The sequence below is a fragment of the Stegostoma tigrinum genome, chromosome 41 (assembly GCF_030684315.1).
Source record: "Stegostoma tigrinum isolate sSteTig4 chromosome 41, sSteTig4.hap1, whole genome shotgun sequence".
Lineage (NCBI taxonomy): Eukaryota > Metazoa > Chordata > Chondrichthyes > Orectolobiformes > Stegostomatidae > Stegostoma > Stegostoma tigrinum.
Window position 1 is genome coordinate 3,366,771 of NC_081394.1, and position 121,865 is coordinate 3,488,635.

At 48.5% G+C, this 121,865-nt stretch overlaps 3 protein-coding genes across 3 annotated transcripts; all 3 read right to left on the minus strand.

The window, feature by feature from the left end:
* Positions 1–18,738: 18,738 nt before the first annotated feature.
* Positions 18,739–51,474, minus strand: LOC125448506 (nectin-1-like). Its single transcript, XM_048523844.2, has 6 exons — positions 50,975–51,474; positions 32,956–33,306; positions 31,209–31,499; positions 30,027–30,144; positions 28,635–28,783; positions 18,739–19,687 (listed from the first exon to the last, which is right to left on the minus strand). The coding sequence occupies exons 1-6, from the start codon at positions 51,024–51,026 to the stop codon at positions 19,218–19,220; spliced, it is 1,431 nt and encodes a 476-aa protein (XP_048379801.1). The 5' UTR covers positions 51,027–51,474; the 3' UTR covers positions 18,739–19,217.
* Positions 51,475–76,458: 24,984 nt separating this feature from the next.
* LOC132206665 (dehydrogenase/reductase SDR family member 4-like) lies at positions 76,459–79,134 on the minus strand. Its single transcript, XM_059641236.1, has one exon. It carries the CDS (start codon positions 78,634–78,636, stop codon positions 77,884–77,886), a length of 753 nt encoding a protein of 250 aa, XP_059497219.1. The 5' UTR covers positions 78,637–79,134; the 3' UTR covers positions 76,459–77,883.
* A 3,839-nt stretch (positions 79,135–82,973) lies between these two features.
* Positions 82,974–95,447, minus strand: LOC125448452 (dehydrogenase/reductase SDR family member 4). The gene is given in 6 exon segments (XM_059641280.1): positions 82,974–83,311; positions 83,314–83,375; positions 83,377–83,489; positions 86,893–86,900; positions 94,859–94,989; positions 95,407–95,447. Coding segments are annotated over 6 exon segments (693 nt in total).
* Between the last annotated feature and the right edge of the window lie 26,418 nt (positions 95,448–121,865).

Here is a 121,865-nt window from a genome sequence, read left to right on the forward strand (position 1 = left end):
GGGCAGGTTAGGGAGGCAGGGATGAGCTGGGCTGATTTTGGGATGCAGTGGGGGAAGGGGAGATTTTGAAGCTTGTGAAGTCCACATTGATACCATTGGGCTGCAGGGTTCCCAAGCCAAATATGAGTTGCTGTTCCTGCAACCTTCAGGTGGCATCATCGTGGCACTGCAGGAGGCCCATGATGGACATGTCGTCTCAGGAATGGGAGGGGGAGTTAAAATGGTTCGCGACTGGGAGGTGCAGTTGTTTATTGTGAACCAAGCAGAGGTGTTCTGCAAAGCGGTCCCCAAGCCTGCGCTTGGTTTCTCCAGTGTAGAGGAAGCCACAACGGGTACAGTGGATACAGTATACCACATTGGCAGATGTGCAGGTGATCATCTGCTTAATATGGAAAGTCTTCTTTTGGCCTGGGATGGGGCCATCTACAATCCGACCCCACCACCCAAGCTATTTTTTCCATCCCCACCCTTGTCTGCTTTCCGGAGAGACCACTCTCTCCGTGACTCCCTTGTCAGCTCCACACTGCCCTCCAACCCCACCACACCCGGCACCTTCCCCTGCAACCGCAGGAAGTGCTACACTTGCCCCCACACCTTCTCCCTCACCCCCATCCCAGGCCCCAAGATGACCTTCCACATCAAGCAGATGTTCACCTGCACATCTGCCAATGTGGTATACTGTATCCACTGTACCCGGTGTGGCTTTCTCTACATTGGGGAAACCAAGTGGAGTCTTGGGGACCGCTTTGCAGAACACCTCCGCTCGGTTCACAATAAGCAACTGCACCTCCCAGTCGCAAACCATTTTAACTCCCCCTCCCATTCCTCAGACGACATGTCCATCCTGGGCCTCCTGCAGTGCCACGATGATGCCACCCGAAGGTTGCAGGAACAGCAACTAATATTCCGCTTGGGAACCCTGCAGCCCAATGGTATCAATGTGGACTTCACAAGCTTCAAAATCTCCCCCTCCCCCACCGCATCCCAAAACCAGCTCAGCTTGTCCCTGCCTCCCTAACCTGTTCTTCCTCTCACCCATCTCTTCCTCCCACCTATCCCCTCCTCCTGCCATAAGCCCCTCCCCATCTCCTACCTACTAACCTCATCCCGCCCCCTTGACCTGTCCGTCTTCCCTGGACTGACCTATCCCCTCCCTACCTCCCCACCTACACCCACCTTTCCTGGCTCCATCCCCGCCTCTTTAACCTGTCTGTCTCCTCTCCACCTCTCTTCTCCTCTATCCATCTTCTATCCACCTCCCCCTCTCTCTATTTATTTCAGAACCCCCTTCACCTCCCCCATTTCTGATGAAGGGTCTTGGCCTGACACGTCAGCTTTCCTGCTCCACTGATGCTGCTTGGTCTGAGCGAAAGGGTTTCCGATTCCCCGTAACGTACGGACATACAACAGACATGAAAAGGGCAGGTGTGGAAACAGCAGTGAATCATCCTGAGGCAGGGCACTGCTCAACATTGATGGAGCTGTCTCACACAACTGGCTACGTGGGTTCCATGCTACCTGTGCTCATCCAGCTCTACACCTTGTTGTCTCTCGGCAGAAAGAATTTCCCTGGACTAACCGGTTTAGTTCGTTTTCGATTCTGTGACATAGAGCAAGTCAACATGAAAACAAAGATCATTGTAACCATCCCCAAGCATCAACTGTGGCTTTCTCACTGACTTCAGGAAGTCTTAAAACTTTACTGCACTACTGCATGCAAATGTTCCTGTGGCTGAGGGGGTGACCTTATCGAGGTCTATAAAATCATGAGCGGCATCGATAAGGTAGATAGCAGTCAGCTTTTCCCCATGATAGGGAAGTCTAGAACTAGAGGGCATATATTTAAGGTGAGAGGGGAACGATTAGTGGGAATATTTTTCAGAGAGTGGCGATTGTCTAGAATGGGCTGCCAGAGGTGGTGGTGGCAGCGAATACAATTGTCATTTAAGAAATAGATAGGTACGTGGCACGGTGGCTCAGTGGTTAGCACTGCAGCCTCACAGTGCCAGGGACCTGGGTTCGATCCCAGCCTCGGGTAACAATCTGTGTGGAGTTTGCATGTTCTCCCCGTGTCTGCATGGGTTTCCTCTGGGTGCTCCGGTTTCCTCCCACAGTCCAAAAATGTGCGGGCTAGGTGGACCGGCCGTGCTGAATTGTCGGTAGTGTTCAGGGGTGTGTGGGTTATAGGGGAATGGGCTGGGTGGGATGCTCCAAGAGGCGAGGTGGACTTGTTGGGCCAAAGGGCCTGTTTCCACACTGTAGGGAATCTAATCAAAACAAAAAAAATCTCTCTGGAGCCACAGATGGGCCCCACAGCGGCTAAAGCAAGGCAGGGTTAGGGTGGGGTGGGGGACCTGCCTGGGTTTTAACCCTCGCCCAGGCTCACCGAGAGGGGCAGGAGGAATGGATCATCCACTCCCGGCTGCAGCTGGGATCCTTCTGTGCGCCAACCAGCCGCCACATTTCCGACACTACAGCAAAAAAAATGCAGTCCCAGGTGAGTATTTGATTGGCTGTGAAGGGGCACTGGGAGACGACATTTTGAGGAGTCCTTTCACCACATCAGAGCCCTCCCCTTGGATGCTTCCTGGGAATGGGAGCGGGGAACTCCACTCACCGGTCAATCAGGAGCAAGTAGGAGGGGAGTCTCCAACTTTGCCTGGAAAAAAAACCCAAGAGGTCACAAAAGGTGTGACTAAGCAGTTGGACTAATAAACGATTACAGGAAGTCGACTCAAATCTTGGTGGCTTGCCAAGACCCAACAAGTACAAGCAGGATGAACGTTGTACCAAATCACATGGGGCACCATAATTTTCCAGAGTTAAAATATTCCCCAAGTGCTTTCCAGAAATGACCATCAGACACACTATTTGACATCATACCACAGTAGGGCTGGCCACAGAAGCTCTGTGACAGACAGGCAGACAGATTCAGACACGGATGGGAGAGGGTTTTTGGGAGGGAATTCCAGAGCTCAGGGCCCCAGGCAACTGGAGCCACGCAACCGCACCCCCACCCACCCACACGACATCTGTGGTGGAATGATGGGTAGCAGGGGATAGTCGAGAGACCAGGATTGGTGAATGTTACAGAGGTAGGGAGGGGGTGTGCGGGGGCCGGAGAAGGTTACAGAGATGGGGAGGGGGTGTGCGGGGGCCGGAGAAGGTTACAGAGATAAGGAGGGGGGGTGCGGGGGCCGGAGAAGGTTACAGAGATAGGGAGGGGGGGTGCGGGGGCCGGAGAAGGTTACAGAGATGGCAGGGTGTAGGGGGTTACAGAGACATCGAGGGGGTGTAGGGGCTGGAGGGGGTTATGGACAAAGTGAAGGAAGGCTGAAGTGTGACACAAGAAGGCTTTTGTAAGGGGAACATCACCAGAAACCAACAGACAAATTGGAGCAGGAGGACGGTGATGGGTGAAAGGGATTTGGCATATCTGAAAAATCAATTTTTGGGAATGTTGGCCTGAAAGCAGGAGAAGGACATATCTTTGTGTGCAGGATTTTTAAAAACAAAACACACTGCCCACTCACACTGGACAGAGTGAACCATACCTATGTAGGACCCCGATCAAACACCTTCATTAGCATAAACACCATCCAGATACACAGGCCATGAGGTATCACCCCAAAATCCCTTTCCATCCCTCCCCAGCGAATAAACTCAAACACACGAAGTGGAGCAGGACAGGGCAGCAACGTCATTCCAACTGCATCAAATACTCCAGCACATTTCAAACGTCTCAGACTCCAAAACGGTCACATACCAAACCCTTGGCAGATTTCTCCAAACGTAATTGCAGAAAGTCTGTTACCAAGCTTTGTATCAGCTCATTCTCAAGATGTGGGATCATAGAATCGTACTCTGATCTCTAGGTGTCGTCATAAAACAACAGAGATTTGTTTACTATATTTGAGTTGTTTAGACACGGAAAGTACCCCAGTGTTACACAGGGACAGACACGTCCCCACCGGTATTGTACCCCAGTGCTATACAGGGACAGACCCATCCCCACCGGTACTGTACCCCAGTGTTACAGTGACAGACCCGTCCCCACCGGTACTGTACCCCAGTGTTATACAGTGACAGACCCGTCCCCACCGGTACTGTACCCCAGTGTTATAGGGACAGACCCGTCCCCACCGGTACTGTACCCCAGTGTCATACAGCAACAGACCTGTCCCCACCGGTACTGTACCCCAGTGTTATACAGCGACAGACCCATCCCCACCGGTACTGCACCCCAGTGTTATAGTGACAGACCCGTCCCCCACCGGTACTGTACCCCAGTGTTACAGTGACAGACCCGTCCCCACCGGTACTGTACCCCAGTGTTATAGTGACAGACCTGTCCCCCACCGGTACTGTACCCCAGTGTTACACAGTGACAGACCCATCCCCACCGGTACTGTACCCCAGTGTCATACAGGGACAGACCCATCCCCACCGGTACTGTACCCAGGAGTTATATAGTGACAGACCTGTCCCCACCGGTACTGTACCCCAGTGTTATAGTGACAGACCCGTCCCCACCGGTACTGCACCCCAGTGTTACACAGTGACAGACCTGTCCCCCACCGGTACTGTACCCCAGTGTTACACAGCGACAGACCCTGTCCCCCACCGGTACTGTACCCCAGTATTATAAAGTGACAGACCCGTCCCCATCAGTACCGTGCCTTAGTGTTGTATAAACTAAGTGTCTTTAAGCCTGTGCTTACAGTCTGTATCATGAGTGTATAATTACATTGAGAGATAATTACATATTACCAAAATATTGCCCTGGGAATTTGGAATGAAGCCACGGGTGGAACCTGGAAGTGTAAACTGGGGATTCAGTTGTGTGGTATTTTCTGCCATAGTTCGTTTCAGGCCTATTCAACAGAACCCCGCACTCAGCAATCACGGAAGAAAACTGTACAAATATTTTATAATTAACTCAGTCATAATTAGTGCTCCCCAGTTTAGCATCTGCTGTTCACGACCAACTGTCAATGCAAGGGAGGGAGCAAGAGGAAAATTTCCTAGGCCTCAGGAAGTAGATTAGTCAGGTCCCCGGTCACAACTTCAGATCGGGGCTTAGGAGTGGAATTTAGCCTGGGGACTGAAGGGAGGCCTTGTCCCTTTGGAACAATTTAATTTGTTTTTAAAAAGTAGTTGATAGGGTGGACGTCTTCGGAGCTCAGGTTTAAACTAAGCTCTAAAACGATGGCTTAATTCACAAGAACTCCCTGGGCCTTTCCCTCGGCCTGGGGAGGTTTATGTCTGAAATACTTGGAAACACAAAGTCCAGTAATAAAAGAAGATGCAATAACTTCACATGATGAACTTTGTTGGCCAGAAATTCAAACATAAACCCACACCACCTCCCCCCAGCGCCTCCCATTAAAGATAAAAATGCATTAGTTTGGACCCTTTGTCATCATTCAGCTGTTAATTACTACTGGAAGGTATTTAAGGAGCAATAAATCACCCAACGAACGCAAACAGTAATAACTCATTAGTGACATTGCTGAGGCAGTTAGTACTTTAACAGAGATCTTGGGCAATGGGTGGAATGGAAGGGCTTGCCGCTGTTGGTCAGTCTTTGGAAATTTGGCAAAGGGAATGTTTGTGCCACGTACGACCCCCTGGAGTGTGTTCAGAAACAGGAAGGGTTTCCAGAAACCACCCAGGACCAGAGAATGAAGACCGCTCCTCCTCGTGCCCTGCTGGCATCGACCAGTCCATCAACAACCCATCACCAGGATGGGGTGGCACAGGCCAACACGAAACATACCACGGAATGAGGCCATTCGCCCCATCGCAGCTTTGCCAGCTCTTTCAGAGCCCCACTCTTTTTCCCACCTCATCCCAGCCCATACAGAGCTTGAATTTCCTCCTTCGGAAGCATTTATCTCCATTCCCCCGAGAGATAAAGATGATATCTGAATCGGCTTTCACTGTCTGTAGACCGTTCCAGTTTATGCTCGGCCCATCAAAGCTAAAATAGTAAATCTCCTCCTCTCCACACCCTGCTCCTCCAATTCTTTTCCTGACTCTCTTAAATCCACGTTTGACCCTCCAGACCCATGGGACATCAACTCGTTCAAAACCCCCTTGCAGACTTTGAACGCTCCAATTTCCTTCTTCCCCCTTTGAACATCGCTATACCAGAGATCCCTCAACATATTGTTCAGGTGCAGCTCATTTGTACCCTCCTGGTATGCTTACGTGGAGCAGAGTGTTTGATGATTAGTAACAAGAAAATATGTGCATTTACATAGCGCCTTTCACTGCTGGTCAACGTCTGGACTTACTTTATACAATGCAGGTATTAAAATCAGTTGTATTCACCATTAGCAGGTCAAAAACACACCAGGAAACGGCTTGCTCCCGCAAACTGTGGCTGGATAATGATCAGGTCAATGGTTGTAGCAAAATTGATCAAGAGATAAATAATCGAAGAGGAAACCAGCTCTTTGTCAAAATTGCACGACGGGTCCCTCTCCACAGAAGAATCTCAGTCACCTTTTAAGAAAAAGATCACAAAGACTTTGCTCACAGCGCAGTGACCCCTTGGCGCTAACCCTCCCACGGTACAGCAGTCCCTCAGTTCTTGACCACCTTGGAGTGGCCTGTGACCCAAGAGCCTCACGATTTAGAGACAGAACTACTAACCCAACCACAGCTGATGGCAGCCAGAACGAATCCACATCAATCACTCAAAGCTTTACACACGGAAGAGATTATCGCATTATGATTAGGGTGTGGGAAAACAGTTCAGTTAGTTTATATTTTTCACATCCAAGTGATTAGTTCAGAGTCTGGAGGACTCAACATATAAACAAGTGACGTTCCAAAAATGAGGACACAAAAGGAATCTCGTGAAAAGGGGGGTGTCCCCAGTACAGGAAGGACAAAAGGGCCCCCGTGCACACGACCCTAATCCCATCCCACCTGATCATGGCTCCCCACTCTCTAGGTAAAGAGATTTCTCCTCATCTCAGTCCTACACTGAATCCTTACAGTGACCCCCCCCCCCCACCTCCCCGGTTCTGGACTCACCCCATACGGAGCTTTCTTCCAGCATATACCCTGTTTAGTCCAGTAAGAATCTTATAGGTTTTTGTGAGATCGCTCCCCTTGCTGTAATCTCCGGTGGCCACAATCCTAATCGATCCAGCCTCTCCTCGTGCATCAGTCCTGCCCTCCCAGGAATCAACTAATAAAAAACCGAGCAGCTATGCGCATTGCAATGAAATGAAAAGGTGTGTGTGTGGGTGTCTCCTCTCTGGGAAAATAGGAACCAGTTTCTCAGAGAACCAGGCACTATAATAATGCAGAATGACCTTTCAAGCTGACAGCAAATCCCTTCATGGGTATAAAAATAAAGGGCAGGTCTGAAGGGTCATTAAAGCATGTCCTGCAGTTCCCAGGGGAAGGAGGGTCAGGGATTGAAGAAGAGAGAAATCAAAAAAACAAAACAAAAAAGGAAGGAAGAGAGGGAGAGAAATTGTTTTTCTTTTTGACCCAGTGCTTGAAAGTGAGCAGATTCACCAGGAACTGCAAGAAAACATAAATTTTTTAAAAATTGGGGAAATATTGGCAAGATTGTCAGGGGATTAAAAACAGTGTTTAAGAAAAGAAGTACGGGATTAATCGGAGAACTCTTGAAAGAACTGGGCGCAAAATGGTTCTCTCCGAGCTGCCAGAAGCCTGTGATTCAATCAACAACAGATAAATATTTAATTCAGCATTTAACCCTTGCCCAAGAGGAAATGAAGTAACGTGTTCACGTCAAATCATTTTGCACAGTTCATTGATTTGAAACGAGCAGCAAGTCTATTTTGACCAATGTAGCTGGTGTTGGATTGGATTACATAACCCTGTTCCAAACATGGGCTGCTGTTTCCAAGGAGACCGAATGGTGTGAGGAACTATCCAGCTGACAGAAAGAAAAGCTGAAGAAAACTAGCTTCTCTCCCACTTCACAGCGGCCAATGTGGAGTGCGGTAACATGATGTCAAAGAGGCATTGACCAATATGCGTGCACAGCAAGAGCCCACCAACAGCAGCCAAAGACGGACAAGATCAGGTCAACAGGAGCTTGAGAGATGGGCCTAGGCCCGAAACGTCAGCTTTCCTGCTCCTCCGATGCTGCTGGGCCTGCCGTGTTCATCCAGCTCTGCACCTTGTTATCTCCCATTCTAACTCCCCACCTACATTCACCTCTCCTGGCTCCATCCCTGCCTCTTTGACCTGTCTGTCTCCTCTCCATCTTCTATCCGCCTCCCACCTCTCTCCCTATTTATTTCAGATCCCCCTTCCCCTCCCCCACTTCTGAAGAAGGGTCTAGGCCCGAAACATCAGCCTTCCTGTTCCTCTGATGCTGCTGGGCCTGCTGTGTTCACCCAGCTCTGCACTTTGTTATCTCAGATTCTCCAGCATCTGCAGTTCCGGCTATCTTTGAGAGATCATTACCAGCCCAAAAAACATTTCCCAGTGCCCATCACACTTCTTTCTAGTGGGGGAAATGGGAATTTTCTTTTAAAATATCAGACACAGCAGAGCTTCAGTTTAAACAGGTTACCGATAAAGGTTGCTGGCCTGGGTCCATTAGCACAGATCCCAGCACAGCAACCCTCACGGAGAAGAATGGCCTTTCAACTGGCATCTCATGGGACTAACCTACACTTGACCACACTACCCATCACCGCTTAGGACAGTCCCAACTAAAATCGACAAACACTTTTCAGCTTTACTGCTGGTGGGATCATGCTGTGCATGGGTCGACTCTCCATTTCCTGTACTGTAGTTTCGTAGTGTCTCGGTTGTTTTCCCTGGAGCGGACAGGGATCTGACTGAGGTCTGGAAAAATCACGAGGGCCAGATGCAGGGTCGATAAGAGTTACTTTTCCCTTACCACAGGGTGTCAGCTTTTTTTTTCAAAACTGGCTCATGGGATGTTATCGGACCCAATATTTATTGCCCCCGTCCCTAGTTGTCCCCTTTCAGAAGGTGGGGGTGAGCTGCCTTCTTGAACCGCTGCAGTTCCCATGTGCTATAGGTAGACTCACAATGCCACTTAGGGAAGCAATTCCAGGATTTTGGCCCAGTGACAATGAAGAAAAAGTAATCTACTTCCAAGTCCTGATGGGGAGCAACTTAGAACGAAACTTGTAGGGGGATTGCGTTCCCATTAGATGGAAGTGGGTCGTGGGTTTGGAAGGTGCTGCCTGAGAATCTTCGGGGAATTTCTGCAGCGCATCTTGTAGATGGTACAATAGACAATAGGGCTGAATGGCCTACTCCAGCACCTTCAAGCCAGCACCACCATTCATTATGATCATGGCTGATCATCCACAATCATTATCCTGTTCCTGCCTTATCCCCATAACCCTTGATTCCACTATCTTTAAGAGCTCTATCTCTTTCTTGAAAATATCCAGAGAGTTGGCCTCCACTGCCTTCTGGGGCAGAGCATTCCATACATCCACCACTCTCTGGGTGAAGAAGTTTTTCCTCAACTCTGTTCTAAATGGCCTACCCCTTATTTTTAAACTGTGCTCTCTGGTTCTGGACTCCCCCATCAGCGGAAACATGATTACTGCCTCCAGAGTGTCCAATCCCTTAATAATCTTATACGTCTCAATGAGATCCCCTCTCATCCTTCTGAACCCAAGAGTATACAAGCCCAGTCGCTCCAATCTTTCAACATATGATAATCCCGCCATTCCGGGAATTGATCTTGTGAACCTACGCTGCACTCCCTCAATAGCAAGAATGTCCTTCCTCAAATTTGGAGACCAAAACTGCACACAATACTCCAGGTGCGGTCTCACCAGGGCCCTGTGCAGCTGCAGAAGGACCTCTTTGCTCCTAAACTCAATTCCTCTTGTTATGAAGGCCAGCATGCCATTAGCTTTCTTCACTGTACCTGCATGCTTGCTTTCAGTGATTGATGTACAAGAACACCTAGATCTCATTGTGCCTCCCCTTTACCTAACTCTACTCCGTTTAGATAGTGATCTGCCTTCCTGTTCTTGCCACCAAAGTGTATAACCGCACATTTATCTACATTAAACTGCATCTGCCATGCATCCATCCACTCACCTAGTCTGTCCAAGTCACTCTGTATTCTAATAACATCCACCTCACATTTAACACTGCCACCCAGCTTTGTGTCATCAGCAAATTTGCTAATATTAGTTTTAATGCGTTCGTCTACATCATTAATATATATCATAAATAGCTGCAGTCCCAGCACCGAACCTTGTGGTACCCGACTGGTCACCGCCTGCCATTCCGAAACGGACCCGTTTATCACTACTCTTTGCTTCCTGTCGGCCAGCCAATTTTCAATCCAACTCAGTATTTTGCCCTCAATATCATGCGCCCTAATTTTGCTCACCAATCTCCTATGCGGGACTTTATCAAAGGCTTTCTTAAAGTCCAGGTACACTACATCCACTGACTCTCCCTTGTCCACTGCTGCGAATGAGCGCCGGTGGGTGGAGGGAGTGGAATGTTTGTTAATGTGGTGCCAATCAAGCCAGGATAACAAGGTGTAGAGCTGGATGAACACAGCAGGCCAAGCAGCAGAGGAGCAGGAAAGCTAACGTTTCAAGCCTAGACCCTTCTTTAGAAATGGGGGAGGGGGAAGGGTTTTCTGAAATAAATAGGGAGGCGGGGGGGGGGGGCAGGTGGATAGAAGATGGATAGAGAAGATAGGTGGAGAGGAGACAGACAGGTCAAAGACGCAGGGATGGAGCCAGTTAAAGGTAAATGAGGGTGGGGAGGTAGGGTGGGGATAGGTCAGTCCAGGGAGGACGGACAGGTCAACAGGGAGGGATGAGGTTAGTTTGTAGGAAATGGGAGTGTGGCTTGAGGTGGGAAGAAGGACAGGTTAGGGAGGCGTGGACGAGCTGGGCTGGATTTGGGGCGGGGGGGGGGGTTGCAGGGGAGGGAGATTTTGAAGCTTGTGAAATCCACATTGCAGCCCAATGGGCTGCAGGGTTCCCAAGCGGAATATGAGTTGCTGTTCCTGCAACCTTCGGGTGGCACTGCAGGAGGCCCAGGATGGACATGTCGTCTGAGGAATGGGAGGAGGAGTTGAAGTGGTTCGCGACTGGGAGGTGCAGTTGTTTATTGCGAACCGAGCGGAGGTGTTCTGCAAAGCAGCCCCCAAGCCTCCGTTTGGTTTCCTGAATGTAGAGGGAGCCACAACGGGAGCAGCGGATGCAGTATACATTATTGGCAGATGTGCAGGTGAATATCTGCTTGATGTGGAAAATCATCTTGGGGCCTGGGGTGGGGGTGACGGGGGAGGTGGGAGGTACAGCACTTCCTGCAGGGGAAAGTGCTGGGTGTGGGGGGGGGGGGGGGGGGGGTTGGTGTGCAGTGGACAAAGCAGAGTGGTCCCTCCGAAGAGGCAGATAAGGGTGGGGAAGGAAAAATGTCTGGTGGTGGGGTTGGATTGCAGGTGGCAGAAGTGTCGGAGCATGATGCGTTGTATCCGGAGGTTGGTGGGGTGGTATGTGAGGATGAGGGGGATTCTCTTTTGGTGGTTATTGTGGGTGGGGGGGGGGGGGGGGGGGTGGGGGGTGAGGGTTGAGTTGCGGGAGACACGATTGAGAGCATTCTGGATCACTGGTGGGGGCGTGTTGCGTTCCTTGAAAAACGAGGACATCTAAGATGGACGGGAGTAGAATGCCTCATCATGGGAGCAGATGCGGCGGAGGTGAAGGAATTGGGATTAGGGGATGGAATTTTTGCAGGAAGGTGGGTGGGAGGAGGTGTATTCTAGGGAGTTGGTGGGTTTGAAATGGTTATCAGTTTCTAGGTGGTTGCTGGAGATGGAGACAGAGAGGTCCAGGAAGGTGAGGGATGTGTTGGAGATGGGCCAGGTGATCGTGAGGTTGGGGTGGAAGGTGTTGGCGAAGTGGATGAACTGTTCGAGCTCCTCTTGGGAGCACGAGGCGGCGTCGATGAATTCATCAATGTAACAGAGGACGAGGTGGGGTTTGGGGCCTGTGTAGGTGCGGAAGAGGGACTGTTCCACGTAACCTACAAAGAGGCAGGCATAGCTGGGGCCCATGCGGGTGCCCATGGCCACCCCCTTTGTCTGTAGGAAGTGGGAGGAATCAAAAGAGAAGTTGTTGAGGGTGAGGACGAGTTCGGCTAGGCGGATGAGGGTGTCGGTGGAGGGGGACTGGTCGGGCCTGCGGGACAGGAAGAAGCGGAGGGCCTTGAGGCCATCTGCATGGGGAATGCAGGTGTACGGGGAATGGACGTCCATGGTGAAAATGGGGTGTTGGGGACCGGGGAATTGGAAGTTCTGGAGGAGGCGGAGGGCGTGGGTAGTGAATTCCTGGACCAAGTGGGAGAAAATGAAGTCCTGATCGGGGGGGGGATGAGTTCGGTGGGGCAGGACCAGGTGGAGACAATGGGTCGACCAGGGCTGTCCGATTTGGGGATTTTGGGAAGGAGATAGAAGCAGGCAGTGCGGGGTTTGGGAACAATGAAGTTGGAGACTGCAGGTGGGAGGTCACCTGAAGTGATCAGGTTGTGGATGGTTTGGGAGATGATGGTTTGGTGCTCGGGGTTGGGGTCATGATCAAGGGGGCAGTAGCAGGAGGTGTCAGAGAGTTGGCGTCTGGCCTCGGAGATGTAGAGCTCAGTGCGCCATTTTCTGAAGGGTCTAGGCCTGAAACATCAACTCTCCTGCTCCTATGCTGCTGCTTGGCCTGCTCTGTCCTGGATGGTGTCCAGCTTCTTGAGTGTTGTTGGAGCTGCCCCCATCCAGGGGCAAGTGGGGAGTATTCCATCCCACTCCTGACTTGTACCTTGTCGATGGTGGATCAGGTTTTGGGGGGAGCGGGGGGGCGTCAGGAGGGGAGTTACTCACTGCAGGATTCCCAACCTCTGACCTGCTGTGTTTATGTGGCAAGCCCAGTGGTGATTAAGTGGAACTCGTTTGCCCAAAAAGGTGCTAGGGACAGAAATTCACAAGATATTCAGGAAATAGATGGATGGACACTTGAATCACCAGGACATACAAAAGGTTAGTTGGGCTAAGTGCTGAGAAATGGGATTAGAATGACTAGAGGCATGCTGATAGGCATCCAGCCGTTGGGCTGAAGGGCCTCATTCTGTATTGTAACACTATGACTCCATTAGAATTGCCCAGACATCAGAACCGTATTATCACCTCGAGAAATTTTTGAGCCATTCTCAGACTGTCAAAACATTTGACCAAAACATAGGCAAAATTTTCTGACTGTTACAAAAGCTTTTAGCGAGCGCAGGGTGAGAGAGAGCAGGGGGAAGAGCGGGAGGGGCAGCGAGAAAGACAGGCAGGTGCAGAGCACAGTCAGAGCTATAAAAGAGATTCTAAATTAATCCAGTCCCATTTCCCAGCATTTGGCCCATATCCCTCTAAACCCTTCCTATTTATGTCCCCATGCAGATCCCGTTCAAATGCTGTAACTGTACCAGCCCCCACCACTTCCTCTGGCAGCTCGTTCCATACACGCACCACCCTCTGTGTGAAAAAGTTCCCCCTCAGGTCCCTTTTAAATCTTTCCCCTCTCACCTTAAACCTATGCCCCTCTAGTTTTGGACTCCACTACCCTGGTAATAAAGACCTTGTCTATTCACCCTGTCCATGCCCCTCATGGTTTTGTAAACCTCTATAAGGTCACCCCTCAGCCCCCGACGCTCCAGGGAAAATAGCCCCAGCCTATCCAGCCCCTCCCTGTAGCTCAAACCCTCCGACCCTGGCAACATCCCTGTAAATCTTTTCTGAGCCCTTTCAAGTCTCACACCATCCTTCCTGTAGCAGGGAGCCCGGGATTGAATACAGTATTCCAAAAGTGGCCCTAACCAATGTCCCGTACAGTCACAAAAGGCAGAGAGACATATGGTGTTCAACACAAATCCATTTTCGGTAAATGAAGAAGCCCAGTCTGTAATATTTGACAATTTTGCAAGAAGAGAGCATCTCCTCCCATCAAAAAGCAGCTTGGTGACCCTGGTTATATATTAATGATTCTCCTGCAGTCCCGAGCCAGACCCATGAACGGGAAAATGAAAGACTAGCCAGTCTCAGAAAAGTGCAATATCAGGCAACACCTTTTGAAGGTTCACGAGGTCAACAGTTAAACCCATTCGCTCGAGAGCCAGGTTTTTCCACAGAGGGCTGTACCATTGCAGTCTCAGAATCATTTACCCAGTGGTTTGTGCTTCAGGATTCAATGGAGTAATTCAGAAACAAAAACACGATAAATTATTATTTTCAAATCGACCTCTGACCCTGCCCATTCGAACTTGGGAATGTGGAGTCTCGTTCCATCAGAAATGTGAAACGTTAAGTATTTCTTCTGCTCATCCTTGGGCTCTCTCAATCCTCTCTGCTTTTATGTGATCTTAATTGTGCTGTTCTGCTACACTGATGCACTTTTTAATGGCATTATCTGCCTGTAGAACACACAAAACTTTTCACTCTATCTCTGTACACGTGACATCAATAAAATCAGTCAACATCAGGCTTGGATCATCAGGCACTGAGCAACCCTTTGTCCTCTGCAATGCCCCCAGCCCCTTCTCCGTACCAGGGGTCCCTGAGCTGTGGTACACCCACGGTCCTCTGTATCTCTTCACCCAGCTTGATGAACAGCGAACATTTGTTCAAATCCCATTACTCAGCAGACACATCACAGCCAAGATACACACGCTCCCACGAAATCTAAGGCTCCGCTGGAGTACATCTGCTCTACTGGAAATGGGGAGCAGGCTCAAGAGGGCTGAATGGCCTTCGCAAGGTTCCAGATTGTACATGTCGACGCATTCCTAGATGCGAGGGGTAACCCAATTCTGATTGCCAGTCTTAGTTCGAGTCCCCTGATGAAGGGAGTTACGTTTATGGTGATGGTTAACTCTTTCAGGTCCTTTACAGCGTTATACGACACTCATTCCCCAAGCCCCTCGTTCCCTCCATCCATCAGTCTGGCTAACTTTCTACACAGAAACATTGGCCCTGCAGCGCACCTCCCCACTGACCTGTGCTTCCATCCAACCCTGCTCAATTTGCCAAAAGATACCGATTCATTAAAAAAAATCACAAAAGAAAACAGAAACAGCTGACAACATGGTCACTCTCAAAAAAAAACGGAAGTCAAATGACACTCGGCCATTAAAAAAGGGAAAGAGGTCGGTTTGCAAACACCAGATGTAAGCCAGTCTTTAAAAGAAAAACTTATCAGGGCTACAAGCACCATTTTAAACTGCTCGGCCAGAGGTTGAATCAGTTACTGGAAACAGCAGCAAGGTAAATACTGATAAACAAACAGACAGCAAAGAATGGGGGGAAAAAAGAGAGATAAAAATTGTATGGGGCACACAGCAGGTAAGATAACACTGAGCATGGTCCCAGAGAGGGGCTTAGACTGCTCTCTGATTAGACAGAGAGAGAGAAATGACGGTTCGTGAGGATTTTTAACACGAGGGTCAACACGGCCCAGGCGAAGGGAGAGTTCGAGAGAGTGTGATTTTTTGATAACTTCAAGGCCTGGCAGCTCAGTGGTTAGGGCTGCTGCCTCACAAGGTCAGGGACCTGGGTTCGATCCCACCCTCGGGCGACTGTCTGCATGGAATTTGCACGTTCTCCCCCTGTCTGCGTTGGTGTCCTCTGGGAGCTCAGTCCAAAGATGTTCAGGTTCGGGTGGATTGGCCTTGCTAAGTTGCCCGTAGCGTTCAGGTTAGGTGGGCGAGTCACCAGAAATTCAGGGATAGGGCAGGATCCCCTTCAGAGGGTCGGTGCAGACTCGATAGGCCAAATGGTCTCTTCCCATAGTGTAGGGATTCTAACTGAACCCGGGTTGTTGCCGGGGGTGGGGTCACTCTGCATCCCCCACGCCTGCCCAAAGAGTCTTCAGGATTCCCCGTGACTCAAATCGAAGGGATGAGTCAGGGGGATCTCACCGTGCACCCAGCGGCTGCTGGCTCATTTGGTTTTTGTTCGACTGTTAACAAAAAAAAACAGCAGGCTTGCAAAATTTCTTTCTGACACATCGCTTGAAATAGAATCCCCAAGAGTCAGAAAATTAGTCATCAGACTCTGCAACTTGCAGTTAACGATGCTCTGAACGGTGACAGCATGTGAGAGCGAGAGAGAAGCACACAGAGACACAGATACAAACGAGACTCATCTGCCCATCTAGACCAGAAAGGGCCCCACAGAGACAGAAGTCCCAGACTGAGTGCAGAGGATGTTACAGTTAGAGAGTTCTAGTTCTAGTTTGTAACTAGAGTTGAAAGCAGCTCAAAGAAAGAGTCGCTGGACCCGAAATGTTAACTCTTGATTTTTCTCTTCACAGATGCTGCCAGACCCGCTGAGCTCTTCCAGCAACCTTTTTCTTTTTGTTCAAGAGTTAACACATCAGCCTGTTGCTGTTCACAATAAACATCCACTGGTAATCCAGGAAATTAAACCTGACTCGATCAGGATCGCACCAGCACAAATTTTGCACCCAAAGCACCTGGACATTAGAGGTGTGGGGCTACAGACAGGAGTCTCTCACACATTGATGAGCAAACACAGACTCTCAGCTCACGCTCCCCCAGGGCTAGGTTTGGAGCTCGCTGTCCATAGTGAGCTGGGCATTTACCGGTCTCTGGTGAGGGGCATGGTCAAGGATATACATGTCACTGGAGGCAACTGCACTCTGACCGCAATCTCACACTCACTAAGAAGTCAAACGCCCACCCCCCAAGCTTTTCCACTTCCTCTGAGGGCAGAGACTGTTGCAGAGGGGCAGCCCCTACACCCCCTCCCAATCTCGCTAACACCCTCCAGCCCCCTGACCCGCCTCCCTATCTCTGTAACTCCCTCTGACCCCCTATCTCTGTAATCCCCTCCACACCCTCCCTATCTCGCTAACCTCCTCTGGTCCCCCTGCCCCACCTCCCTATCTCTGTAACCTCCTCCAGCCCCTACACCCTACCAAGATCTCCCACCCCTCCAGAGTCACAACACACTACCATCTGCAGCCATGCCTTCAGCTACCGCGAATTTACCAGCCTTTAAGTATTCCTTCAAACCTCTCCTTCTCTGACCAAACATTCTGGTCACCAGTCACCTCAACAGGCTCAGGATCAGATGAGTGCCTGACATGCGGTTCTGCGGGCAGTTTTCCTCCGTTAAAGACAAAATAAAAAAAGGATATTATACCAAACGCTAGCGGATGCATTAGACAGGAACGGAATCTAAAAAGGCAAAACATAGCCACACAATAGAAAGCACTTCTTTTCTGAAATACAAAAATGGAAGCAAAGCAAAATCGGAATTTTTTTTATATACATATATATTCACAAAAAAAATATACACATGCACAAAGGCAAAATCTAAAAACAGTTTGGGTCTGGAATCAGAAGTTTCTCAAATCAAGCAAGCTCATTTAGATCTGACAATCCCCCGAAGTCGTCCATACCACAAAATGAAACACACAGTGCTTTCAGAGATCCTTCTGAACAAAGTGGTCTGATATTCCTCCTGGCCTGATCATATTGCCCAAGCTTTGCTCACACTCAGTGCAACACGGAGCGCGCGCGCGCGCGCGCGCACACACACACACAAACGCCACATCAGAGACCAAAAGAAAACAGACTGTGTGCCTCCGACATTCAAGTGGAAAGTGTGGCCCTCACATTTGTGTTTTTCAAAAGAAAATGAATTGAACCAATGAAAAGGAGCTACCCAAAATAAAATCTCTGCTACAAGACTGGTCTTACACCTAACCAAGGTCGCACTAGGCTTGGACCTTAGGCTGCATGGGGTGGTCGCACTAAAAGGTTTGGGAGGAAGGAGGAGGGGGTGTTAAAAAAAAATGCAGGATCTTTTTAAAAAAAAAAAGACATAAAATCAGGAACCAGTTTCACAGAAAAGGACAACTGCTGGCTTCAGGTGGCTGGGAATGGCACGGAATTGGTGACCACCTTCTGGATTCCTCTGGAATTTCCACTTGGGGCTCAACCCTTAAAAGGAAGGCTCATGAAAACAGTGCAGGGTTTTCCGACCCCCTCTTGCCCCAACAAACAAAACAAAATTCCTCTGAATGCCAATTTTAAACAGGGCTGGAGGAGGGAGAGGGACTCTCTCTCACACACTCACACAGAGCGCCTTCAGGGTAGTTCATACCCACCAGAGCCTGAATGATTAGCACGCAATAGTGTGTGTGTGTGTGTGTGTGTGTGTGTGTGTGTGTGTGTGTGTGTGTGTGTGTGTGTGTGTGTGTGTGTGTGTGTGTGTGTGTGTGTGTGTGTGTGTGTGTGTGAGAGAGAGAGAGATAGAGAGATAGAGAGAGAGAGATAGAGAGAGAGATAGAGAGAGAGATAGAGAGAGAGATAGAGAGAGAGATAGAGAGAGAGATAGAGAGAGAGATAGAGAGAGAGATAGAGAGAGAGAGAGAGAGAGAGAGAGAGAGATAGAGAGAGAGATAGAGAGAGAGAGAGAGAGAGAGAGAGAGAGAGATAGAGAGAGAGATAGAGAGAGAGATAGAGAGAGAGATAGAGAGAGAGATAGAGAGAGAGAGAGAGAGACACGCAGACACAATGTTCAATCAGTAGAGGAAAAAAAAGCAGGTTTGTTAGACTCTAACTACGCCCTCGCCCCCGCCCTAAGCAGGGTTGGTCAAGTCAACAGCATAGATGCTAAATGATCGCTTTCCCCCCCGCGCCCCCCCCCCCCACCCCAACCCCAGCTTCAGCCCAATCCTCCCCTCAATTCCGCTGCCCTTTTCCTTAAAAAAAATAAGCCGAGCTGATCTCGGTCCTGATATCAGCCCTTGCTTGTCATTCATTCATTCATTCTCCTCTCTCCCCCCCCACCCCCACCCCCGATTCAGATACAGGTCCCTTTGCCTGAACCCCCATCCACCCAACTCCCCAAATCCTTCTGCCGTTTTTGTCAGGCAGTCAGTCCAGGCCCCTTTGATCATGATGCTTTTCTCAGTTCCGTCGCTATCTTCTGAACAAGATGCACGTACACACACACTTGCAGTTCATTGTGTCACTGCTCATACACCCTACCCCAAGTTAAGGACACACAAGGTGAGGGGGGGTGGGGAGGGGCTGGGTGGTGATGAAATGGCGGTGTCCAATTCACATGTGGTGGGGGGCGGGGGGCGCAGAAGGAGCAGAAAAAGGGTGGGGGTACAAAAGCACAGGCTTCCGAACCCTCAAACATAGACTGCTCTCTTGGAGATGATGGAGCCATCTCGCTGAGATTCCATATCATCCTCCATTTGCATCTCGTCCCGACGGTGGTCTGGGAGGGTCAGAGCGGGGCCCTTGGAGCTGCCAAGGTCCTCATCGTAGTCCTCCCCCTTCCCGTTCTCGTAATCCTGCGCTTCGCTCGTCAGCAGCTTCTCTCCCTCGGCGGTGTGCTGGCCCACGATCGTGGAGCCGGTCGTCACGGTGGCACTGGGCCCTTTCTCGGAGTCCGAGTCCGGCCGATAGGTGTAGTCGGGCTGGGGGGCGCCGTTGCGAGCGCCGAAGACCCGCGTCTTGGTCTCGTAGGAGCCGGCCTCCCCGCTCTGGCGCTTGCGCAGGAAGAAGACAACCAGGCCGATGATGGCCAAGAGGGCCAAGATCCCAATCACGCTGCCCACGATCGCTCCCACGTTGCTCGGCTGTGGCAACTGTTTGTCTGGGGTGAGATAAAAACACATCGGGGAGGTTCCCGGTCATCCAGCGTCTCCTTAGCAACAAGCCCACAAACATTTTCCACTCTACACAACAACAACAGGAATCCTGGCTGGACAACCAATCACTGCCTTATCCCAATGTCTGTGACCTCCGTTTGGGTAGAGAAGTGGGTTGGATGCATAAAAAAGGGGGCCAGGAAGGGCTTCCTCACAGTAAAAAGGGAAACTGAAATCTGTAACATTCATTCTCCACCTCCCGAACACCACTATCCTCCATTTCCGGGGAATGGCGGGGGGGGGGTGGGGGGGACAAAAGAGAACGAAAGCTGGGAGCCATCAATTCAACTAAAAAACTCAAAAAAAAATTCAAAGAATGAAAAGATTGAGGCTTGTGGATAAGGGAGTTACAAGACTTTCCCCCGGCCCTGGGTGGGGGCAGGGAGACGAGTGTTACGGTAGGACTAGCTCAATGGGTCGATTGGCCTCCCGATGTTCCCGCTGCCGTTCTGATAAAGTACCAAAGACACAATGCAACGGGATTAAAAATAATTGTGGTTCTGTCATTTGACACCAGACTATATTTGGACAAAAAAAAATTCAGAGAACATCTCATCCCAAGTTCCTCTAAATAGTTTTGGGGGGAGGGAGGTGGCTTTTTTTTTAAGCTGCCCGCAGGAGGTGGCCGAGTGTCCTACTGCGTGAGGGGTATGCACAAGTCAACAAAAGATTGGAAATGTGAGGACTGGAGTCACGAGAGAGTTGGTCTCCTTCCTTCCAGATAGATAGTAAAGCCCAGCTTCGATACCACTTTACCAGCAATTTTGCTCATCCCAGTGGTCTTCAATATTTTGGAATTACAGCCAATACCAAAAACGCGCAGTAAAACACAGGAAAGGAAGAAAAGAACGTTGCACAAGCACAAATAATGGAAAGATCCACCGGCCACTGCCAAAAAAAATCTCTCTGCCTGACACCAAAGTCTGAGAAATTCCAAGACGACAAAAGATCACACCTAGAACCAAGGCCCGAAACGTCAGCTTTCGTGCTCCTCAGATGCTGCTGGGCCTGCTGTGTTCATCCAGCTCCACACTTTGTTACCTCGGATTCTCCAGCATCTGCAGTTCCCATTATCTCTCTCCACTACACCATATGGTTGGGGGCAAAGGCTCAGGTCACGATAAGCCAAAAGAAAAACATGACAGCTCCAGTCATAACCCAGCTACCAAAAAACATCTGCTTTCACCATTTACCAGGCAGAGGGTCACTGCTGGTGATCTCACCAGTTGGCTTTTCACTGCCTTGCAGAGCTGACTGCCTTTCACACTTGCTAGGCCCAGCTGCCCAATAATTCGGGGCGGAGGGGGCAATGGGTGGGGTGCAGAGATGGTCAACGCAACTGCACACTCATCAGTACATAACTGGGAACAAGACCAGTTCGTCCAACTGGAATAGAGTTTTAACCAAGGACACAGCCTCCCTGGTCACCGGACACTTACAATGACGCTTTGTTAGAACAGATACAAAACAGAAATATACGCAAAATGAAAGAAAGAGATAGGGCGAGACACAATAGGACACAAGTGAAATTCCAGAACATGTGACTCTCCCAGAAAGATGAGATCGAGAACTAAGCCAAGGTTCAAACAGCAGTTAAAATGCTCGTCTTATTTAAAGCTCCCTGTGTCTCTCCGGCTACTGACCACCTTGTCACATGCTGCTCCCACTCAGGTTGCCAGCCGAGACTGGCTGTATCCCAGAGAAGCCTTCATCGCCAGCCCGCAATTGGCTGGCTGGTGCGACCCTTCCCACCCTCCTTGTGAAAACCGGAGTGCCAGCAACCTGCTCCACCCCTTTCAGCCAATCAGGTGACTTCCGCACTGCCACCCAAAAAAAACAGAGCAAGATGGCATTTGGTGTCGTCCTGCCCCCTTGTAACAGAAGTGGTGCAGCACAGACCGAGACCATTCAGCCCCTTGAGACTGTGCCTGGTTCTCCAAAAAGGATCAATTCGCCTTGTTCCAGCTCCCCCACCTCGTGTAACGTTCCTCCCTTTCGCGTAGCAATCCGATTTCCTCCTGAATGTGTCAATTCCACCTGCCTTCACCTTGCTCTCCACAAGACTGTATTCCGGACCCAAAATCTCACCCAGTTTCCAGTCATGTTCACGTCTGACCATTGCAGTTCAGCGTCCTATATTTCTCAACGTTTCCCCCAGAAGTTGCTCCGCATCTAATTCACTCCAGATTTAAAATGACTTCTGTCAAACCAGATAGGGCAACCCAACCTCTTCAATTCTTCTGCATCACTCCTCAGCCCTAGAGCCAGTTTTGAGAAGCTCTCTTGGAGGCTTTCACATTCTTTCTAAAATGAAAGAAGGGTGCGGTGCCCAGAACTGGGGGAGCCAGGGCAAATTTGTTGGGGCTGGTTATCTACTCTGTCAGACCCACTCTCACATGTGAACGATAGAACGTTTATACAGGAAATATTAACATCAAGACTTGGCTGGTCATGTTGGTATCTCACTTCAAAAAAAAAACGCACTTCATGCTTTACTGCTCTTAGTCAAAATGTCCAGGTCATACGCGAAGCAGACTTGTGGGGAGGGTGGAGTTGAATAAGTCAAACACATCCTCTCAGTCCCCACACAATGAGCGGTTCTCAGGCCCGAAACGTCAGCTTTTGTGCTCCTAAAATGCTGCTTGGCCTGCTGTGTTCATCCAGCCCCACACTGTTATCTCGGATTCTCCTGCATCTGCAGTTCCCATTACCTCAGGCAGTTTCTGTTGCTCAGTGAGGCTGCCCCAACCTCGAGAATGACTTCCTTTGAAAAGCGTGCCCTGTTTGGGCAAAGTAAGATCCCACAGCCACTGGTTCTTCTACCAACACGACAGGAAATCTGATTATCGGGCTCAGTGACAACCCGGGAGGTGGGGTGGGGCTGGATCTCTAGAACTGTCTGTCACATACCTTGCCTCACATCATCACCATGTCCTGGTACAATCCAGTTTCTGCTCTCGTCCTCGGCTGGCCTGCCAAATCCAGGAGCACGAGTAGGCCCTTCACCCTTCGAGCCTGCTCCACCAGTCAACAGGCTGGTCCGCAATGCCGCGGTTTTAACACACCCATTCAACTTGCCCCGCACACACGCCCGACCATGGCCTCTTCCCACTAAACCCCACCTCCCGCAGCAATCCCTGCAGCATTCTTCATTTCAGGCATGCGCTGTGAGGCCCATGTATCCATCCTAATTCAGCCTCATGTCCCCCTCCCCCAAATTTCCCACGAGTCCACCATTGACATCCATACATTCAGGTCCCTGAAAACCCCCTTCTGAACCTCTATACCCTCCTCTCTCCCTTTCTTAAGATACTCATGAAGAACCTACCTCTGACTAATTTACCCTTCAATCTACATCATTAAAAACAGGTCAAGTCTCCGATCAGCACGATCATGCACACATTAGTGACTACATTCCCCACCTCATAACACATGTGGTTGGAAAGGAGATAACAAGCTGTAGAGCTGGATGAACACAGCAGGCCAAGCAGCATCGGAGGAGCAGGAAGGCTGAAGTTTCAGGCCTAGACCCCTCTTCAGAAAAGGGTATGGTTTGGTTAACTGTGTGAAACCTACACCAGTCTGATACCTCAATCCTTCCCAGTGGTGGGAACATCTACAAAGAGCAGGTCCACAAAACTGTTCCAAGAAAAGCTTCAATTTCAAAAAGTATTATAGAGCTAAGACCCAGGCATCACCTTGCCCAGAGACCCTACCTAGCATCTCTGAACTGGTTGATTTCAAAATATCTGCGAACAAACACAGGAGAATGGGCTCAGAGAACTGAGCAAGTTACGAGGCTAGCAGTACCACACTTGTATTTCAGCGCAACTCCTCAAAACAGAATGCTCAAGGCGAAAAGTGAGTTTAATGCCATTACTCTCATCCCATTTCAATCATAGAGACACAAGGCATAGAAACAGGCCCTTCGGTCCATGCCAACCAGATATCCTAAATTAATCTAGTCCCTTGTGCCACCATTTGGCCCATATCTCTCTAAACCCTTCTTATCCATATACCCATCCAGAGGCCTCTTAAAATGTTGCAACTGTACCAGCCTCTACCACCCACTGAATTTGCCCCTCAGGCTCCTTTTAAATCTCTCCCCTCTCACCTTAAACCTATGCCCCTCTAGTTTTGGACTCCCCCTGCCCTGGGGGAAAGACCTTGTCTATTCACCCTATCCATGCCCCTCCTGATTTTATAAACCTCTATAAAAGGTCACCCCTCAGCCCCCGTCACTCCAGGGAAAATAGCCCCACCCTATTCAGCCTCTCCCTGTAGCTCACAACCTCCAGCCCTGGCAACATCCCTGTAAATCTTTTCCTGAACCATTTCAAGTTTCACAACATCTTTCCAGTGAAGAAAGGAGCCACAAACAATGACTGTTCCAACACGAGTCAATTGTATTACTCGGAAATGATTTGCTTTTTCTTTCTCTCTTTGAAGTCCGTTACAATTGGAGGGCAACAGCAGAAGATAAAAGGCACTCTTTGTCCAAAAGTGGATCTTCTGACAAAGAGAGCCATATAAAGTTCGGGCTCACGGTCAGAATTAACTCTTATCGCAGCGAAGTTCCTTCAGCTGAAGAACACGCACAAAAAAAAGTGACAGCAGTGGGGATTTGCTGTCGATGAAGATTATTCTTCGAGCAGACTCTAAACACTGTGGAACATCGCCAGCGCTGGCGTACACAAAGCAGGGAGAATGGGCCAACACACATGGCTTTACTGGTGAGTCAGCAAGTTCAAATCCCACTCCAGGACTAGTCTAGAACACAAAAAAAAAGAGCCCCGCACCCCACCTCCCCACCCACAAGCAGGGCAGTATTGGGGAGGGGGGGGGGGGGGGGGGTTGCTGCACTGGCTTTCAGAGACGCACACCAGAGCTCTCAGTGGGAGCAGGGTGGAAATGGAAAGGGGCTTTGGCTTGTTGGAAACACAACCACAGGGTGCCCGACACCACCGCACCCCCCCTCCCCAATCAGGAAACCCCAACATCAAACAGAGACATTGTCAGACTGTGAATCGGCTGAATACACCCTGATGCCATCGCTTTATCCCCTACAAAATCAGCATCCACCTGGATCACCATTGCATTGTGGGAGCTTGCTGTGCACCAAAAGGGCTGCTACATTTCCTGCAAACAAACACTCCATTGGCTGCAAAAGGAGTGGACATACTAGGCTCCACACAAATGCAAGGATTTCTTGGCCCACAAGCACTGACGGTACAGTTGACGAGTTTCTCATTTAAGCTCCCCCCCGCCCACCATCCAACCAATCCCCAAAGTCCCAAACTTGGCCAATCATCACAGACAGATGACACACATACTCTCACAGAAGCCACCAAAAAGCAAACTAATTGGAGGTCAAAACATACAGGTCACCAGCTCACTCACTCTCTGGTTCCTTGAAAGAGCACAGAATCAATCAACTATTGCTTCCCTCGGCCCACCCCACCCCAAAAAGAGAGGTGTTCATTAATTCCATCGCTCCTTCGGGAGACCGCTACGTGCAAATGGCTGCTGGGCTGCTGGGCTGCAAGATTTGGACAAGTTTAAAAATCAGCCGTTGTAGTGTAGAGACCATTAAAACACAGCGTCCAGCTACACAGTTCGGCCAACTTTGGTCTCAAGTGGCTGGATGGACTGAGCGAACCACTCTACTTCCTGCTGAGTTGAACCGAGGCCTGCTTTGGTCTCACTTCATGCAGGAAGAGTCCCCAAGGGGACAGCAGTGTCTCAGGGGCGGCTGCCCAGAATGGCCTCCGCTTCTTGACAGCCCAGCTCGAAACAGAAGACAAATTACAACCGAACCCTTCAAACACTGGGATTAGACAATGGTGGGAATAGAAGTGAGTTAGGTGAACTTGAATGACTCGTAACAATTGGTAACGTTCAACATTTTGTCAGCCTTCCTTGCAAAAGAGGAATATGATCAGGGAGGTCAACTGAATGAAGACAAAAACAGTTATACAATACATTTCGACAACAGCAAAGTCTGCTGTGGAAATCGGTATCAAAAGCAACAAAATTTTTCTGCTCGGTTCAGTTTATTTACAGATGATATTCGTATTGAGAACCTGCCAAGGAAAAATACAGATGGCCTCCACGTAACAGTGCGAGGGAGCCTGGGAGTTCAGAATTCTCAGCCAAAACGTTTGCGCAGAAAACAGCTGCCCCCCACCCACCCCCACCCCTCCCCCTGTGGCGTCTGACCCCATTTAGATTCAAAACTGTCACACACATCGCAAATGCTGTTCTTTCAAACTCGGGATACTGAGAAAGCAAACACCAGTAAGAGATCAGCGGCCCCCAGGGCTGTTTGTGGGATCCTGCTGTGCACAATTTGACAGTTGCGTTTCATCCCCATCACAGCAGTGTCCATAATTCAGCAACAAAACGGGCCTACGAGGCCGAGAAGAAAGACGTTACCTAAAACACGTGCCTCTTTTTCCTTTAGAGAAACCGGTGGCTCGTAGACATTCGGGATGCTTGCCGCGACCACCAAGACAGACTGACCAATAGCAGGGCAGAGATGACAGGCAAATTGGGGGTGGGGGGTGGGGAGGGTGGGGAAGAAGGGGTAGTGAAGGTTGATGCAGGAGGTAGGAGCAAGCTATCCCTCTGGGATCGATTTTCTCTCGCGCGCACAGGCACAGCAAAATCTACATTATTCGACCGCACTCCTCCACCTGCTGTACGCACTCTTTAGGGTGTGAAAAATAAGCCCACTACTGCCAAGAAATGTTGCATTCACAAGGCTAGTTCACCCCAGGCTCTCAAAAAGGAGACTGTTTGCTGAAGGGGACCCAGCCTTGCTCACTGTTGGTTGAAACGTCCCCTCAAATATAGATTCAGATGAAGGCAGCATTTTGGCTCGTTGTCTCAACCTCCTGCCCCGCCATCCAGGAGATAGAGGGACAACGGCACTATGTCATCCCCATCCAATAAGAAGGACTTATTGACTTCAGTCCGCAGCCTGCTCCTCTCTCCCCAGGTCTGAGCTCACCATGAATCAAAGCAAACAGGGCACCAGCTGGGGCCCTGCCAGAGGACCAGGTCCAAACGTGGAAACTACGCACTTAAAACAAAATGCCAAGCGTTTGGAAGCGGGTCAGAATAGATGGTACTTGGATGAGGGAGTTCAATACACAAGGATTGCTCTCCCTAGAACAGCAAGGAAACAAGACACTTCAGTCCAGCTCATCCAAGCCAACAATGTTCCCAAGCCAAAACTAGTCCCACCTGTCTAGGATTGGGCCACATCCCTCCAAACCATTCCAATTCACATACTCACCCAACCGTCTTTCAAACATCATAGCTGTACCTGTATCCACCACTTTCTCTGGCAGTTCATTCCACCCGCCAAACATGGTGTGGGTGAAAATGTTGCCCCTCAGCTCCCTTTTAAATCTTTATGCTCTCAGCTTTGGAACTCCCCAACCCGAGGAAAAAGGCCCATGTCATTCACCTTACCTACGTCGCTCATGATTTTATAAACCTCTAAGGTCACCCCTCAACTTTGGACGCTCCAGGGAGAAAAGTCCCAACCTGTCCAAACTATTTTTAATATCTCAAACCCCTGCAATTTAAGCAACATCCCGATTCAGAAAAGATTACCATTTCCAGCCTAATAGTATCCTCCCTATGACTGGGTGACCAGAACTGCACACAGTGCTCCAGAAGAGGCCTCAGCAACATCCTGTACGACTTCAATATAATGCGCCCTCTCCTGAGCTAAAAAGGTCAGAGGAATGAAGGCAAATGCCTTCTTAACCACCCTGTCCACATGAGGCAGGAATCTCGAAGAATTACATCCTTGGTCCCTTAGGTCAGGGTTATAGATGAGATTTAACACAGGCTATCAACATCTCCAGGGGGTTTTGACAGGTTAAAAACATGAAGGAAAAAGAACTATTAGGTAACAGGGTGATGCAGATTTAAAAGATAAAATTGGCAAAACCAGAGAAGGGAAGCAAGCAGAGTGAACGACATTGTGATATGGAACAGGATCATTAGTAAGATAATAATAAAAAAATACAAGAGGCCGAGTTGTCAGAGGTAATCAGGACAGACACACAATTACCAGAATTTCACAGGGAATAATTTAAACCACACAAGATGAAAATCACACCTAGGTTAGAAGTGTAACTTAGTGCTATTGTTCAGTACATGCCAACTTGGGCTATCAGCTGATGGAAGTAGTTTGACTATTTTGTCTCACCCTGTACAGCTACATCTAATCTCCCCTTTGTGCCAACAACCTCCACTTCTCCAACCCATCTTATTTTATAAATTAAAAATCGGCCATTCCTGTATATCACACTTGCGCCTTCGTAACATTCTTAAAACTGGACGCGGTACTCTAGCTGTGGCCTAACCAGAGTTTTTGTAGCACAACATTTATAAATCAATGCCTTGAATACTGTTCGTCTTTCCAACCACTTCCTTAAACATATCCTGTCATCTTCGATAATCTTAGAGTCCAAAATGCCTCTCCATCCTTGGGACAGTGCCATATACACAGTCAAATATTTAACACTCAAAGCAACAAAACAAACAGTCAAATGGAAGTGGATTATAACTACATCAATGTTCTCATTCAAGCTTTGCTCAGGGTTAATGCTAAACAAAGTTAGGTCTTTCCATTATTTGCAAAAATTATACAGCCTACAAATAAACAGGGTTTAGAAAAAGAAGCATTTTTGGTATCGCAATTCCTATTCAGGAACAATGGGGAGCTTGCCTCGGACCAAATTCCTTAGAAACGAGGTCAACTAGGTTCAGGAAAACTGACCAGGGCTCCCCTGCCCCCTCTCTCTTCCCAAATAACCTCGGATGAGCGCGCAATCTCGGGATCAGATCTCCGACTGGAAGAACAGGACTCACCACGGACTACAATGTCCAACTTCGCACGACCAGTGCCCATGTTGTTGGTAGCCTGGCAGGTAAAAGTGCCATTGACGGAGTAATCCACGCCCTTGACAGTCAGCTGGTGCCCATCCACCTGGACATTGGAAGGAAGGGGTTCCCCGTTCCTATGGAGAGAGGGAGGCGGCACTGTCAGAAAGAGATGGGGCAAGGTAGCAAGCAGAATGTCATTTTGCGCAGGACTCTCACCGGGGCTGGAGCCACAGAATCGGATTAATCCAAAGCCACAAGGAGACGGCATGACTTGGCCAGCAAATCCAGTCAAGGGTTAGTTTTAAAACAGAAGGAAAAACAAGGGAAAAAAAACCAAACAGGGTGTGCAAACACGATTAAGGAGGACATTTCGGGCCTAGACCCTTCATCAGCTCCAATTATCTATGATTGACGACGGCACTGGAGCTGCTGGTTGAACACTCAGTCACATATTGGAAGGTCCAGAAAAGGGCCTGCAAGGCATCAGTTCTGCATTAATCCCATTTATCAGCACTTGACCCATAGCCTTGAATGGTATGACATTCCAAGTGCACATCCAAGTACTTTTTACAAGATGTGAGGTTTCCTCCCTCAACTACCCTCCCAGGCAGTGCATTTCAGCCATCACCCCACCAGCCTCTGGGTAAAAACCTTCCTTGCCTCAAATCCCCTCTAAACCTCCTGCTCTTCACCTTAAATGAGGTCTCCTCAAGATAGGCTGCTGTTCACCCTTCACTGAAGGATCGCTCGGTCCGTGACCCTCAGTCAGGTCATGGTTAGTTTAGACCAGGGCTGCGAACAGTGAGCGGCATCAGGGGAAAAATGTGCAAAGGGGCAAAACTGCTGGAATCAGGGGCTCAACGTGAGGAAGGGACAGGTCATCTAGACTGGACCCACTGCAGAGTAAAAGGTAAAGCGAGGGAACCGCAGAAGCCAAACTAAAAAGAAAAGAGACGAGAGTTATCTGCGCGCAGAAAAATCAATAAAGGCAAACGGATATTGGACCCACTCTGGAGAAATTTGGGAAACGATACCCATTAGACACAGGCAACAAACGTGCTGCGTTTCAGGGACGGGGAGAGGAGTGTTTGCAAGAGAAAGCCAGAAAGCTAAGTTAGACTTTCTGTTGGGCTAAGGGGACCCCTCGATTTAACTCATTACGCTCCATACTTCAGATGAGCCACCCTCAGAGCACAGCCAGCAACAGGACTGGAGGGCCGAGTGGCCTCATTAACCAGCTGTGCTGGACCATTTACCAAAAATACCAGTGACACTCTGTTGGATCCCGCATTCTGGATGTTCACACATTTTCCTCTCAACACATCTTCGACAAGATCAAAATAAAAAGTTAACTTGCTTCAGGAATTTAACACTCACATGAGCCATTTGTAATTTGAAGCCTGAGGGTTGGCTTTGGCACTACAAGTCAATGAAGCATGCTCCCGGCCCCGATACCAGTTTTCGTCATATCCCTCAATGATCACGATAGGCAGATCTAGAAATTCAGAGATACACAGACACAGATTTACAGAAAAGTTCTGCACCATGCCCCAAACAGATCCAGGAGCAAAAATACTCATTCCTGCTTTGGGATCCTCACACCGACATCCAAAACCATCCCTCCCCCTCTCAGTCACTGCCTCCAGCTACCCCACTCCCAACACCACCCCTCTCAGTCACCACTTCCGGCATCCTACAGCATCACCCTCCCTCTCTCTGTCACCGCCTCCAGCACCCCCTCGTCTGGCCCCCTACAACATCGCCCTCCCCCTCTCTGTCACCGCCTCCACAGCCCTCCCCTCCCTATCCCTATCACCACTTCCAGCCCCCTCCCTATCTCTGTCACCACCTCCAGCCCCATACTGTGATTCCTATCATTCCTTCATCGGGGGCCATGCCTTCAGCTGCCAGGCCCTGAGCTCTGGAATCCCCTTCCTCACAAGGCTGTTGAAAGCTCTGTGTGTGACCAAGCTTTGGGTCACCTCCCCTGATCTCCAAGTCTCGGTAACATTGATACATTCATGTGGGGAAGAAAAAAAATCATAGAACTCCAATCATGCAGAAAGGGGGCCACTTGGCCCATCTAGACACCACCCTCCCCAAGGATCAAGGATCCCACCACAATCCTGCCTTGCCAGTGGCCAATCCACCGAACCTACACATCTTTGGACTGTGGGAGGAACCCAGACACGAGGGGAGAACGTGCAAACATCACACAGACAGTTGGCGGAGGGTGGAACAGAGACCAGATCCCTGGTGCTGAGACGGGAAAGAGGCGCGGCGGGGGAAAGAGAGGCGGGCTTGCACACACATTAGTAATTAACACTGACAGAGACACAGAGACAGAATTGCAAGCGCATCAATAGCCTTATTCACCAAGAAAACCTGAGAACAACAGGTTTGGGCACAGGGGGCCTGGATGCACAATAAACCTCTTGGAATTGTATGACTCTCGAGGGCACAACGTCTAAAGAGTGATACATTGAAATGGTTAGAGAAAGTTCGATTTCGGCAGTGATGGGATGGGGCAGTTAGCTGCGCCCACCCATGAGCACTTACACTGCACAGAGAGTGTGATGGGAATGGTCTGAGGCCGTTCTAGTGCCTTCTGATTTATGACACAGGTCAGCCGCTCCCCGTTGTTCTCGCCGCTGGGAATCAGCATGTAGTCGCTCTTCACAGTGAAGGTGCCGTTGTTGTGTTTGATGGTGGTTTCGGAGACGTTGCCGGAGCCCTCGGACCAGGTAATGGAGGCTGGCGGTTTTCCAGCCACTGAGGCACACATGGCCACAGGGACCTCAGTGTGTCCAGCTTTGACTGGGATCGCTTTACCAATGTTCACAGGTTTGGCTGCGTGGTGAGGGGAGAAATAAACAATGAGCAAAAGATACTGGGGGGGGGGGTTCAAGACACCAAGGCCCACCCCGTGAACCCACCGCGAGGATCGAGTGGACCTCTCCAGGAGGGTCAAACCCCACCCCTCCCAGAACTTCACTTGCTCTCCAGAACATGAGGTTATCATTGGTTAGAGCGACTCAGGCCTGGGATCAACAATCAGGCATTTACTCAAATTCAAAATCGCCCTCCCCCACCCCACCCTTTTGAAGAAAGCGACTCTGCATTTTTCTCGTAACACTCCCCTCCACCCCCACCTCAAAACAAGACGACAAAGCTAGCCTGGAAAAAAGGTGATGGCAAGGATTTAGGATCGCGGTTGGAAGCCTCGCTTGTGTCCCACTTAGAAGAGAAGGTGATCTGCCCTCCCTCCGGCCTCTGTAGGTGACTCCTGTCCCCCCAGCCCCACACACCAACAGGGCTGACTGGCAGAGCACCCCATTCAGAGTCACAATGCTTTGAGAGGCAACTTTCCCTGGGAACTAGGAGGTTCAGCACTTCACAAATCCTTGGCCTCCACCACAAAATGGGGGGGAAATAAAATGGCGAGGGCCGAACAGAATGGATAGGGTTCTTGCAAAAGAGAGCCAGTACGAGCCCAGACAGCCGAATGGCCTCTTATAGTTGTTTCACAGGATGTGAGGATCGCTGACAGAGCCTACGTTGACTGCCCATCCTCGAGAGGGTGGGGGTGAGCTGCCCTCTTGAACCGCAGCAGTCAGTGTGCTGTGGGTTGGCCCACAATGCCCCTTAGGGAGGGAATTCCAGGATTCTGACCCAGCGACACTGAAGGAACGGCGATATATTCCCAAGTCAGGATGGGGAGGGAGGGGAACTTGCAGGAGGTGGTGTTCCCATGTACCTGCTGCCCCTTGTCCTTCTGGATGGCAAAATGTGGCAAGTTTGGAAGGTGCTGTTTAATCTTTGGTGAATCTCGGCAGCGCATCTTGTAGATGGTACACACTGCTGAGGCTAAGTGTCGTGCAGGGGGGGGGGGGATGGGATGTTTGTGGATGTGGGGCCGATCGAGCGGGGGCTGCTCTGTCCTGGATGGTGTGGAGCTTTTTGAGTGTTGTTGGGGCTGCCCCCATCCAGGGGCAAGTGGGGGGATATTCCATCGCACTCCCGACTTGTGTCTTGTCGATGGTGTGGTGGGGGGGGGCGCGCGCGAGTCAGGAGGGGAGTTACTCGCTGTAGGATTCCTAGGCTCTGACCAGGTTTTGTAGTCACTATGTTTGTGTGTTAAGGCCAGTTCAATGGTGATCCCCAGGCTGTTGGCATTGGGGGATCCAGTGATGTGGAGAGAGGCAGGCAAGGTGGAGACAGAGCTCAGCTCCAGCTCAAAGCCACCGTATGTGTATGTGGTGGAAAAACTGGAGGGTCGAAGGAAGGCTTTGGCATTTTCCCCTACCTAGAACGGTCAGGTTGGTGGTAGCATCTTGGTTACCATCAGGGTAGGTGGCAAACTCGCAGCTGTAAATCCCATCATCCGCCATCTCCAGGCGATCGATGATCAGCGTGGCGTCTCCGTCGGTGACGTGGCGGAAGTGAATCCGGCCACCGGTATCGGTGGGGTAGTTGGTGCCATAGTCGGGGTTGTACACAGCCAGGTTGATCTTACTGGTGGTGGGGTCCTTCATCCAAGTAACCTGCGTGATCTGAAGCGTTCTGTCGGGGTCGACGATCTGGCACCGTAGGGTCGCCGGTTGCCCCACAAACCCACTAACGAAGGGTTCCACTTTCACATTCTGAGCATCGCAAACTGTCGGGTGGAATGGGGCAGAGGGGAAAGAGAGAGAAAAAAAAAACACAAGCAGAGTAAAGCAGCGAGAACCCAAGGCATCATTATCCACAACTGGGGAAATTGGAGGTGATCCTCCCCTTTAACCCTTGGGCCTGTTCCACCACTGTCCAAAACCACCCCGCCCTCCACTTCGTCAGCACCAACCCCTCCCATCGGGTTTCCCAATCAATCAATCTGTTGCATCCCCCCCCCCACCCCCCGCAACCAATAAAGACTGGGTTTCGTATTTCCCTGACCCAAAGTGGGTGATGAAGTGTTGAAAAGTATTACCCCTTGGCTCAGGTCTCAGACCTTTACTTACATCCCCCACACCCCCAACCTCCTAAACCAAGCAACACACCTCCCACTATGGGCCAAATGAGACTAGCTTGAATTCTGAACGTCTGCTCAGCACGGACAGGTCGGGCCGAAGGGTCTGTTCCCGTGCTGCACACCTCTCACCACACGCTGGAGAGTGAACAGCGTCAGAATTAGAAGGTATGGACTAGAAGTATTTGAGGGAGGTCAAAACCTTGCCTCAGAGCACAGTTAGCTAGCTCAGGGAAGTTGCTGGGGCGGGGGGAGCACAGTCGGTCAACACCACAAAATCCAGTTCGCCTACAAGGGTCGGCATTGGGCAGGTTAAGATTTTTGCAAGCATTATGTTTTAGCAAAAAAAAAATTGGTTATATCACACCAGAACTGCTCTTGGTCACTAATAACCGGAGCAAACCTGACCAAGCCAGGGAAAGTGGAAATTAAAGCCAGTGAGACAACCTTTGAATATTTTATATCAGACGGAGTAAAAGAACTTCAAAATCAGAAGACCGGGCACTGGCTCTACATGGGAAATCAGAGAGAGAATCCCTACCGGTCAAAGAGTCCATTCGGCCCATCATGTCCTCACCCCATACCTCATCCCTGTAATTCCACATTTCCCCTGGGCTAATCCACCCTCGTCAGGGCTATTTGTGAATGAACAGGGTGCCACGGCTATGATTTGTGGAAGGCCAAGGGAGGTGTGGCTGGAGGAGCTCCTTTGATTATATTTAAACTCTCTTGTCCTATTGGAAAGTTTTCTCAATCTTGCATATAGTTTGTTAGTGTAGCACCAGGATGACCAGTTCAGTGAATAATCGAGTTGTTATGTTCCCTGGAGCGTCAGAGGCTGAGGGGCGACCTTATAGAGAAGTTAATAGAGTCATAAACAGCATGGATACAGTGAATAGTTTAACGTTTTATCCCCAGGATAGTTGAGTCCAAAACTAGAGGGCAGTGGTTTAAGATGAGACAGGAAAGATTCAGAAAGGACCTAAGGGGCAAAGAGTAGTGTGTGTATGGAACAAGCTGCCAGAGGAAGAGGAGTCATCTGGTATAATTACAACATTTAAAAGGCATCTGGAAGGGCACATGAACATGAAGGGTGTAAGAGGGATGTGTGCCAAACGCTGGCAAACGGGCCTGGATTAATTCAGGATAACTGGTCCACATGGACAAGTTGGACCAAAGGATCTGTTCCTTGCTCTACATCTCCGATGATCCAACCAGCGCACTGACACTACAGGCAATTTATCACGGCCAATCCATCCAAACCTGCACACCTTTGGACTATGGGAGGAAACCGGAGCAAACATGCAGAGACACGGGGACAATAAAATCCAGACAGTCGCCAGATTCGAACCCGGGTCCCTGGCGCTGTGAGGCAATGGTTGCTAACCACTGAGCCACCAGGCTGCACAGCAGAATCCCACAAACAGGGAGGTGGCTGTAACCTGTTTTGGTGAGGACTTCACTTAACTACGTTGGTTACGGGACACCAGGGAAATGGCACTAATGTTGATTTCTCAAAACAAAAGAGATAGCCACAGGGATAGTTTTCACTGGGGGCTTTAATCTCAGGTCCCATCTGAAAGATGGCTGCTCCCTCAGTAGGGACCCTCCAATACTGTGGCTGGGGGGTGATGAGAGAATGGAGCTCAGCCAGGCAACGGGAGGGAATGTGAAGGAGACAGACTACGGCAAAAGTTGACAGGTTGTCACTCTCTCTCTCAAGTGTTCCTGCGAATCGTCTCAGAACAACAAGTTGTTTGGAGCACAGCCATGAAAACTTCATCTCAAAAAACTTAGTAGTTAGCCGCCTGGATCCCACGGCAACAGGAGATGCCGCACACAGAAAAAACTAAAGACTCCCAGTTCGCTCAGAAACCGAGTAACATGGTTAGCCTTCACCATCAAGTTCTCAAAATTGGTCAGGGCTGGGCAGGGGAGAAAATAAATAAAAGAGAGGAAGAAGGAGGAGCAGGGGAAAGACCAGAAGGTGGAGGGGAGGGGAAGAGAAAAAGAGAGAGAAAGAGAGAGGAAAAAAGAGATAAAACATGGCAGATTGGTGAAAGAATAAGCAGGAACATAGAACAAGTACCAGCTGTGAAGGGGAAGCAATACTGAACCAGTTGAAGGAGGTAAAACTCAGGAGGGAGCACTTCTGTGGCTCCCAGGGTTTTTAAATTCGCAAATGTGTTTCCGAGTCAAGTACACCTTCACGTGGGTGAGTTCGAAGCTGAGTTTCTCCCACCCCGGGGAGGTCTGGCGCTGATCCTGTCGGGTTGTAAGCACTTCAACTGCCCTAGCCCAAAATAACAGGGATTTACAAACAGGCGCAGGAGGAGAGCGGGGAGAGTCTGGCCCAGCACCTCCAATAGGCCTCACTCAGCAAGTTACCCTTTCAGTCTAACTACACAGCAACTGGTGGGATTTCAATCCAATTAAATATAACAATGAATTGCTGCGAGACCCCTTTAAAAAAAAGAGAGGGGGCGGGTGGAATCTGCCATCCTCGCTCGGGCTAGCCTACAGGAGACTATTCCTGCAGAGGTGTGCTTCACTCTCAACTGCCCTTTGAATGATAACGAACCAATAAATAAACAAACAAACACACTGGGGGTGGAGGGAGGAGAAACTGATGAAATTCGGCATTCGCAGGCCAATCGAACTGGATGCGACTGTCATTGATCTGGCGAGGAGCTTCAGGCTGGCTGCTATTTCCACTGCAGGGTCGGTCAGGATCAGGGCGCTGGCCCACACTCTCACAGGATCAGAGCTGGTAAAGCGATAGGGGTCGCAGCTACTGACCTCCGACCCACTCGTGTCAGTCATCAGTTAAAAGTTGTCCAAAATAAAAATAAAAGCCCTTTATACCATGGAACGTGTTGGTGATAGGAGGCAGACACACACACACACACACACACACACACACACACACAGAGGGATTAAAAAAAAAGGAAAATAAAAGAGGGAGCACACAATCTGTGAACTTAGCAATGTCTTTCCGAGTTATGGAATGGAGAAAGCACAAAAGTGTGATCAGGTCATCTGGTTTTGTACCAGTGGAACATTCAATTCTCAAATATGTTTGCTTTTTATCAGATGGGGCGGCACGGTGGCTCAGTGGTTAGCACTGCAGCCTCACAGTGCCAGGGACCCGGGTTCAGTTCCAGCCTCAGGCGACTGTCTGTGTGGAGTTTGCACATTCTCCCCGTGTCTGCATGGGTTTGCTCCAGTTTCCTCCCACTGTCCAAAGAAGTGCAGGTTAGGGTGGATTGGCCGTGCTAAATTACCCATAGTGCCCAGGGATGCACAGGTTAGGTGGGTTAGACATGAGAAATTGGAGGAATGGGTGGGACCTGATGACCTGTTTCCACACTGGAGGGATTCTATGAAGATAAAGTCAAACAGAGGGGTAGAGAAAGAAGAGGATCACCGACGTCAGTGTTTCTCATTGAGAACCCAGTGCTTGGCCCTTGTAGCCTGATAACTTGACCAGCAGTAGAGCTGCTTTAACTGCTATCACCGGTACTCAGGAGAACCAGAGAGACGGGAAGTTCATGACAAGACACTAGCCCATGATCAGAGACAGCTGCCCCACACTCCATTCTCTTCCACTTACAACAAAGGCCAAGAATTCAAAACACTCAAACATTCCTAAACAGCCCTAAAAAAAGTCTCAAAACTACTGAAGAACTCTGTATTCACAGCCCCCGAACTCTACAACAGCTCACAACCCTCCAAGTGACAAAAGAATTCCACCTCATCTGTGAGGAATGACAGACCTCTTACCCAGGAGACTCCGAACCTGAGCCCTGCCCCTCGCTTTGAGCCTGCGGCGCTGATAAACCCTCAACGTTTAAAACAAGATCGTATTTCCCCGAAACTACTGCGTCCGAGCCCTCCCTACTCAAACTCTCAGAACAATGCAAATAATGAAACGAACCACATTACTTAAATAGGTTTCAAAATAAAGTAATTTCAAGCAGTATAACGGGAGGTCCAAAATGGCATCTGACAGAGTGGCAACTCTTTCACGAGCAGCTTATGAAACAATACTTTTCACTATTTCAATATGTGGTAGTAGATCGAATATAACTGCACCACTTCACTCCCTACCCCCATACTACCCTCTGATCTTTTCAAAGCACACTGCGGGGCAGGTGGGGGGGGTGTGTTTGGCGAGACCCAAGACTGCTCACTAGAATCCCAGAGGCAGGATGAACCAAGATTGAAGATTTTTCAGGAAAGCAGAACAAAACAGATTTATTCAACTCCCCACTCTGATATTCAGAAAAAAAAGGGTGGCATCCTGGCTTTCTCAAACTGCCTTTCCACACAGTGTTCCAAGTACAAAGAAAAGACTTTCGTTCTAAAAACTTTGAACTGGATGGTGTCAAGTTTCTTGAGTGTTGTTAAAGCTGCCCCCATCCAGGGGCAAGTGGGGGGTATTCCATCCCACTCCTGACTTGTGCCTTGTCGATGGTGGGACAGGCTTTTGGTGGGGGGGGAGGTGGGAAAGAGAGAGTCAGGAGGGGAGTTACTCGCTGCAGGATTCCCAGCCTCTGAACTGCTCTTGTCGCCGCTGTGTTTACACCACAGGTCAAGTAGCTGGAGGACATTACTGAAGTAGGGACGGGATGGAAGCAACCAGGTGAGAACTTTGAAAGTGGGTGGTGTGGGGTGGGAATGGGAAATGGTGAGGGGTTAGCGGAATTTCAAATTTCATACAGAACGTCAGGAGGAGACCGTGAGGACAGAGCCCTGGATATGAAATAGGTGTCCGGTAAATTCATCCGATGATCCTCACAGAACATAACAGCGCAGCACAGGCCCTTCGGCCCTCGATATTGCACCGACCTGTGAAACCAATCTGCAGCCCATCTAACCTACACTATGCCATTGGTTAGTTAGTGATAATGGAAATCATATGCCCAACTTAACCAACATCTGGCTGTCTCATGAGGAGAGATTAGTGAATACAAGCCCAGTTGAACCGGACTTCAGAAGAATGGGCCGGGAGGTGGGGGCGGTGTTGGAATCTGATTGAAATGTATAAAATTCTACACAGGGCTGGACAGACTAGAGCCAGGAGACAGACACAGTCTCACACAAGGCAGACCATTTAGGACAGAGATGAGGAAATATTTCTTCAATGAGAAGATGGTGAATCTGTGGATTCTCGATCACAGAAGGCTGTCACTGAATAAAATTAAATAAGAAATAGATGCAGCTTTAGGTTTAAAAAGGCATCAGAGAAGAAAGCAGGAATATGAATCAAATATAGAATCATAGAATTCCTACAATGCGGAAGCAGGCCATTCAGCCCATTGAGTTTTCACCAACCCTCTGAACAGCATCCCACCATACCCAATCTACTACCCTGCATTTCCTGTGGCTCATCCACTTCACATTCAGGAACGGACACTTTGGCATGGCCAACCCACCCTACCCTGCACACCTTTGTGAGACTGTGGGAGGAAACCAGAGCACCCGGAGGAAACCCACGCAGACACGGGGAGAATGTACAAACTCCGCACAGACATTCACCCAAGGGAGGGATCGAACCCGGGTCCCTGGCGCTGAGAGGCAGCAGCATGAACCACTGAGCCACTGGTCCACCAGACGACCTGCAATGATCCTACACTGAATGGTGGAGCAGGCTCGGATGATCAATTGTCTGATTACAGGTATCACCCCATCCAAAGCAAAAAGACATTTTTTTTTGAAAACAAAAATAATTAAACATTGTTATCCCAGCGTAACCCAACCGATTCTCAGCCAACTTAATGGATACAGAGATAGTAGGAACTGCGGATGCTGGAGAATCTGAGATCACAAGGTGTAGAGCTGGATGAACACAGCAGGCCAAGCAGCATCAGAGGAGCAGGAAGGCTGCCGTTTTGGGCCGAGGCCCTTCTTCAGAAATGGGGGAGGGGAAGGGGCTTCTGAAATAAATAGGGAGAGAGGGGGAGGGTGATAGAAGAAGGATAGAGGAGAAGATAGCTGGAGAGGAGACAGGCAGGTCAAAGAGGCGGGGATGGAGCCAGTGAAGGTAAGTGTAGGTGGGGAGTTGGAGGGGGGTAGGTCAGCGGGGGGGGGGGGGGGGGGGGGGGAGAGAGAATGGACAGGTCGGGGGACAGGACGAGACTAGCGGGATAGGGGTGGGAGGAATGGTTAGGGAGGTGGGGACTAGCTGGGCTGGTTTTGGCATGTGGCCAGGAGGAGGGGAGGTTTCGAAGCTTGTTTCATTTCACAAAAATAAACTCCTGATTCGTTCAGTGGGTTCAATAACACTGCCACATGTGGAGAGAGAGCGCGAACCATACAGAAAGGGACAGCATGGGTGAGGGTGCACAAGCGAGAGAGAGTTCAAGAACATGGTCTTGCCCACCGCACTCCCATTTACTACTTCACAGGTACGCTCGCTCAAAATTCACGGACAACTGCAGAGTGACTCCAGCAGAACCCACACAATGCAACACGCAGAGGAATCCAACACAACCCTGTTGGCTCGGGTATGTCCACACCACACAAAATCCCAAAGGTAACTGTCAACAGTGCACAAGAACTGTAGACAGCCCTGAGGAAAAAAAAGGTGGTTTGGCACATAGAACATAGAACAGTACAGCACAGAACAGGCCCTTAGCCCACAATGTTGTGCTGACCATTGATCCTCATGTATGCACCCTCAAATTTCTGTGACCATATGCATGTCCAGCAGTCTCTTAAATGTCCCCAATGACCTTGCTTTCACAACTGCTGCTGGCAACGCATTCCATGCTCTCACAACTCTCTGTGTAAAGAACCCGCCTCTGACATCCCCTCTATACTTTCCTCCAACCAGCTTAAAACTATGACCCCTTGTGTTAGCCTTTTCTGCCCTGGGAAATAGTCTCTGGCTATCAACTCTACCTATGCCTCTCATTATCTTGTATACCTCAATTAGGTCCCCTCTCCTCCTCCTTTTCTCCAATGAAAAGAGACCGAGCTCAGTCAACCTCTCTTCATAAGATAAGCCCTCCAGTCCAGGCAACATCCTGGTAAACCTCCTCTGAACCCTCTCCAAAGCATCCACATCTTTCTTATAATACGGCGACCAGAACTGGACGCAGTATTCCAAGTGTGGTCTAACCAAAGTTTTATAGAGCTGCAACAAGATCTCACGACTCAAACTCAATCCCCTGTTATCTTCACGACAAACCCATCTTGGGGATACACAATCACACACAATACTGATCGGGATGGCATTCCAGACAGTTAACATGATCCGGGAGAGAGGCACATTGTGGCACAGACGTAAATTTAACCCTAACCCTTCTCTAGCTCTCACGCCCTTTCTCCCTAATTGCTCCAGTGACGCACTGCCTCCCCATTTGAGCAGATACAGTTTGGTTCTGGATGAAGACCCTCTTTCACCAGAGGGTTTATCGTGTTTGAGGAACTATTTAAAACACAAATGTTGATGCAGAAGTAGTAATAAAAGTCCGAGACCAGGCCTGAAACTATTTTAGCCAAAAAACAATCCAATCCCATCACACGGAGAATATCCGCACATCTACCTTCTCAGTTTTAAACCTGGAGTTCAGTATCCGATTGTTATAGCAACACTATTGGCTTGAACAGCCTGTTTCTGTGCTGAAAACGCTAAGGCGATATTACGCTTGCTCTTCCCGAATTTCCAAGGCCGCTTCTATCTGCATTCAAGTGGTAAATACACACCTCTGTCGTATCAAACAGGATACAGCGAGTCTGATAGGATTGCACTGCAATCCAAGATGACGACCAACATGCTTATTACAAGAAACCACAACACCCACTTGCATTTCCGTGGTTAGTGATCATTTAGTTTGATTCTGTGAACGGGGGCTGAAAAAGGTGGCTCCCTCAAACAGACACCTGTCCAATGCAGCAGCATTAACAGAAACCATCAGGTCAACCACAGGTCAGTCACAGCGTCACCAAAAGCAAGCAACCTGGAGTTACAAGGAACAGCAAGATCCCAAAAATCCAGCTCATGGGGAAATTTTGGGCATAGAGGCATGCACGACTCATGAGGAAAGAGGGACGGAGGAGGCGGAGGAAGAAAAGGAAAGAAAGAAAGGGGAGGTGAGGCAGATATTTGTTGGAATTCTGAAAATGACTGCACCCTTCTTGTGGACATGAAGCAAACCTGTTCGACAGGCAAGTGTTAGTCTGGGTGTGTCTGCGTGGGGTAGGAAATGCAACATTACCTCATGAGTATACAGAAGATAACATATCCATTTCCAACCCTCAATAGGCAGCAAAGTGGGGCACGAGAATGTCGACAGCAAGTAACACACTGGACCAAAGGTCACAACAATTAGAAATGCAATGATCTAAAAAGGAGAGGTCGTGAGCTGCACTGTTAGGCATAGCTCAGTGCACACTCCAGTGACTTGAGTGTACATTACAGCCCTGGACCACGCTCCCAGCTGGTACAGTTGGTTCAGCTTTAATGCGCGTTTCTTCAACGAAAATTGGATTGAATGTGATTAAAGATTGTAGACCACTATTTGTGCAAACACAAACTTTGTTATTGGCTGTAACACAGTTCTGACCCCATTTAGTTTAAACGGTGTGGCTATTGCACACTTTTCTTACAACACTACAGCATGCAAGAACGGAACTATGACGTTATGGGGTGTCACGGCGGCTCAGTGGTTAGCACTGCTGCCTCACAGTGCCAGGGACCCGGGTTCGATTCCACTCTCGGGTAACTGTCTGTGCGGAGTTTCCACATTCTCCCAGTGTCTGCATGGGTTTCCTCCGGTGCGCTCCGGTTTCCTCCCACAGTCCAAAGATGTGCAGGTTAGGGTGGATTGGCCGTGCTAACTTGCCCATAGTGTCCAGGCATGTGCAGATGAGGTGGGTTTAGAGAGGAATGGGTCTGAGTGGGATGCTCTGTGGGTCAGTGTGGAGTTGTTGGGCCGAAGGGCCTGTTTCCACACTGTACGAACAGCAGCACTCGGGTGGTACAGTACAATCATTTAGATTAAACGTTAAAATAGAGCCCATGCTTTGGTTCTCACAGAAAACAGCAGCACGGGTGATGAGCTGACCGTAGTCAACAGTTTAACCTTTATCCAACGATCTGATCTCTCAACTCATTTCGTTCTGTTGCTGTCCGTAAATTGGTTTCCATTTTTCCCCATATGAACCAGTCCTGTCTCTGGGGAAACCCATTAGAATCTCCCGGGGTGGCAACACAGCACTACATAAACGCAGGCTTGACCTTTCCTTCAGACAAGTGAATGATGGAGCCCACTTCTGTCAATTGCTTTCAAAAGCTCTCGGCCACATTGCTCTCTAAAGTGTCCAGAAACTGGGGTCAACCAAGGGATGTGGGCTGATGGGTCTAAAGCCTAAAACCTTAGCAACCATCTGTATCAAACCACCCAGCGCGGTTTCTTGCACACCTCCCTCCAGTTTCCATCATTCCCACCTCTCGTCCTCAGGGCCCCGATGCCTAAGCTTGGCTATTCCCTTCGCAAACTCCTCTCGATATCCTCTCTTAAAAATAGATTGCTCAGAATTGACTGGCCTTTTTGCTAATATTAGCCCGTGCTGACATCGCACAAGGCGCAGAGTTGGAGCGCTGGCTAGGATGCACTGCGCAAACACCAGCTAAAATGCTCCACCGCAATCTGCAATTACATTCAGAGAGCATCAGAAACCACACCAGTGAAGTCTCAATTTTAAAAAAAAAATGAAAGTCTGACGTTTAAAAAAAGCATCATGTGTTAAACCATTCCACGTGGGACAATAGGTCAAATTCACAAAAGGGAAACTGTGGTTTATTCAAAAGTTCCTCTAGTCTTTAGCAGTGGAGAAGTTCCGCTCGATTGATCACATGACCCCCCCACTTCCACTTGCCTGCTTTTACCTTTCATTCCCCTTACTGATTAAAAATCTCTCTCTGCCTCAAAATATACTCAATAACCCAGCCTCAAAAGTAATAAAAAAATGCCTTACATTCACTCAAATCAAGTTGCCATATAGTCTTACCAGGCCGTAGGGTTGCTCTCTAACGAGAGACAGAAAGATGGCTGGTGGTGGTTTAACCCGAGGGCCACCATGCCTCAGGTGAGGGGAGAGGGAGAGGAGGAGGATCCTTCGTGGCAACTTCAGTCGGCGTGGGGCATGAACCCATAACATTGGCATCACACTGCTTCACACACCGGTCATCTGGCCAACTGAGCTAAACCGACCCTCACCCGTTCATTACCCTCAAAACAAATTCCTCACCGTCTCTGTGGAGCCCCTTAGCTGGATATGTGGCACTGTTCCTACAGTCTCCCACGAGGGGGGACAACCTCTCCACATCTACCCTATCACAAGAATCTTGTGTTTCAACAGCATTGCCTCTCATTATTCTAAACTCCAATGAGTGACAGGCCTGATCTACTCCACCTCTCCTCCATAAGAGGGTCTCTCCATACCCAAGATCACCCAAATGAATCTTCTCTGCCTCCAATGCCAACCTATCTTTCCTTCAATAAGGAGAACAGAACTGCTCAGTTTCCTAGCTTGGGGTCTGGCTAGTGCTTTGTATAGTTTTCCTCACAATAGACCGCATTCCCCTTTAAATAAATGCGGCCAACACTTTAGTTGCCTTCCCGATCACCCCCTGAACTTGGATGCTAGCTTTCCTCGCAATTCGCGCACAATGGTTCCCAATCCCTCTCTTTCTTCATTTAAATAGTTTTTAGCTCCTCTATTCTTCCTGCCAAAAGAAGTATGCAACTCCACATTTTCATCCATTTCCCAAGCATTCGCCACCCACCCCGCCACCCCCGACCCACTGTACCTGCCTTTCTCCTACCTGTAAAACTGAAAGAACTGCGGATGCTGTAATCAGATATAAAAATAGAAACTTTTGGAAAAGGTCAGCCGGTCTGGTAACGCCGGAGAGAAATCAGAGTTAACATTTCAAGCCGAGTAACCCTTCCTCAGAAACTTCAGTTGCAGAAATTTCTATATGTGCCTCTTACCTGCTTGTGTGGCCCTCATTACCTGCCCTCCCACCTTAATGTCATCCACAAACTTGATGATACTTGTTCACTCCATCACCCAAGCAAACACTATACAATAAACAACCCAGCACTCATCATACACTACCAATCTAAAAACATCTTCCTTAGCCAATCCTCTATCCTTGTTAATATACCAAACCCATGGTCTCATACTATCATAGAATCCCTACAGTGTGGGGACAGGCCCTTCAGCCCGACAAGTCCATACCAACCCTCAGAGCAACCCACCCAGACCCAGACCCATCCCCATCCCCTATAACCCACCCCCATCCCCTATAACCCACCTAATTTACACACCCCTGAACACTGTGGGCAATTTAGCCTGGTCAACCCACCCTAGGCTGCACATCTTTGGACTGTGGGAGAAAACCGCAGGGGAGGAATTGAACCCGGTTCCCAGGCGAGCGCTAACCACTGAGCCACTGTGCCACCCTGGTCTGCTGTCTATTAAGTAGGCTTATGCCTGGTAATTTATTTAACACATTTGTAGGAATCCAAATATTACATTTGCCAGTTTTGCTTCCCCTTTCTAGATTATTACCACTAAAAAAAAGCCCGTGAATTTGTCAGGTAAGATTTTCCCTTCATGAAGTCATACTGACTATTTAATTTTATTTTGTACTTCTAACAGGTCTGCTCTGACTTCCTTTATATCATCCACTTACACCCACCCAAGCTAACTGACCATCCAGGGTGGACACACAAACGTTGGCACTTTATTCATTCATCTCAAAACATGGCTAAAGTTATCCTTTACTGTTCCATTTCCCTTTCGAAACAGAACAGGACTACACTCAAAAAAGAAATGCATTTTTAAGAGTGCCCTATGTGACCTTGGGACATTCCAAGGGATTTTCTTTCCATAAAAAGTCAAGTATCCGAGGTGTCATCACTGTTGCTACGTAGGAAATGCCAGGACACTGTGCACACACTAGGTCTAGCAGGCTGTGACTGGGCCATCAGTTTTAGCATTGCTGGTTGAGAGGGTGATATAGACACTGGGGGACCACGGCACCCATGTGGTGTGTGCCTGTGTGTCTCTCTCAATGTAACATCTCATTTGGAAAGACAATTTCAGTTCTACAGTGCTTTTCCCAACATACATTGTAGGTACTTCGGCCTATTTGCACTGCTTACAGCTGTAACATGAACAAGGACCCACACCCCAATCTGTCTATAGATGACAAGGTGTGGAGCTGGAGGAACGCAGCAGGCCAAGCAGCATCAGGGGAGCAGGAAAGCTGCCGTTTCGGGCCTAGAGCCTCCTCAGAAGTGGGGGAGGAAAGGGGGTTCTGAAATAAATAGGGAGAGAGGGGGAGGTGTCAGTGAAGGATATTTATCTCTCTCATCCACAATTCAACAACAAAGATGGCTACAGTCTGATAAAACAAAGCTGCAACAAAAATAGCCGCAGTTTAAAGAAATAAAGCAACTTTGAAAGTGTGATGGTGCTACATGCAGTACAAGGCTACAGGGAGAAAAAGCAATGATGATCGAAATGGGGCTAAATTACCTCCTCCTGTCCCATAACACTCTGTAACAGTAAATAAACAGGTGAAATCTCTCTCCTCACAACAGAAACAGAAAGCTGTTCAAATGTTTTGTACGTTCACTGGATCTGAGGGAGGGGGGATTCCCTCTGACGATAAAACAAACATTCCCCGAAGACACAAGCATCTGATCAGCAGCAGATTCATTCAGATTGTCATAGGCTGTTCAAAGAGTTGCAGCCTTGGGCAAACACTGCAAGGGAGTTTCATGCAAAAGATCTTTCATTTCTGTAGCACCTTTCAGTTTTAGGCATTGTGGTGAGTGTCTGGAACAGGCTGCCAGAGTTAATGGTGCATGTGAGTACAATTTGGTCATCTGGAAATATTTGGACAGGATAGGTGTGGGGAGGTATGAACCCAACGCAGGCAAATGGCACTAGATTACTGGTGAAAACTGGGCAGTATGGACAAGTCGGGCTGAAGGGTCTGTTTCCACGCTGTAAATCTCTACGACTACATGATAGCAACCAGGCACTCAGTATCGCGTGATGATGAAGGTTCATGGTGTCAGAGGGAATCTCAAAACCCCTCTGTTCTTAAAGAAACATAGAAGATCCGCAAGGGACCTGTCATATTGGGTATTGAACAGACATGCCCTTGTGTATAATTACAAGTTAAAAGGACCCCCCCCACCCCCTTTAAAGGCAGCAGGATGACAAATATACTGTTCACTCTGCAAGGATCATTAGTCTGTAAAATCCTATTCCCTAAAAACAGGAGAGTGGGAGGCGAAAACAAACCATTTCACAGAATCCTTACAGTGTGGAAATAGGCCATTCAGCCCAACGAGTCCACACCAACCCTCATGGCGTGGACAGCAATTTAAGGAACGAATGATGTTTTACTCTTTCCTGTCCATATTCTTCTAATAGCAGCTGTTGCATATTTTACACTCACCTGAGAACACAGAATCACCCAATCCCCACAGTGTTGAAGCAGGCCATTCAGCCTAGTGGGTCCATACCAACCCTCCACAGAGTATCTGCACCCTGTAACCTGCATTTCCCATTGCTAACCCAACTATTCTGCACATCCCCGGAAACTGTGGGCAATTTAGCACGGTCAATCCACCCTAACTTGCGCATGCGGGAGCACCAGGAGGAAACACACGCAGACACAGGGAAATCGTGCAAACTCCACACAGACAGTCACCCGAGATAGGAATCAAACCAGGGTCCCTGACACCATGAAGCAGCAGTGTTAACCACTCAGCCTTAAGGCAGCAGCTCAGTGGAAATGTAGTGAATATGAATTTTATATTCGCATTCTTGATCAATGGAGCAAAGCCAATATTCGAAACATCTTAGAAAAGCAGCCTTTTTGAAGAAAAAAAGGGCTCCCAAATGCTCCAGTCCCCCACACCACACCCCTCCACTTCACTGGCTTGCAGGAAGATGAAAGGGTGTCTCTTAAACGCATGCCAGGCAGAATTCCTACACAGCACAAGAATGCTGTTATCTTTGGTCAAGTAACTCTCTCTCTTTCTCTCTCCCTGCACAGTAAATATAATCAGATTGTTTCCGGGAGAGGAAAGTGGTTTCTGGGAGGGGAGCGTGGTTTCTGGGAGGGAGGAAGGAAGAAGTAAATGGGATTGAATGATGTTTCCAAAGCGAAACACATTCTTGGGTTCAGCCAATGAGCCATGTCTGAGGTGACGTAGAGAGTCTACAAAAAGATTTAAAAGGAACTTTGGGCCCATGACCTCAAAAGTGTAGGAGGAGCTTTCCATGCCCTGTGTTCATGAGTCTACTATAGATTAATGGATAATGAGCAATGAAAGAGAGATTAAGGGCAATAACTCCATTGCATCCAAAAGTCCAAAGATGGATTGGGCATGAGAAATTACCCGAGGGAAACAGGGATGGGCAGGCCAGATGGGTTAGCCATTGGAACAGCACGGTTATAGAGATAAGGGATAGGGTGAGATGTTCTTCAGAGAGACAGTGTGGATTCAATGGGCTGAACGATTACAACTAGATTGTGAAACCAAGTCAGTCAATCGCCAGCCCCAAGCTGAGCTCATAGAACTGAACTAAATTTTTTTGCCCCTCCCCCTCTTACCATTCTCTACTGAAACGCCTCTCCCCCTTAAAAAGGCCATAAACGCCCAATGTCAAACCTAGCAATCATTCCGAACTATCGACCCACTTCTTTCAGTGTCCATGTACAGGAACACAAGGGATAGAGGCATGCGTAGGCCATTTGGCCCCTTAATCCCCAACTACCATTTGACGAGATCATATTGATCCAACTGTGACCTTAATTCCACTTACTTTCTGCCCTCAACTGTCAATTTTTAAGAAACAAAACCCTCCTAACTCGCATAATCAATGGCCCAGCCTTTGCTGCTAGCTGGGGAAGAGAATTCCAAACTTGAATGATCTTTAAAAGAAACTCTTTCTCATCTCCATCTTGATTATGGCTGGGGGGCTACTCACTTCTGAACCATGGTCCCTCATTGTAGACTGCCCCACAATTGCGGTGGGGGGGGGGGGGGCAGAAAATGCCACATCATCCCAATTACAGCCCCATCAATCCTCCAGGATTTTATATTTCAACAAGACCACCTCTCTTTCTTCTAAAATTTAAAAATCTGTACAGGCCCCAGCTGCAGCAGTTCAAGAAGGCAGCTCACCACTACCTTCGCGACAATAGGACAATAGTTGCTGGGACCAGCCAGAAATGCTCACGTCCCATAAGTGAGTAAAAACAAACCATTCGACCCATTTCACATAAACTAAGACCTGCATCAAACTGTTTGCAATCCCACTGCACACTTTCTTCAGTAAAGAGATGAAAACTGTACACAGTATTCCTGTTACAATTTCACCAAAACTCCATTGCAATTATTTAATCTCAACCTGGGGGGTTGGTGGGAAGAGGCATGATCACATTGTCACTGGACTAGAAATTCAGAACCCCAGGTTAATTGTTCCTGGGAGCTGGTTCAAATCCCAGAGAGTGGGTGGCTAATTCTAAATCCAATTTATAAACCTAGAATAAAATGGCAGTCTATTGAGTAGCAAAGTGTGCTGAACATCATTTTTTAAAAATAAAACCACCTGGGCCCTTTAGGGAAGGAAACTGCCATCCTTACCTGGTCTGGCCTACATGTGACTCCAGACCCACAGCAATGTGTTCTGTCTTAAATGCCCTCTGGGCAATAAATGCTAGCTTCAGTAATGTCCACATCCTGTGATTGAATATAAATAAAGCAACAATCTGACTGAATATAGAGATAACAGAGTGTGGAGCTGAATGAACACAGCAGGCCAAGCAGCATCTTAGGAGCGAATATAATGCCTTTAGCTTGGCTTGGGGTCTGACAAGTACACTAGCCATTTGACACAGAGCCCAAGATGTTAACGCTGGGTCAAAAAGGATGGTTTAAAACATATCTTAATGGGGGGGGGGGGGGGGGGGGGAGAGAGAGAGGTGATTTAGAGAGGCATGTACGAACACAGAACCAGACACAGCTAAAGATGTGCTTTCCAATGCTGAGCAGATGCAGAAGCAGAGGTGGTTTCTGGACCTGGAGGAGGTTACAAAAACAGGGAGGGGCCAGGCAAAGAAAGCATTTAAAAACAAAAATGGAGAACTTTTAAAAATAAGTGAAGAGCTAATATAGGCCAGCTAACACAGGCGGGTACAGCGACATGGGCAGCAGGACAGGAAAATGGGCAGTCTCAAACCTCAGAGAGCATGGGGCAAGACAAGATGGCAGCAGAATGGGGGGGGAGAAGAACTGGGTGTGTGTGTGTCTATTTGATAATAATGGCTCTACCACTGTTACTCACCAATCACCTATGAACAGCTCTACCCAGACCACATCAGAGCCCGGTTCCTTAGCACTGCTCACTAAAACCGGTTCTAACGCAGTCAGAACTCTAGACTGCTCACAACCACATACCCCACCAAACTAAATCCTACAATTCTCTCCTGTCCACTCTCTCAAAAACTGAAAATATTCCAAACATGACCAGCCACTTCAAACGGCTGCGTGTTAAAACAATTATTTTTACGACAAATAAAGCACTTAGAAAAGAGAACTCCCTTGTATGGTCTTGCCTTCAGAGATAGCGTAAATGAAGGCCGACTCACTGTCCTATCGAGGAGGGTCTAAACGAACGATAAAGTGCATTTTGGAAATCAGATATTCTCAGACAAAGGCTAAAGCATTCTCACAACGTCCAGAAAAATACCTTTGTTTCTGGAAGGTTGAGACACAAAAGAGAACACGCCTAATTCGTTTAAAAAAAAACTATTTCTCTCCTGTTTTGAAATGGTGAGGGGTGGAGTTGGATTTCTCAAATCGCTGCAGTTGGTGTGCGTGTGCATGTGTTGTAGGGGGAAGGAGCCTGGGTTCTGCCCTCGGGGTAATTTGAGCTCACCCGTTCGCTGTAACTTTACACCAAAAGAAAAGAAAACAGCTCCACTTCATCAGTGATCAGAGGGTACAGGGAATTGTATTGCAACTGTATTGAGACGAGAGAAAGACAGAAAGCTAAATTCAAACTAAATTCCCTCTTTCCCAATTCTAAATCATTCACGACCAAGAATATACAAGAAATACACACACACCTCCCAACTGTATCAAGCCACACCTAAATAATAGCGATCCTAAATGTGGGCCATTTTATTTTTTTGGCGAGGAAAGCAAGCGCTACTTTTCAAAGGAAGCCAAACTTGAATTTGCTACAGATACTGTTAAAGTCTTACCAGTCCAGGTCTGAAGGAGGAAGGCGAGGGGAATCAGATACAACATAGCCATAGCCGAATGAAACGTGCAAGCCGGTAGATTTCACTCGATAATGGAGCGCAGATTCCCACTGGAACCCAATCAGTCCCACAGAGGATCTTGTTATTGGTCTGTCCCTGTCTCCTGTGGATCTCTCTCTGCCGCAGCTCTCCAACAACGTCGCCTGTTCTGTTTTCTCTCTCTCTCGACTGGCTACACCCTCGATACTTCCCGATGTGAAAAAAAACCTCGGCTTCCTAGTATCGATTGAAAGGCTCCGCCTCTTTAAGGCCTGGTTTTCTCTCTCTGACTCTCAGACACGGTTTTTTATTCCTCTTCCACCCCCTCAGAAAGAGAAAGTACGTCCGACCGAACGAAGGGAGGTGTTTACTGCGTTACAAAGCGAAAGGGGAGGCAGGTTATTGGGGGAGGGGGTGGTGGATGGATGGATGACCCATATTCACTATTCAAACCTGTTTCCTCTAGAAGGGCTGTGTTTCTGGTTAAAGGGGCTGGTCTGGTTCAGGGCAATCTGTGTACACTGTGTGGTCAGGAGTCACTGCACGGGGGGAGTGCCACACTGTCGGAGGGTCGTGCTGAGGGAGTGGGCACTGTCGGAGGGTCAGTGCTGAGGGAGTGGGCACTGTCGGACGATCAGTGCTGAGGGAGCACCGCACTGTCAGAGGGTCAGTGCTGAGGGAGTGGGCACTGTCAGAGGGTCAGTGCTGAGGGAGTGGGCACTGTCGGAGGGTCAGTGCTGAGGGAGTGGGCACTGTCAGACGGTCAGTGCTGAGGGAGCGCCGCACTGTCGGAGGGTCAGTGCTGAGGGAGTGGGCACTGTCGGAGGGTCAGTGCTGCGGGAGTGGGCACTGTCGAAGGGTCAGTGCTGAGGGAGTGGGCACTGTCGAAGGGTCAGCGCTGAGGGAGCGGGCACTGTCGGAGGGTCAGCGCTGAGGGAGCGGTCACTGTCGGAGAGTCAGCGCTGAGGGAGTGCCGCACTGTGGAGGGTCAGCGCTGAGGGAGTGCCGCACTGTCGGAGGGTCAGCGCTGAGGGAGAGCCGCACTGTCAGAGGGTCAGTGCCAAGGGAGCGCTGCACTATTGGAGAGTCAGTGCTGAGGGAGTGCCGCACTGTCGGAGGGTCAGTGCTGAGGGAGCACTGTCCTGTCACTGGCACCATCTCAGAAGTACACTGTTAAAATGAGTGTCCTACCTGTTTTATGAGGTTTAAAGTATCCTAAGGCCAGTTTTGGAATATGAAGTGGGAAATTTCTCTGAGTCGTGGAGCAAATTTTTATTCCTCAAATCAACATCACTTTAAAAAAAAATTCTAGGATCTGGTATCTTGCCTCGCAGAAATTTGTTGCTGACTTTACTACATTACCACAGAAACTACATTTTGCTCAGAAATGTCTTTGGATGTGATGAGCTTTGGGGCATCCCAAGATGTTGAAAGTGCGATAGAAATGCAGCTTAATGCACTGCTGGCACCTGCATAATTCCAGTTTCCTGGAAATTGCAAGTATTTGGCTCTACTTGATGACACTGCTGGGCGCTGTTTTATTGAGACTGGAGATGTCAGTTTGGATTTTATGTGTCGTTATGGTTACCTGGCCAATCAGTGCAATCATAGCTCCTGAGATTTCTGCACACATTTCTTGGATGACCCTGGAGTGCCAGTATAGAGGGAGTGCTGCACTGGCGCCTCTCCTTTCTTGGACATTTTGTTGAACTAGTGACATGTTGACTATCATCAGAGAGCCTCTGCGGACCGTTTCAAAGGAACACTGGGATAATGCACCCTGGCTTACTGTCCAATGTCTTATCTATGAATTTAACATTCATAGGTTAACACACGGGATCTTTCTGTCAGCGAAGTGGCCTTTCCATATTAGGGCAATGACTAATCCCTGAAACGACTACGTCATCTGTCAAATATTTTTTGGATATGCTCCAGGTTGCGAAAGGTCCTACATAAATGCACCTGCTTTTATGATTCACTTGAGGTTTCTAAACTGAAACCAAAAACTGTGGATTGGAGATTCTGAAACAGGAACAGAAATTGTTCGAGAAGGTCTAGCAGCATCTCGATGAAGAAAGTTAGCGCTTCGGGTCCAATCACTGATGAAGACTCTGCTTTCTTCCCACAGAGGCTGCCAGACCCTGCCGAGTTTCTCCTGCAATTTCTGCTGTTGCCCCGTGCTCCTTTGTTCCCTAATGGCTGAGTTTTCACAACCTTCTGAGGGAGTCAATCCCAAAGTGTAGCACCTTTCCACATGAAAAAAATTCTTCCTTCTCTTAGTCATAACTGGGCTGACTCCTCAAACCGAGACTGCGACTTTCATCCTTTCCTCCAGTTCTGAGCTCTCCAGCTGGGGGCACATAGCATCTCAGCATTGATCCTAAAAGCTCCTCAAAAAGTGGCCCCAAGCCCCTTCTACTTGTTGAACTAAATTGATCCGGGTTCAGCTGTACCTCCATTTGGAACACCTGTACTCAGTTCGTACTAAACAACTGCACCTCCCAGTCACGAACCGTTTCCATTCCCCCTCCCATTCCTTAGATGGCTCGTCCATGCAGTGCCACAGTGATGCCACCCGAAGGTTGCAGGAACAGCAACTCATATTCCGCTTGGGAACCCTGCAGCCCAATGGTATCAATGTGGACTTCACCAGCTTCAAAACCTCCCCTCCCCAAAATCATCCCTGCTTGTCCCTGCCTCCCTAACCTGTCCTTCCTCCCACTGATCCCCATCTCCCACTGACTAGCCTCACTCAGCCCCCTTGACCTATCTGTCCTCCCTGGACTGACCTATCCCCTCCCTACCTCCCCACTCACCTTTACTGGCTCCATCCCCGCCTCTTTGACCTGTCTGTCTCCTCTCCACCTGTCTTCTCCTCTATCCATCTTCCCCTATTTATTTCAGATACCCCTTCCCCTCCCCCAGGTCCAGGCCCGAACCGTCAGCTTTCCTGCTCCTCTGATGCTGCTTGGCCTGCTGTGTTCATCCAGCTCTACACCCTGCTGTAGCTGCTTGTCAATATTTTGCTTTGGTCATTCTCAGGGAGCTGTTTTGCCTGTATTAAAGGTGCTGTGTAAGTGCAGGGGTCCGAATTATTTAGTGCTGTGGGCCCCACTGTCATTGGCACTTTAAGAGGGTTTGTTGGAGGATGCTGAAAGCTGTGGTGTTTGAGCTGGACTGAGAGCATTGACTTATTTGAAGTCACTGCTTGAGTTCTGGCTGCAGTCAGGATAATCTGGGTGGAGGAGAACAGCAGTACAGTCAGCCAGCCAGGCCTAAGGGACTGGTCCAAAGGAGACCGGGCTGGGTAGACTGATAAGAGGGTTGTGATTGGGGCTGGCTTTGACAAATTTCCATAATTCCTGGCCGCACAACACTTCTTTATTGCAGGACAACTGCTGTGGTGCCTGCCCTTCTAACTGTACCAGAGATAACAAAGCGAGAGCTGGATGAACACAGCAGGCCGAGCAGCATCGTTCAGATTCTCCATCGTCTGCACTTCATACTATATCCGTCTCATTGCACCAGCTGTTTCTTTAAGCCTAGAGCTCTTTCTGTATGTTTAAGCGTCTTTTTTTTAGACTCGTGCAAGGGGTGAGGGTGGTTAGGCCAGAAACTGTGGCCCATTCTAGAGGGCAGTTAACAGTCAACCATGTGGGTCTGGAGTCACATGTCGGCCAGACCAGGTAAGATTTCTTTCCCGAAAGAGTGCATCCCTCTGCAGCCCCCGCTTCCTCCACCCATCTTTGTGTCACCTACAAATTTAGCAGCAACGCCATCGGGTCTTGCGTCCAGATTGTTAACATATGAGGCGAATAGTTGTGGTCTCAGTGCTGACCCCCTGCAGAACTCCACTAGTCACTGGCTGCCATCCTGAAAAAGACCCTTTTTCAGCACTATTCTCTGACTGCTGCCAGTCAGCCAATCCTCTATTTATTTCACTACCTTGCCCCTTGGGCTCCAATCTTATTTAGCAAGCTTCTGTGCACCACCTTGTCAAGGGCCTCCTGGAAATCCAAGTAGAATCAGTCAACCCTCTCCCCATCCCCCTTTTCTGATGAAGGGTCTAGGCCCGAAATGTCAGCTTTTGTGCTCCTCTGAGGCTGCTGGGCCTGCTGTGCCCATCCAGCTCCACACTTTGTTATCTCGGATTCTCCAGCATCTGCAGTTCCCATTATCTCAGATCAGTCCTGCCGAAGGGTTTCCTGCTCCTCAGATGCTGGACGGCCTGCTTGCTTTTCTTGCTTCACATTTATAGACTCCAAATAGACACCTCCCACTGGCTCTCCTTTCTCTTACTTATCCATTTCCCCCTCAAACAGTTCCAGCACATTTATCAGGCATAACCTGCCCTCGATGAAGCTGTGCCGTTTCAGCTCCATTTTACCATGTACTCAGCAATCTAACCCTTAATAACAGGCTCTATAAGGTCACCAATGACTGTGGTCAGGCTAACTGGCTTATTGGTTCCTCTCTTCTGCCTCTCTCCCAGGGCGATGTGCTTTTGAGACTTTATAAAGCTCTTGTGAGGCCCCCTTTAGAATAGAACATAGAACATAGAACATAGAACATTACAGCACAGTACAGGCCTTTCGGCCCTCAATGTTGTGCCGACCTGTCATACCGATTTTAAGCCCATCTAACCTATACTATTCCATGTACGTCCATATGCTTGTCCAATGACGACTTAAATGTACCTAAAGTTGGCAAATCTACTACCGTTGCAGGCAAAGCATTCCATTCCCTTACTACTCTCTGATTAAAGAAACTACCTCTGACATCTGTCCCATATCTTTCACCCCTCAATTTAAAGCTATGCCCCCTCGTGCTCGCCGTCACCATCCTAGGAAAACGGCTCTCCCTATCCACCCTATCTAACGCTCTGATTATTTTATATGTTTCAATTAAGTCACCTCTCAACCTTCTTCTCTCTAATGAAAACAGCCTCAAGTCCCTCAGCCTCTCCTTGTAAAACCTTCCCTCCATACCAGGCAACATCCTAGTAAATCTCCTCTGCACCCTTTCCAAAGCTTCCACATCCTTCTTACAATGCGGAGACCAGAACTGAACACAATATTCCAAGTGCGGCCACACCAGAGTTTTGTACAGCTTCCCCATAACCTCTTGGTTCTGGAACTCGATCCTTCTATTAATAAAAGCTAAAACACTGTATGCCTTCTTAACAGCCCTGTCAACCTACTGTGTCCAATTTTTGCCCCACACCTCAGGAAGGACATACTGGCGCTGGAGCATGTCCAGCGGAGATTGGCATGGATGATCCCTGGAATTGCAGGCCTAACATACAACGAACGGCTGAGGATCCTGTGATTGTATTCATTACAGTTTAGAAGGTTGAGGGGAGATCTAATAGAAACTTACAAGATAATGTATGGCTTAGAAGGGGTGGACGCTGGGAGGTTGTTTCCATTAGGCGGGGAGGCTAGGACCCGTGGGCACAGCCTGAGAATTAGAGGGGGTAAATTTAGAACGGAAATGAGGAGACATTTCTTCAGCCAGAGAGTGGTGGGCTTGTGGAATTCATTGCCACGGAGTGCAGTGGAGGCCGTGACGTCAAGGCAGAGATCGATAAATTCTTGATCTCGCAAGGAATTAAGGGCTACGGGGAGAGTGCAGGGAAGCAGAGTTGAAATACCCATCAGCCATGATTAAATGGCGGAGTGGACTCGATGGGCCGGACGGCCTTTCTTCCACTCCTATGTCTTATGGTCCTATGGCTGTTACGTTAGTTATTTTTCAGTCCTCCCTGATACCAGTCATTCCTGAAAGATTACCACCAATTCCTGTACAATCAACTTGGTGATCTCCTTAAGAAACCTGGTGTGTGGCCAATCCAATCAGGTTTATTTATCCACCATCAGACCTTTCAGCATTCCTGACGTCTTCTCCTCAGTGACGGTCCCTACATTCACCTCTGCCCCCTGACTCCCTTGAAGTTCTGGTATGTCTTACACCATGAAAACTTACGCAAATACCTATTCAGTTAGAGAGTCAGAGAGCTGTACAACATGGAAACAGACCCTTCGGTCTAAATCGTCCATACCAATCGCTTATTCTAAAGTAATCGAGACCCATTTGCCAGCATTTGGCCCATATTCCCTCCAAACCCTTCCTATTCATATAACCATCCAGATGCCTTTTAAATGCTGTAATTGTGCAAGCCTCCTCTGCATATCCTGGCAGCTTATTCTATAAATGTACCATCGTCTGCTTGAAAAAGTTGTCCTTATTAGGTCCCTTTTAAATTTTTTCCATTTCATCTTAAACCGTTTTGGACTTCTCTAGACTGGGGAAAAGACCTTGGCTATTCACACTGTCCATGCCCCTTCATGATTTTATAAACCTCTATAAGGTCACTCCTCAGACTCTGAAGCTCCAGGGAAAATAGCCCCAGCCTTTCAGTGTCTCCCTGTAGCTCAAACCCTCTAACCCTGATAACATCTTTTCTGAAATCTTCAAGCTTCACAATGAGCTTCCTGCGGCAGGGAGAGCAGAATTGCACACAGTATTCCAAAAGCAGCCTAACTAATGTCCTCTACAGTCACACGACCTTCCCAACTCCGATATTCAATGCACTGACCAATAAAGGCAAGTGTATCGAACACCTTCTCTACTATTCTCAGGGATAGTAGGAACTGCAGATGCTCGAGAATCTGAGATTACAAGGTGTAGAGCTGGATGAACACAGCAGGACAAGCAGCATCTTAGGGGCACAAAAGCTGACATTTCGGGCCTAGACCCTTCTTCAGAAAAGGGGGATTGGGAGAGGGTTCTGAAATAAATAGGGGGAGAGGGGGAGGCGGATAGAGAGTTGCAGTGGTAGAGAGATCCACTGAGGTTTTTCCAGAGGGAAGAGGGTAACTTCCTCAGGGAGGGCATCCTTAGAAGAGGCTTCACAGTGGGGTTAAAATTGTTTCAGAGATAGTAGGAACCGCAGATGCTGGAGAATCTGAGATAACAAGGTGTAGAGCTGGATGAACACAGCAGGCCAAGCAGCATCATACTCTCTATCCACCTCCCCGTCTCTCCCGATTTATTTCAGATACTCCTACCCGTCCCCCATTTCCGAAGAAGGGTTGAGGCCACAAATGTCAGCTTTCCTGCTCCTATGAAGCTGCTTGGCCTGCTGTGTTCATCCAGCTCCACACCTTCTCTACTATCCTCTCTACCTGCGACTCCACTTTCAAGGAACCTGTACCCCAAGGTCTCTGTTCAGCAACACTCCCCAGGACTTTAACATTAAGTGTATAAGTCCTGCCCTGATTTATCTTTCTAGAATGCAGCACATCACATTTATCTAAATTAAACTTCATCTGCCACTCCTCAGCGCATCAGAGACCTGTTGTACTCTGAGGTAACCTTCTTCGCTGCCCACTATGCCTCATCTGCAAACCTACAAATCATAACCACCTTTGTTCACACCCAAATCATTCATGTAAATGACAAAAAGCAGTGGGCCCAGCACCAATCCTTGTGACACACCACTGGTGACAGGCCCCCAGTCTGAAAAACAAACCCCCCCCTCCACGGCCAACCACTACTGTCTGTCTCCTACCTTCGAGCCAGGTCTGTATCCAAGTGGCGAGCTCTCCCTGTATTCCATGTGATCTAACCTTGCTAAGACGCTTACAGTGAGGAACTTTGTGGAACACTTCGCTGAAGACCATGTGGATCACTGCCCTCATCAATCCTCTTCATTACTTCTTCTGCCAATTATTTGTTCCATATTGTTGCTACTCCAACCTCATCTTCGAGCTGTCCAATGTCCATTTCTGCCTCTCTCTTATATGTCAAAATGCAATCTTCTTTTATACAATGAACTACCTCGCCTTTTTTATTTCACAGTTATCCTCTGCTGGTTTTAAAAGGCCCCCAAATCATCCAGGTGACCACGAATATTCACCACATTGTCTGTAACCGGTAACATGCATAGGTGGGAGTGTATGGGCTGGAGGGGGTTACAGAGATAGGGAGGGGGTGTATGGGCTGGAGGGGGTTACAGAGATAGGGAGGGGGTGTAGGGGCTGGAGGGGGTAACAGAGATAGGGAGGGGGTGTAGGGGCTGGAGGGGGTTACAGAGATAGGAAGGGGATGTAGGGGCTGGAGGGGATTACAGAGATAGGGAGGGGGTGTAGGGGCTGGAGGGGGTTACAGAGATAGGGAGGGGGTGTAGGGGCTGGAGGAGGTTACAGAGATAGGGAGGGGGTGTAGGGGCTGGAGGGGGTTACAGAGATAGGGAGGGGGTGTAGGGGCTGGAGGGGGTTACAGAGATAGGGAGCGGGTGTAGGGGCTGGAGGGGTTACAGAGATAGGGAGAGGGTGTATGGGCTGGAGGGGGTTACAGAGACAGGGAGGGGGTGTAGGGGCTGGAGCGGGTTACAGAGATAGGGAGGGGGTGTAGGGGCTGGAGGGGGTTACAGAGATAGGGAGGGGTTGTAGGGGCTGGAGGGGGTTATAGAGATAGGGAAGGGGTGTCGGGAGCTGGAGGGGGTTACAGAGATAGGGAGGGAGTGTAGGGGCTGGAGGAGGTTACAGACATAGGGAGGGGGTGAAGGGGCCGGAGGGAGTTACAGAGATAGGGAGTGGGTATAGGGGCTGGAGGAGGTTACAGAGATAGGGAGGGGGTGTAGGGGCCAGAGGGGGTTACAGAGATAGGGAGGGGGTGTAGGGGCTGGAGAGGGTTACAGACATAGGGAGGGGGTGTAGGGGCTGGAGGGGGTTACAGAAATAGGGAGGGGGTGTAGCGGCTGGAGGGGTTACAGAGATAGGGAGAGGGTGTATGGGCTGGAGGGGGTTACAGAGACAGGGAGGGGGTGTATGGGCTGGAGGGGGTTACAGGGATAGGGAGGGGGTGTAGGGGCTGGAGGAGGTTACAGGGATAGGGCGGGGGTGTAGGGGCTGGAGGAGGTTACAGAGATAGGGAGGGGGTGTAGGGGCTGCAGGGGCTTACAGAGATAGGGAGGGGTGTAGGGGCTGGAAGGGGTTACAGAGATAGGGAGGCGGTGTAGGGAGCGGGAGGGGGTTACAGGAATGGGGAGGGGGTAGGGGCTGGAGGAGGTTACAGGGATGGGGAGGTGGTAGGGACTGGAGGAGGTTACAGGGATGGGGAGGGGGTAGGGACTGGAGGAGTTTGCAGGGAAGGGGAGGGGGTAGGGACTGGAGGAGGTTACAAGGAAGGGGTGGGGATGGGGACTGGAGGAGCTTACAGGGATGGAGAGAGGGTAGGGACTGGAGGAGATTACAGGAATGGTGAGGGATGTACGGGCTGGAAGGGGTTACAGAGATAGGGAGGGGGTGTAGGGAGCTGGAGGGGGTTACAGAATAGGGAGGGGGTGTAGGGGCTGGAAGGGGTTACAGAGATAGGGAGGGGGTGTTGGGGCTGGTGGGGGTTACAGAGATAGGGAGGGGGTGTAGGGGCTGGAAGGGGTTACAGAGATCGGGAGGGGGGTAGGGCCTGCAGGAGCTTACAGATTTGAGGAGGGGGGTTCGGGCTGGAGGAGGTCACAGGGATGGAGAGGGGATAGGGACTGGAGGAGGTTACAGGGATGGGGAGGGGGTAGGGACAGGAGGGGTTTACAGATATAGGGAGGGGGTGTAGGGGCTGGAGGGGTTTACAGAGATAGGGACGGGGTGTAGGGACTGGAGGGGGTTACAGAGATAGGGAGGGGGGTAGGGCCTGCAGGAGCTTACAGATTTGAGGAGGTGGGTAGGGGCTAGAGGAGGTCACAGGGATGGGGAGGGGGGTAGGGGCTGGAGAAGGTTACAGGGATGGGGAGGGGGTAGGGAGTGGAGGAGGTTACAGGGATAGAGAGGGGGTCGGGACTGGAGGAGGTTACAGGGAAAGGGGGGGTAGGGACTGGAGGAGGTTACAGGGAAGCGGGGGGTAGGGACTGGAGGAGGTTACAGGGAAGGGAGGGGGTAGGGGCTGGAGGAGGTTACAGGGATGGGGAGGGGGTAGGGGCTGGAGGAGGTTACAGGGATGGGGAGTGGGTCGGCACTAGAGGAGGTTATAGGGATGGAGAGGGGGTCGGGACTGGAGGAGGTTACAGCGATGGGGAGGGGAGTAGGCATTGGCGGAGGTTACAGGGAAAGGGTGGGGGTAGGAATCGGGGGAGGTTACAGGGATGGGGAGTGGGTAGGGACTGGAGTAGGTTACAGGGATGTGGAGTGGGTAGGGACTGAAGGAGGTGACAGGGATGGGGAGGGTGTAGGGACTGGAGGAGGTTACAGGGATGGAGAGGGGGTAGGGATCGGAGGAGGATACAGGGGTGGGGAGGGGGTACGGACTGGAGGAGGTTACAGGGCTGGGGAGGGGGTAGGGACTGGAGGAGGTTACAGGGATCGGGAGCTGGTAGGGAGTGGAGGAGGTTACAGGGATAGGGAGGGGGTGTAGGGAGCTGGAGGAGGTTACAGGGATGGAGAGGGGGTAGGGACTGGAGGAGGTTACAGGGATGGGGAGGGGGTGTAGGGAGTTGGAGGAGGTTACAGGGATGGGGAGCGGGTAGGGAGTGGAGAAGGTTACAGGGATAGGGAGGGGGTGTAGGGAGCTGGAGGAGGTTATAGGGGTGGGGAGGGGGTAGGGATCGGAGGAGGTTACAGGGATGGGGAGGGGGTGTAGGGAGTTGGAGGAGGTTACAGGGATGGGGAGGGGGAAGGGATCGGAGGAGGTTACAGGGATGGAGAGGGGGTAGTGACTGGAGGAGGTTACAGGGATGGAGAGGGGGTAGTGACTGGAGGAGGTTACAGGGATGGGGAGCGGGTAGGGAGTGGAGGACGCTACAGGGATGGGGAGGGGGTGTAGGGAGTTGGAGGAGGTTACAGGGATGGGGAGGGGGTAGGGATCGGAGGAGGTTACAGGGATAGAGAGCGGGTAGGGACTGGAGGAGGTTACAGGGACAGAGAGGGGGTAGTGACTGGAGGAGGTTACAGGGAAGAGGAGGGGGTAGGGACTGGAGGAGGTTACTGGGAAGGGAGTTAGGGACTGGAGGAGGTTACAGGGAAGGGGAGGGGGTAGGGACTGGAGGAGGTTACAGGGAAGGGGAGGGGGTAGGGACTGGAGGAGGTTACAGGGATGCGGAGGGGGTCGGGACTGAAGGAGTTTTCTGGGATGGGGAGGGGGTCGGCGCTGGAGGAGGTTATAGGGATGGAGAGGGGGTCGGGACTGGAGGAGGTTACAGGGAGGGGACGGGGTAGGGACTGAAGGAGGTCACAGCGATGGGGAGGGGAATAGGCATTGGAGGAGGTTACAGGGAAGGGGAGGGGGGTAGCGGCTAGAAAAGGTTACAGTGATGGAGAGGGGGTAGGGACTGGAGGAGGATACAGGGGTGGGGAGGGGGTAGGGGCTGGAGGAGGTTACAGGGATGGGGAGCGGGTAGGGAGTGGAGAAGGTTACAGGGATGGGGAGCGGGTAGGGAGTGGAGAAGGTTACAGGGATAGGGAGGGGGTGTAGGGAGCTGGAGGAGGTTATAGGGATGGGGAGGGGGTAGGGATCGGAGGAGGTTACAGGGATGGAGAGGGGGTAGTGACTGGAGGAGGTTACAGGGATGGAGAGGGGGTAGTGACTGGAGGAGGTTACAGGAATGGGGAGCGGGTAGGGAGTGGAGGACGCTACAGGGATGGGGAGTGGGTGTAGGGGGCTGGAGGAGGTTACAGGGATGGGGAGGGGGTAGGGATCGGAGGAGGTTACAGGGATGGAGAGGGGGTAGGGACTGGAGAAGGTTACAGGGATGGAGAGGGGGTAGGGACTGAAGGAGGTCACAGCGATGGGGAGGGGAATAGGCATTGGAGAAGGTTACAGGGAAGGGGAGGGGGTAGCGGCTAGAAGAACTTACAGGGATGGAGAGGGGGTAGGGGCTGGAGGAGGTTCCAGGGATGGGGAGCGGGTAGGGAGTGGAGAAGGTTACAGGGATAGGGAGGGGGTGTAGGGAGCTGGAGGAGGTTATAGGGGTGGGGAGGGGGTAGGGATCGGAGGAGATTACAGGGATGGGGAGGGGGTGTAGGGAGTTGGAGGAGGTTACAGGGATGGGGAGGGGGAAGGGATCGGAGGAGGTTACAGGGATGGAGAGGGGGTAGTGACTGGAGGAGGTTACAGGGATGGAGAGGGGGTAGTGACTGGAGGAGGTTACAGGGATGGGGAGCGGGTAGGGAGTGGAGGACGCTACAGGGATGGGGAGGGGGTGTAGGGAGTTGGAGGAGGTTACAGGGATGGGGTGGGGGTAGGGATCGGAGGAGGTTACAGGGATAGAGAGCGGGTAGGGACTGGAGGAGGTTACAGGGATGGAGAGGGGGTAGTGACTGGAGGAGGTTACAGGGAAGAGGAGGGGGTAGGGACTGGAGGAGGTTACTGGGAAGGGAGTTAGGGACTGGAGGAGGTTACAGGGAAGGGGAGGGGGTAGGGACTGGAGGAGGTTACAGGGAAGGGGAGGGGGTAGGGACTGGAGGAGGTTACAGGGATGCGGAGGGGGTCGGGACTGAAGGAGTTTTCAGGGATGGGGAGGGGGTCGGCGCTGGAGGAGGTTATAGGGATGGAGAGGGGGTCGGGACTGGAGGAGGTTACAGGGAGGGGACGGGGTAGGGACTGAAGGAGGTCACAGCGATGGGGAGGGGAATAGGCATTGGAGGAGGTTACAGGGAAGGGGAGGGGGTAGCGGCTAGAAAAGGTTACAGTGATGGAGAGGGGGTAGGGACTGGAGGAGGATACAGGGGTGGGGAGGGGGTAGGGGCTGGAGGAGGTTATAGGGATGGGGAGGGGGTAGGGATCGGAGGAGGTTACAGGGATGGAGAGGGGGTAGTGACTGGAGGAGGTTACAGGGATGGAGAGGGGGTAGTGACTGGAGGAGGTTACAGGAATGGGGAGCGGGTAGGGAGTGGAGGACGCTACAGGGATGGGGAGTGGGTGTAGGGGGCTGGAGGAGGTTACAGGGATGGAGAGGGGGTAGGGACTGGAGAAGGTTACAGGGATGGAGAGGGGGTAGGGACTGAAGGAGGTCACAGCGATGGGGAGGGGAATAGGCATTGGAGAAGGTTACAGGGAAGGGGAGGGGGTAGCGGCTAGAAGAACTTACAGGGATGGAGAGGGGGTAGGGGCTGGAGGAGGTTCCAGGGATGGGGAGCGGGTAGGGAGTGGAGAAGGTTACAGGGATAGGGAGGGGGTGTAGGGAGCTGGAGGAGGTTACAGGGATGGAGAGGGGGTAGGGATCGGAGGAGGATACAGGGGTGGGGAGGGGGTAGGGACTGGAGGAGGTTACAGGGCTGGGGAGGGGGTAGGGACTGGAGGAGGTTACAGGGAAGGGGTGGGGATTTGGACTGGAGGTGGTTACAGGGATGCGGATGGGGTAGGGCCTGGAGGAGGTTACAGGGATCGGGACGGGTTAGGGACTGGAGGAGGTTACAGGGCTGGGGAGGGGTTACGGACTGGAGGAGGTTACAGGCATGGGGAGGGGGTAGGGACTCGAGGAGGTTACAGGGCTGGGGAGCGGGTAGGGACTGGAGGAGGTTACAGGGATGGGGAGCGGGTAGGGAGTGGAGGAGGTTACAGGGATAGGGCGGGTGTAGGGACTGGAGGTGGTTACAGGGAAGGGGTGGGGATTGGGACTGGAGGTGGTTACAGGGATGCGGAGGGGGTAGGGACTGGAGGAGGTTACAGGCATCGGGAGCGGGTAGGGACTGGCGGAGGTTACAGGGATGGGGACGGGTTAGGGACTGGAGGAGGTTACAGGGCTGGGGAGGGGTTAGGGACTGGAGGAGGTTACACGCATGGGGAGGGGTAGGGACTGGAGGAGGTTACAGGGATGGAGAGGGTCTCGGGACTGGAGGAGGTTACAGGGATGGGGAGGGGGTGTAGGTGCTGGAGGAGGTAACAGGGATAGGGAGGGGTGTAGGGAGCTGGAGGAGGTTTCAGGGATGGGGAGGGGGTAGGGATCGGAGGAGGTTACAGGGATGGGGAGGGTGTAGGGACTGGAGGAGGTTACAGGGAAGGGGTGGGGATAGGGACTGGAGGAGTTTACAGGGATGGAGAGGGGGTAGGGACTGGAGGAGGTTACAGGGATGGGGAGTGGGTGGGGACTGGAGGAAGTTACAGGAATGGGGAGCGGGTAGGGACTGGAGGAGTTTACAGGGATGGAGAGGGGGTAGGGACTGGAGGAGGTTACAGGGGTGGGGAGGGGGTAGGGACTGGAGGAGGTTACAGGGGTGGGGAGGGGGTAGGGACTGGAGGAGGTTACAGGGATAGGGAGCTGATGTGTGGATGGGGCTCGCTCTATCTTTGGGGCACAGCAGGAGTTGTGGAGTGGGGAGGGATATTTGGAGACTCGTGGAATCATTGAAAATGGAGGGAGCAAATTGAATGGATTCTTTCAGTTTCGTAGAACCACAGAATTAGCTCGCACTGGAGGAGGCCAGTCAGCCCATCATTCCTGCTGTGACTCATTCATCGACCTCTACCATTCGCCCCAGTCACCAAACAGCTGCCCCCCATTTTTTCCCCACAGCCCTGTAAATGCTTCCCCTTTCCCACTTCTCCATTTTTGAAAGTTTTGTGTTGAATCTGCTTCCACTGCCCTCTCGGGTCACGTGCCCCAGATCACAACATCTGGTCGGGTTGCAAAGGAACAAATTCTCCCCCTGTTTCTCCTCTGCGGTTCTTTTCATGAAACTCTCCAATCCGTGCCCCTCTGGTGACTGACCCTCCTGCCTCTCGGAAGAGTGTCTCTCCCATTGACTTGATCCAAACCCTCCCTCAGGGATTGTGAATGCCTTGTTCAATTGTGACAGAATAAAGCAGATGCAATGGATAATGAAATGTGAGGCTGGACGAACACAGCAGGCCCAGCAGCATCTCAGGAGCACAAAAGCTGACGTTTCGGGCCTAGACCCTTCATCAGATGGCCTGCTGTGTTCGTCCAGCCTCACATTTCGTTATCTTGGATTCTCCAGCATCTGCAGTTCCCATTATCACTGGAATGGATACTAGTAGTTAACTCAATTACACCCTTTTCAGTAAAATCTGCAAGCAACTAGCATTTTTTAAAGGACAAAGAACATGGTCAACCTCCCCCCCGCCCTGCTGATTATGCCCTTAAAAGGGCACTAGGCTTGGGATTCCTGAGGTGATAATGTCAGATAAGGGAAAACCACAGTCTGATAAAGGAACACTCAGTCCTAAGACGTCTTGTCTTCCTGAATGCAAATCCTTAACCAAACAGATTGGCAAACAAAAAGTCACCACAGAGCCAAGTCTCAGTAGAGTGTCACCACACCTCTAGAAAGAATGCAGGAACTTCACTGCTAACCTCAGCTGGTGTGGGAATCGAACCCATATTGTTGGAGTCAACATATTGCAATCCAGCCAGCTGAGCTCAGCCTACTGTGAATCATCCAGTCTCTTTCAGGCCTACAGTTCTTGGAACTGGAACCGGCAACCTAACCGCGCTTTAACCAATTACATCGTTAGCGGATTAGGGCCAGACAATTTAGGAGAGATGTTACAATGCCCTTCTACACACACCTTGCAAAGGTTTATTGTTGTCACGTGCACTGAAATATCATGAAAAATATTTTGCATGCTATTTGCTGTCTCCAGCACCATCTTGGATGCGTTTATAATGCACAGAATTACAGCAATAGTTTTTGGTATTTGGAACTCTCTTCCACAAATCTGGTGTTAATTTTAAATCTGAAATAGATTAAACTTCTGTTTAGCAGAGGCGTTAAGGGATGCAGGACAACGGCAGGCCCGTGGAGTTAGGCCTCAGGATCTCACTGAATAGCAGAACAGGCTCAAGGGGCTGAATGGTCTCCTCCTGTCTCACTCGAATGGCATAATAATTGCAGATAGTCTATTATTGATCGAATGGCTGTCTTCCACTTTAATGCCATTGGAAAAGGTGCAGAGGAGATTTACCAGGAAGTTGCCTGGTCTGGAGCACAGGCCCTATGAAGAAAGGCTGAGGGACTTGGGTCTGTTCTCATTGGGGAAAAGGCGGCTAAGAGGAGATTTAATAGATGATCAGAGGATTAGATAGGGTGGGCAGTGAGAGTCTTTTTCTGAGGATGATGACTTCAGCTTGTACGAGGGGGCATAGCTACAAATTGAGGGGTGATAGATTTAAGACAGATGTCAGAGGCGGGTTCTTTACTCAGAGAGTGGTATGGGCATGGAACGCCCTGCCTGCCAATGTAGTTAACTCAGCCACATTAGGGGCATTTAAACAGTCCTTAGATAGGCATAGGGATAATGGTGGGATAGTGTCGGGGGAGGGGTTTAGATTAGTTCACAGTTTGGCGCAACATTGAGGGCCGAAGGGCCTGTTCTGCACTGTATTGTTCTATGTTCTATTAGCACCAGAAAGTATTATAAAATGTCTCAACATAGCTTGAATGATTAGATTGGCCAGAGAAGAGAGGTTAATGTCAGTCACTTATATTTCAGATGACTCATTCTGAACCTGATGTGTCTCATTCTCTTGGAATAACAGCTTGTCTTTGTTGGCTCTGACATTTTCTTAAAAGTCTCCATTGTCCCATCATCTCATTAGAGAGAGAGAGACAACTGGTGATGAGTTCAATCTGTACGGTCGCTACACCTCAGAGTAAGGGGAGGGAGGTGGGGAAGGTTGAGAGGTTACGGGAACTGTTGGCATCACTCTGTCAATACCTATCAATATTAAACTCGCTATCCAACCCCAGTCTCCTTTTTATTAAAGTCTTGTGAAATATGTAAATTAATGTTTGGATACTGCGGTAGAAACAAGAGAGTTGTCATTTCAGGACATTAATCAACTTTGCAATTTTGTATTTTGTATCGTTCAACCACCAAAATTGAATGCTTTTGTTACGAAGTTGTGTATAATAGTTACAAATTGGATGTCAGGAAGCTAGAATGTGTTTGTAAAAATAAGGGAGAAAAAGTGCAGGGTCCCTTTAAGAAGTGAGGTTTTTTTTGTGTGCTGAGAGATTTTTAAAATGCCTGCCTGTGAGCAGCAGCTGGAGGTTGCCAGTCCAGAAAGTACCTGAAATTCAAACATTTACATTAGGAGGCCAACAGCATTTTTTTTTACCGAGAAAACATCCCAGATGTTCACGTTCTTCAAGGACCGCAACTTCCCCCACCACCCCCACCACCCCAGGTGGTCGAGAACGCCCTTGACCGCATCTCCTGCATTTCCCGCAACACATCCCTCACACCCCGCCCCCGCCATAACCGCCCTAAGAGGATCCCCCTCGTCCTCAATACCACCCCACCAACCTCCGGATACAACGCATCATCCTCCGAAACGTATGCCATCTACAATCCGACCCCACCACCCAAGACATTTTTCCATTCCCACCCTTGTCTGCCTTCCAGAGAGACCACTCTCTCCGTGACTCCCTTGTTTGCTCCACACTGCCCTCCAACCCCACCACACCCGGCACCTTCCCCTGCAACCGCAGGAATTGCTACACTTGCCCCCACACCTCCTCCCTCACCCCCATCCCAGGCCCCAAGATGACTTTCCATATTAAGCAGAGGTTCACCTACACATCTGCTAATGTGGTATACTGCATCCATTTTACCCGGTGTGGCTTCCTCTACATTGGGGAAACCAAGTGGAGGCTTGGGGACTGCTTTGCAGAACACCTCCGCTCGGTTCGCAATAAACAACTGCACCTCCCAGTCGCAAACCATTTTAACTCCCCCTCCCATTCCTCAGACGACATGTCCATCCTGGGCCTCCTGCAGTGCCACAATGATGCCACCCTAAGGTTGCAGGAACAGCAACTCATATTCCGCTTGGGAACCCTGCAGCCCAATGGTATCAATGTGGACTTCACAAGCTTCAAAATTTCCCCCCCCGCCACCTCATCCCAAAACCAGCCCAGCTCGTCCCCATTCCCACTGCATCCCAAAACCAACCCAGCCTGTCTCTGCCTCCCTAACCTGTTCTTCCTCTCACCCACCCCTTCCTCCCACCTCAAGCCGCACCTCCATTTCCTACCTACTAACCTCATCCCGCCCCCTTGACCTGTCCGTCCTCCCCGGACTGACCTATCCCCTCCCTACCTCCCCACCTATACTCTCCTCTCCACCTATCTTCTTTTCTCTCCATCTTTGGTCCGCCTCCCCCTCTCTCCCTATTTATTCCAGAACCTTCTCCCCATCCCCTTTTTCTGATGAAGAGTCTCGGCCCAAAATGTCAGCTTCTGTGCTCCTGAGATGCTGCTTGGCCTGCTGTGTTCATCCAGCTCCACACTTTTTTAGTCTTCAAATATAGTCAGTCAATTTAAACTGAGCCCTCCCGTACCAAAAACCTATCAAATTTAATTCTGACGGCGTTGACAACATCAAGCCGTATGTAAGAAATATCGTAATGTCATCATTGGTATTAAAAGAAGGCAACAGTAGGACAGAGACCTCAGAGCTAACTGCCATTTGCCCAAGATAACAAATCTCAGCTCTTCAGAGAGAGAGACAAATTGGCTCTCATAATCATCTGTGCATTAGTGAAGTCACCATCTATCCTAAAATGGTACCATGGCATTTCTAGCTAAAGGTCTTCACAGAAGTAATTAGAGAAAAAAGAACCCTGACAGCAGAATCAGCAGGAGAGTGGTGTTTCTGGTGTATCAGAGCGGGCAGAGTGTTCCAACAGACAGGCTCTCCGAATTTGGAGAGGTTAAGTTTTAATTTACTGAGGTCACGAGTTGCAGATTTGGATCAACACAGTAGGCCAAGCAGTGTCAGAGGAGCAGGAAAGCTGACATTCCGGGCCAAGACCCTTCATCAGAAATGGGGGAGGGGAAGGGGGTTCTGAAATAAATAGGGAGAGAGGGGGAGGCGGATAGAAGATGGATAGAGGAGAAGACAGGTGGAGAGGAGACAGACAGGTCAAAGAGGCGGGGGTGGAGCCAGTAAAGGTGAGTGTAGTTGGGGAGTTAGGGAGGGGATAGGTCAGCCCAGGGAGGATGTGTTCATCCATCTCTACACTTTGTTATCTCAGATTCTCCAGCATCTGCAGTTCCTAATGTCTCTGAAACAAGTTTTAATTTACTGTTGTCTTATTAATTAGGTTTATATAAGTGGGAGATAGTAAGAATTGCAGATGTTGGAATCACAGTGTACAGCTGGAGGAACACAGCAGGCCAAGCAATATTAGAGGAGCAGGAAAGTTGACGTTTTGGGTCAGGATTTTTGAAGAAGTGTCCCGACATGAAACATCAGCTTTCCTTCCCCTCTGATGCTGCCTGGCCCGCTGAGTTATATAAGTGGGAGTTGTGTTTATTTGAATAGCATTCCAGTAGAATTTAGGGAGTGGTTATTAGTCTGGAAGGGGAATTGTTTGCTTTGTTAGTAATTCTGTTAATTGCTTCATTGTTAAGTGAAATAAATAAATTGTTTCTTGTGATATATAAAGTGGTTCAGGTATTTTCTTTCTTTTAACAGTTTATGAGGGGAAAAGATGAGCTTCTGTGGGTATTTCAGGGATAATTATTAGAAGGGAGCCTCTACTCCCACTATAACAGACTGGGGCTTGTGTTGGGTTTAATTATCAGAGGGTTTTGGCTATTCCATTCTGTAACACTTTCTAACATTAAATTTTGGATGACTTCAAATTTAAATTGGCTTATCAACTTTTCCGTATTGACTGTTCGGTGAATCCCACTTGACAGTGTAGCATCATTTTCTGAGAAGTTCACCCAGACACTTACAATATTTGGGGAGACCACAATGATTGCACTTTAGGCTCTCAGAGAGAAGACCAAGTTCTCGGTTGGTTTCCTCTGAACCAAGTGACTACTTTGTAAACCCAAATGAGATGTAATGCAGTCGATCTCGCTCTGCCTGAGGTTATGGGGAGTTTATTGTAATACTGTTGATTCAACTGGCTCTCTCTGAAGGTGTTAGGCCAATAAAAGACACCACACATCCTCCCTGAACCTTTTCAGCTCTCAGACGAAGGCACAATCCCAGATTCTCCAATCTCTCTGCAGGATTTGCAGTCTGTCTTGTTTAATACCATCCCAAGGAATTGTCTGCACTCCTCTTTCAGAGTCTGTGCCCACAATTGGTAGACAGACCCATTTTGATAGGGTCCGGGAAGGGACAGAGCCCAGGGACTGGGGACATTGACAGAACTCAAGCTGATAATGACTGTGATTGAACCAGAGGGATCTTGATATCGGTGATATTAAACTCCAGATTTCACCTCTGCCCAACTGCGTTCTGAACGCCACAGCCAAATCTGAGCTTGCAAACCAGTGATTATACTCATTGCAAAACAGGATTATCAGAAGGCTGGGTGATGATGTGTCAAACTCAGCTCGCCGACACTATATGATTTTCCGGAATAATAATTATTGCAAAGGTTTTCTGTTTGTCTGGTAGCCAAACCGGAATTTAAAGAGAGTACAGCCTAATGCTATTCAGCCTTCAGACTTCCCAAAAATGCCTCATGTCTCAGCATGTAATCTGTTTTCAAGTTTAACTGTGATTTCAGAAGCATGACAGCCCAGCTGTATTTTTTAAAAATAAAATACCACACCATCACCCAGACAATCAGCTTTTTCACGGATTGATTGTTGTGTGTTAACTAGTGACCGCTGGGACAATGTTCCCAGCTCTTTCTCAGAACAGTGGTTTGTTGGATATTTCATATTGCCTTCAGTTTGACATCTCAGAGCAACACTAAAAGCAGACAGAACAAAGTCACCAACAGTGCCCGCTCCCTCAGCACTGACCCTCCGACAGTGCCCACTCCCTCAGCACTGACCCTCCGACAGTGCCCGCTCCCTCAGCACTGACCCTCCAACAGTGCCCACTCTGTCAGCACTGACCCTCCGACAGTGCCCGCTCCCTCAGCACTGACCCTCCGACAGTGCCCACTCCCTCAGCACTGACCCTCCGACAGTGCCCACACCCTCAGCACTGACTGTCCAACAGTGTCCACTCCCTCAGCACTGACCCTCCGACAGTGCCCACTCCCTCAGCACTGACCGTCTGACAGTGCGGTGCTCCCTCAGCACTGACCCTCTCACAGTGCCCTCTCCCTCAGCACTGACATTCGGACAGTGCCCACTCCCTCAGCACTGACCCTCCGACAGTGTGGTGCTCCCTCAGCACTGACCCTCGGACAGTGCCCACTCCCTCAGCACCGACCCTCAGACAGTGCCCACTCCCTCAGCACTGACCCTCCGACAGTGCCACCCTCAGTACTTCTGAAGTAGGGCTTCGACCCGAAACGTCAAGCTTTCCTGCTCCTCTGATGCTGCTTGGGCTGCTGAGGGGTGTGCTTATGTGGAATTCCCTGCTAAGTGCGGTGCTCCCTCAGCACTGAACCTCCGACAGTGCGGCACTCCCTCAGTATTGACCCTCCGACAGTGCAGCACTCCCTCAGCACTGACCCTCCGACAGTGCGGCACTCACTCAGCCCTGACCCTCCGACAGTGCAGCTCTCCCTCTGCACTGACCCTCAGACTGTGCGATGCTCCCTCAGCACTGACCCTCCGACACTACCCGCTATCTCAGCACTGACCCTCCGACAGTGCGGCGCTCCCTCAGCACTGACCCTCCGACAGTGCCTGTTCCCTCAGCACTAACCCTCCGACAGTGCCCACTCCCTCAGCACTGACCCTCCAACAGTGCGGCACTCCCACAGCACTGACCCTCTGACAGTGCCCGCTCCCTCAGCACTGACCCTCCACAGTGCACGCTCCCTCAGCACTGACCCCCTGACAGTGCGGCGCTCCCTCAGCCCTGACACTCTGACAGTGCCCACTCCCTCAGCACTGACCCTCCGACACTACCCACTCCCTCAGCACTGATCCTCCGACAGCGCGGCGCTCCCTCAGCACTGACCGTCCAACAGTGCACGCTCCCTCAGCACTGACCCTCCGACAGTGCCACCCTCAGTACTTCTGAAGTAGGGCTTCGACCCGAAACGTCAAGCTTTCCTGCTCCTCTGATGCTGCTTGGGCTGCTGTGTTCATCCAGCTTCACACTGTGTTATCTGTAGTATGTCAAAGTTCGCAGGTAACATTAAGATGAGTGGCAGAGCAAAGTGTGCAGAGGATACAGTGAGTGGGCAATGCTTCGGCAGATTGAGTACAATGTTGGTAAATGTTAGGTCATCCATTTTGGGAGGAATACAAGAAAATGGACTATTATTTAAATGATGAGAGATTGCAGCATGCTGCTGTGCAAAGGGATCTGGGTGTCCTTGTGCATGAATCACAAAAAGTTGGTTTGCAGGTGCAGCAGATAATTAAGAATGCAAGTGAAATATTGTCCTTCATTGCAAGAGAGATTGAGTTTAAAATCAGGGAGGTTATGGTCCAGCTGTATAGGGTACTAGTGAGGTTACTCCTGGAACACTGTGTGCAGTTTTGGTCTCCTTACTTGAAAAGAGATATATTAACACTGGAGGGGGTGCAGAGGAAGTCCACCAGGTTGATTCCAGAGTTGAGAGTGTTGGCTTATGAGGAGAGATTGATTCGACTGGGACTATACTCATTGGAATTTAGAAGGATGAGGGGTGTGCTTATGTGGAATTCCCTGCCCAGTGAAGCTGTTAAAGCTACCTCACTGAATGTTTTTTAAGGCAAAGGTAGATTTTTGAATAGGAAGGGAATTAAGGGTTATGGAGAGCAGGTGGCTAAGTGGAGCTGAATCCACAAAAAAGGCCAGCCATGATGTTATTGAATGGCAGAGCAGACTTGATGGTCTGTTCCTGCTCCTATTTCTTATGTTCTACAGATTGTAAAGCCTCGAAATGGGAAATGAGATTGGGCTTCTTCCTTGAGCTTGCATTGTAATTCATGGAAACATGACAACAGGCCCAGGACAGAAATCATGGCATGAGAACCAGGTGGTTTTATTGAAATAGCAAACAGCCGGGAGGTCAGGGTCATTCCTACAGACGGAGCAGGTGTGTTAAGCAAAAATAGTCACCCAATCTGTGTTTCGTTTTATCTCTCCAAACTTCTTTGCATATCTTTGTACGTTTGATGTTTGACTGCAATTCTTAGCAGGTAATAATAAGGATGTAATCAGAGATGCTGGAGAATCCAAGATAATAAAGTGTGAAGCTGGATGAACACAGCAGGCCAAACAGCATCTCAGGAGCACAAAAGCTGACGTTTCGGGCCTAGACCCTTCATCAGAGAGGAGGGTGATGATGAAGGGTCTAGGTCCGATACGTCAGCTTTTGTGCTCCTAAGATGCTGCTTGGCCTGATGTGTTCATCCAGCTCCAGACTTTGTTGTCAATGATAAAGATGTTGTTGATGCCCTTAATAAGGACATGAATTTCTGTCGGTGAAGAAAAATATTTTCTAACCAACTTGTTCGAAGATGTTATAACAAAAAACATCGAGAACTCTGAAACTAGACCTCCTGGTTCAGAGAGTAGGGACATTATCTCTCCGCCAAAGTGCCTCAACTAGCAAAAGAATGACTTTATGGGGAGGAAAGCAATAATTACCACAATGTAAACATGCTCAATGTTGAATGAATAAATCCATGAGCAGTGATGAGGTGAGCGGCTTGTGTGGTACAGCACTACCATCTGGTGGTGGAAAGCTTCAATTGCCCATTTGAGTGCACCTTTCACAGGAAGGCAGTAGGAGCTGCCGATGCTGGAGTCTGAGATAACAAGATGTGGAGCTGCAGGAGCACACCGGGCCAGGCAGCATCAGAGGAGCAGGAAGGCTGACGTTTCGGGTCTGGACGTCAGCTTTCCTGCTCCTCTGGTGCTGCCTGGCCTGCTGAGTTCCTCCAGCTCCACACCTTGTGAGCTGCACCCTCACATGGTGTCCCAGAGGACTTTCACAGCCAAGAGTATGTGGGGAACAGCCAGGGCACTATTGGAAGAGTCAGGACCAGAGGTAACAGAGGCAGAGGTGAGCTTAAGCAGGGGCAAATTAGAGTGATGTAACAGATTTGGGGGTTAGCTCAGACACAGTATGAATGGGGGGAAAGGAAACTGTTCTCAGGATCAGATGTAACAGGGAGGATGGATGGCTGAATCCCAAGAAAAGACATTATTGTGATCAGAGATAATGGGAACTGCAGATGTTGCAGAACCCAAGATAACAAAGTGTGGAGCTGGATGAACACAGCAGGCCAAGCTGCATCTCAGGAGCACAAAAGCTGACGTTTCGGGCCGAGACCCTTCATCAGAGAGGGGGATGGGGAGAGGGAACTGGAATAAATAGGGAGAGAGGGGGAAGCAGACCGAAGATGGATAGAGGAGAAGATAGGTGGAGAGGAGAGTAATGGGTGGGGAGGTGGGGAGGGGATAGGTCAGTCGAGGGAAGACGGACACGTCAAGGGAGTGGGATGAGGTTAGTAGGTAGGAAATGGAGGTGCGGCGTGAGGTGGGAGGAGGGGATAGGTTAGAGGAAGAACAGGTTAGGGAGGTGGGGACGAGCTGGGCTGGTTTTGGGATGCAGTGGGGGGAGGGCAGATTTGAAAGCTGGTGAAATCCACATTGATACCATTGGGCTGCAGGGTTCCCAAGCGGAATATGAGTTGCTGTTCCTGCAACCTTCGGGTGGCATCATTGTGGCACTGCAGGAGGCCCAGGATGGACATGTCATCTAAAGAATGGGAGGGGGAGTTAAAATGGTTCGCGACTGGGAGGTGCAGTTGTTTATTGCGAACTGAGCGGAGGTGTTCTGCAAAGCGGTCCCCAAGCCTCCGCTTGGTTTCCCCAATGTAGAGGAAGCCACACCGGGTACAGTGGATACAGCATACCACATTGGCAGATGTGCACGTGAACATCTGCTTGATGTGGAAGGTCATCTTGGGGCCTGGGATGGGGGTGAGGGAGGAGGTGTGGGGGCAAGTGTAGCACTTCCTGCGGTTGCAGGGTAAGGTGCCGTGTGTGGTGGGGTTGGAGGTGAGTGTGGAGCGGACAAGGGAGTCACAGAGAGAGTGGTCTCTCTGGAAGGCAGACAAGGGTGGGGATGGAAAAATGTCTTGGGTGGTGGGGTCGGATAGTAGTTGGCGGAAGTGTTGGAAGATTATGCGTTGTATCCGGAGGTTGGTGGGGTGGTATGTGAGGACAAGGGGGATTCTCTTAGGGCGGTTATTGCGGGAGCGGGGTGTGAGGGATGTATTGCTGGAAATACGGGAGACACGGTCAAGGGCATTCTGGACCACTGAGGGGGGGGATGTTGCAGTCCCTGAAGAACGCGGACATCTGGGATGTGCGGGAGTGGAATGTCTCATCCTGGGAGCAGATGCGGCGGAGGCGGAGGAATTGGGAATAGGGAATGGAGTTTTTGCAGGAAGGTGGGTGGGAGGAGGTGTGTTCTAGGTAGCTGTGGGAGTCGGTGGGCTTGAAATAGACATCAGTTTCTATTTGGAATTGTGTAGACAACACCTCCCATAAGGATGATGTAAATAAGTGAGCAGTCTACCACACTGTAAAAAATATTGAATTTAGCTGTTTATTGTTCCTTCAATTTATAACAAATTAGTTGTCTTAACATTAAAGAAAAGTGATTAATTCCTGTATCGAACATTTGATTGAACAGGGTATAAACCATGTGGCTGATGTACTTTGTACAATGCACTTGAATATGAAAATACTTTATTGGATAAAAAACTCATTCAATTCCTTCTCCAATCTCAATAAGAACCAAACCAACTGCGGATGCTGTAAATCAGGAACAAAAACAAAGTTGCTGGAAAAGCTCAGCAGGTCTGGCAGCATCTGTGAAGGAGAAAACAGAGTTAACATTTTGAAGCCCAAGGGTCACCGGACTCAAAACGTTACCTTTGGTTTCTCCTTCATGGGGCGGCACGGTGGCTCAGTGGTTAGCGCTGCTGCCTCATAGCGCCAGGGAGCCAGGTTCAGTTCCACCCTCAGGCGACTGACTAGTGTGGAGTTTGCATGTTCTCCCTGTGTTTGTGTGGGTTTCCTCCGGGTGCTCCGGTTTCCGCCCACAGTCCAAAGATGTGCAGGTTAGGGAGATTGGCCATGCTACATTGCCCATAGTGTTCGCGGTCTGTAGATTAGTGGCTTATAGGGGAATGGGTCTGGGTGGGATGCTCCAAGGGACAGTGTGGACTTGTTGGGCAGAAGGACCTATTTCCACACTGGAGGGATTCTATGATTCTCAGATGCTGCCAGACCTGCTGAGCTTTTCCAGCAACTTTGTTTTTTGATCTTTCTCTAATCTCTACTGAGTGGAAGCAATATTTTAATACATGATGGTTGAAAATCATCTGACTATGGGTGATGTTTTTGTTAGAGCTGAAAGATGCTCAGGATCTGATGGCTTGCCTCCTCAGTTTTGGAGATACACGGACTTGTTATGATTTTCCCAAATTCCCGAAACTTCAGAGAATGCCCAAGGGATCAGAGATTTGAAACAATTGATTTGTCCAGTCATTCCAGACAGCAATTAAGTGCTAACTGTAAAATTTTAAGACTGTAATCACACATCACAACAGATGATATTTATATCATCTTATATCATCAGTAAAATCTCAGGCGACATTTCACATGAGAAACTATCAGACAAAATTAATGAAGCCCCTGCTCAAGCTGATATTGAGACGCTATTCACAGCAGGTTAATTGAAGAGCAAGGGATAAGAGTTTTGCGAAGGGAATTGCAGAAATTACACAACTGAAGGCACAGCCAGTAACCAAGGAAGAAATTCAAATGCTGAGACAAGAGGAATCTGGAATCTCGGAGGATTGTAGGGATTGAAGGAAATGAGAGATGCGTGAGAGAACAGAAAATGCATTTGTATCAGTCAGTAAAAAGAGAAGCAGAAGATTATAAATATTAGAGTAGCATAAATATTCCTGGAAGGCAACTGGATTGACAGTTGAGGAAAGCATTTCCACAGCCAGAACATCAGCTCAAAGACGGCTGTGAAAGCCTCCAGCCACCACGATGGTTTCCCCTGTGATGTATGCAGCATCCTGCGAGCAAAGAAAGGAGACAGTGCCAGCACACTCATCTGGCTCACCGATCCGGCGCATGGCGATGGTTGCCTCAAGCTTCTGGCGCAAGCTGTCATCTGACCACAGTACCGAGCTGAACTGGGTCCTGATGGCACCTGGAGCCAGGCAGTTGACGCGGATGTTGGCAGGGGCCAGTTCATTGGCCAGCACCTTGGTTAGGCCCAGCAGAGCTGTCTTACTGACGCTGTAGGGCCCGATGGCAGGAAAGGGCTGGTAGCCGGCGGCGGAGCCCACCAGCACGATGGAGCCACCGCCGCGTTGCTCCATGTGCGGCACAACCAGCTTGGCCAGGAGGAAAGGTGCTTTCACATTAATCTCAAAAATTTTGTCCCAGGCCGTCTCCGAGCAGTCAAGGGTGCTCCCCGCAAAAGGGTTGACCGCGGCGTTGGACACCAGGATGTCGATGGCCCCGTGGCGCTCCAGAGTCTTGCTGACCAGTGCCTCACGGTCCTCCCTCTTGCCCACGTGGCAGACGATGCCAGAAACAGAGAGACCCTCCGCCTGCAACTGTTCCAGTGCCTTGTCAACATTTTCCTTCTTACGGCTGCTAATCATGACCTGGGCACCGTCCCGTGCCAGACGCCTGGCAATAGCGAACCCAATTCCATGGGTGGAGGCAGTGACCATAGCCACCTTGCCACTCAGCATGGTCTGGAGCAACAGGGAGGACACCAGAAAGTGCTGCTAATATCGACCAGGCAGGCAAGGTCCACAGGGAGGACACCAGAAAGTGCTGCTAATATCGACCAGGCAGGCAAGGTCTCCAGGAGGGACACCAGAAAGTGCTGCTAATATCGACCAGGCAGGCAAGGTCCACAGGGAGGACACCAGAAAGTGCTGCTAATATCGACCAGGCAGGCAAGGTCTCCAGGAGGGACACCAGAAAGTGCTGCTAATATCGACCAGGCAGGCAAGGTCCACAGGGAGGACACCAGAAAGTGCTGCTAATATCGACCAGGCAGGCAAGGTCCACAGGGAGGACACCAGAAAGTGCTGCTAATATCGACCAGGCAGGCAAGGTCTCCAGGAGGGACACCAGAAAGTGCTGCTAATATCGACCAGGCAGGCAAGGTCTCCAGGAGGGAGAGACAGGCGCAAGAGCCACACTTTCCAATCAAGCTGGTCCACCCCTGCGCTGGCCCGGAAGTGGGAACGCACGCTCGGAGGGTCACGTGACGTCCCGCCCGCTGAGGCTGGGGGCGGGGAAAAGGTCAGCCGTTCGGAGCGGCGGCGGCCGCGACGCTTCGCCTGAAGGGGGCGGGGCAACGGTCACAAGGTCGGCGTTCTGATTGGTCCAGACGCCGAGAGGGATCGGAGAGAGCGAGGGAACGCCCCTAGGCTCGAGGCGCATCGGTTTAATTAGCATAGCCGTCGTCTCATTTACATAACGTTTGCCTGATTAGCATAACGGACGCTCATTTGCATAACGGTCCTGGTGGGATTTGAGGCGGAGGCAGAGGCTGTTGGCTCTGAAGACGCTCGAAAACACTGACCGGAATTGAGAGAAAAAGCAAGAAAACCCAAACGTGTTTCTCTAGTTTTGTGCTAATATTATGGTTTTATTTTAAACTCGAACCGCGGCGACGGTGGGGGCTGTCTTCACTTCATGGCTCGGCTGCTTCGGCCGCTCGGTGAGACAAAACAATTATTAAGTGCCGTTTCTCCATTCGAAATCAGTCAAACTAAATGCGACAGGGTTGAGTGGCGCTCCAGGCGATGTGGTACATGGCGGTGGGGACCGCTTTGCAGAACACCTCCGCTCGGTTCGCAATAAACAACTGCACCTCCCAGTCGCAAACCATTTCCACTCCCCCTCCCATTCTCTTGATGACATGTCCATCATGGGCCTCCTGCAGTGCCACAATGATGCCACCCGAAGGTTGCAGGAACAGCAACTCATATTCCGCCTGGGAACCCTGCAGCCATATGGTATCAATGTGGACTTCACCAGCTTCAAAATCTCCCCTTCCCCCACTGCATCCCTAAACCAGCCCAGTTCGTCCCCTCCCCCCACTGCACCACACAACCAGCCCAGCTCTTCCCCCCCACCCACTGCATCCCAAAACCAGTCCAACCTGTCTCTGCCTCCCTAACCGGTTCTTCCTCTCACCCATCCCTTCCTCCCACCCCAAGCCGCACCCCCAGCTACCTACTAACCTCATCCCACCTCCTTGACCTGTCCGTCTTCCCTGGACTGACCTATCCCCTCCCTACCTCCCCACCTATACTCTCTCCACCTGTCTTCTTTACTCTCCATCTTCGGTCCGCCTCCCCCTCTCTCCCTATTTATTCCAGTTCCCTCCCCCCATCCCCCTCTCTGATGAAGGGTCTAGGCCCGAAACGTCAGCTTTTGTGCTCCTGAGATGCTGCTTGGCCTGCTGTGTTCATCCAGCCTCACATTTTATTATCTTGGTACATGGCGGTCACTGGTTTTTACCAAACCACAATGAGTTACCGCAGACAGAAACAGAATTTCCCGCTAAAAACGCAAGCAGCAGATCTGGCAGCAACAGTGCATTGAATGAGAAAGTTAACATTTCCACTCCAGTGACCCTTCTCCAGAACGCTCTAGAATGACTTACCATTAGTTTGGCCAGAGGTAGCAGGAACTGCAGATGTCCAGATGTCGGAGAATTTGAGATAACAAGGTGTGGGGCTGGATGAACAGGCCAAGCAGCATCAGAGGAGGCCTAGACCCTTCTTTGGAAGAAGGCCCATTTCTGAAGAAGGGTCTAGGCCCAAAACATCAGCCCTCCTGCTCCTCTGATGCTGCTTGGCCTGTTCATCCAGCTCTACACCTTGTTATCACTAGTTTGGCAATTTGCCTTTCAATGTATATGATGATCATGACATCAACTGGAATACATGGAATTGGCCTTCCTCATACAATGTCCCTGAACATCGCTGATCAATTTTTGCACAAGAGTGTCCAGTGCATGTTGGACCTATGTGTATTGTTGGTGAGAATGAGATTCTTGTGGCTTTGGAGTCGTGTAACTCACCTTTCCTCCAGGCCATTTTCACTGCGCTCTTTAATGAAGCTAGTACTTGACTCAGAACTCTCAACCATATAAAATGAATTATTTAGAGCCAAGCTTGCCCATTTTGCAGCTATAAAGGTGACATTCTTCCCTGAAGCCTTCAAGTACCCTTGAAGTACTTTACTCTGGTGTCTCTGTGTCAACATCCTTCAATTAACTTGCCATAGAAGAGCGTTTTGTGGCAAGCCCTCCTCTGGCAAAATGTCCTATCCCAATTCTTTTATTTTTTCTTTAGTAATGTGTGCATGTTTGGTAAGTCAAGGAGGGCTAGAGACTCAACTTTAGGAACTGAATATTGCCATTTGATCTGGGGTATTCTCAAAAGGCTACTCTTTTGCATGACTGCCCATCACAAACATTGGGGCAGCACGGTGACTCAGTGGTTAGCACTGCAGCTTCACGGCGCCAGGGATCCGGGTTCGATTCCAACCTCGGGCGACTGTCTGTGCAGAGTTTGCACGTTCTCCCCGTGTCTGCATGGGTTTCCTCCGGGTGCTCCAGTTTCCTCCCACAGTCCAAATTTATGTAGGTTAGGTGGATTGGCCATGCTAAATTGTCGGTAGTGTTCAGCGGTGTGTGGGTTATAGCGGAATGGGCTGGGTGGGATGTTTTAAGGGGCGGTGTGGACTTGTTGGGCCGAAGGGCCTGTTTCCACACTGTAGGGAATCTAATATAAGATCATAGGAAAGTGTCTTGTGACAGAATGATGCTGTCCCTACCTTTTGAGCCAGGAGCCAGAATGCTTCATAACATATCTGAACAGGTGATGTAAAAGTATCTACAGGAGCAGTAGAAGAGCAATCATTCTGTAGCCCTTTTACATTCCTGGAGAGGCTAATTCCTGGTTACCTTGACAGTGTTTTGCCTCTGAAGTAATGCTGGCATTAGTGCATAATTCTGACATTGATATTCAGATTATTGTGAATAACTCTGGGGAAAAAAAATCATTCTTTATCGAGCTGTGTTCATCCAGCTCCACACTTTGTTATCTCTATTCTTTATAGAGCAATCGGTTGAAGGGAGTCTAAACAATAAACTGTTTGTAGTCACTGTACTTTGTTCAATAATGCATTTAAATGTGGTAATGCTTTATTAGATAAGATTCCCCAGTCAGTGCCTTCTCCAATCTCAACTGGGTGGAAGCAAGAATTTAATACATAATAGTGGAAAACATTTATCTGAACGTGATTGATTTATTTAGAGCTGAAGATGTTCAGGCGCTGATGATTTGCATCCTAAGGTTCAATTGTATCAAATTTCCTGTCTCTTGGGGGGTATTCGAAAGTCTAGGGAATTTTGGAAAATTATAAGTGCACATATCTCACAGCTACCTCGTTTTGAACCTTAGGATGCACTAGTTATGATTTTCCAAATTCCCTATACTTTGGAATACTCCCAAGGGATTGGAAATTTGAAACAATCAATTTGTCAAACCATTTCAAAGAGCCATTAAGTGCTACTATGCTCTTAAGAATGGAATCACATATCACAACATGTATTAATCATCCTTAACATGGTAAAATCTCAGGTATCAATTCACAGGAAAAAAAAATGAATGAGCCCTGCAAGCTGCGATCAGGACAAATTGGTCGGAGGTAGGTACTGATGAGCATCTTAAAGGAGGAGCAAGAGGCAAGAGTTTTGGGAGAGAATTGTACATATTAGACCATTGGAAATACAGCCAGCAGTGAAGGTGGTGATGGAACGGCAAGCACTCAGAACAAGAAGAGTGCAGAATCTCAGAGGATTGTGGGGACAGCGGAGAGTGGAAGATTGGTATGTGTTTACAAAGAATGCATTTATATATTGTTATTTATATATCATATTTATATATAGTCAGCTATAAGACAAATAGAAGGCTATAAAAGATGAGGGAAGGTGAATATTCCTGGAAGGCAACTAGATTGAAAGTTGTGGAAAGCATTCCCCAGATCGAATGTCACCTCAAAGCCAGCAGTGCAAACCTGTGGCCAACACTATGGTCTCCACAGTGATGTATGCTGCATCCTGTGAACAGAGAAAGGAGATGGTTCCAGTGTACTCCTCTGGCTCATTGATCCAGTGCGTGGCCATTGCCCCCTCAGTCTGCTGGTACATAGTCTTGTCTGACAACATGATGGAACTGAATTGGGCGCTGATGATACCTGGGGCCCGGCAGGTGACACGGATGTTGGTAGAGGCCAGTTCATCAGTCAGTACTTTGGTTGGGCCAAGCAGAGCCTTCTTATTGATGCTGTAGGGCCTGATATCAGGGAAAGGCTGGTAGCCAACAACGGAGCTTCATCATTTTTCATGTGTGGCACAACCAGCTTGGCCAGAAGGAAAATTGTTTTCATGTTGATCTCAAATTTTGTTCCAAGCTTCCTCCAAGCAATCCAACACTGTCCTCACGATGGGGTTGACTGCAGTGTTGGACACCAGAATGTTGACAACTCCATGGTGCCTCAGCAGTCCTCTCTCCTACCCATGTGACGAAGTGCCTGAAACACAACGACCCTCAACCTATTCCAGGGCCTCAAACATATTGGTCTTCTTGTGACTGTTGATCATGGCCAGCCCGATTCCCTTTGTACAAAGAGTCACTATGGCTACTTTGTAACACCAGCTCCATCATGTGAAGCAATGTGGAGGAATATAGAAAATGCTGCAAATATTCAATAGGTCTGGTAAGATCTACGGAGGAAGGCACCTGGGGCCAGGGACGTGGCGCAGATGTTGGCAGAGGCCAGTTCATCAGCCAGTACCTTGATTAGGTCCAGCAGAGCTATGCTAAATTCAGATTTCCAATGAGATTTGTCTGGCTGTGCATTGACTAGGAATTAGCATTCTGCTCTCGAGGGGTAGGGTCACTGCACAGTCAACTGTGGCCCAGAACACTCGTGGATAACCAGATGTGGAGGGGTTACGGTCACAAGGTTGCATTTCCGTCCATTGATTGGTCCAGAAACAGAAGAAGGGGACAGCAAAAGAATGCCGAGATGAATAGGCACTCCGGGGATGAATTCTCCAGATGAACTGGCGCTCAGTAAGTGAAGTGACGTGAGGGTTGAGTTGGATCGACTCCAAGAGAGTCTGTTTGGACTTTGTGTCTGTAGTGTATGAGTAAACAAAAATACCCATGCTAATTCTGATAAAATCACAACAAATAGAATGCAACATAGGTCAGAATCTTCCAATCAAAAGGCAGTGGACCTGAAAGCAGGAAGCAAACATAATTAGGCAGAATGGTGTCAGAATAGCTACAAGTACTTTTCCTCGACCAGCACATTATACTGGCTTAAAAATAGAAGAATTTATACTGAATCGATTCATAATTACACCAGTAGCAAACAAAGGATTTGGGAGGGGGTGCTGAGTGTATAAAACGAAAACAGAAATTACTTGTGAAACTCAGCAGGCCCCGGCCTCGTAGCCTCTTTGGGGAAAAAGCAGAGTTAATGTTTTGAGTCCAGTGTCTCTTCGTCAGTACTGAATTATTGCAGAGATGCTTTTACTCAGTACACGACTTACCTTAACTCGCACATGATAAGTTATTTGTCGAATTTCTAAATTTTAAATCCTTCATGGGATGTAGGCATTATTCATTTCTTTGTCATGACACTCTGAGATAACATGCTGGAAATCAAGATGCACTACTCCCACAGTCATCACAAAAGTTAAAGTTTTATTTTAAAGAAGTACACAGATTTCCTCAATGAACTGAATTTTCAGACCCAAGTTCACAGAAGCATGAATCAGGTTTTTGTACTTAACAAACGTGATAATTAATTGAAAGTAATTAAACACTAGCTACATAGAATCCCTACAAAGCAGAAAGAGGCCATTCAGCCCATCATATACACACTGACCTTTCTGAATAGCATTCCACCCAGACCTCACCCCAACCCTCTCCTCGAAACTGTGCATTTACCATGGCTAATCCACCAAGCCTGCACATCAGTTGACAGTACGGGACAATTTACTACAGTCAATCCACCTAACCTGCACATCTTTGGTCTGTTGGGAGGAAACCAGTACGACAGATAAGCAGTTAAATAATCATTAGCATACAACGCAAGTTAGAATTCTAATTCCCTTCAATTCTCATTGGCACATAAACAGAAAAAACAAATAAATTGGTTGGGGTAAGGGGGAAGGAAAGCTGAAACAGTTCAACGGTTCCTGTTTACAGTTTGCTGCGGTAACCTTTACGATTCTCATGCTGGTCAGAACCGTGCTTTTCAGTTGTCTTTCTTTAGATGCTTCCACTGGTTTTGTTTCAAGAGACACAAGATAGTTGGTTCACTTACAAAAGGAAAGGTGAATTGGTTTTCTTCAGGTTTAAAATTGAGTTTGACTGCAGAAAACAGAGGGACTACTGATAGAAATCAAATCACTTCTATTTTTGTAACTAGTCCCACGGTCTTCAAACACGAGAACCATTTACCTGGATTGTTCGGAGACAATAGGCTTTTGTTATTGCTAGATGGTCTTGGGTCTATGGACTTAATCAACTTCTTGACTGCATCTGTACACAACCCTTCAGTACCAGTTCATCTGCAAATGTGTCAATTACTGCTTGTTCAAATACCATTTTACAAGATATTTGTCAAAATTATGAGATCAGTTGGCTTTATAAAACATGCAGCATTTAAGGCAAGATTTTAAAAAACTTCTTTTTCATTTCAGCCAATAATTTTAAAATAGCAAGAACAAAAAGAAACAGTCTTTGCATATTCTCTGTCTGTAATTGCTCTGGGATGGAGTGGTCACCTTGGCCCATTCAAAGAGCAGTTATGAGTCAACTACTGAGGACTGGGAAAAATGGGATAGGGGAGAGACCCATCAGTGGGTCACACTTGGATGGGACCTGTGGAAAGACCCATCACTGGGTCACACTGGGATGAAATGGTGGGGAAGAGACCTGCCCTGGATTACACTGGAAATAAAGGAGAGACCATCACTGGGTCACACTGGGATAGGAGCAGAGAGACAGCAAATGGGTCACAGTAGGAGTGGGAAAGGGAGTCACCACTGGATCACATCAAGAATGGAAGATAAAGCATCACTGGGCCACTCTGGGATGGTGGGGGCCACAGGATTCTGGATTGTTAGTCCTGTGAGATTCCTACAACAGAGCCTCCACTTCAACAAATAGGACAGTTTTATATCATGAGATTTGCTCATTTCAGTGCTGACCAGATGAAGAAGGATAGTTAGATGAATTCAAAACACAGAATTGTGGTAGGATTCACTTGAAGAGGTAGAATTCCCATGGATCAAAGTGGGATTTACATTGTCTTGATACGGGTATTTTTTTTTTTGAATTTGTGGATTTGCAAAGCAGCCAGTATGGAGATCCTATTAAGGCTCAGTTTCTTGTTCCAATTTCTTGTCATTACAAGGAAAATTTTGTTGGTGACTGCCTTTCTGCTGCCATTTCTGCAGTCAGGACTCAAAATTGCAAAGAGATAGACATGGCTTCCTTACCCTGTGACTCTCCATAATTTGTTTCTTTTACCAAATTTGGTCAGGGTATTCTGTGGATTAGTCCACACTCTGGGTTTTGAGACACTCTCTTGATTTCATAACAATCTATTCAAGACAAGACCGACCTTTTGAATGGCTTCAAAAATAACAACACTCAGTTTGAGATGTGTCCTGTTTACTTTTTTAAGACAATGTGGCATGTTTTTGAATCCACAGACCAAGGCAAGTGATTTTTGATGGCTCATCATTTGCAGCCTTTCATTGCCCATGTGTAAGAGTGTAGTCAATTCTAAGTGCAGTTCATGTTTTAAAAAGTTAGGACATGACATATCTTTGCTAGGCTTGATACTATTTCATATACTAAACTGAAGCACAATCCTGGGTGTCTCCTTACTCCAAACACTGAAATGAAGGAAGAACAGGTTTCAAGAGACAACACCAGAATTTTCATTGATTACAATGAAAGATCATAGACTTAGAAACACTAACTGTTTCCATCTCCATCAAATACTTATGAGCCCAGGGAGGTTTTATGGCATTTTCTGTTTTTATCTCAAGATTGTGAGGCAAAACCGTTCAGAAGATCTGGATTCCAATCAAGGTGATCTTAAATTTAACTGTCAGGGTGTGAAGGATGTCTGGTTAGGCTGCAGACATTTGGTGCAATTTAGTGCCCTACAACATTATTGCTTTCCCTTGTGGGAGGGTCTAGGACTAGAGAGCATAGTCTCAGTATAAGGGGTTTCCCATTGAAGGCAGTGAGGAAGAGCAATTTCTTCTGTCAGAGGGTAGTGAATCTCAATTTTTTTTAATGCAGAGGGTTGTCAAGGTTGGGTCGTGAAGGATGCTCAAGGCTAAGATAGAGTTTTAATCAGTAAGAGATTCAAAGATTAAGGGGAAAGGGCAGAAAAGTGGAGCAGAAGATTATCATATCAGCCATGATAGAGCAGACTCAGTTGACAGAATAGCCTAATATTTGGAGCTCATCATTCATAAGCACTAAGATTGTTTTGAAGCAAACAATTAGGAGGTGAGATGATGCATGAGAAATACAGTCTCATTTAAAACAGCCAAAATGACATCTGCTTTGAAGGTAGTTGCCTTAAACAACATTTGTTAAATAACCAGTCAAAGCCAAAAGAAATGCAAGATCACTGACAAAACAAAAAGGCAAAAATGTGAAATCATATGCAGACAGAAACTGTGCAGAACACTTCTATTAGTCTCTGAAGGAAATATGCAATTCACAGACTTTTGGAAACTCCCCTCCTTTGGAAATCAAATAACAACACTGTTTCGAGACGAGTAAAATCCTGAAGAGATGGGTAGAACATTTTAACAATGTTCTGAGTTAGTCTTCAGAAGTCAATAATAGGGTGATTATCTACATGCTTCAAATTGAAGACAACATACTATTTCCTGAAAGACTCAATAAAGCTGAAATTATGAAAACAATCATTTGCCATAAAGCTAGAAGACACCAGATTCTAATGCAGGTTTAGATGAAAAATACAAGCCAGGAAACTCAATATTCACTCATAGACTGTCTAAATACTTAGAAATTACATGGAAACGAAACCATTTCTGAGGAATTCAACAGCTGTCCACTTTTACTCAAAGGGAAGGAAAGTGTTAAAGAAGCTTCATCCTAAGCGTTGCTAAGAGTCCTGCTAAACGACTTGACACTGTATTGTGAACAGAACCTTCCACCAAGGATAATGGGAACTGCAGATGCTAGAGAAACCAAGATAGGAGTCTGTTTGGCTTCAGAAGTGGTTGTCAGCTACGTGTCATATCCAAGAAACATGTCATGAGCACAGTGCAAAATGTGCTCAGCATGTGTTGATCTGAGAAACAAACCTGTACCACAGTTAGTCATAGAGCCATAGATCTGCACAGCATGGAAACAGGCCCTTCAGCCTAACTCATCCATGCTGACCAGATATCTTAAATTATTCTAGTCCCAATTGCCAACATTCTACTAAACAAATCTTATTAATATACCCATCCAGATGCCTTTTAAATGTTGCAATTGTACCGACCTCCACCATTTCCTCTGGCAGTCCATTCTATACATGCACCCCCTCTGTTGAAAAAGTTGCCCCTCAGGTCCTTTTTAAATCTTTGCCCTCTCACCTTAAACCTATGCCCTTTAGTTTTGGAGTCTCCTACCCTGGGGAAAACACCTTGGCTGTTCACCTATCTTTGCACCCCCTCATGATTTAATAAAATTCTACAAGGTCACCCCTCAGCCTCTGATGTTCTGGGGGAAATAGCTCCAGCCTATTCAACGTCTCCCTATTGCTCAATCCCTCCAGTCCTGGCAATATCTTTGTAAATCTTTTTTGAACCCTTTCAAGTTTCACAAGATCCTTCCTTTAACAAGGAGACCGAATTGAACACAGTATTCCAGAAGTGGACTATCCAATGTCCTGCACAATTGCAACATGACCTCCCATCTCCTATACTCAATGCATTGCCCAATAAAGGCAAGCGTACCAAACACCTTCGTCACCGCCCTGTCTACCTGCTGTCAAGAAACTATGAACCTACACCCCAAGGTCTTTTTGTTCAGCAACACTTCCCAGGACTGTACCATTAAGTGTATAAGTTCTGCCCTGATTTGCTTTTCAAAAGTGCAACACCTTACATTTATTTAAATTAAATTCTAACCCCCACTGCTCAGTCCACCAGCTCATCTGATCAATGTTCCATTGTGCTCTGAGGTAACTTTCTTGGCTGTCCATCAATTTTGGTGTCATCTGCAAACTTACTAACCATACCTCCTACATTTACATCCAAATCACTTATATAAATGACAACAAGCAGTGGACCCAGCACTGATCCTTGAGGCACACCACTGGTCACAGGACTCCAGTCTGAAAAGCAATCCTTCACCACCACCACCCTCCATCTCCTACCTTCGAGCCAGTTCTGCATCCGAATAAAAACCAAAAGAACTGTGGATGCTGTAAATCAGGAGCACAAACAGAAGTTGCTGGAAAAAGCTCAGCAGATCTGGCAGCATCTGTGGGGAAAAAAGAAGTCAGAGTTAAGATTTTGGGTCCAGTGACACTTCCTCAGAACTTGACGAAGGGGTCACTGGACCCGAAATGTTAACTCCGATTTTTTTTCTTCACAGATGCTGACAGATCTGCTGAGCTTTTCCAGTGACTTCTGTATCCAAATGGCTAGTTCTCCCTGATTTCGATGTGATCCAACCTTGCTAACCAGTCTATCTTGTGGAATCTTGTTGAATGTCTTACTGAAGTCCAATAGATCATATCCACAGCTCTGCCTTCAATCACCTTTGTTACTTCAAAAATAATTCATTATTTAAAATTTTAATTTCTTCATCTACTCCCAGTCCATGAGTAAACCTTACCCAAACAGGTAAATTCTATAAAGAGATCTAGTACTTTCTTATTAACCAAGCCCTGACCTGGGTGTACATTCTTTTGCAGCTCTTTAGCTTCCACTGGGATTTCCTTTACCACTTTCATAAGCCCCACTGCCTTATCTTGTTTTACCACATCCGTTTTCCCGTGCTTTTCTTAAATCACCAACACAGTGGCTTTCTTACCTTACTACAGTGAAAATACTTCTTTCTCCTCCACAGGGATTTCCTTTTTACCCTGTGATCAACTATCTCCTGTTCCCTTATCCGCTGAGGATTTCTCTTTTCCCCAATTTCAATCCCACAGATTGAAATTGATGTCAGAAGCCAAACTTTGATTTATGATCTAATTCAAAATCAACTGCCACTTCTGTTGTTAATCTTGCAATTTTAACTCTCTGCTCTTCCATGAGTTCTCATTATTTCAGGAAGCGAATTTGTGAAAATAACCAGTCTCTTTAAGAGAGTCATATATCTGATTTATTTTCAGTGCTCTTGTCCACCTATCAATTTTACTTTGTTTGATCCTTTCAAGATCAAAGGTTTGACTAGGTTCCCCCCACCCCCACTTAGATTCCCAAAGCATTGTCTGTAGGATTTTGTTATTAGTCGATATGGACTTAAGATGACTTTTGTCTTTACTTTCTCAGACTATTCCAATAGTGTTGCAAATACTTCAGTTGTCCTTCCAGACAAAATTGGTTGGATCAACAATACCTAAATGGTCACCAGCTATTTCATTTGTTTAGCCACTTTCTCAAATGAAATGAAAAGGTTTCCATGTCCTTCTCATCAAATTTTGGTAATGCTTGGATATAGAATCCTGACAGTGTGGGAACAGGCCATTTGGCCCAAAAAGACCACACCACCCCTCTGAAGATCATCCCACCCAGACCCACTCCCCTATTCCTGCATTTCCCATGTCTAACCCACCTAATCTAAACATCCCTGGGCACTATGGGTAATTTAGCATTGTCAATCCACCTACCCTGTACATCTTTGGAGTGTGAGAGGAAACCAGAGCATCCAGAGGAAACCCACACAGACATGGGAAGAACATGTAAACTCCACACAGACAGTCACCCGAGGCTGGAATTAAACGCGGGGCCTGGTGCTGCGAGGCAGCAGTGTTGACCACTGAGCCACCAAGACGTTTTTTTAAAAATCCCCACCAGGCTTTAGTCTAGAGTGAATTTGCTCTTAACACTGTCCTCATCACTACTCCTACCTTCCACCTTTGCCTCTGCCATTTTAAGTCAAATTTCCTCTTTCATTGCCAACTTGTGAACTTCAAAACCTCTCTTCCCTCTCTCTTCTATAGGTATGTGAGGAATAAGAGGATGACTAGGGTAGGAGTAGGGCCAGTCAAAGACAGAAGTGGGAAATTGTATGTGGACCCTGTGGAGATTGGAGAGGTGCTAAATGATTATTTCTCAAATGTTTTCACTGAGTAACAGGAGAATATTGTAGAGGAGATGACTGAGTTACGGGCTACTAGAATTGAAAGGATTAAGGTTAGTAAGGAAGATGTGTTATCAATTCTAGAAGGTGTGAATTTAAATCCCCTGGGCCAGATGGGATTTCTCTGAGGATTGCCTGGGAAGCTAGGGAGGAGGTGGCAGAGCCTTTGGCCTTGATCTTTGAGTCCTTATTGTCTACAGGTTTAGTACCAGAGGACTGGAGGATTGCAAATGTTGTGCCCTCGTTCAAGAAGGGCAGTAGGGATGGTCCAGGTAATTATAGACCTGTGAGCCTTACGTCTGTTGGAGGAAAAGTTTTGGAAAGGATCATAAGAGATAGGATTTATAATCATCTAGCAAGCAACAATTTGATTGGAGATAGTCAGCATGGATTCGACAAGGGCAGGTTGTGTCTCAAAAACCTCATTGAGTTTTTTTGAGAAGGTGACCAGGCATGTAGATGAAAGTAGGGCAGTTGATGTGGTGTACATGGACTTCAGTAAAGCCTTTGATAAGTTTCCACATGGTAGACTATTGGAGAAAATATGGAGGCATGGAATTGAGGGAGATTTAGCCGTTTGGATTAGAAACTGGCTTTCTGTAAGAAGGCAACGAGTGGTGGTTGATGGAAAATATTCAGCCTGGAGTCAGGTCACTAGTGGTATGCCTCAAGGATCTGTTCTGGGACTACTGCTGTTTGTCATTTTTATAAATGACTTGGATGCAGGCATAGGTGGATGGGTTAGTAAGTTTGCAGATGACACTAAAGTCGGCGGAGTGGTGGACAGTGTGGAAAAATGTTGCAGGTTGCAGGGAGACTTGGATAAGCTGCAGAATTGGGCTGAAAGGTGGCAAATGGAGTTTAATAGGGATAAATGTGAGGTGATTCACTTTGGGAGGAATGACAGGAAGGCAGAATACCGGGTCAATGGAAAGATTCTTGGTAGTGTGGGTGTGCAGAGGGATCTTGGTGTCCATGTACATAGATCCCTGAAAGTTGCCACCCAGGTTGATAGTGCTGTTAAGAAGGCTTACGGTGTGTTAGGTTTTATTGGTAGAGGGATTGAGTTCTGGAGCTGTGATGTGATGCTGAAACTGTACAAAACGCTAGTGCGGCCTCATTTGGAATATTGCGTGCAGTTCTTGTCGTCCCATTACAGGAAGGATATGGAAGCATTGGAGAAGGTGCAGAGGAGATTTACCAGGATGTTGCCTGGTCTGGAGCGCAGGCCCTATGAAGAAAGGCTGAGGGACTTGGATCTGTTCTCATTGGAGAGAAGGAGGCTAAGGGGGGATTTAATAGAGACATACAAGATGATCAGAGGATTAGATAGGGTGGACAGTGAGAGCCTTTTTCCGAGGATGATGATGTCAGCTTGTACGAGAGGGCATAGCTACAAATTGAGGGGTGATAGATTTAAGACCGATGTCAGAGGCAGGTTCTTTACCCAGAGAGTGGTAAGGGCATGGAACGCCCTGCCTGCCAATGTAGTTAACTCAGCCACATTAGGGGCATTTAAACAGTCCCTGGATAAGCATATGGATAATGATGGGATAGTGTGGGGGATGGGCTTAGATTAGTTCACAGGTCGGCGCAACATCGAAGGCTGACGGGCCTGTTCTGTGCTGTATTATTCTATGTTTCATGTTCTTCGTTTGCTTTGATTTGTTGTAGTCACGTGTACCAAAGGACAATGAAAAAGTCTGTTTGCTAACAGTACAAGCAGATTATAGCAATCAAGGACATATTCTGCTAGGGCCTTCCTTTGGTTTTCTTTTCCCTCCTCTTTTAATTGTAATTCAAACTTAGTTACATTGAACATTACGGCACAGTACAGGCCCTTCGGCCCTCGATGTTGTGCCGACCTGTCATACCGATCTCAAGCCCATCTAACCTACACTATTCCATGTACGTCCATATGCTTGTCCAAAGACAACTTAAATGTACCTAAAGTTGGCGAATCTACTACTGTTGCAGGAAAAGCGTTCCATTCCCTGACTACTCTCTGAGTAAAGAAACTACCTCTGACATCTGTCCTATATCTTTCACTCCTCAGTTTAAAGCTATGCCCCCCTCGTGCTCACCGTCACCATCCTAGGAAAAAGGCTCTCCCTATCCACCCTATCTAACCCTCTGATTATTTTATATGTTTCAATTAAGTCACCTCTCAACCTTCTTCTCTCTAATGAAAACAGCCTCAAGTCCCTCAGCCTTTCCTCATAAGACCTTCCCTCCATACCAGGCAACATCTTAGTAAATCTCCTCTGCACCCTTTCCAAAGCTTCCACATCCTTCTTATAATGCGGTGACCAGAACTGTACACAATACTCCAAGTGTGGTCGCACCAGAGTTTTGTACAGCTTCACCATAACCTCTTGTTTCCGGAACTCGATCCCTCTATTAATAAAAACTAAAACAATGTATGCCTTCTTAACAGCCTTGTCAACCTGGGTTGCAACTCTCAAGGATCTGTGTACATGGACACCGAGATCTCTCTGCCCATTCACTGCTAAGAATCTTACCATTAGCCCAGTACTTTGCCTTCTGGTTACTCCTACCAAAGTGCATCACCTCACACTTGTCTGCATTAAACTCCATTTGCCACCTCACAGCCCAGCTCTGCAGCTTATCTATGTCTCTCTGCAACCTACAGCATCCTTCGTCACTATCCACAACTCCACCGACCTTAGTGTCATCTGCAAATTTACTAACCCATCCTTCTACGCCCTCATCCAGGTCATTTATAAAAATGACAAACAGCAGTGGACCCAACACCGACCCTTGCGGTACATCACTAGTAACTGCTCTCCAGGATGAACATTTCCCATCAACTACCACCCTCCGTCTTCTTTCAGCAAGACAATTTCCGATCCAAACTGCTATATCTCCCACAATTCCATTCTTCTGCATTTTGTACAAAAGCCTGTTAAACTGTTCCGTTTCCTTTTCATATTCAAGTTACTTCATTTGCAACTGAATTTGCACCATTTCCAATTATTCTATTGTATCCCTCGCAACTTTAAATGTAGATTAATTGCTGCAATTATCTTCTGTGTCCCAGACACAGGCAAATCCAGCCTCACCTTGTTTGTCAATTCCAAAAGTTTACCTTGCTCACTTTCTGTAAAACACCCAAAGTGACTTCTTCCACCCGCAGGAAACAATTAGTGACTGACAGACCTATTATTACAGAGATGACAAGGTGTAGAGTTGGATGCAGGTCAGGTCTTCTGAAGAAGGGTCTAGGCCTGAAACGTCAGCTTTCCTGCTCCTCTGATGCTGCTTGGCCTCCTGTGTTCATCCAGCTCTTCACCTTGTTATCTCGGATTCTCCAGCAAGTGCAGTTCCTACTATCCCTGGAACTATTATTTCACATGGCACACCCTATTTAAGCCAAGTGAATGCAGCACCTGAAAAACAAACACACCAACACTCACCTGGGGGAAACAAAACACCAATACTCACCATTCACTGCCTTTGAGTCCAACAATCTTAAACCAACCTAGTGTGAAATCGCGTTCAAAGAGCCAGATGACCAGGATCAGTGGCAAAAATAGCCTCTTTATTGCACATTCACAGTAGCACAATGTGAGGCGAATTCGAATCCCAAAATCATAGCTCAAAAGTAGCCTCCTTTAGACAGAATTTAAACATAGATTAACATTTTAACACTTGAGTGTTAAGAAGTAGCTATTGTACAAAAACTATTTGCAGTAAATCAGACATGGTTTAAACGCTTGTTAAATGTAAGCGATTCTTGCTGAGTGTTAATGGCTATTTTGCTGAGATTAGAGTGTCTGTCTGGTTTGTACTTGCATAATTCAAAACATGTTAGTCTTGTTATTTCAGGGTTAGAATTTTAAAGTTATAATGTTGGAAAAAATGTTTTTGAATAAAAGTTTGGGTCCTATCAATTTTGGTTGTCTGTGGCGTTTATTTGCTATCGCTTATTAGCTAGTTTCATGGTTGAGTCCATCTGTGGGTTCTATTTATTATCATTCAGTTTTGCGCTCACAACTATTGTAGTGGTGCTGTGAGTTTCATTCATACCCCTTTTCATTCAAGGTCACATGGTTCTGGACATAGCACATGTTAGTTTTATCAGTAGGTTAAAAGTTACTCACAATCACTGCATAACACACATTAGTTTTATTAGGAGGTAAAGGTTGCTTATATACACGTTGAATAAACACTTGGGGCAAGTACCCTGTCACATAATATACGTAGAGATAGCGTGAAATGCAGATGCTGGAGAATCTGAGGTAACAAGGTGTAGAGCTGTATGAACACAGCAGGCCAAGAAGCATCAGAGGAGCAGGAAGGCTGATTCTGAAGAAGGGTCTAGGCCTGAAACGTCAGCCTTTCTGCTCCTCTGATGCTGCTTGGCCTGTTGTGTTCATACAGCTCTAAACCTTGTTACGACATAATATACATAAGTCTGGTACTAGAAAAGTCAGCAAGGAAGTAACATTTTACTTTGAAGGAACAGGGCTAATCCAATTATAAGCTTTGAATGAAACTTGGAGCCACACTGGCTGGCGAGGGGTTTAGAGTAAGGCATTGGGGATAGCACCTATTCACAGCTAGATTTTAACATGGAATAAAACACTACTTTTGGTGTGGGACTGCAAAAAGGTTTCATCCTGTTGTATCCGTGTGGTTTTGTTAGCCATTATGCATGACTGTGCCTTTGAATGGAATGTCAGTCTTGTTAAATGGAGCTGTGTATTTAGCGCGTTATGCATGACTGCTCTTCAAGTGGAATAATGGACATGAGTTATGAAGTTAGTATTACAATCATGAGAAGTTATTAATGGACATGAATTTTGATATATCACTGGAATTAGAGATTTTGGTCCTGACAAGAGACCCCAGTTAGTAATGGACAAGACCAAACCCACTTCAAATATATGAAGGAAATAGCCTAGACCCCCAACTTTTTCTTATTTAATGGTAAGGATAAGACCTATGTCTGGGATGTAATTTAATTGGTTACACTACTGAGCTTTAAACAAAATGCATTTTATTCTTACTCTACAGTTAAAATACATACAAAAGAAGAATTAGTCAAACTGTAACTCTGTTGGAAACTTAACAGAATCCTAGATTACTTAACTACAAAATGGCTGCTTTTTCAATGTAGTAACATCCCATAAAACCATTGGCAAAGGCAAATTCAGTAAAATAGATTGTCTCACATGCAGGGTTTCTCTAGTCCAGAAGGAAAGAACATCAAGAGAAAATTCTACAGTGAGAGAACTCAACCATTTTGCTGTACAGGGGAGAGATGTATGACAATTTCAAAACGCCAATACATGAAAGCCAAACTAAAACCTTCCTTCTGTGAGAGACTGACTCCACCCATTCATGCTACTTCTATCCTTTCAACTTGAAAAAACCCAAGGCCTCACATGCTGTTTATTGGTTTGGAACAGAATGTTCTGTTCCTTTGTCTCACCCTCTCTTCAATAAAAAAAAAACAACAGGACAAAATACACTTATTAAAGCCATAATCTTGTCACATTCCCTCTGGTCTGACTCCCTGGCAAACCGAAGGCAACCTTGCACATGTGACATGTGAGTATAATGCTTACGACTGCTGAACAAACAATAATTTGAGATGAGTTGTTGAAACTCAGCACATTTGCAAATCGCAATGGAGGTATTAACTTACAAAATGCATTACTTTAGTAGTTTACAGATATACAATGCCACCTTTTTTTGAAAAAAGTCTTACTATATTCTTATTTGCTCATGGGGTCTGGTTGTCACAGACAAGGCCAGCATTTGTTCCCACACTTAACTGCTGCTCAGAAGGTATTAGTGAGCTATCTTCTTGAACCACTGCAGTCCATGCCATGCAGGTACTCATTTTTTTAAAGAAGGGAGTAATTTACAAACTGTATTTCTATCAGGGAGTAAAAGGTTTCACTGATTTACACACAGTGCCTTTGTATCATTAAAAATAGATTCAATCAAATTGAACAAAAACAGAAGTTGCTGGAAAAACTCAGCCACTCTGGCAGCATCTGTAATGGAAAAAAAGAGTTAACGTTTCAGATATGGTGATCCTTCCTCAGCATAAAATTTAACTGGTACTGGTATTGATAATTCACTTGCCATCCTAATTTTGTATGAGATCGCCATTCTTTTACTGTCCCTGAGTCAAAGCTGGACTACACTCTGGTGTGGTGTGACTTCTGCTTGGGTCAAAGTCCTCATGTTCTTTTCCTAACATATGGATCAGAAGTCGTATCACACCAGGTTATAATCCAGACAGAGATAATGGGAACTGCAGATGCTGGAGATTCCAAAAAACAATCTTCTGAAATTCATCAGTCTTTGGAATGTGGTTACATTGATATGTTATGATGTAGAGGAGCTGGTGTTGGACTGGAGTGGACAAAGCCTGAAGTCACATGACACCAGGTTACAGTTTAACGGGTTTATTTGAAACAGAGATAACAGGAAATGCAGATGCTGGAGAATCTGAGATAACAAGGTGTAGAGCTGGATGAACACAGCAGGCCAAGCAGCATCTGAGGAGCAGGAAAGCTGACGTTTCGGGTCTAGACACGTCAGCTTTCCGGTTCCTCTGATGCTGCTTGGCCTGCTGTGTTCATCCAGCTCCACACCTCGTCATCTCTTGGTCGACACAACAAGCTTTCTGAGCGCCTCACCTGACAAAGGACCAGCGCTTGGAAAGTTTGTGATTTCAAATAAACCTGTCTGGATTATAAGATAATAAAATGTGAGGCTGGATGAACACAGCAGGCCAAGCAGCATCTCAGGAGCACAAAAGCTGATATATATATATATATATATATATATATACCCCCACCCCCCCCCCCCCCCCCCACGCGGACCATGGGGAACGTGATGGCGGCCGCTTCCCCGGGGCCCACCGCCTTCACTGTGCCCCCGGGGTTCGCCGTGCCCCCCGTACCACTCGGCCCCGAGCAGCAGCAGCAGTGGGGGGCGGCTGGGCCCGGAGCCCAGGCCGAGGGCAAGCTGCCGAACCCGGGCACGTTCGAAGAATGTCACCGCAAATGTAAAGGTGAGGGGTATGGGGGGGGGGTAACTGGGGAGGGGTATGGGGGGGGGGTAACTGGGGAGGGGTATGGGGGGGGGGGTAACTGGGGAGGGGTATGGGGGGGGTAACTGGGGAGGGGTGTGGGGGGGGTAACTGGGGAGGGGTGTGGGGGGGGTAACTGGGGAGGGGTGTGGGGGGGGTAACTGGGGAGGGGTGTGGGGGGGGTAACTGGGGAGGCGTGTGGGGGGGGTAACTGGGGAGGCGTGTGGGGGGGGTAACTGGGGAGGGGTATGGGGGGGTAACTGGGGAGGGGTATGGGGGGGTAACTGGGGAGGGGTATGGGGGGGTAACTGGGGAGGGGTATGGGGGGGGTAACTGGGGAGGGGTATGGGGGGGGTAACTGGGGAGGGGTATGGGGGGGGTAACTGGGGAGGGGTATGGGGGGGGTAACAGGGGAGGGGTAACTGGGGAGGTAACAGGGGAGGGGTAACTGGGGAGGGGTATGGGGGGGTAACTGGGGAGGGGTATGGGGGGGTAACTGGGGAGGGGTATGGGGGGGTAACTGGGGAGGGGTATGGGGGGGTAACGGGAGGGGTATGGGGGGGTAACTGGGGAGGGGTAACTGGGGAGGGGTATGGGGGGGTAACTGGGGAGGGGTAACTGGGGAGGGGTATGGGGGGGTAACTGGGGAGGGGTATGGGGGGGTAACTGGGGGGGTAACTGGGGAGGGGTATGGGGGGGTAACTGGGGAGGGGTATGGGGGGTAACTGGGGAGGGGTAACTGGGGAGGGGTATGGGGGGTAACTGGGGAGGGGTATGGGGGGGGTAACTGGGGAGGGGTCTGGGGGGCTAATTGGGGAGGGGCATGGGGGGTAACTGGGGGGCTAATTGGGGAGGGGTGTGGGGGCAATTGGGGAGGGGCATACAGAGTGGGTAGCAGGGTGAGGGGCAATGGGTTAGGGAGGGGGTGATGGGGGAGTTGAGTGATGGGGAGGGGGGTAATCGGTTGGGGGGTTAATGGGGGAGTGGGGCATTGGGGTGAGAGGTGATGGCTTGGGCAGGGGCTAATGGGTTGGGGGTAAGAGGGAGTGGGGGTATGGGGTGAGAGGTGGTGGACTGGAGAAGGGTATGTAGTGGGGGTGGGGGTATTGGGGTGAGGTAATGAGTTGGGGGAATGTAAAGGGGTACAGAATGGGTAATGGAGTGAGAGGTAATGGCTTAGGGAGGGGGTGTAACAGGGGCAGGTGTTAATGGGGTGAGACGTAACAGATTGGGGGAGGTGATGGGGTGAGAGGTAATGGATGGGGGGATGTAATGGGGGAAGTTGGGTGATAGGGAGGGAGGGTAATGGGGTGAGAGGTAATGGATGGGGGGGATGTAATGGGGGAAGTTGGGTGATAGGGAGGGAGGGTAATGGGGTGAGAGGTAATGGATGGGGGGGATGTAATGGGGGAAGTTGGGTGATAGGGAGGGTAATGGGTGAAAGGTAATGGGTTAGGGAAAGGAGGTGCAGTGGGGAACAGTGGGTAATGTGAGGGGGTATGGGTTTGGGAAATGTGGGGTGTTATGGAGGTACAGAGTGTATACTGGGGTGATAGGCAATGGGTTAGGGAGAAGGGGGTAATAGTGGTGAGAGGGAGAGAGAGGTAATGGTGGTTGAGAGTGAGTTAGTGGAGGGTGATGGGTTGGGAGCTAATTGGGGAGAGATGGAGGCAATGGAAGGGGGTAATGGGCGAAGGTAAATGGTAATGGAAGAGTGGGCCAATGGGAGAGAGTTGATAATGGTTCAAGTTGGGCTGGTAATGGGAGAGAGGGGAGCTATGATGTGTGGTGGGGCACAGAGGTGAAGGGGACATTGATGTGGGGTGGGGGGGGTCATCTGCATATTGTGTAGGCTGGGTATTTGATTGGGGAGGGGGCTGCCTGAATGGGATGAAGGTTGTGGGTGGGAGCGGTGGAGTATGTAGGAGAATATGCCTGATTCTTGGGGTGTTAGATGGGTGGAGGAGTTGATGGGCCAGGTTGGGATCAGGGTTGACAGACTGGGGTGCAGGGTTGTGGGGAAGTGATTGGCAGACTGGAGTATGGGGATGGGGGGGGGGGTGGTGCACTTGGGAGGTGTGAGGGTGTGTGTAATTGATTGGGGGTTGGAAAGCAGGATCTGATTGGGTGGATGGTGACCATGTTCAGAGAATGGGGCTGTGTGAAGGCCCCTAATTGGCTGGATGTTGCATCAGGGTGCAGGTAGGCTGGAGGGTGTGTGGTGGCTGATAATGGGGGTAGGGGGTGCCATCGGTGGAGCTTGGAGGGAGTATGGTGCAACAGCAGCTGACCAACTAGGATTGGGAGCGTAGGTCTAGTCTGCTGGGGGAGGGAGTTGCTGGGAGCGGCCTGGGTGATGGCAGTGGGTGGGGGAGCAGTTGCTGACAGACATCGGGGCAGCGGTGAGATGGCTGACTCATCTGTTGTGGTGGTGGACTGCGGAGGAGCGAGGAGTCTGGCCCACCATGGAAGACACTGATGAATCAATGCTGTGGGAGAGAAGGACAGGGTCTTTACCATCTCCTGGGGCTAGAGATGGTTGGCTTACTAAAACTTCACCCCTCACGATGAAAAATTTCCAGAACAGCTTCAATGGCTTTGATTTGTCTTTGGGACGTTAGAACAATCAGCGAAAGCTTGCTAGATTCCTAAATAACAAGGTGTAGAGCTGGATGGACATAGCAGGCCCAGCAGCATCAGAGGAGCAGGAAAGCTGACGTTTCAGGCCTAGACCCTGCTTCAGAAATGGGCTGACGTTTACCCTCTGATGCTGCTTGGCCTGCTGTGTTCATCCAGCTCCACACTGCGTTGTCTCCAATTCCCCAGCATCTGCAGATCCTACTAGCTCTAGATTCTTGTTGGATTTAGTAACATGAAGCGAGGCGAAGGGAAGGCAAGCAAGTGGTTCATGGTAGAGATCTTCAGTGACCTAACAGGAGGCTGGGGAGGGCTTGATGGGCTGAATAGTTCCCTTCTATCAATTTGCCATTTGATGCGTCCTGGGTTATGTAGCGGGGAAGGGCCCCTCCCACTGTAGGCAACAGAGCACTTTCTGAGGTGAATGCACGACTGTAGCTTTAGGATTGTCAAGTGTCATGTTGATGTGGCAACATTATTTTAGAATAACACCATGTTGACTTTATTCAGTTGCACACATTGTGTGGACGGGTTTCAATGCTTTCCGCACTTGGCTGCACCGGGCCTGTAGGTTGGGCTGGTTTAGGATCTGGCTGCCCAGCGTACACTGGAGCAACGGTCAGCCCCCATTCCCGACGGTGAAATCCGCAGCAAGCAGGCCCTGGTACTGTGAGAGGGCCCACACTCCCAGTGCCGGCACTGAGGGGAGAATGACGTGTGTCGGGGACAGCTTTCATGTGAGACTCAACCTTTTACCCCAGCCCCAAGAAGGGTCTGTTGTCACTCCCCCCGCAAACATCTCGCAGTCGGTGTTTCAGGGAGGATGTTTCCCCCTGTGTCCTGGGTCCTTATCAGCATCACACCTAATTTCAGAAAGGATGGCAGGTTCACCTCCTCACTTTCATTGAATTAACTTGTGGGGTGTAAACTCAGCTGTTAAGGGTGACATTCATTCATTACCCTGCCACAAGTGCCTTGAGAGAGCAGTTCTAACATCACTGCCTTTAACAACTGAGCAGCTTGCTTGGCTTTTTCAGAGCTCAAAAAGGAATGGGTGTGGAGTTACGTGTAGACCCAGACCGGGTAAGAAGGGCAGATTCCCGTTCCTAAAGGACATCAGCAAATTGGATGGATTTTTTCTTTCCCAGCAGTTCCCCCCAATTTATTGGCCCAATTATTCCAGACTTATTTGTTGCTGTCACATGTGCCTAAATACAGTGAAAAGTTTACTGTTGCATGCAGTACAGGCAAACCATAGCAAACAAGGGCATGAGATCAGTGGGCGCCTAAAGCGAAGCGTATGAGATTATGGCTGCTTGGCAAGGACACAAGCAAGATCAACATTAGCAGAAGAAAATGAATGAATGAATGGATGTAATCTGCTCCGGCTCCTGTGCTTCAGGATCCATTAGCACCAGGTCTGTTGATTAAATTCAGTGACACAATCTCTGCGCTTCACCTCCTGCAATTTATTGGAACTTGCTGTGAGAACAGGTTTGGTGTAAGTGCGGTATTCTGAATAACGGCCTCTATGCTGTGGTTCAGTACAGTACTGGGAGAGGCAAGGCACTGCAGTCCACAAGGACCACAAAAATTCTCCCTCATTGGACAGAAATGACTAGGGATGATTTAACCTGAAAATCATCAGTCTAAGGCAAGGTGGGGAGGGGGCCTCAGCTGGTGCAGGAATTGAACTGTTGCTAATGGTCTTGCTCTGTGTTGGGCAATATCCCACATAACGGTGGGGCAGGCCTGCCACTGTGTCCCACTGGGGCGCAGTACCGGTGGGGGGGGGAGGGCGGGGGTCTGTCACTGTGTCCCACTGGGGCGCAGTACCGGTGGGTGGGGAACGGGTCTGTCACTGTCAGGGTCTGCCACTGTGTCACACTGGGGCGTAGTACCGGTGGGCGGGGGGGGGGACAGGGTCTGCCACTGTGTCACACTGGGGCGTAGTACCGGTGGGCGCGGGGGGGGACAGGGTCTGCCACTGTGTCACACTGGGGCGTAGTACCGGTGGCGGGGGACGGGGTCTGCCACTGTGTCACGCTGGGGCGCAGTACCGATGGGACGGGGTCTGTCACTGTGTCCCACTGGGTTGCAGTACCGGTGGGGGGGGACGGGGCCTGCCACTGTGTCACACTGGGGTACAGTACCGGTGGGGAACCGGCCTGTCACTGTGTCACACTGGGGTACAGTACCGTGGTTGGGGGGGAACCGGCCTGTCACTGTGTCCCACTGGGGCGCAGTACCGTGGTTAGGGGGGTGGTGGCAGGTCTGTTACTTGTGTAGGCAATGGCTTGGTGCTATTATCACTGGATTGTTAATCTACATATCCCGGTTATGTTGTGGGGGCCTGGGTTTGAATACTGCCACAGTAGATGGTGGAATTTGACATCAGTAAACATCAGGAATTAAAGAATCTACTGATGACCCTGAATCCATTGCCAATTGTTGGAAAAACCCATCTGGTTCACCAATTTCCTTTAAGGAAGGAAATCTGCAACCCTTGCCTGGCCTGGCCTCCACGTGACTCCAGACCTGCAGCGATGCAGTTGATGCTAACTGCCCCCTGACTATGAATGCTGGCCTAGCCAGTGACACCCTCATCCAGCTGCCCCAATTCCAGCCAACTGCACAGCCCTTGATTCCTGTTGCTCCATCACTGGTGTCGGTGTGTGTCGGCTGCCTGGGACCCTGAGCTCTGGGATTAGGTCCCTGTACCATGCCACCTCTATCCACCCACCCCGACCAGGCATCTCCTGGCTGCCTGTTCCCGTCTTGCGGTTCTCAGTTAAATGTTTCAAGTGTTAGTTAATCGCTGTTGTGAATGTTCTCCTTTGGTAAGCGGCTACCCAAATGTAACGTGTCCTTAGAAGCATTCTGTTAAAAGCCTTCGTTCTTAGGGACGTTAAGTTATGCTTTGTGTTTTCATTTTTTGCCTCTGTCCCTCCCCAGAACTTTTCCCGATTCAGATGGAAGGAGTGAAACTCATTGTGAACAAAGGTCTCAGTAATCACTTCCAGGTCAGTCAAGTGCATCACTGTTCTTTGAATAGAGAGGAAAGAGTTTGGCGTTGACTGTGTAGCAGCTTTCTGAGGGGCGATGTAAATATGTAACACTCACCCAGCAAGGGGGAGAAAACGTTCAGTCCGTTGTGGTCATGTTGGCTGTTTGAAATACCTGCTTCGTTAGCGCACCCTGTTAAGAAGGCATACAGTGTTTTTAGCTTTTATTAATACAGCGATCGAGTTCCGGAACCAAGAGGTTATTCTGCAGCTGTACAAAACTCTGGTGCGGCCGCACTTGGAATATTGCGTATCGTTCTGGTCACCACATTATAAGAAGGATGTGGAAGCTTTGGAAAGGGTGAAGAGGAGATTTACTAGGATGTTGCCTGGTATGGAGGGAAGGCCTTACAAGGAAAGGCTGAGGGACTTGAGGCTGTTTTCATTAGAGAAGAAGGTTGAGAGGTGACTTAATTGAAACATAAAATAATCCAGAGGGTTAGACAGGGTGGATAGGGAGAGAATTTTTCCTAGGATGGTGATGGTGAACACGAGGGGACATAGCTTTAAATTGAGGGGTGAAAGATATAGGACAGATGTCAGAGGTGGTTTCTTTACTCAGAGTAGTAACTGAATTGAATGCTTTGCCTGCAACGGTAGTAGATTCGCCAATTTAGGTACATTTAAGTCGTCATTGGATAAGCATATGGACATACATGGAATAGTGTAGGTTAGATGGGCTTGAGGTCGGTATGACAGGTCGGCACAACATCGAGGGCCGAAGGGTCTGTTCTGTGCTGTTATGTTCTATGATATGGACTTCAATAAAGCATTCAATAAAGTTCCACATGGTAGACTGGTTAGCAAGGTCAGATCACATGGAATACAGGGAGAACTAGCCATTTGGATGCAGAACTGGCTCGAAGATAGAAGACAAAGGGTGGTGGTGGAGGGTTGGTTTTCACTGGAAGCCTGTAACCAGCAATATGCCACAAGGATCGGTGCTAGGTCCACAGCTTTTTGTCATTATATAAATGGTTTGGATGTGAGCATAGGAGGTATGGTTAGTAAGTTTGCAGATGACATCAATATCAGAGGTGTAGTAGACAGCAAAGACAGTTACCTCTGAGTACAAGGGGATGTTGATCGGTTTTGCACTATTCGGAAGTAAATTCCATCTGAGTTGCTCTGCCCGATTTACCAGCTATTAATGTTGGACTGTAGCCTGAAACTCAGTATCCACAATACCATGAATTTTCATAACATCTGCAAACTTACTAATTATAGCTTCATTAATGTAACTAACAAATAGCAAGGGTCCCAGCTTGGAACCCTGTCATACAGTGCTGATCACAGGATTCCAATTACAATATCAACCCTCTACCATCACTCCCTGCTACTATTTGTAAGCCAATTTTGAATCCAGTTTGCCAGGTTCCCTGCCAGCTCCTGTAGAAGGTGTGTACCATTCCTGGCTTGGAAATATGTCACTATTCCTTTATCTGTTGCTGGATCAAAATCCTGGAACTCACTACCTAACAGCCATGTGGGTCTATCTACACAACATGGGCTGCAGTGCTTCAACAGGGCAGCTCACCTTGGGCACTTAGGGATGGATAATAAATACTGACCCATCCAATACCACCCACATTCCATGATTTTGAGAATGAGACAACATAGATTTGAGATAACTGATAGGAGCAATGGCAACATTAAAATCTTGTTAACAAAGCAAATGCTTGGGGTCTGGAATGCACTGCCTGAGAGAGTGGTAGAATCAGGTTCATTTGAAGCATTTAAGGATCCAGCCAAAATATTTGCCACCCTACTAGAAACTCATTGGAGACCACGTTATTTTACTCATCACTGTTTTACACTGCCATTTGTGTCGCCTTCCATCTAGCATCTGTTTCCCCTGTGTAAGTTCTGGTGTTTTCTGTCTCTTGCCCGTAACTAAGGTCTGAATGTTACCAAGAATTGGCTAAGTGTTAATTTCAGGAAGTTTTATGGCAGATTTAGAACATAGAACATAGAACATAGAACATTACAGCACAGTACAGGCCCTTCAGCCCTCGATGTTGTGCCGACCTGTCATACCGATCTGAAGCCCATCTAACCTACACTATTCCATGTACGTCCATATGCTTGTCCAATGATGACTTGTCCATTAAGCTCTGGAAAATTATCTCATGCAACTTTATTCCGCTCACCTCGTTGTATATGACTGTGCCTCTGTGGTGCCACACAGGCTAATGTGTGGGAATTGTCAGCACTAAGTTTCTTCACCAACTAGGAGAACAGCAAACTACAGATAAATGAGCAAAAATTGCTGGCGAAACTCAACAGGTCTGATGATGTGTCATTGGACTGGTAATATTAATTCTGCTCTCTCTACGCAGATGCTGGTGGACCTGTTGGGTTTCATCAGCAATTTTGATTTTGTTTTAGATCTCCAGCATTGTTTCGTTTTGTTTTCCTGCAGATAAGTTAAGCAGGTTTGCTTAATGAGATGTACATACATGAAAATAGACCACTCACGAGTGAGATTCTCATTTTGCTGTTCAAACCTTGGATTTTGTTCCCATTATATTCTCTCAGTTGCCACTGCCAAATTATTCAGGAGCTGGGAAAATTCACCCTCCCAATAATTAAGAAATTTGCATCTAAATAGCACCATTTGCAATCTCAGAATGTCTTAAAGCTGCAACTTCCTCTATTAGAGATAATGGGAACTGCAGATGCTGGAGAATCCAATATAACAAAGTGTGAAGCTGGATGAACACAGCAGGCTAAGCAGCATCTCAGGAGCACAAAAGCTGACGTTTCGGGCCTAGACCCTTCATCAGAGAGGGGGATGGGGTGAGGGTTCTGGAATAAATAGGGAGAGGGGGGAGGCGGACCGAAGATGGAGAGAAAAGAAGATAGGTGGAGAGGAGAGTATAGGTAGGGAGGCGGTAGGTCAGTCCAGGGAAGACGGACAGGTCAAGGAGTGGGATGAGGTTAGTAGGTAGGAAATGGAGGTGCGGCTTGGAGTGGGAGGAAGGGATGGGTGAGAGGAAGAACAGGTTAGGGAGGCAGAGACAGGCTGGGCTGGTTTTGGGATGCAGTGGGGGGAGGGGATGAGCTGGGCTGGTTGTGTGATGCAGTGGGGGGAGGGGACGAACTGGGCTGGTTTTGGGATGCGGTGGGGGAAGGGGAGATTTTGAAGCTGGTGAAGTCCACGTTGATACCATTTGAAGCTGGTGAAGTCCACATTGATAACAAAGTGTGAAGCTGGATGAACACAGCAGGCCAAGCAGCATCTGAGGAGCAGGAAAGCTGACGTTTCAGGCCTAGACCCTTCACCCTTTTTCTGACTTTGTTATTTCGGATTCTCCAGCATCTGCAGTTCCCATTATCTCTGCTCCAAGGAAAGCTGACGTTCCGGGTCTGGACCCTTCTCCTGAAGGAGGGTCTCGACCCGAAACGTCAGCCTTCCTGCTCCTCTGATGTTGCGTGGCCTGCTGTGCTCATCCAGCTCTGCACCGTGTTATCGCAGGGTAAAAACTGACTGCTCGCGGGAATGCAATGTACCCATTATGCGTAAGTCCGGGAAAAAGCTGCCTGTAGATTTAGCACTGTGACTGCACAAACCGCATAATCGTGTTGAAACTAATCACGAAACAGACTTTTCCCCTTCTGTAGGTAAAATCAAACCATGCCAAGCAGAAATTTGTGGACAGATAATAGCAGCTGGGACTGCTATTTCGCAAGGCAAGGCAGGTAACTTTCGGAACGCAGTCGAGCGTACTCCCAGTAATGTTTGTAAAATTAAAAAGCAAAGATAAAAATGCTGTGATAAAAAGACTATTGTGGGTGCATAGCAATAAATTCCAAAAAAATCTCGGAGACTAAAGTTTCCAAATTTATAGAAAAAAAGCCTAATGCAACTTACTGTGAATTTGAAAAGATAATAAAATGTGAGGCTGGATGAACACAGCAGGCCAAGCAGCAGCTCAGGAGCACAAAAGCTGACGTTTCGGGCTAGACCCTTCATCAGAGAGGGGGATGGGGAGAGGGAACTGGAATAAATAGGGAGAGAGGGGGAGGCGGACCGAAGATGGAGAGTAAAGAAGATAGGTGGAGAGGAGAGTATAGGTGGGGAGGTAGGGAGGGGATAGGTCAGTCCAGGGAAGACGGACAGGTCAAGGAGGTGGGATGAGGTTAGTAGGTACATGGGGGTGCGGCTAGGGGTCGGAGGAAGGGATGGGTGAGAGGAAGAACCGGTTAGGGAGGCAGAGACAGGTTGGACTGGTTTTGGGATGCAGTGGGTGGGGGGGAAGAGCTGGGCTGGTTGTGTGGTGCAGTGGGGGGAGGGGACGAACTGGGCTGGTTTTAGGATGCGGTAGGGGAAGGGGAGATTTTGAAACTGGTGAAGTCCACATTGATACCATATGGCTGCAGGGTTCCCAGGCGGAATATGAGTTGCTGTTCCTGCAACCTTCGGGTGGCATCATTGTGGCACTGCAGGAGGCCCATGATGGACATGTCATCTAGAGAATGGGAGGGGGAGTGGAAATGGTTTGCGACTGGGAGGTGCAGTTGTTTGTTGCGGACTGAGCGGAGGTGTTCTGCAAAGCGGTCCCCAAGCCTCCGCTTGGTTTCCCCAATGTAGAGGAAGGCGCACCGGGTACAGTGGATGCAGTATACCATATTGGCAGATGTGCAGGTGAACTTCTGCTTAATGTGGAATGTCATCTTGGGGCCTGGGATGGGGGTGAGGGAGGAGGTGTGGGGACAAGTGTAGCATTTCCTGCGGTTGCAGGGGAAGGTGCCGGGTGTGGTGGGGTTGGAGGGCAGTGTGGAGCGAACAAGGGAGTCACGGAGAGAGTGGTCTCTCCGGAAAGCTGACAGGGGAGGGGATGGAAAAATGTCTTGGGTGGTGGGGTCGGATTGTAAATGGCGGAAGTGTCGGAGGATAATGCGTTGTATCCGGAGGTTGGTGTGTGAGAACGAGGGGGATCCTCTTGGGGCGGTTGTGGCGGGGGCGGGGTGTGAGGGATGTGTTGACCGCGTCTCCCGTATTTAAAGAAATTTCAAGCCCACCGACTCCCACAGCTACCTGGAATACACCTCCTCCCACCCACCCTCCTGCAAAAATTCCATCCCCTGTTCCCAATTCCTCCGCCTCCGCCGCATCTGCTCCCACGATAAGACATTCCACTCCCGCACATCCCAGATGTCCAAGTTCTTCAAGGACCGCAACTTTCCCCCCACAGTGATCGAGAACGCCCTTGACCGCGTCTCCCGTATTTAAAGAACCGCAACACATCCCTCACACCCCGCCCCCGCCACAACCGCCCCAAGAGGATCCCCCTCGTTCTCACACACCACCCTACCAACCTCCGGATACAGGAAATAGTTGGACAATTTTCCACGTTGTTGGGTAGATGCCAGTGTTTTAACTGTACTGAAACAGCTTGGCTAGGGGAGCAGCAAGTTCTGGAGCACAAGTCTTCAGTACTATTGCCAGAACATTGTCAGGGCTCACTGCCTTTCCAGCATCCAGTGTCTCCAACCAGTTCTTAATATCACGTGGAGTGAATGGAATTGGCTGAATACCGGTGTCTGTGATTCTGGGGACCACAGGAGGAGGCCGAGATGAATTATCCACTTGGCACTTCGGACTGAAGATTGCTGCGAATGCTTCAGCCTTAGCTTTTGCACCAGTGTGCTGGGCTCTTCCATCATTGAGGATGGGGATATTGTGGAGCCTCCTCCTCCAGGGAGTTGTTTAACTGTCCATCATCGTTCACGACTAGATGTGGCAGGACTGCAGAACTTAGATCTGATATGTTAATTGTGGGATTACTTAGCTCTATTTATCTCTTGCAACTTTTGTTGTTTGGTGTGCGAATACTCCCGTTTGGTGGCTTCACCAAGTTGACACCTCATCTTCAGATATGCCTGGTCTGCTCCTGGCATACCCTCCTGCACTTTTTTTTTGAACCAAGGTTGATGCCCTGGCTTGATTGTGATAGTTGAGTTGGGGTATGCCGGGCTATGAGGTTACAGATTGTACTGGAGTACAGTTCTGCTGCTGTTGATAGAACACAGTGCCTCCTGGATGCCCAGTCTTGAGTTGGTAGATCTGTGCGAAGTCTGTCACATTTAGCACAGTGATAGTGCCACACAACACGATTGAGTTCATTCTCAATACGAAGGCAGAACTTCATCTCCACAAGGAATGTGCGGTGATCGCTCTTACCAATACTATCATGGACATTTGCACCTGCAGTCAGCTGTTTGACAAGAGTGAGGTCCATTCATCCGTTGTCATAGCGTCTGCACCGTTTCACCAATATACCATGCCTCGGGGCATCCTTGCCTGCGGCATATGAGATGGACAACATTGGCCGAGTCAGATGAGCATTTGCCATGTACATGGTGGACAATGTTCCCACGTGTGATGATAGTGGCCATGTCAATGATCTGGCATGTCTTGTAGAGGTTGCCATGACTGGGTTGTGTGGTGTGGTCAATGTTGTCCTGAAAGCTGGGTAGTTTGCTGCGAGCAATAGTCTCTTTAAGGTTTGGCGGTCGTTTGAAGGCAAGAGGTGGAGGCGTAAGGAAGATTGTGATAAAATACTCATCGTCGTCACTGTGTGGAAGGCTGCGAAGAACGTAGTGTAGTTTCTTTGCTCCGGGAAGTACTGGAAGACAAAGGGTACCCTATTGGACATATCTTGTGTCTGTCTTCTCAGGAGGTCATTATGGTTTTTTGCTGTGTCACATGTGGAATTGGTGATTGATGAGTTGAGCATCTGTTCTTATGAGGGCATCCTTCAACACCTTCAGGCATCCATCACACTCCTTCTCATCTGAGCAGATCCTCTGTATTCGTAGGGCTTGTTCACAGGGGATAGCTTTTTTTAAAAATATGTTTATGGAGGAAATATGTTTATGGAGGAAGCTAGAGAAGTGCAGCATCATGAGGTGATCTGTGGGCTTGTGATAGAGTTGAGGTACTGAGGCGGTCGTCCTTGATGGAGATGTGTGTGTCCAAGATTATATAGGATGGGCTGAATGGTTAAACTTGTTGATGATACTCATCAAGCTGCATGACCTTGGGTGAATCTGGTTGTTTTTTTCTGTAGTTGTGTTGTTCTGTATTAGCCAGCAATTTTGTCTTCCGTATTTTCTTTCTTTGTGCTGGCTGTTTATCACACTGTATAAGAGAGAGAGAGAGAGTTTTGTTCCAAAGCATGGGACTTCACCTCAGCTTGGAATCGTGAACGGTATCAGGAACATAAGCCATCCCCTACAGGCAAGTCCTAATGACCTCTTCAGAAGACAGACAGGAGTCATGACCAATTGGGTACCGGTCATTGTCTAGTCCTCCACCAGAACAGAGAAACCACACCATGTACATCGCAGCCTTCAAGGCATTATCAACGATGATGAGTAGCTCACCACGGTCTTCCCTATGCCGCCACTCTTGCCTTCAAACAACTGCTAAAACATAAACAGACCATCTTCGCAGCAAACTATCCAGCCTTCAGGACAACAGTGACCACAGCACCACACAACACAGCTAAGCCAACCTTCTGCAAGACATGTCAGATCATCACATGGATACAACCATTACACTTGGGAACACCACACCCCACGTACATGGCAGATATTCATCTGACTCAGCCAAATGTTATCTACCTCAAACACTGCAGGCAAGGATGCCCTGAGGCATGATATACAAACACTACAACAACAGATGAATGGACAGGGATGTCACTCCCCATGGGGGAACACTTCAGGGGTCAAGGACATTCAGCCTCCGATCTTCAGATAAGCCTCCTCCAAGCTGGACTTTGAGATACACAACAATTCAAAATCACTGAGCACAGCCTGATAGCCAAGTCCCATTTCCAAGAGGATGGCCTCAATCATGATCTTGGGTTCATTCTGCACTACAGATGACCCCACCACACCATATACTCCCGCGCACACACTCACACAAACACACTCAAATACATACTCTTGCACACTTCCACAGACTGTTTCTCACACACACTAAGACACACGCACACAACTTCCTTCATCCAAGATGTCTACGTAGTTGCAGATACATTCTGTTTTGCTCAAAAGAAAAACCTGACCCCAGTTTAAAACACAGACAAATTCTAAGCAAGACCTCGTACCTTAAATGCATTGTCTGACCTGAGATGTCACCTCTTGTGTACATTGATAATAACCTTTAATGATTTGGGATAATGACTTGAAAGAAGTCTAGATTTTGCATTTAAATCAATCCCCTCCTTCCTAACAGATGAAAGATTTAACAAGAAGTGGCCAGTTTTAAGGTTGTCACCTTTCTGCTTGTGAATTCTATGTCTTATACACTGTCTCTCACACTATGCTTGAGGAAGGAGCTGAACTCCGAAGGTCGATACAGGGTGGAGTTGGAGGAACACAGCAGGCCAGGCAGCATCAGAGGAGCAGGAAAGTTGACATTTTGGGTCAGGACACTTCATCAGGATTGATGCTCCATGATCTGTTGTGCTACTACAGCTCCACACTGTAACGACTCTGGCCTTCAGTATCTGCAGTTTTTGCTACATCCTGTGCTCCAATAGCTTGTGTTTTCAAAGAAACCTGTTCGACTACAACCTGGTGTGTGTGATTTTTAACCCTGTCCATATTATTCCGCACAGAAGTTTTAACGGGAAGTGGACAATAAATACAGTTGATGACTTGTGCAAGGCTATTCCAGAAATTAATTGCTCAAGGGTAGGTGGGACGAAGAGCCAGCCTTTCCTTTTGAGAGGCATGGACTTCCATATTGGATTTCCTGTAAATCATGGTTTTACTGCTTCTTGCAGAGTACTGTTTTTTCTGAGGAACGTATAAACTTACAAGATGATTATTACCCTAATACAAGCAAAGGCCAGAGTAAGCCATTCGGTGCCTCCAGCCTGTCGTATTTAATAAGGTCATGGATCTGATTGGGACCACAAATCCATATTCCCACCTACCTCCAAGAATATTTAACCCCCTCACTTACCTCTACCTTAAACATATTCAAAAACTAACTTCCAATTCTTGTACACTTGTTTAGTCTCTGGACAGTTGTTGGGAAATTGTTTTATCATCTGATACACTTGCATCATGAAGGCATTCCACTGCAGCCCTTTATTTGGTGGTTTTCAGTGCAGTGGTGATGTGACACCATTCTCACTACTCAGCATTGCTGCATGGTTATTATCCAAAACTGAGGCATGCCAGATCTCAGCAAAGCAGCATGTGGCAGTAAAACGTTCTAACATGTCCTTGGCTTCATTGATGTCACTACCAGTTGTAAGTTGATTATCTTTGTGGACAAGTGGTCATTTAGTATATTAACTCTTCCTGAACTGCGTTTCCTGCGCATGGAACAATGTTTTGATTTCAAGGAGATCAGGGATATTAAACTTCCCACATAATATGCAGAAGTGATGATGTATTGTAAAGTCTCACTAGACTTGAAGATTATTTGAAAATTCATTAACTGAGAGCATTAACGTTGTTTTTCTTTCCATGAAAGCTGGTTAATCAGCTCAGTGTTTTCAACCCTTCTAGTTTTATTTAATAACATTTTACTGTTCACCCTGTTTTTATCTCAGTTTCTCTTGATGCTATCAGCAGTCAATCAGAGCAACCTCCCCATTCATCACAGACGGTCAGACCTGATAGTTCACCATTGAACTGAGGCAAGTGTTATGCTACTGAGTCCAAGTAGTTGGACAGGGCAGATCTTCCATCAGGAGGGAACATAAACAAACACAAAGAGGGAGGGACATTACAGAATGAACATGTGAAGAGACAGAGAGAGAGAGTTTCCGCATTATAATTACGCACAAGTTATGCTGATGCGATACGGCCACAGAGACTATGAGGAAGTTCCGGAAGGTAGGTCTTACTCTTTCAAAGTCCTGAACTGGATTCTCCCAAAATATCCAAGAGATCAGCATGGTGCTTTGGGAAGTCTTCATTATTCAACTTTCCAGACCCTTAAACTATCATTACAAAAGCATGGAAAGTGCTGAACAGACATGAGACAAAGAAAAAGAACAGGACAGAGTGCGAAGAGATAGAGAGCAAAACAGGCCACGAAAAGAGTGTAAAGAGAGAAGGGAGGGGCCAAAGCGTAAAAAATGTGGCCAGTCTGGCTCCAGAATAGACCGAGCATGGAGGTCTACAGGATAGAAATAATGCCTTTTTGCCCATCAAGTCAATGCCAGTTAAAAACAACAATTTAATTATTCTGATCCCAACTGGGTGGCAATGATGGCTCAGTGATTAGCACTACTGCCTCACAGCCCAAAGAACCCAGGTTTGATTCTACCCTCAGGCAACTCTATGTATGGAGTTTGCACATTCTCCCCATGTCTGTGCAGGTTTCCTTCAGGTGCTCTAGTTTCTTCCTACAGTCCAAAGACATGCAAGTTAGATGGAATGGCCATGGGAAACGCAAGGTTATAGGGTGTGGGGATGCTCTTCAAAGGATTAGTGTGGACTTGTTGAGACAAACGGCCTCTTTCCACATGGTAGGGATTGTAACTGGCCAATAGCCTTGTATGCCTTAGCATTGCAACTACACAGCTAAATACTTCTTCAATGTCATAAGGTTATCTGCCTCTCCCATCCTTACAAGAAGTGAGTTCCAGATTCCCACCTCTGGTGAAAAATATTTTCCACATATCCCCTCTAAACCTCCTGCCCTTTACATTAAATCTATGCCCCCTGGTCATTGATCCTTCCACCAAGGGGAGGAGACTTTCCTAACTATTGCCCTCATGATGTTGTTCAATCACATCCTCCCTCTGTCTCCTCTGTTCTAAGAAAAACAATCTATTCAATCTCTCCTCATAATTTTCAGAACGAAAACTCTCTAGTGACATCCTGGTAAATCTTCCTGAACCCTCTCCAACTTGATAATATGTCTACATGTGACTCAAATTTCAAAATTATTTATCTGAACCCATAGGTCCCTCTCTCCTTCAACACTACCTCAGGCCCTATTTTTAATTGTATAAGTCCTGCCCTTGTTCCTTTTACCAAAATGCAATACCTCACATTCATCCAAACTGAACTCCATTTCCCGCTCCTCAGCCTACTAACCCAATTATTCCACGTCTCTGTGTAATCTTAGATAGCCTTCTTCACTGTCTGATATTCCACCAATTTTGGTGTCATCCACAAACTTGCTAATCATGCCTTCTATATTCTAAATTATAAATGACAAACAGAAGTGGGCCTAACCCCAATGTGGAGTCTGGCTAGTCACTGGCCTCCAGTCCAAGAAATCAACGCTCCAACATCACCGTCTGCCTGAGGAAGGGTCACTGGACCGAAAACGTTAACTCTGTTTTCTCCTCCACGGATGCTGCCAGACCTGCTGAGCTTTTCCAGCAACTTTGTTTTTGTTCACTCTCTGTTTCCGGCTGTTAAGCCAATTTTGAATCCAAATGCCAAACTCACCCTGAACGCCATCTGATCTAACTTTAATGATTGGTTTACCATGTGGAACCTTGTCACATGCTTTACTGAAGATCAAGTAATGTCTACTTGCTGTGTCTTCATTCCCTTACTAGTTCATGTTTCAAAAACTCAATCAAGTCTGTAAGGCCCGATTTCCCTCGCTCATAACACCACCGATTATCGCTAATTATTCCTTGTTTCACCAAATATACATAGATTCTACGTTTCAGATGCTCCTCCAACAACTTACCTGCATTAAAGTCAGATGTATTTGCTTCAAGTTTGTAACAGTGTGGATTTAGTACACACCGAGCAGTGGGATTGCTCTTCTACTGCCGCTTTCACTGAGTGGACACGTCAACCTGAAGACCAACACTGGAAGACTTTTCAGAGACAGTAGGAAGTACAGATGCTGGAGAATCTGAGATAACAAGGTGCAGAGCTGGATGAACACAGCAGGCCCAGCAGCATCAGAGGAGCAGGAAGGCTGACGTTTCACGCCTAGACCCTTCTTCAGAAATGGGAGAGGGCAATGGGGTTCTGAAATAAATAGGGAGAGAGGGGGAGGCTGAGATGGATAGAGGAGAAGACAGGTGGAGAGGAGACAGACAGGTCAAAGAGGCGGGGATGGAGCCAGTAAAGGTGAGTGTAGGTGGGGAGGTAGGGAGGGGATAGGTCAGTCTAGGGAGGGTGGACAGGTCAAGGGGACAGGATGAGGCTGGTAGGTGGGAAATGGGGCTGGGGCTTGAGGTGGGAGAAGGGGATAGGTGGGAGAAAGGACAGGTTAGGGAGGCGGGGACGAGCTGGGCTCGTTTTGGGATGCGGTGGGGTATTAAAGTTGTTTAAATTATTATTCCCACACAAATGTTCCCGTCGCTGAGGCAAAGCCCCAACGCGTGATCGCAGCCAAGTGGTCTTAGCCAAAAGGCCAAGAACTGTTTGAAGCTTGTGAAGTCCACATTTCCTTCGAAGAGGCTTCGCAGTGGGGTTATTTTCTGGTGAAACATTGAGACTGTTTTTCTCCCTACACTGATTGTGTTTGGCATCGGGATTATTACCAGCTCCAAGCACTGAGCTGTTTTCATCTGGATTTCCATCATTCGAATGGCGACCGTTATGGTAATTAGATTACAGTTATGCTAATGAGGTTACCGTTATGGTAATAAGGCGCTCGCGCCGTGGCAGGCGGAGCTTCCGTTCCCCCTGGACCAATAGGAGGATGGAGCAGATGATTGACAACGTAGGATGGGCGGGAATCTGACGCGGACGCGTGAGGGATGTGGAGGCCTCGGTGTCTGCCTTGTCCGGAGGCTCTTGCCGTGGACTGAGGGTCACTCTGTCCGGACAGCCTCCCTATCACCTGAGTGCCGCCTAATCCGGACAAAACCTCGCCTCAGGTGGCCGGAGGGTATTGCACGCTTGCAAGGAGTGAGTCCAGCTCCCACGTCCTGACACCATGGAAGTCTATCGGGGAGATAGAGGAGAACGCCGGCCCTGTTAACCTACCTCTGTTCACAAGGCACCAGCCAACATCACCGGGAAGACCCGTCGTGGTGGCCGGAGATTGTCACTGCTGACTTTGAGCCAACATCCAGTCTGTGAATATGCTCTATGATTTCTTCCACGATTGCTCGTGCATCACCTCTTGTCTGTGATATCTTTTGCTGGCCTGTTGCCATCTGTAATGTTCTTTCTGATGGGATCTCTTCCATATCCACCACTCCTCTATTCCCCGCTATCTCTATAAACTTCCCTCTGAGATCTTTACCTTCTCCCCAGTCTTGGTCATCCGTGGCTTTGGCAATGGTGATTATGCTTTCAATCTCCTGGGTTTTCCAAATCTGGAATTCTCTATAAACCTCCCTCTGAGATCTTTACCTTCTCCCCAGTCTTGGTCATCTATGGCTCTGGCAATGGTGATTATGCTTTCAATCTCCTGGGTTTTCCAAATCTGGAATTCTCTATAAACCTCCCTCTGAGATCTTTACCTTCTCCCCAGTCTTGGTCATCTATGGCTCTGGCAATGGTGATTATGCTTTCAATCTCCTGGGTTTTCCAAATCTGGAATTCTCTATAAACCTCCCTCTGAGATCTTTACCTTCTCCCCAGTCTTGGTCATCTATGGCTCTGGCAATGGTGATTATGCTTTCAATCTCCTGGGTTTTCCAAATCTGGAATTCTCTATAAACCTCCCTCTGAGATCTTTACCTTCTCCCCAGTCTTGGTCATCCGTGGCTCTGGCAATGGTGATTATGCTTTCAATCTCCTGGGTTTTCCAAATCTGGAATTCTCTATAAACTTCCCTCTGAGATCTTTACCTTCTCCCCAGTCTTGGTCATCCGTGGCTTTGGCAATGGTGATTATGCTTTCAATCTCCTGGGTTTTCCAAATCTGGAATTCTCTATAAACCTCCCTCTGAGATCTTTACCTTCTCCCCAGTCTTGGTCATCCGTGGCTCTGGCAATGGTGATTATGCTTTCAATCTCCTGGGTTTTCCAAATCTGGAATTCTCTATAAACTTCCCTCTGAGATCTTTACCTTCTCCCCAGTCTTGGTCATCCGTGGCTTTGGCAATGGTGATTATGCTTTCAATCTCCTGGGTTTTCCAAATCTGGAATTCTCTATAAACCTCCCTCTGAGATCTTTACCTTCTCCCCAGTCTTGGTCATCTATGGCTCTGGCAATGGTGATTATGCTTTCAATCTCCTGGGTTTTCCAAATCTGGAATTCTCTTCCCCATATCTCCATCTCTCTTCCCTCAGTAATACCTGTCATCATCTAATCATAAAATCTACTTCTGCGTCTCCTTGTCAAATGTTGCCTATGACATTTAGCTTTGTTAAAGGCATGATATATAATTGCACTTTTTTCTAAATGTGATTCCAAAATCTCAACAATGTCATTGACACTTAAACTGGCCTGACAACTCCCTTGTAATCTCTGAGGTAACAAGGTGTGGAGCTGGATGAACACAGCAGGCCAAGCAGCATCAGAGGAGCAGGAAAGCTGACGTTTCGGGTCTAGACCCTTCATCAGAAAATCTGAAGAAGGGTCCAGGCCTGACGTGTCAGCTTTCCTGCTCCTAAGATGCTGCTTGGCCTGCTGTTCATCCAGCTCCACACCTTGTTACCTCAGATTCTCCAGCATTTGCAGTTCCTATTATCCCTTGTAATCTCTGTTGTGACCATTCCAGCATACAAGAAATTCTGGAAAACCGTAACCATCACATCTGCTATGTCTGCATCTACCACTTTTCAAAAATGTGTGCCTAGAAATTCTGAGCTCTGTGATAATCATTGTCAACTAACTGCTGAAATAATTTTCCATGGTCATCAGGTATGGTAAAGTCTTCTGTTCAGTAAAGACCTGAAAATCTATCGAGTGAGAAGTTTCATCCAATAAAATATTTTTACATATAAAAGTATTAAATGATTCTTACCAGAATAAAGAGGTGAACAGTGGCAAAGAGTAAATTGTTGAATTTTATTTTGAAGATGCTGGTTAGTCCTCAGGAGTTGCATGTACAGTGATACTCACAGAATGATACCCTGCAGAGTGTCCCAGATGCCACCATCACTATCCCTGGATACATCCTGTCCCCCTGGCAGCACAAGGGTAAACAGTTGGGAACGAGTTGCCCTGGGAGTTCTTAACATTGACTGCAAACTCCATGAAGTCTCATTGATCCAGGTTAACCATGGAGCAAGAAAATCTCTTGCTGGCTAATGTTGTTATGAACCAGATGAAACCTTCTCAAAATAGAGTGAGACGATAGTCTAGACCTGAACTTTTTCTTATTTTAAAGGCAAGAGCCAGGTGTTGCATTTCAGATGCAATTTGATTGGTCTTGAAGCAAAACACACTTTATTCATACGCTACAGTTAAAATACAACATATGAAAGAAGAAATTGGAATAACAACTAATGGAAAACTTAACAATAATAGATTATTTAACTACTAAACAGGAACTGTAACAATAACATTCCACAAACACACACTTGGCAAAGAGAATTCAGCAAAATAGATTGTCTCATGCAATTCTTCAGTCCAGGAGGAAGAATATAATGAGAACGCGGGAGCAACAGGGAGAGATGCACTGCAACTTTAAGACCCGACCAACTGATACTGAAAAGCTAAAACTAAAAATGCTGGTTCTGTGGGAGCTTGATCCCAACCATTCCCTCTGTTTGTGTATAGTAATAGTCATGGAAATGATACTCACAGACACTGTCTCAGGCATCGCTATCCATGGATATGTCCTGTCCCACTGGCTGAAGATGTGGCAGCACAGTGGTATATAGTTAGGAGGGAGTTGCCCCAGAAGTCTCTCAACATTGAAGTCTCATGGGTTCAGGTTAAACATGAAACCTCCTGCTGGTTACCATGTAAACTTCCTCCAACAGTAACCCTCTTTGTTGAGCAACACTTGGAGGATAAGGTTGGTAAGAAAGCATATGGTGTTTTGGCTTTCATTAACAGGGAGATTGAGTTTAAGAGCCGCGAGGCTATGCTGCAGCTCTACAAAACCCTGGTGAGACCACGCTTGGAATATTGTGTCCAGTTCTGGTCGCCCTATTATAGGAAAGATATGGAGGCTTTGGAGAGGGTGCAAAGGAGGTTTACCAGGATGCTGCCTGGATTGGAGGGCTTGTCTTACAAGGAGAGGTTGACTGAGCTTGGACTTTTATCCCTGGAGAGAAGGAGGAAGAGAGGTGACCTGATCGAGGTGTACAAGGTAATGAGAGGCATGGATAGAGCCGATAGCCAGAGACTTTTCCCCAGGGCAGGATTGACTGCCACGAGGGGTCATAGTTTGAAGGTGTTAGGAGGAAGTTATAGAGGAGGTGTCAGAGGGAGACTCTTCACCCAGAGAGTTGTGAGCGCATGGAATAGTTTACCAGTGGTAGTCATGGAAGCAGAGTCATTAGTGACATTTAAGCGACTGCTGGACATGCACATGAACAGCAGTGAATTTAGGGGAATGTAGGTTAGGTTATTTTAGTTTTGGATTAGGACAACACGGCACAACATCGTGGGCCAAAGGGCCTGTACTGTGCTGTACTTTTCTATGTTCTATGAAACACTGAGAGGGGCAAGGGCACAAAATGTACTTTGAGTGGGGTATTTCAATGTCCACCACTAACTGGCTCGGCAGCAGTTGTGCTGATCGAGTCCTAAAGGACATTACTGTTAAACTGGGTCTGTGGTAAATGGTGAGTGAACTAATAAGAGGGTAAACATATTTGACATTATCCTCACCAATCTGCCAGTGGTAGAGGCATCTGTCCGTGACAGTATCGGTCAGAGTCACCATCACAGTCCTTATGGGGACAAAGTCCCAACTTCACATTGAGAATAACTTCAGTGGTGTTCTATGGCACAGTTACTGCACAAAATGGGACGGACTTCGAACAGATGTAGCAACTCATTACCAGGTCTCCATGAGGTACTGTGGGCCATCAACAGCAGCAGAATTGTACTCTAGTACAATCTTTAACCTCAGGGCCTGGCATATCCCCCACTCAACCATTATCCCCCACAGGGAGGCACTGGAGGAATCTTGCCAGGCATAGCTGAAGATGAGGTATCAGCTAGAAGCCACCAAACGGGACTATTTGCATGCAAACAGCATAAGCAGAAAGTGATCTACTGAGCTGAGCTATCCTACAACCAATGGATCAGGTCTAAACTCTGTAGTCCTGCCAAGCACAGTCATGGAAGGTGGTGGAGAATTAACTCATTGGAGGAGGAAGCCCCACAAATATCCCCATGCTTAATGAAGGAAAAGCCTAACATGTTTGTGAAAAAGACTGAGGCATTCACAGCAATCTTCAGCCAAATGTGCCCAGTGGATGATCCATCCTAGCTTCCACCTGTGGCCCCCAGCATTATAGACACCTGTCTTGCCAATTCAATTTACTCAATGTGATATCAAGAAACAGTTGGAGGCACTGGATCATGCAAAGACTAGAGAATATGACAATACTCCAGCAATAATATTGAGGACTTGTGCTCCAGAATGTGCCACTGTCCTAACCTAGCAATTCCAGTTGGCATCTGACAACGTGGAGAAGTGCTCTGGTATATCCTGTACTCAAAAATCAGGACAAATCCAACTCAGCAAATTCCCGTCCCATCATTGTATTCCCAATTATTAGTGAAGTGATGGAAGATATCATCAATGTTATGAAGCCACAGCTACTCAACAGTAACCTGCTCAGTGACGCCCAGTTTGGATTCTGTCAGGACCACTCAACTCCTGATCTCATCACAAGCTTGGTTCAAACATGGACAAA

Excerpts from the sequence above, each read along its gene's own strand:
- LOC125448506 (XM_048523844.2), bottom strand. The coding sequence starts at position 51,026 with ATGGCTATGTTGTATCTGATTCCCCTCGCCTTCCTCCTTCAGACCTGG. Across the intron at positions 31,500-32,955 it reads CACCAACCTGACCGTTCTAG|CCAAACCTGTGAACATTGGT; the intron begins GTAGGGGAAAAT and ends CTCACCACGCAG. Across the intron at positions 19,688-28,634 it reads GTTGGACATTGTAGTCCGTG|ACAAACAGTTGCCACAGCCG; the intron begins GTGAGTCCTGTT and ends ATCTCACCCCAG.
- LOC132206665 (XM_059641236.1), bottom strand. The coding sequence starts at position 78,636 with ATGCTGAGTGGCAAGGTGGCTATGGTCACTGCCTCCACCCATGGAATT.